At 42.5% G+C, this 127,548-nt stretch overlaps 1 protein-coding gene across 6 annotated transcripts; it reads left to right on the forward strand.

Annotated features, from left to right (window-relative positions):
- Nucleotides 1-5,277: 5,277 nt before the first annotated feature.
- Nucleotides 5,278-112,871, forward strand: osbpl5 (oxysterol binding protein-like 5). Of its 6 annotated transcripts, XM_060915066.1 has the most exons (23): nt 9,215-9,849; nt 48,907-49,078; nt 79,750-79,906; nt 80,673-80,746; nt 83,525-83,605; nt 84,271-84,372; nt 84,468-84,671; nt 85,779-85,863; nt 89,228-89,390; nt 93,101-93,296; nt 94,446-94,630; nt 94,824-94,905; nt 97,937-98,035; nt 98,153-98,249; nt 98,355-98,453; nt 98,545-98,642; nt 98,739-98,828; nt 101,171-101,307; nt 104,235-104,414; nt 104,564-104,693; nt 104,800-104,914; nt 110,129-110,231; nt 111,408-112,871. In XM_060915066.1, exons 3-23 carry the CDS (start codon nt 79,771-79,773, stop codon nt 111,535-111,537), a joined length of 2,586 nt encoding a protein of 861 aa, XP_060771049.1. In that variant the 5' UTR covers nt 9,215-9,849; nt 48,907-49,078; nt 79,750-79,770; the 3' UTR covers nt 111,538-112,871. The 6 variants fall into 6 exon arrangements, with proteins under 6 accessions (XP_060771052.1, XP_060771049.1, XP_060771047.1 ...); XM_060915069.1 differs by lacking the exons at nt 9,215-9,849; nt 48,907-49,078 and adding an exon at nt 5,278-5,510; XM_060915064.1 differs by lacking the exon at nt 48,907-49,078.
- The last annotated feature ends 14,677 nt before the right edge of the window (nt 112,872-127,548 follow it).

Below are 127,548 nucleotides of genomic sequence, written 5' to 3' on the forward strand. Positions count from 1 at the left end.
GTAAATGCCCTACGTCGCTGGATAGTGAAGGTGTTTTCTGCATCTCGCTCCTTTTTCTTTTATGTTTTTCGTTTGTCGCCTTCCTCGCATTCAAACTGATTCGAGCCGTGCCGTATAAAATGGCAGCATCACATGACTTGGTCACGTGGGTGAAATACCTCAATTGGGGCCTTTCACATGACATCGTAGTAACTGCGGATTTGTTTATCCAGCCATATTGCCTGGCAAGCTTTGTGTTTGACAACGACCAGCACAAGTGTATGCGAATGATTGTAAGCCCAATTCAGTAAGTTTAAGATAAACTTGTAGAAGTTATAGCTAAAGGAGCAATGCCAGAGACCTGTAGTGCATTTGGATATAATAGCAGACGTGGAGATAAGCCTGGTTTCACTTTTCACTGCTTCCCGGCTGTGGCAGCGGGGGCGTGGTCAAGCGCCGGTCTGTGACAGGAGGGCGGAGTTGGGGAAGGTAAGTGGCAGAATCGCTTCACCTGAGTGTGATTAACCTATGTTTTGTGTGTGTTCTCCCCAGTAAACCGCGCCCTATTTAAGGAGGGAGAGTGAGAGCAGAGGGGAGTGATTATCCAGAGGAGACGACAGTCTGTGTGTGCGCGCGCGCGAGTCAGCCTCTGAGAGATTGAATTATATGTTAAACTGAAAAGTTTGGCAATAAAAGCCAGTTGTTTTCATCCTGATCTCTGTCCTGCCGTCTTCTGTGCTCCACCCACACATTGTACCCGCTACAGTGGTGCCGAAACCCGGGAAGGTGGAGCACCTGTCCTGCAGCCCCATGGAATCCTCCCCGTTCGCGGACTTGGTCCACGCCCTCGCCACGGCTCAGCAGAGCCAGCACCAGGCACTCGTCACGCTCTGGAAGGAGCAGGAGCGCCACTTCGAAGCCCTGGTGCTGGCTCAACAGGAAGACCGAGAGGCATTCCGGCGCCTCCTCGCATCGGCGGGGTCCACCAGCGCCCCGGCCGCGGGCCCATCTCCCATCACCTTGACTAAGATGGGCCCGCAGGACGACCCCGAGGCGTTCATCGCGTTGTTCGAACAGGTCGCCGAAGCCTCGGGGTGGCCGATGGAGCAGCGCGCGGTGCGCCTCCTCCCCCTCCTGACGGGAGAGGCGCAGTTAGCCGCACTACAGCTCCCAGCCGACCACCGGCTGGCCTACGCCGACCTTCGCCGGGCTGTCCTCCAGCACATGGGGCGCACGCTGGAGCAGCAGCGCCAGCGCTTCCGCGCGCTGCGAATGGAGGAAGTTGGCAGCCCGTTCGCGTTTGGCCAGCAGCTCCGGGACGGCTGCTGGCGGTGGCTGAGGGCCGAAGATCACGACGCCGAGGGGATCATCGACCAGGTGGCGCTGGAACAGTTCATCGCCCGCCTACCCGCCAGAACCGCGGAGTGGGTCCAGTGCCACCGCCCGGCGTCGCTGGATCAGGCCGTAGGACTGGCGGAGGATCATCTGGCGGCTGTCCCGGTGGCAGGACAACGGATGACATCATCTTCTCTCTCCTCTTCTCTCTCTCTCTCTCTCTCTCTCTCTCTTCCCCCTCCTCCCGTGTCCCGTCCTTGCCCCATTCCCCCACCACGGAGGCGGGGGCCGGCTCCACCCCAGCCGGCCCGCCGCACCCGTGGTGCCCTCTGGTTTCTCCCTTCTGTGTCTGTCTCTCCCCCCCCTCAGGTGAGTGACCCTCAAACCACAGCTGCAGAGGGGAGGCCCGGGCCGGTTTGCTGGCGCTGCGGGGAACCGGGGCACCTGCAGCAACAGTGTGCCACGATGGAGGTGGGGGCGGTGGTGCAGATCCCCGACGCGCCAGAGGCTGCCCTCGATCAGGCCGGAGCGTATCGCATACCGGTAAATGTACAAGGGGCGACATATCAGGCGTTGGTGGATTCGGGTTGCAACCAGACCTCAATCCGCCAAAGCCTGGTGCAAGACGAGGCATTGGGGGGAGCACAAGGGGTGAAGGTGTTGTGTGTGCACGGGGATGTTCACTGCTACCCGTTGGTGTCGGTCCACATACATTTCAGAGGGGACAAATCCATAGTAAAGGCGGCGGTTAATCCTCGCCTTACCCACTCTTTGATCTTGGGGACTGATTGGCCGGGATTTCGGGGGTTGATGGCACACCTAGTAAAGAGTGGGTCCTGCCGGTTAGCGGGGGGGGGGTCCCGGTGTCGTTTTGGCTGGAGCTGCGGTCGCAGAGCCGTCTACGTCATCTCCGCGACAGAGTGAGGAGCCCCCGGCCCCTCCTCTTTCTATTGGGGAATCCCTCGCGGATTTCCCACTGGAACAATCGCGAGACGAAACTCTGTGACATGCGTTTGACCCAGTGAGAGTAATCGATGGTCAAATGCTCCAGCTGAACGCCACCCCGACCTTCCCCTATTTTTCCATTTTAAAGGATAGGTTATACCGAGTGACGCAGGACACTCAGACGAAGGAGTGTGTCACCCAGTTGTTAATTCCAAAGAGCCGCCGGGAATTGGTATTCCAGGTGGCTCACTTTAATCCCATGGCGGGACACCTCGGGCAGAATAAAACACTCGCCCGGATAATGGCCCGATTCTATTGGCCGGGGATTCGCGGCGACGTCCGTAAGTGGTGTACGGCGTGCCGCGAATGCCAGTTAGTAAATCCAGCGGCCATTCCAAAAGCACCCTTGCGCCCCCTACCATTAATCGAGACCCCGTTTGAAAGAATTGGGATGGATCTCGTCGGGCCATTAGATTGGTCAACACAAGGGTACCGCTTTATATGGGTTCTGGTGGACTATGCAACGCGATATCCGGAAGCGGTGCCTCTTCGCAATATCTCCGCACGTAGTATTGCAGAGGCCCTCTTCCACGTCATCTCCCGGGTCGGAATCCCGAAAGAGATTCTGACTGACCAAGGCACCTCGTTTATGTCACGAACACTGGCTGAACTGTATGGGCTACTGGGTATTAAGCCGATCCGCACCAGCATGTATCACCCACAGACGGACGGTTTAGTCGAATGGTTCAACCGCACCCTCAAGAATATTATCAAAAAATTCGTAAGTGAGGACGCACGTAACTGGGATAAGTGGCTCGAACCCTTGTTGTTTGCAGTGCGAGAGGTCCCCCAAGCCTCCACGGGGTTCTCCCCGTTTGAATTATTGTATGGGCGTAAGCCGCGCGGCATCTTAGATGTACTGCGGGAAAATTGGGAGGAGGGACCTTCGCAGAGCAAAAATGAAATTCAATACGTTATGGATCTGCGCGCAAAACTCCACACGCTCACCCACTTAACTCAGGAGAATTTGCGGCAGGCCCAGGAATGGCAAACCCGCCTGTACAACAAGGGCACGCGCCTTAGAGAGTTCACTCTGGGAGATAAGGTACTCGTCCTGTTGCCCAAGTCGAGCTCCAAATTAATCGCCAAGTGGCAAGGGCCCTTTGAGGTCACACGGCGAGTTGGGGACATCGACTATGAGGTTAGGCGAATGGACAGGGAGGGGGCGCTACAGATCTACCACCTCAATCTGCTGAAGCTCTGGAACGAGGAGGTCCCCGTAGCGTTGGTGTCGGTAGTTCCGGAGAAGGCGGAGCTGGGGCCGGAGGTCCAAAAAGGGTCATTGGCATCTCGCACCTCTCCGGTCCCCTGTGGAGACCACCTCTCCCCGACCCAACTCACGGAGGTCGCCCAGTTGCAGGCCGAGTTTTCGGATGTGTTCTTGCCCCTGCCCGGTCGCACCAACCTCATAGAACACCACATAGAGACGCCCCCAGGGGTGGTAGTGTGTAGCCGTCCTTATAGATTACCCGAACACAAAAAAAAGGTGGTTCGGGAAGAACTTCAGGCCATGCTCGAAATGGGCATCGTCGAGGAGTCCCACAGTGACTGGAGCAGCCCGGTGGTCTTGGTTCCCAAGGCCGACGGCTCGGTCCGGTTCTGTGTGGACTATAGAAAAGTCAACGCGGTGTCTAAATTCGACGCGTACCCAATGCCTCGTATTGATGAGCTGCTCGATCGACTAGGCACGGCTCGCTTTTACTCGACACTGGATTTGACGAAGGGATATTGGCAGATCCCCTTGACTCCATTATCCTGGGAAAAAATGGCCTTTTCCACACCGTTCGGCTTACACCAGTTCGTCACACTTCCGTTTGGGCTGTTTGGGGTGCCCGCTACGTTTCAGCGGCTGATGGACCGGATCCTCCGGCCCCACGCCACCTATGCGGCCTCTTACTTAGATGACATCATCATTTATAGTAATGACTGGCAGCGGCACCTGCAACACCTGAGGGACGTCCTTAGGTCGCTGAGGCGGGCGGGGCTCACTGCCAACCCGAAGAAGTGTGCGATTGGGCGGGTGGAAGTACGGTATCTGGGCTTCCACTTGGGTAACGGGCAGGTGCGTCCCCAAATTAATAAGACAGCAGCGATTGCAGCCTGCCCGAGGCCCAAGACCAAAAAGGGGGTGAGACAGTTCCTGGGGCTGGCTGGCTATTATCGTAGGTTTATACCTAATTATTCGGATGTCACCAGCCCGCTGACTGACCTCACTAAAAAGGGGGCGCCAGATCCGGTCCAGTGGATGGAGCAGTGCCAGCGGGCTTTCTCTGAGGTAAAGGCTGCACTGTGTGGGGGGCCACTTTTGCAGTCCCCTGACTTCTCTCTCCCTTTTTTGTTACAGACGGATGCGTCGGACAGAGGGCTGGGGGCCGTTTTGTCCCAGCAGGTGGGGGGAGAGGATCGCCCAGTATTATACATCAGCCGAAAGCTGTCGGTGCGTGAGGGGCGCTACAGCACCATCGAGAAAGAGTGTCTGGCGATCAAGTGGGCGGTCCTCACCCTCCGTTACTACCTGCTGGGGCGCTCTTTCACCCTCTGTTCGGACCATGCGCCCCTCCAGTGGCTCCACCACATGAAGGATGCCAACGCGCGGATCACCCGTTGGTATCTAGCGCTCCAACCTTTCAACTTCAAGGTGGTCCACAGGCCGGGGGCGCAGATGGTCGTGGCGGACTTCCTCTCCCGTCAAGGGGGGGGGGGGAGTCGGCTGCGGGCCGGACGGGCGCCCGGCCTGAGTCGGGCGGTGGGGGTATGTGGCAGCGGGGGCGTGGTCAAGCGCCGGTCTGTGACAGGAGGGCGGAGTTGGGGAAGGTAAGTGGCAGAATCGCTTCACCTGAGTGTGATTAACCTATGTTTTGTGTGTGTTCTCCCCAGTAAACCGTGTCCTATTTAAGGAGGGAGAGTGAGAGCAGAGGGGAGTGATTATCCAGAGGAGACGACAGTCTGTGTGCGCGCGCGCGAGTCAGCCTCTGAGAGATTGAATTATATGTTAAACTGAAAAGTTTGGCAATAAAAGCCAGTTGTTTTCATCCTGATCTCTGTCCTGCCGTCTTCTGTGCTCCACCCACACATTGTACCCGCTACACCGGCAAACCCAGAAAGACGAGAAAAATGGCGAGCTCCCGTTAAACAGGAAGACTGGATGCCAACAAAACATTCCTGTGTATGTGGAGAACATTTTATATCAGGTTAGTGTGAAATCTCTGTGCACCTGTTATTTCTCCTAACACTTTTTTCTAGCTCAAGGCCATTCAGTTATAAAAAAAATCCCATAGATCTAGATCTAGGCAAGGTGTACTCAAGTTAACATTCAACAAGTCCATAACAAGTCCGTAAGTTGATATGTTAACATGGACAGAACTTTGGTCGAGATGGGAAAACTTTTAACAGGTTGCATGGTCTGGCACTACTCAGTACAGTCTACTGTTATATACACAAGCGTGTCATACTTAGCAGCTCTACTGTACTACAAAAAAAAAAAACATGCCAAATGGCAAATGGATGAACGTTAAAATGTATCTCTGGAAGTGGGCTTTGGACACAATATATTTTATTAGACTTAATGCTTGGCTAGAGTAGCAGCATGTTTATAATGCACTGATAATGTAGACTAGGCTAAACACCATAAAATATGCTAGATCTAGGCCCTGGCTTGTTTATTACTATTAGAAGTCCACGTTTGAGCTTACCTTTGTCATAATAAGGAATTTTTCTTTATCGGGAATTTCCCATAACATTCCGGCATGCACGAAATCTGCCTAGAAATATCGGTAGGCATCTGTACTTTTGTCTGCCTTTTGCATCTCCAGTGTATTTAGAAGTCTCATTCATTATCTCTAGCCACTTTATCCTTCTACAGGGTCGCAGGCAAGCTGGAGCCTATCCCAGCTGACTACGGGCGAAAGGCGGGGTACACCCTGGACAAGTCGCCAGGTCATCACAGGGCTGACACATAGACACAGACAACCATTCACACTCACATTCACACCTACGGTCAATTTAGAGTCACCAGTTAACCTAACCTGCATGTCTTTGGACTGTGGGGGAAACCAGAGCACCCGGAGAAAACCCACGCGGACACGGGGAGAACATGCAAACTCCACACAGAAAGGCCCTCGCCGGCCCCGGGGCTCGAACCCAGGACCTTCTTGCTGTGAGGCGACAGTGCTAACCACTACACCACCGTGCCGCCCTATTTAGAAGTCCCAAATACTAAATAGTTCAGGATGTCGTAGTGTCCCAAATCTGATAGCTGGTTTGCCATACATTTTTCAAGTGGAATAAATACATTTGTGGGTAAATTAAGAAGAATGATAAGCCTTTATTCTTGTCATGTGTACACTCAAGCACAATGAAATTCCTTCTCTGCATTTAACCCATCTGAAGCAGTGAACACACACGCGCGCACACAAGTGAGTAATGAGCACATAAATACCCTGAGCAGTGTGTAGAATAAATAAATAAATAAATAAATATATTTTTGAGTAAATTATATGGATCTGTGATGTTTCAGCTTTGGCTGTAACACAGTCTGCCAGTATAGTCCATCCATTTTGGCGTATCACTACAGTGACGTGGCTGCTCTGACGGCTTCAGCCATCAGAGTGTCTAGGGAACATTACAGTAGTGGTTTCCCATTGCCTTCTACTGGATTATTATAGAAGTTTTCTCTTGTAAACCATTGACACCTATGGACAATTTAGAGCCACCAAGTAGCCTAACCTGCATGTCTTTGGACTGTGGGAGAAACCGGAGCACCTGGAGGAAACCCACACAGACAACATGCAAACTCCACACAGAAAGCCCCTCGTCGACCATGGGGCTCAAACCCAGAATCTTCTTGCTGTGAGGCGACAGTGCTAACCACTACACCACCGTGCTGCCGCCTGCTAGTATGATATAATATTTTAATAATTTCAGAGAGATTGTACTGACTACAGTCATCTCAATTTTCATTGTTAACTGTCGCAGCTCTGTTTCTTTGCTTGCCTGGCAATATAGCGGACACTGCGTGATAAACAAAAATCTGTGATGTCAGGGAAAAGCCCCTATACTGCTTATCCATCAGGGTTGTGGGGGAAGCTGAAGCCAATCCCAGTTGACTTCAGGCAAGAGGCGGGGTACACCCTGAGCAGGTCATCAATCTATGGCTGGGCTAACATTGAAACAAACAGCCACTCACACTCAATTTAAAGGAGCCGGTTTACCTAACCCGCATGTCTTTGGATTGTGTGAAGAAACCAGAGTGCCAGGAGTAAGCTTGCCCGTGATCCTGCACAGGATAAGCGGCTACAGATAATGGATGGATGGAATGGTATTTTTTTCACTGTACAAGAATTCAAGAAGTCTCTGCACTTCTGTTCAGCACAGAGCACATTCACATATAGTTTATATAATTGTATAATATTTTAATAAACGTTATGTATACTTACAGTCCTGACTTTAGGCATTCCTAACCTTGTTAATGGGTAATTAAATAAAATTAAACAAAACACCAATGCTAGCTCAGGAAACTCTGAACATTTTATCCATCAGTTACTGTGTATACTGCAGGCACAAGTAATTTAATTATATTTTAATATGCATTTATTAGCTTTTTCAGTAAACACTTCTGAGAAACAGTATGAAGGAGGAGGCCTGCTTGTCTAGGCTGTGGGATTGTTTGTTTGTGTGTTTGTTTTTAAATAACACTGGGATGTACAACCCAAAATAAGATAAAGTTGGGACAGTGGGGCAGTGATTTCTAAATTTACTTTGACTTTTTAGGAGCTGTTCTACAGGGTCGTAGGCAAGCTGGAGCCTATCCCACCTGACTATGGGTGAGAGGCGGGGTACACCCTGGACAAGCCACCAGGTTATCCCAGGGCTGACACATAGAGACAAACAACCATTCACACTCACATTCACACCTACGGTCAATTTAGAGCCACCAGCCTAACCTGCATATCTTTGGACTGTGGGGGAAACCGGAGCACCCGGAGGAAACCCACACGGACACGGGGAGAACATGCAAACTCCACACAGAAAGGCCCTCGCCGGCCACAGAGCTCGAACCCAGGACCTTCTTGCTGTGAGGCGACAGCGCTAACCACTACACCACCGTGCCGCCCCTCTCTCTCTCTCTCTCTCTCTCTCTCTATATATATATATATATATAAAAAAAGAGATCTGGGTTTGAACCTCATATATATATATATATATATATATATATATATATATATATATATATACACACACATAGAAAGGTCCCAGGTGATCTCATCTCATCTCATTATCTCTAGCCGCTTTATCCTGTTCTACAGGGTCGCAGGCAAGCTGGAGCCTATCCCAGCTGACTACGGGCGAAAGGCGGGGTACACCCTGGACAAGTCGCCAGGTCATCACAGGGCTGACACATAGACACAGACAACCATTCACACTCACATTCACACCTACGCTCAATTTAGAGCCACCAGTTAACCTAACCTGCATGTCTTTGGACTGTGGGGGAAACCGGAGCACCCGGAGGAAACCCACGCGGACACGGGGAGAACATGCAAACTCCACACAGAAAGGCCCTCGCCGGCCACGGGGCTCGAACCCAGACCTTCTTGCTGTGAGGCGACAGCGCTAACCACTACACCACTGTGCCGCCCTCCCAGGTGATCATGAGGTTCAAACCCAGATGTTTTTGTTATGACTTGACAGTGCTAGCCACTGCACTGGACACGTTTACATCAGTTTTTGGGTCACTTCAGCGAAGAACCTAATGTGAATGTAAGCTAAATCTGATTTAAAAGATCCGAATTTTACGTTTACACTGATGTGGGAAAACTGATGAGCGACACATTGACGTCGGATTACGCGATTCGAAGTGACTCCAGATCCGCCTAGAGTCCAATCCGGGTTTAGTTCAGACCCGTGTGATTAGTGGAGTGCGATGGCATTTCCTGTGCTCGCTCTGGAACAGCTGTGTGCGGCAGCAGCTGGATGCTTTATTCCTGAACCGCTATATAGCTGTATAACTTCATAATGCATCCATAACCGTCTCTCTCTCTCTGTCTACGGAAAAGCAAAGCGCCGTGTGCTCGGGGGCTTTAACTTAACCTCGCTTTGTTTCTGAACGCCTTGGGCTGTTTTTATTTCGCTCAAATCTCGTCGTCAAGGGCGGCTGGGCTGTGGGTTAGCCACTTTTTCTTTTTTGGAGGGCATCATGGTTATATATGATCTCATGCTTTAAACCGCCGGTGTTTTGTTCAGATTAGCATTGTACTTGCTAGTTTATTTCGCACTTTAATTTGACGTACCGTGCAGGATATCGAGATTTTGATTGATTGACGTGTTATTAGTCCTCCAAACTAGATATCGAGCTCGTTATTCAGGCTAAAACGTGTGTGTTTAGTGATGATAAATAAAGTAAAGTGTGCTGCTAGCTCGTGGGATGATGGAGTCATTTGGAGATCATGTTAGCTAGTTTGCTAGCCTGCTAGCTCCGTTTCTATTTACAGGGGGCGAAGTTGCAACATCAAAATTGACGACAAGGAAAAGGTAAGCTTCATCTTCAAGAGCCATGTCGTGTTAAAAACCGAGTGCTAACCCTGGGAGCTGGTTTAAACTGGGCTTTAGACGCATTCTGTAGGCAACAGTTGTGCCATTTTTGTTTTTTCTTAGACATTTTTGACCCTGACCATCTTGAGCTCTAATATCGAGGCTATTCACCTTTTCAACTCGGAGATAACAACTCCCTATACTGCTTGTCTGCTTCTTAAAAGTGTTCAGGTTTGTTTGTTTGTTTTTCAGAGCAGTCATGATTTGGTGATTTGTAAGGCTGCTGCAGCCACGTTTCTGTCTGTCTGTGTGTCTGTAGGGAAGGCTGGATCAGAAATGTAGCCTCAAACCATCTCTATTTTCCCAGTCAGAGCTTCAGTGATCAATCTGTCAGTCCATTATCTCCTCATATAGCTATTATTCTACGATATATCCTTAACCCAACCCATTGATTAGACTACGCCTAAGTTTAATTCTTTCATTTGGTGTGAAAAGAAGGACAGATGAGCTCAGTGTGCATGAAAAACCTGTGTGTGTCGTGTATACAAAGCTACATTACATTAAAGTTTTATGTATATATGTCCTATGGTTCAGTTTTTGCTCTTTCACTCTTCGTGACATGCCTTGATGACTTCAGTCATAGTTAAACAGGATCTTTAGGGAGGTGGCACGGTGGTGTAGTGATTAGCACTGTTGCCTCACAGCAAGAAGGTCCTGGGTTCGAGGCCAGTAGCCGATGAGGGCCTTTCTGTGTGGAGTTTGCATGTTCTCCCCGTGTCCGCGTGGGTTTCCTCCGGGTGCTCCGGTTTCCCCCACAGTCCAAAGACATGCAGGTTAGGTTAACTGGTGGCTCTAAATTGACCGTAGGTGTGAATGTGAGTGTGAATGGTTGTCTGTGTCTATTGCCGCTTTTCCACTACCAACGCGGCTGAGTCGAGCTGTTGGAGTTGCATTTCGACTACAACCGCGCTGAACCGTGCTGGCTGGAAGTGGGTGGACACGTTGGGTGGAGTTAGCGAAAGTGGGTGGACGTCACATGATGTCGTTAGGCGGCGCAAACAGTGACATCAGTGATCTTTTAAGCGGTAGTCTCACGACCCGGATAGTAAACGATAAACATGGAGGACATGGAGTCGTTAGTGTTACTGGTCTGGGTGCTGTGGCTTGTTGTCACCGACAACGCCAACAGATGCTGGCAAGAGCATATAGATGAGGCGAGGCGCATAAGGCTTCAGAAATTCTCATAATTTGTAATTCTTCTTCCGGGTTTACGGTGTTTACAGATCCCAGCGTGCTCGCGGGGCTTGTGAGGGCATGTGAGGACACTCCTCCTCACCAATCAGTGCACAGGGGAGTGTCTCCTCACGCCCCTAGCCCCACTCGGCTCGGTTTGGCTCGCTTCAGCCCCACTCCAAAACCGTGCGAGTTTTGGGCGCTGAGCAGGGCTGAAGCGAGCTGAGTCGTGCTGCTCTGAGGTAGTCGAAACGCGAGCCGTGTCGGGCTGAAGTGAGCTGAAGCGAGCTGAAAAAGGGTAGTGGAAAAGGGCCATATGTGTCAGCCCTGTGATGACCTGGCAACTTGTCCAGGGTGTACCCCGCCTCTCGCCCATAATCAGCTGGGATAGGCTCCAGCTTGCCTGCGACCCTGCACAGGATAAGCGGTTACGGATAATGGATGGAACTTTTGGAAAAGTGGTTTAACTTCTCATTTATAACTGGTATCAAACCAATTTGCTCTCTTCTTTCTCCCCAGTGTTCACTCCCGTCCTCACTCCCTTTTTCTGGGCATCTGACCATAGCAGATGCCTCAATTCGGAATGGAGAGGCGTCCCTTTTTTTTAAAAAAAAATATAAATACAATTCTGGGTATCCTTGTTTCTTGTGAAGTCATTCCGTATGATTGCTGCCATTTTGAGGCATAATGTGTGAGTGCATCAGTGTTCTCATGTCTGTGTTTCATTAAGGAATGCACTCTTGCGCTTGGCGATTATACAATACATCAACAAGCAGCAGTGTATCGGATTATCCTTGTCGTATAGTATCGCAGCTATATTGGGTAGCTGTCTGCGTTATGGCCCAACAGAGATTTTAAGTACTGCTTATAGGGCAATTCCATGTAAATGTCAACCTCACCATGCAAAAATAAAGCAACATGTAATACATCAAAACCACTCCCAGAGATCTCACCTAGGCCTGTATTTTACAGATGTGAATAAGTTGAACCAATTTGTAACCAACCTAATATGTCACTGTCAGTCTTTCTTTCTTATAATGTAAAACCCAAGCTAAAATCAACTTTGATCATGTACAATTCTATATTATTGCCACAAGCCACAGAAATGTATGCTAAAATCCACAAAACAGCAAAACAATAGCCATCCTAAATATTATTTAAGAACTTTGATAGTTTTAGCTGATATTTAGAGAGTTTTTCAAAGGGTTATGGTGGTTAAATTGCTGATTTTCTAAACATATGCCATGTCTATTTCAGATGCGTCACATCCATAACGGAATTTCGTCACATCCATAACGCTGATTTTTTCTTCCTAGATTCTGCTTGAAATAGAAAATATTTTAAACAAAGGCTTTTTTTATTTTCAGCTAAGACTCCTTTATTAAATGCATGCCTGCATTTGGATATCATGTTTGCAATTTCACAGAGTTTGATGAATATGTGTAGTCACCCTGGAAATGGGGTATTTTTTCCATCACATCCATAACGCATGTCTTTTTTGGCATTTTCTAGAGTTCTAAATGTACTATGGGAATTCTTTTTTTCCCATGACTTCTCCAATATGAGAGGTCTTAAAAATATACAACAAATTTTAAAATACTGGAAAGGAATAAAAATTAACTAGGTCAGTTGTTGCCATTTTGAGTCCAAATGTCACATCCATAACGCTGGAATTGCTCTATATTGTCTTCTGAAGTAAGGTGCGTTGTTTTAGCCATCTTTCACCTCTTGTTTCACCTTGTGTTCAGTTTGAATGCCAAAGCTAGAAATTTGGTCCCAAATATCGCACCCACAACAGAAGTCATGCGATTGAAATGCAAGGATGGGCTGATACCAAGCAAACGTCTGTTAACAAGTCTGTGTGCTGTGTTCGAGTGCAAGACTTGTAGCATGTTGTTCAGTGTAAGATGCATTTGTGAACTGTATACAAACATCAAATCCACTTGATGGCTTCAGTCCCATAATTGTCTACTGCCAGTTCTCAATATCGGATCGGAGTAGCCATGGCTTGAAAGTTAGAGAAGCAGCCTTGGGCCCAAAGGGTTGCTGGTTCGGTTCCCAGGACCAGCAGGAAAAACGGGAGGGAGTTGAGTGAATGAACAGCACTTTTTCCTCCCTCGTGTATCATGGTTGGAGTGCCCTTGGGCTCCCTGGGTACTGTAGTATAGCTGCCCACTGCTTTGGGTATGTGTGTGTGCTCATTACTCACCTTGTGTGTTCACTGCTTCAGATGGATTAAATGCAGAGGAGGAATTTCGCTGTGCTTGAATCAGGGCTTTGAACCGGTTCAAGGAACGAAAACCGGGAACTTTTTCTATTTCACATGGAACAGAAACGAAACCAGAAACTTTATTATTTTTTTTATGTTCCGGAACAGAAACGCTTATTAAAAATAATGGTAACCGGTTAATACCGGTTTTTATTTCGTTCCTCAAAGTTTCCGTAGCCTACAAATAAAGTCATTCTTCTCCTGCGCAAGTTTCTATGACCCGCTGGGGTTCACTTCCTGTGTGACGTTCGCTGACTGAATGGAGAGAGCAGGAAGGTGGACCATCACGTCTCCTTGTGATAATAAGTGAGAAGTGCATTACTGAGTGTCTGAGCAAAGAAGAGCCTGAACGATGCAACCTCCCTATTGGCTGTTTGTAAAAATGTATCAGTTGTTGCCCTTCCCACGGGAATCATCGCGGGCTCGAGAGACGAGACCTGACGAGTTAGTTCGTTGGTAGCAGAACAAAATGTCTGGACATAAATCGGGTTTTCAGAAAAGGAAAGAAAATAAACGGAGGGTCGAAAATACAAAAAAGGAGGCAGAAAATGCAAAACGAGTTAAGGTAGGACAAATGGTTACTTTTCTGAGGCAGCCCGCCGTGGATGCCTGCAGGCTTATTTATTATAGCCCGTTGATATAAAATGTTTATAGTTATGTGATGGTTGTCCTGATTTAGACTGGTGTTTTTTTTTGGGGGGGGGGGGTTGCGCGATGTTGCACCCGGGTCCAGATTAGGGCAGAACCGGCCCTGGCTACATTTCAGGCGTAGTTTGTTTTATGTATGTATGTACTTGCATAGATGTGTACTTGGTCTTCCAATATGGCGCCTAACAAAATCTCGCGGCGCGGTGATGTCATGCGGTAGCCCTCTATAGGGCCTGACTAGCCTTTGGTAACGCACTAAACAAATTATCTTTTCATTTTTGGCACTTTTTCTGTTTGTGTAGATGGGAAGACATACTGAGAATCCAAATCGCCAACATTTGAAATAATTGTTTTGATTTATTTCTTGTCTTATTTAATGAAGGTTGTAATAGAATTAGCCTACATTTGGCTTAAGCTGGATGAGACAGAAACATAATTTTATAGCCATTTGTTAAACAGCTGACAGGGAACGTAATTAACCGTTCCGGGAATGAAATTATTATTATTTTTGTTCTAACCAGCTCGGGAACGTCTATTTAATGGTGGAACCCAAAACCGGAAACGTTAAAATTCCGTTTCTGTTCGGAACGAACCAATAGGAAAAAAATTCTGGTTCAAAGCCCTGGCTTGAATGTACACGTGTGACCAAATAAAGGCAGCTTCTTCATCGCTGCATTCAGAGGAATTGTTGGCTGATTGTATCTGGAAGTAAAGTATTTGCCTAGTAATTGTAGCAGGTCTCTTTCTTTACTCGGTTGTACCCTTAAGGCCAATTTATGCTGACAACGCAGTCCTCGCAGATGGTGTCGCAGATAGCATCTGCGTAGCCCCCCCACCTTCGCAGATGCTCTGCGCGCACCTCCCAAAAATTGTGACCATCGCAGAAGCCTCGCAGACAAGAGGGCTCTGATTGGTCCACTCTACATCCGCTGTACACGCACTTCCGCTTCCCTACTTTCCCGGTTTGGTTTGCTTTCACGACCGCCATTTTTAAAAACACGAGCGAAGATGGAGCAGCACGAAGAGCGGTTGATTGAGGAAGTGAGGAAGTACGCACATCTATATGACTAGAACTGGAGTCATTATAAAAAAAAAAAAGTTCTAGTCATTATAAGTAACCGGAGGATAAACACTCCACTAACCACACCCACCAACTACTCCTAGCGACTTCGCGCCCCCTTGCGTTGTGACGGTGAATAACATCGCGCACGCCTATTACTCCCCGCTCAACGATAAATTACACCTGTCTGCGAAAAGCTATCTGTGAAAGCCTTGTCGCAAGAGCATGCAGAGGCCTTAACAAATATAATGCCATTTCCTCAAGTCAATGGAAAACCTGGTTGTAAGGTTTGTATTTAATTCTTGATTCAGTAAAATCTACCAGCAACGTAGTTGTGATCACTTTTTTTTTTTTAAAGTGGCAATTCATTTATTTTTTACCACCTTGTGAAAATATTTATTGTTTAAAAAGCAGCCTTACAGAAATCTGGATGTATAGTATAATTAGATCTCTATGTTGGAGATCACAGTGGCAAGATAAACTCTGATACAGCATGAGGAAGAAACCGAGAGGAACCAGATGCAAAAGGGAACTCATGCTTTTGTGGGTGACGATGGCAAGTGTGATTTATAATTGGTGAGAGTATACAGTTGTAGAACATTTGAAGTTAATGTGTTGAAACAATGTCTGGTATGTGAATGAGTCCTGGGATTAGCACAGGACAGGGTTTTGTGTTTTTTAAATGATTTACAGCAGTAGTTCTTGAATGGGGAACAAGCAGAATCAGCTCACCGTGACTTAAGTGCAGTAGAAGATGACTTGCTTTGCTAAATGGGGGCAGCCATGGCCTGAAGGTTAGAGAAGCAGCTTTGGGCCCAAAGGGTCACCAGTTTGATTCCTGGGACAGGCAGGAAAAAGGAGTGAGGGGAGTTGAGTGAAATATACAGCGCTTTCCCTTCCCTCTGTATCATTGCTGAAGTGCCCTTGAGCGAGGCACCTAACCCCCAACTGCTCCCCGGGCGCTGTAGCATACATAAAGTGGATGGATATAAAAAGTGTACACGCCACATTTAAAATGATAGTTTTTTCTGATGTAAAAAAAATGAGACCACGATAAATAACTTAAACTTTTCCCACCTTTAATGTGACCTATAGCCTGTACAATTCAATTGAAAAACAAGTCTGTTAGGGGGAAAAGCATAAAATGTCCAATAAGCTGGTTGCATAAGTGTGCACACCCTTAAACTAATACTTTGTTGAAGCACCTTTTGATTTAATTACAGCATTCAGTCTTTTTGGGTTCACGCCTACCATCGATTAAACTGACTCTGATTAACCCCAAATAAAGTTCAGACATTTACTCAGTTGCATCCTCCAGCAAAATCCAGGGTTCGCAGAGAGTTTACAAAGCATTAGAGGGATCTCATTGTTGAAAGCTATCAGTCAGGAGAAGGGTACAAAAACATTTCCACGGCATTAGATATACCATGGAGCACAGTGAAGACGGTCATCAAGAAGTAGAGAAAATACGGGACAACAGTGACATTACCAAGAACTGGACGTCCCTCCAAAATTGATGCAAAGACAAGACGAAAACTGGTCAGGGAGGCTGCCGAGAGGCCGACAGTAACACTGAAGGAGCTGCAGGAATTTCTGGCAAGTGCTGGTTGTGTACTACATGTGACAACAATCTCCCGTATTCTCCGTATGTCTGGACTATGGGGTAGGGTCACAAGACGGAAGCCTTTCTTACAAAGAAAAACATCCAGGCCTGGCTAAATTTTGCAAAAAAATACATCAACTCTCTCAAAAGCATGTGGGAAAATGTTTTATGGTCTGATGAAACAAAGGTTGAACTTTTTGGCCACAATTCCAAAAGGTATGTTTGGCGCAAAAACAACACTGCGCATCACCAAAAGAACGCCATCCCCACGGTGAAGCATGGTGATGGCAGCATCATGTCTTGTTTTTTTTTTTTTTCAGCTGGAACAGAGGCTTTAGAGGGTGGAGGGAATTATGAACAGTTCTACTGTAAATACCAGTCAATTTTGGCCCAAAACCTTCAGGTGTCTGCTAGAAAGATGAATTTCAGCATGACAACGACCCCCAAAAAAGGTTTGGAACGGCCCAGCCAGAGCCCGGACCTAAATCCAATTGAAAATCTTTGGGGTGACCTGAAGAGGGCTGTGCACAAGAGACGCCCTCGCAATCTGACAGATCTGGAGCGCTTTTGTGAGGAAGAGTGGGCAAATATTGCCAAGTCTAGATGTGGCAGGCTGATGGACTCTGACCCAAAAAGACTGAATGCTGTAATTAAATCAAAAGGTGCTTCAACAAAGTATTAGTTTAAGGGTGTGCACACTTATGCAACCAGCTTTTTGTACATTTTTTTTTTTTTTTTAAATGTTTTTCCACCTAACAGATTTTTGTTTTTCAATTGAGTTGTACAGGTTCTAGATCACATTAAAGGTGGGAAAAGTTTTGAAATTATTATCGTGGTCTCGTGTGCACGCGCTTCAGATGGGTTAAATGCAGAGGAGGAATTTTGCTGTGTATGAGCGATGAATAAAGCAGTGATGAAGCCACCTTCTTTTAAAACCTAGCAATGTTGCACTCTTCACCATGACTGATTTAAAGGAGCCATGATATTTTCAGACTTCCTCAAGAACGGTAAAGTCTAATTCTGTAGTAAGTTTATATTAAGACTTCGTATCATTTTGTCCTGTCATTGCGTAATAGAAACTGATGGGAAATATGACTATTTGGATGTCTTTTGAGTATTATCATTTCCTTTAGTGTCGCAAAACCTTGTTCATTCACCATGTGAGTGAGAGAATTCAGTCCGCTACGGTTATATCTAGCACTGAGAGTTAATTCATCCTCATCTGTATTCTGCAGGCATCGTCATAGCACTTGCATTTCACTAGATGTTAGCAGATGTTTATTTGCAGATGGTGGAAATAATTAGAGGTGACTAAAATATCACAGTGCTTGATACTTGTGCCTGTTCATTTCACTTAGTCTGTATTAATGCACTTAACTAACTGCCTCATCATGCTTTATTACGTTACTACTTTTTAGCTGTCGGGTCGGTTTCCAGCAGGGCTTTGAACCGGTTCAAGAAACGAAAACCGGGAACTTTTTCTATTTCACATGGAACAGAAACGAAACCAGAAACTTTATTATTTTTTATGTTCCGGAACAGAAACGCTTATTAAAAATAATGGTAACCGGTTAATACCGGTTTTTATTTCGTTCCTCAAAGTTTCCGTAGCCTACAAATAAAAAAAAGTCATTCTTCTCCTGCGCAAGTTTCTATGACCCGCTGGGGTTCACTTCCTGTGTGACGTTCACTGACTGAATGGAGAGAGCGGGAGGGTGGACTACTATCACGTCTTCACATCTTAAATAAGAGGTAAATATTGCAGTCTATCGTTATTCAAAAACGTCGATATCAATATATTTGTCCACGTTAATGAGAGGCTCGCGAACATTAAATGACGTTAACCTCTGTTAGCCTATCAATGCATAGGACCTGACTAGCCTTTGGTAACACACTAAACGAATTATCTTTCATTTTTGGCACTTTTTCTGTTTGTGTAGATGGGAAGACATACTGAGAATCCAAATCGCCAACATTTGAAATAATTGTTTTGAATTATTTATTGTCTTATTTAATGAAGGTTGTAATAGAATTAGCCTACATTTGGCTTAAGCTGGATGAGACAGAGACATAATTTTATAGCCATTTGTTAAACAGCTGACAGGGAACGTAATTAACCGTTCCGGGAACGAAATTTTTTTGTTCTAACCAGTTCGGGAACGTCTATTTAATGGTGGAACCCAAAACCGGAAACGTTAAAATTCCGCTTCTGTTCGGAACGAACCAATAGGAAAAAAAAATTCTGGTTCAAAGCCCTGGTTTCCAGGCCACTAAAGGATGGGTTTGGGCAGCATACTGGGGGTTTGACTTTCCCAGTGGACTAGCCAAATGAAATTCTGATTTTGACCACTCCTGTCTGGGGTCTGTTTAGGCGGGGCAGTGATGTTTTGTACAATATGTTTTGATATAGTGCAGTTATTTGTCATTTTATATTTAGTGCAGTTCTTTAACGTTTGATCTGAGATGCACTCGAACTCTACCCTACAAAAGTCCAGATACGATGTAGGTTAGTAAAGCATGTAGTATATGCTTTAAGGATGATGTGCATAGTGCTTGCTTTTTTTAGTTGACCGTGTATAAAAGCACTCGTTTTTGTATTGTTTGGTTAAGATGTTAATAATTAAGCATTGTTCTATAAGAAGCCTGGAAAGAAGAGGAACAACTTTTATTCATCACACGCTTGTGAAATTCCCTTCTGCATTTAACCCATCTGAAGCAGTGAAAACACACATAAGCAGTGAGCGCACACACACACACACACACACACACACACACACCCAGAGCAGTGGGCAGCCATGCTAACAGCGCCCGGGGAGCAGTTGGGAGTTAAGCACCTTGTTCAAGGGCACCTCAGCCCAAGGCCGTCCCATATTAACCTAACCGCATGTCTTTGGACTGTAGGGGAAACCCACGCAGACACGGGGAGAACATGCAAACTCCACACACAGGCCCCTGCCAGCCACTGGGCTCGAACCCAGAACCTTCTTGTTGTGAGGCGACCGTGCTAACCACTTACACCACCGTGCCGCTCAAAATGAGTTTAAAGTCAGTGCTGTTAGGTTGGATTTGGTGCAGTGGTGTTTTTGGGTCAACTCCGATTGACCTCCCATCAGCCTTAGGTAATGCTTAAAGGTGTTTCGGACCTGTCCCTTGTAACCAAAAGATTACTCTGTCTGGGGAAGAGCTAAGCAGCACAAGTGGTGTTACAAAGCCTTGTAAGTTGTTTGTTTCCTCTCTCTCTCAAATTGCTAAAAGTAACATACTGCTGCTTTAAAGTGTCGTGTTTTTTTTTTTCCCAAAATCAGTGTTTTTTCAGAGTTTTTGACAGCTCAATTTTGTCTAAATATTATGCTACTTAATTTTTTTTATATGGCTGTTGAAAGGTTGGTGGTACTTTAAAAGTTGACTTGGCTTGAGTTTTTATGAAAGTGGAGCAATAAACCAGTGTGAAGGTTTTATGGTGTATTTTTTTGGGTCAGTGTTTGGGGGTGAAGGCGGGGGCTGCTAAACCGCTTTAGTGGAGTGTGACAGCTGACAGGAGCTAGCTCTCTCTCTCTCTCTCTCTCTCTCTCTCTCTCTCTCTCTCTCTCTCTCTCTCTCTCTAGGGGTGTTCACACGGCAACTTTTACCCTGGTGTAGCACCGGGGCTGCCCCGGTAGAGCGTTCACATGGTACAAAGTTATACCGGTGTAGCCCCTGAAAGCTGCTTAAACTGGTGCAAATCTAACCCTGCTCGGGAGGTGGTTTAAGAAATTTACTCCAGAGTAAATGCTAGTTTGCGGGGCAGCACCGATATAAAATGGGACGTCTGAACGCTACAGGGGTAGACTCGCTACGCGTGAGGAGAGTTAATTACATACGGGCATTGCATAATTTGCATCCTGGTATTTTGCGCTTCCAAAATGGCAAATATCAACAACAACAGAACTGTGTGTCTTCCAGTGTTGCCAGATTGGGCGGATTTGAACATATTTTGGGCTGGAAAACGTCAGCAGTATCTGGCAACACTGGTGTCTTCATCCACGTTGTTTTCCCGGCGCTTGGTGATGCCATGACAACCGGGAAAAGGAAGTACATTTTCACGCATGCGCATATTTCATTTCCGCATTATTACTATCGGAAATGATATCAAAACTTTATTACTATCAAAGGAAATGATAGTAATAAAGTTTTTGCGACTATTGCACGGTCACAAAAACTGCCATGTGACCGCAAGTGGGGCTGCACCGGTGCTAACACGCGTCTCTCTAGTAAGCAGGGTTGTGACGTGTGAACGCTCCACAAAATTTACACCGGTGTAATAGCCTACTAAACTAGACCCACCCGCCTAGCGGCCAAAAATATTTTTGCCTAGCGAATGGGTCTAGCCTCGCACCATATAAACAAAAACACCCCAGGCATCAAATCGTTCCCGCCAATCACAACGCAAGGTTTTTGTTTGGATTCTTTGGGCGGGCTTTTGCAGGAGTGACGACAAAGCTGCGCGACGCTGGAGAAAGCACAACAGGAAAGATGGCTACGGCTAGTGAACAGCGCGCGTTTGACTCCGCTTTGGAATCAGTTTTAGAAGAATTAGACTTGGAGTTTTCGTTGAAACATGAGCAGGAAGAGGCTCTCCGCTCATTCCTTTTCAAGAAGGACGTTTTCGCTGTTTTGCCGACCGGCTGTGGCAAAAGTCTGATCTACCAGCTGGCTCCGCTCGTAGCCAAAAGGATGGGGCTAGTTTGTGCAGTACGAAGAATTAATAAACAGCTTTGAAACATTACTTTTTGATTGTTTATTTTCCCGTTATTTTAAATTTAAGGGAAATTATTTCACCAAACACCACTAAATAAAAACTCTCAAACAGTTTAAGCAAACCCTTGAAAAACACTTGAAAAAAATAAGTGTATGTTAAGTATGTGGTACAGACTCCAAACTTGTGGTCATTATCTCCAAACTTCTTAATATCTAGAACCTGTTTATTAATTAATACGCATTTTGAAAAATTATTTATTTCAAGGCCTCCCCCACTGCGCGCTTTGACTACGTCACAGTCACTGTTGCGCTGATTGGTCAGAGCGTTGGCCTGTACGCACAGAGACAGTTTGAGAGACAGCGGGTTGTCCCTACCCACCCCCGTCGGAAATGTCTACGGATCGAGGCCAGACTAAATATTCACATTTAGTCTGGCTTGCCAGGCTACCGGTGTAAGATATATTGCAACAAAATACATCGGTGCAGCATCGATGCAAATATGTGCCGTGTGAACACCCCTTCTCTCTCTCTCTCTCTCTCTCTCTCTCTCTCTCTCTCTCTCTCTCTCTCTCAGCAAATAGTGCTTTTCTCATCTCGTTAAACCAATCCAGACGAGTGCACAGTGTTAAATCGACACTTGGCTGACCCCCCCCATCCTTGCTCATAGTGCCACTCTACCTTTTCCAAATTTATACTCTCGTTCTGTGACAGTAATAATGCTGGGAATCTTCACACTTTCAGAGACCAGACGAGGCAGTGGCTCAGCAGACGTTGTAACGCCCTGTTACTCTAAACTAGGGATTAAGACGGCACGGTTAATTGCTTCTTAATTTGTAGGTTTGGCCTCCACAAGACTTCAAGTGTGAGCAGTGTGTTCATTGCGCCATGATTAATCCAACATGGGTTTAAGCTAATCATTCGCATTCCTGTAGTGTGATCATTTGAAATGCACTTCTTATTGTCAAATTGTTACTAATAAGCCAAATTACTCATGCAGTTATCATTTTATGCGGTTTATATGGTTGAACCTACAGTACAGCTTTTGGAATAATCTAGAGCATGTACAGTTCTGTTATAGTTCAGATAAGATAAATATAGGCTGAATCACGGTGTCCTACACTCTCAGGTTGGTGTGGTCTTGTCATCCATGTAAGAATGGAGGACTTTAAGAGACGAGTAATGAAATGCCTGAGCAGCCGCCTTCAGTGTCACTGAGGTCGAGATGATTGCAGTCCATCACCAATCTGCTTCCTTCACCTTCTCTTATTCACCACCTACTGAGCTATACTGAGATTTAAAATGGTTTAGACAGTGAAGAAATACTCAGCAGTTAGTGTTGTGCCTGTAGAAAGCTAGACGTATTAGTGTGTGCTATAACTCTTGTGTAAGTAAACCAGCAGTGTAGTTTTTCTGATGTGGGGCGGGGAAGTAACTTCACATTTTAACAATGTCGGATAAACATGATTTCCTGTACACGCTGATGGCACCCAGCAGAGAAAAGAGAATGATGTCTTCATTACCTGAAAATGGCTCCTGCGGTCTCGATTTTACAGACCGAAGTGTTGTCGCTGATCAGATTCATGTGAAGTTTTGTAGAAAAAGCATTTTGTAGAGACAAAGCTGCACAGAATACCCTTGAATATGAGGATCGTTAGGGCGGCACGGTGGTGTAGTGGTTAGCGCTGTTGCCTCACAGCAAGAAGGTCCGGGTTCGAGCCCCGTGGCCGGCGAGGGCCTTTCTGTGCGGAGTTTGCATGTTCTCCCCGTGTCCGCGTGGGTTTCCCCCACAGTCCAAAGACATGCAGGTTAGGTTAACTGGTGACTCTAAATTGACCGTAGGTGTGAGTGTGAATGGTTGTCTATGTGTCAGCCCTGTGATGACCTGGCGACTTGTCCAGGGTGTACCCCGCCTTTCGCCCGTAGTCAGCTGGGATAGGCTCCAGCTCGCCTGCGACCCTGTAGAACAGGATAAAGCGGCTAGAGATAATGAGATGAGATGAGACTTTCAGGTTTTTGAACTCAAAATGAAAAGCGAAGTGCTGTTTAAATTGTTCAGGTTTCTCCAGGAAATCTAAAGTAGGCAGCTTTGGGATTTGCGGCGGCAAAGACGCACTAATGCTAGCAGGCTCTGGGGGCATGTCCTCTCAAATTTTGAAATTTACATGCTTTCTGGTGCATTCTCAGCTAATAAATTACTAACCATTTCCCTGTAAAATACTTGCAAAGTCTGTATGAAATTCCCCTCCAGGTGTGTGTGTGTGTGTGTGTGCGCGCGCTTGCTTGACTTTCTCAGTTACCCTCTGTAGTACGCTGCCTGGCTCTGTAACATAACTACATACACTATGGCGTGGTCCGGCTCTGCCAATCAGAGCGCGAGAATCGATCAACAAATGTATAGCGTCACTCCTGGTCATGTTAGATCCAAATTGAAGGCAATTTCATGGTGGAATAATTGGATTTGCAGCAGAGATTATATAAAACACTTGATCATTGAAAGGCAAGTGGTGGTTTTTCTCTCTTTTTCTGGGCTCGAGTAGCCACAGACTGTCTGTGTAGGTGGAGAAAAACGCCGGAGAAGTCGTCCGTGCTTGTGGACTTTTTTTTTTTTTTTTACTTTAAGTTAACCTACCTTTATCCATATTTTACTCTATACTTGAGCTGCTTTAATACCTGAATTTCTCCTCATGGGGCACAATAAAAGTATCTTCTTTTTTTTTTTTTTTTTCTCCATTTTTAATCACTCCCCTCCGGACTTATCAAAGATGCTCATTTTCATTCAGCAATAGGAACAGTCGTGAAGCAGATAAATTGGCCACCATTTTGTGACTAGTTCATGCGTTGGTTTGAAAAGGCTTGAATAGATTGTGGTTTGCTAAACTGCAAATATAAATGCGTTTTTTTTTTTTTTTTTGGTCTTTTTAATTATGCATATTCGTCAAATTTGATTTTATATACTAATTTTAAAGTATAGTGTAGCTAGATTTTTGGATTTGTCTTATAAGAGTGCCAAAAATGGCAATAAATAAAGTTCATGTGAAATGGAAGAGAGTACCGTAAGTTTTAAGCTTTTTTTTTTTTCACTTGCAGTACCTCCGTGCAGTTAACACTTGCTTATTTCTGAGTAGGAGGATAAAATGTGTGTGTGTGTGTGTGTGTGTGTGTACACGCACATGTGTGTCTCTTCACATGATGTAATTATGTGTTTGGGAAAGATCATTTTCCTGAGAAAATATTTGTATAGGTAAAACTAAAAGCTAATAAAGGCCTTGTTTAAACTGTATCACACTGCATGGTATAAAAGTATGTTTTATGTTTTTATTTAAACATTTTAAGACTGTGTTGACGGAGCATTATGTGCAGTAGACCGTTTCTTATAGTTTGTCCTGGTCTTGGTGTGGGCCTCAGCTTTGGGAAGCAGGAGAACGTCCTGCCCTAATTTCCCACTGCTGTATGTGCAGTACAGCCTCAGAGGAGTGTGTGTGTGTGTGTGTGTGTGTGTGTGTGTGTGCACGCGTGCGTGCTGCTGCAGTAATGCAGTGTGTGCACTATTCCACGTCACCAAGACTGAAACAAAAAGATGTCCCTGGCGTTAGGTTTTTCATAAAACCTTGATTGATATTTCAGATTTGAAACCTGATCATACTATTTCTGCTAAGACTTTAAATGGTGTGAAATCAGATTCATTTTAAACGTATGAATCAAATCAAGTTTTAAGTAACAAATGATTCCAGTGTCGTTAAAGAGTAAATGAAGCTAGTTTGAGTAAATGAGTGGAAAATAATCCGTACCTGTTATAAACTAATGAAAAGCATGGCGAGGAGAGCTGACCTTGAAAAGGTTTTCTGACGTTTGAGGTTTGCGTTTCTCAGAATCGGTTCCAGTTAACAGAAGGGTGATGAGTACATTTGCTGAAGTCCTTTTTTCAGTTCTTTTTGTTTGCATGTTCTCAGATGAGAACTATATGAAGGAGGTTGTAGTGTTTTGTATATTTTACTATCATCCTGTATTTTAGACGAAAAATAAAGCAATTAATTATCTCGTCCACTGGGCAAGTGGAAGCTCCAACATGCTGCCCAGTCCTAGTTACCCAGAAACCTCATTGACTGACTAAAACGTGGTAGATAGGGGGCATCATGGCTCAGGTGGATAAGGCGCCATACCATAAATACGGGGACCCAGGTTCGATTCCGGCCCGAGGTCATTTCCCGATCCCTCCCCGTCTCTCTCTCTCTCCCGCTCATTTCCTGTCTCTACACTGTCCTATCCAATAAAGGTGAAAAAAAAAGCCCAAAAAAATCTTTAAAAAAAAAAAGAACGTGGTAGATAGTATGGCGAGCTAGTTAAATGCGTTAAAGGTACAACCCCGATTCCAAAAAAGTTGGGACAAAGTACAAATTGTAAATAAAAACGGAATGCAATAATTTACAAATCTCAAAAACTGATATTGTATTCACAATAGAACATAGACAACATATCAAATGTTGAAAGTGAGACATTTTGAAATTTCATGCCAAATATTGGCTCATTTGAAATTTCATGACAGCAACACATCTCAAAGTTGGGACAGGGGCAATAAGAGGCTGGAAAAGTTAAAGGTACAAAAAAGGAACAGCTGGAGGACGAAATTGCAACTCATTAGGTCAATTGGCAATAGGTCATTAACATGACTGGGTATAAAAAGAGCATCTTGGAGTGGCAGCGGCTCTCAGAAGTAAAGATGGGAAGAGGATCACCAATCCCCCTAATTCTGCGCCGACAAATAGTGGAGCAATATCAGAAAGGAGTTCGACAGTGTAAAATTGCAGAGAGTTTGAACATATCATCATCTACAGTGCATAATATCATCAAAAGATTCAGAGAATCTGGAAGAATCTCTGTGCGTAAGGGTCAAGGCCGGGAAACCATACTGGGTGCCCGTGATCTTCGGGCCCTTAGACGGCACTGTATCACATACAGGCATGCTTCTGTATTGGAAATCACAAAATGGGCTCAGGAATATTTCCAGAGAACATTATCTGTGAACACAATTCACCGTGCCATCCGCCGTTGCCAGCTAAAACTCTATAGTTCAAAGAAGAAGCCGTATCTAAACATGATCCAGAAGCGCAGACGTCTTCTCTGCGCCAAGGCTCATTTAAAATGGACTGTGGCAAAGTGGAAAACTGTTCTGTGGTCAGACGAATCAAAATTTGAAGTTCTTTATGGAAATCAGGGACGCCGTGTCATTCGGACTAAAGAGGAGAAGGACGACCCAAGTTATCAGCGCTCAGTTCAGAAGCCTGCATCTCTGATGGTATGGGGTTGCATTAGTGCGTGTGGTATGGGCAGTTTACACATCTGGAAAGACACCATCAATGCTGAAAGGTATATCCAGGTTCTAGAGCAACATATGCTCCCATCCAGATGGCGTCTCTTTCAGGGAAGACCTTGCATTTTCCAACATGACAATGCCAAACCACATACTGCATCAATTACAGCATCATGGCTGCGTAGAAGAAGGGTCCGGGTACTGAACTGGCCAGCCTGCAGTCCAGATCTTTCACCCATAGAAAACATTTGGCGCATCATAAAACGGAAGATACGACAAAAAAGACCTAAGACAGTTGAGCAACTAGAATCCTACATTAGACAAGAATGGGTTAACATTCCTATCCCTAAACTTGAGCAACTTGTCTCCTCAGTCCCCAGACGTTTACAGACTGTTGTAAAGAGAAAAGGGGATGTCTCACAGTGGTAAACATGGCCTTGCCCCAACTTTTTTGAGATGTGGTGTTGTCATGAAATTTAAAATCACCTAATTTTTCTCTTTAAATGATACATTTTCTCAGTTTAAACATTTGATATGTCATCTATGTTCTATTCTGAATAAAATATAGAATTTTGAAACTTCCACATCATTGCATTCCGTTTTTATTTACAATTTGTACTTTGTCCCGACTTTTTTGGAATCGGGGTTGTATATGGCTTAGAGCAGGGGTCATCAAACTGCGGGCCGACTCCAGCCCGCCACCCCCCTTTGACCGGCCCCCCAGCCCCTCTGCCTCCCACCACTTGAACTGGCCCTATGAGGCAATCCCCAAAAGTGGTCATGGCCTATTTATTTTATTTTTTATTTATTTTTTTTTAAATTGCTTTATGGCAAATAACATGTCTGCATCTTGTATTTTGTTGATTTTACCAATTAAAATTGATATTTAGTTATAAAATGAACTGTTCGTATTTTCCAAATTTTCGTCATATGCTCGCGATCAAGCAGTGACAGGCAGCGCACGCGCAGAGAACTGTCAGTGTTCAGGACAGCAAATTGGCTAGCGGTCAGCGAAAAGCTGACAGAGTGCAGAGTTTTTAAAGAACAGTGGACCACCGATTATTTTTTCGTTCAGTATAAGGACCGTGCAGTTTGTCTTGTATGTAAAGAAAGTGTGTTGGTTTTCAAAGAATATAATCTGCGTCATCACTACGAAACCCGCCACAAAGAGTATGCTAGTTTGCGAGGGCAAACAAGAGAAGACAGGATTCGGAGGATGAAATGCGGACTGGCTGCACAACAGAATGTATTCCTTCGCCAAACCCAGATCAGCCAGGCTGCTGTCCGAGCTAGCTATAAGGTAGATCACCTACTAGATACCCATGGAAAGCCGTTTACTGATGGGGACTTTGTTAAAATATGCATGCTTGCTGTGACTGAGGAGGCGTGTCCCGACAAGAAGGATGCGCTCGACGCAGTGAGTCTCTGCACCTACTATGACCAGGCGAACCGAAGATTTGGGGGACAACGTGTATGACCAGCTGAATGAGAAAGCGTCAAAATTCGAGTTTTTTGCTTTGGCCATGGATGAGAGCAGTGATGTGCAGGACACAACACAACTGCTGTGATCTATTGATCTATTGCTCATATTATAATTTCACTTTTTTTTTAAATGTATTTATTTTATAGGCCTATTTATTTGGCCTTTATTAAGTGCTGCACACAATTATTATTAATAATATCCACAGGCCTATCTACAATTTATAATTTTCCACTCACCTTTGCCAGTGTCAGTCACCTCAACTAGGCAGATGTTTCTTACCTTGACAGCTTAAATGTTAATTTTATTAGAAAATAAATAAATGGAATATCTGTGGTATTTCAAATTAAAACAAAGTATGAAGACTAGATTACTACTTTTGCAAACCACTAGTAAAGCTAAACAAATATGTGCCAGGAATCAAGTGGGGATATAGTAGTGGGGGATATAGTAGTGGGGATGGCTGTGCCAGGCTAGTAATCTCTACTACACAATGAGGCCTGCTGATGGTCATATTTGTCTGGGTCATAGAATTGTATGTTATATAGCTGACCCGACCCCGGCCCCCCATCACAGTCAGGAATGACAATGTGGCCCCCAGAGAAAAAAGTTTGGTGACCCCTGGCTTAGAGGAAGGGATGAGTTTTGTATAGCTGTTTTCTTTATGCTTTCCTGATAAAGGTTTTGGTTTCGCACTTTGTGTTTGCACTTAAATTAAAAGTCAGTTTGTTTTAGTATTTTTGCTATGAGCCATGGTGTTCTCTACTTGTATCTCATGTAAAATCATTTGTAACTACGAGGTGACCTGTTTGCTAGTCTGGCTAACGCGACTTCAAAGCTCTGCGAGCATTTGGTCTGGCAAAGATATTAAGCCCAACTGTTTCCCAAAGTGTGTGGTTGACCCACCTCCCTGAAATGCCTCAGTTTGCTACTGGTCGAAGCCAGAAAAGGCTGTGATGAAGCTTAAACCAATCACATCACTCTTTCCTCTGACGTATGTGACGCGACAGGGCTAACTGGTAGATTAAACTCTTACCGAAGCCGGTCGGGAGCAAGGCGAAAACGTCCTTCCTTTCAATAAATACCTCCAGGGCTGCTCTTTGCTCCGTTTTCAATGAGAACTTGCTCCATGTTCGTAATGTTTCTAGTGAATGAAGTGCTTCCGGCATAGATTCTGTAAACAATCTATGGCTTCCGGTCGCAGTTTTACTACGTCACTGCCTTGAACACGCCTCTACCCAGGGCCGTTGGAGATGCTCAAAGTTGATTAGCTCCCGATTTTTCGGGAGCTTGGAAGAGCTGTAGATAGCTTGCCTGGCCAGACTAAGCTCGCAACAGGTCCTCGTGTTGCGTCATGCTTAGGATGGGTGGGCCCAGGCTACCTGTTTACTGCACTAACAAAAGAGCTGTGCTGTACATCCAAAAGTATGTGGACACCTGACTGTGACAGGTTTTTCCCTAAATTGTTGCCACAATATTCGAGACAATTGTATAGCATGACAAGTTCCTTTCACTGGAACAAAGGGAGCTCCGTGAAGACATGGTTTGCCAGGCATCAGTACCTGAATATGCAAATCCCCACAGTCACTCTCCAAAATCTCGTGGAAAGTCTTCTCAGAAGAGTCGATGTTATAAAAGCAAAAGGGGAACAACTCAATATTAAGACCCATGGCTTTGGAATGGTATGTGCAGGATCTTCATATTTTCACCACCTAGTAAAATCCATTCTACCATCAGTGAGCTCACACCTCGGCTCATGTGTAGTGCACATGCGCTCACCGGCCACTTTAATAGGAATTTGTTCTTGATTCTAAGATTCATGCTCTTGGCTGGCAGGAGTGGAACCCAATGTGGTCTTCTGCTGATGCATGCTGAGATGCTTTTCTGTAGTCTGGCTAACGCGACTTCAAAGCTCTGCGAGCATTTGGTCTGGCATAGATATTAAGCCCAACCATTTCCCAAAGCGTGTGGTTGACCCGCCTCCCTGAAATGCCTCCGTTTGCTACTGGTCGAAGCCAGAAAAGGCTGTGATGAAGCTTAAACCAATCACATCACTCTTTCCTCTGACGAATGTGACGTGACGGAAACTGCTTGAGTAACAGGAAGAAGGAGGAGCTGAAGAGGATGATAATAGCGCGATCAAAGGCGAGACGACCACAGCGATAGGATTCTCGCTGAGCCCCATTGATTTGGCTACCAGCGGGGCTAACTGGTAGATTAAACTCTTACCGAAGCCGGTCGGGAGCAAGGCGAAAACGTCCTTCCTTTCAATAAATACCTCCAGGGCTGCTCTTTGCTCCATTTTCAATGAGAACTTCCCGTTGAATGCTTTCAATACAGCATCTACCGCTGTGTCAAAGGCTTGCCGCTGCTCCATGTTCGTAATGTTTCTAGTGAATGAAGCGCTTCCGGCATAGATTCTGTAAACAATCTATAGCTTCCGGTCGCAGTTCTACTACGTCAGTGCCTTGAACACGCCTCTACCCAGGGCCGTTGGAGATGCTCAAAGTTGATTGGCTCCTGATTTTTCGGGAGCTTGGAAGAGCTGGAGATACCTTGCCTTGCCAGACTAAGTTCGCAACAGCCCCCCCATGTTGCGTCACACTTAGGATGGGCGGGCCCAGGCTAGCTTTTCTGCTCACCACGGTTGTAAGGAGTTGCTATAAGTTGCAGTATCCTTCCTGGCAGCTCAAACCAATCTGACCATTTTCCTCTGACCGCTTTTATCAAGAGGTTTCCACCCACAGAACTGTCGCTCACTCGATGTATTTTTGTTTTTCACACCATTCTGTGTGAACTCTAGAGACTGTTGTGTGTGAAAACCCCAGGAGATCAGCAGTTTCTGAAATACTCAAACCAACACCCATACCACAGTGAAGGTCACACTTTGAGATCACAATTTTTCCCATTCTGATGTTTGACGTGAACATTAACTGAAGCTCTTGACTTGTATCTGCATGATTTGATGCATTGTGCTGCTGTCAAGGGATCGGCTGATTAGAGAAGTGTATAAAACAGCAGGTGTATGGGTGTACCTAATAAAGCGTATGCCTAAACATGTACTGTAGTTACAGCATCAAAATGTGTCCCACCACTAATTCTGCCAAGAAGCATGGTCAAAAATCCAACTAGAATTCTGTCAGATGCTTGTTGTCTGCTACCAAAAGCATCTGGTCAAGGTGACCCTCGGTAAGGGGCATTTTATCCAGATGTTGTGTATTGGCTGTATAATTTTAACCATGTGTTGACTTCAGAATATGCAAAATTCTTTTTTTTTTTGTGCCAAATTCATGTTTTTTCAATCATACTGGCATACAAAAGAATAGTTCAAAGAAATTATCCAACGCCCAATATTGCCATGACGTTCATGTCCATGATGTGTGTATGTAAACATATGTCCACAGTTGTATTCTCAAGGTTCTGTGATATGTGCATGACCATGGAATCCCTGGGAGATTAGGAATTGTAGAGCTGTAATTGGTCTCACTGGACCTGTCAGAGTAAAAGACGAGAGAATATTGAGATCCCTACCATTATCCACTTGTAGCTGACAGATTAGACGATGCAAGTGTGACATTCTTTGCCCGTGGTTCCCTTCAGTCAAATTGTGGCCTTATACTTTTTCAGGGGTTTTTAGTCACTTAAACATTTTTCCTTTAGTCAAGTCAGAGTACCTTCCACGCCAGGATCTGGTCTTCCTGTCCCAGTACTTACCAGCTCTTTGAGGTGCATGGATGCAGTGCTAATCTCCGTTTTGATAATCCTTGGCCTTTCACCTGTACAGCTAGGGTTACAGTGGGGGGCTAGTCCTCTGGTAACGGCAAGAGTTTGACTTCCCTACTCACATCTGTATTGCAGCGCGCCTTGCCAAATGGCAGTAGGTACTATTTTTATGATTTGTCTTTGGTATGACCCGACTGCGAGTAGAACTCACGATCTCCCAGTCGAGAGGCGGACATGCTAAACACTAGGCCAACTCGCGGTCATTTCCTTGAATAGTTTATTGGAAATATGTCCGCGATTGGCTTAAAATAATGCATAGGTTTGTTGGAGTCGTCATTAGTGAGGCTGACGTCTTCCTCCATTTGATTTCTTCACACATTTCCCAAGAGAGAAACTCTCACTAGGCTATATAAAATGACAACAATAGTAACACAGTTATCATCAGCAGTACTGCTGAGTGGCTGCAGGCTTTGACCTGTAGTGTCCTGAGCCCAAGGATTTGCTGCTGATTTGTTGTTGTATTTTTAAAAAAAAAAAAAAAGAGCTTCATAATGCTCTTCCACTTGAAATTAGGTGCAGTAATCAAGGAATCATCCGTGTCTAATGGCTGTGTACCAGGGGCCTGGAATCGAGGCTGCTCATTAGTAGAAAGGGCCCTCTAACAGTAGCGCGCACACACAGTCAGCCATGCAAATAACAGTCTGTCTTTAGCTGATCCAGCAGACACATGCAAGGCAGATGAGATCGTTCTAACCCATGTGGAAAAAAGTACCGGTTCTCCGGGGCCTTCCCAGGTTGTACTGACCTTGGAAATGAGCACACACCATGTAAACAAACCATTCTAGTCCTCTCTAGGGGCACGCCTCCCTACTGTTGGCAAGGAGTGTGTGTGTGTGTGTGTGTGTGTGTGTGTGTGTGTGTGTGTGTGTGAGAGAGAGAGAGAGAGAGAGCATAAAATAACTTCCCACGCTTAGACGTAGAGATCAGGAGGGCCAAATTTACTTTGCAGCAGAGTTGAAGAACTAAATTCAGCATCCAGCATTTCCCCAAACTTTATCAAGTGTCATCGCTCCAGGTTTCACGTTTCAGCCTGATTTTAAGGAATAATTCACCATCACATCTTTCATTACTCCTAGTTAACATAATCCCCATAGTCTGTGTATGAAGTTCTGTCCAGTTATCTCTTGTTCTAAACCTCAGCTGCTATGCTCTCATTTTTCACGTCCATCAGCGGTTTTTATTTATTTATTTATTTTTTTATATTGACATTGCCTTTATTTATCATCTCGTTATCTCTAGCCGCTTTATCCTGTTCTACAGGGTTGCAGGCAAGCTGGAGCCTATCCCAGCTGACTACGGGCGAAAGGCGGGGTACACCCTGGACAAGTCGCCAGGTCATCACAGGGCTGATACATATGTCGCTTTTCCACTACCAACACGGCTGAGTCGGGCTGAGCCGTGCCGTGCTGAGTTGGGCGAGCGGGGCTGTTGGAGTTGCATTTCGACTACAACCGCGCTGAACCGTGCTGGCTGGAAGTGGGTGGACACATTGGGTGGAGTTACCGAAAGTGGGTGGACGTCATGTGATGTCGTTAGGCGGCGCAAACAGTGCCATCAGCAATCTTTTAAGTGGTAGTCTCATGACCCGGATAGTAAACAATAAACATGGAGGACATGGAGTCGTTAGTGTTGCTGGTCTTGGTGCTGTGGCTTGTTGTCACCGACAGCGCCAACAGATACTGGCAAGAGCGTATAGATGAGGCGAGGCGCATAAGGCTTCAGAAATTCTCGTAATTCGTAATTATTCTTCTTCCGGGTTTACGGTGTTTACAGATCCCAGCATGCTCGCGGGGCGTGTGTGGGCATGTGAGGACACTCCTCCTCACCAATCAGTGCACAGGGGAGTGTCTCCTCACGCCCCTAGCCCCACTCGGCTCGGTTTGGCTCGCTTCAGCCCCACTCCAAAACCGTGCGAGTTTTGGGGGCTGAGCAGGGCAGAAGTGAGCTGAGTCGTGCTGCTCTGAGGTAGTCGAAACGCGAGCCATGTCGAGCTGAAAAAGGGTAGTGGAAAAGGGCCAATAGACACACACAACCATTCACATGCACACCTACGGTCAATTTAGAGTCACCAGTTAACCTAACCTGCATGTCTTTGGACTGTGGGGGAAACCGGAGCACCCGGAGGAAACCCATGCGGACACGGGGAGAACATGCAAACTCCACACAGAAAGGCCCTCGCCGGCCACGGGGCTCGAACCCGGACCTTCTTGCTGTGAGGCGACAGCGCTAACCACTACACCACCGTGCCGCCCCATTTATTTATCATACTTTTGCTTACTAAAAAAAACTGGTCCAAATTGAGACGGAGTTTCACTTTGAACCTTAATCTTCATCCTCATGCCATCTTGAGGAGCTTTTCAGTTAAGAGCCTTTTCACTAAGCCTTTTTGTAGTGACGTTTATTGTACCAAGGATACACAGTGGAATCAACGCAGAGCACTTTTCTTTGCCTGAGCTTGTCTCCACATACTAAAGTACATGGCTCAGGGTCACTGTGCCATTCAGGTGAGGCTTTATTATATTCACTTGTAACACAGTGCTTTTGAATTCTCGATTCTGATTGGTCAGAAGGAGCTGATTTAATTTCCTATAATAGCAGTTCTGACAGCAGTTCCAGCTGCAAGGCAAACCACAGGTTTATACTGATGTGCTCGATTGAATATATTGTTTCCATAGTAACAGCACATTTACAGAGACTAGTATGGCGCAAACTCCACACAAACCAAGCCACATAATAAACGGTTGAAAAAAAGTTATTTAACAAAGGCGAACACATTGATCTGGTGGAGCTGTAAGGAGATATTTATTAAACGTTTGTGGGAGGCGTCTCCAGTGTCGGCCACAGGAAAGTCTTTCCATGTCCCGGGGTGTGGTGGTGCAGGTTTATTTATTTATTTTATTAACTTCAAGAAAGGGAGGAGAAATAGAGGCTTGTGAGTGAATGACTGTTTATAGCTGCTATAGCAAACATGATAACAGGAACTAAACTGTCTCTCAGATATCTTGTATTGAATGCAACTATAAACTGATTTTTTTTTCTTTAATTGTTGACAAATAGCTATGGTGTAAGAGGAATAAAACACTCCAGGACACTCCAGTATTGGAAAATAATGAACTCTGGGATGGTAAATATAGCTCTGCTTTGCATCCGGCCGCCCTAACAATGATGATTTTCCTAGAACACGCCACTCTTGTGTTTTTATCCCTTACAGGAAATGCGATTTCAGTCCAACATGCAGTGCATTTAGTTGCTCAATAAACTCTTGTATTGTTAGGATACTATCTCTCTTTCACTTCAGAGTTTGAATGCACTGTGTTTGCATAAGTGTGTGTGCATGAGGCTTTTAGTTTTAAGGAATAGTCAGTGATTTTTGGTGTTAACTTCAGTTATCTTTTTGATTTTACAAAGCGATCTACAGTGCAAATTGTACTTCCTGTCAGTGTTCTCTCCTTCACTGAATGTTAATAAAAGAATAGGAGGTTTGTCAGGAGTGGTTGGCTGTTTTTGGTCCAAATCGAGTGCTTTTTCTTCCATTTAAAGAGTTTTGGTGTGTAACAGAGACCCGAGTGGGGTGGGGTGTTGGGTCTTTTTTTTTTTTTTTTTGAGTAGATAGTGATGGCTTCCAGAATGTGAGATCTTCACCAAACATCGCAAAGCTGGTTTTGACTTAAGAAATTCATGAACCCACCTTTCGTATACATTTTGTGTGTGTGTGTAAACATTTACATGAATCATATCCTGCTGTTGTAGATTCAATGTTTCCTCCCTTTCCAAATAACCCACAAAATTTCAGCATGTTCCTCTTGTGTGGAATCGTCAGCCTGTTGAACTTTGAGTGAGGTGCATTTCAGGTCCAAGAGATACTTTACAGATAAAATTTTATATAAATAAATAAAAGCCTCTTGACTGGAAAAGCAATTCGAAGAGTCCTATTAATGTCTGTCTTCAAGAACAGGAGATCTAATACCTGACTGACCAGCTGATAGAAGGCAGTCTGAGTAAGGGGTCCTTCACCGTCCTTCCAATAAATTTTTAAAAATGTGTTTTGTAAAAGTGATGATGGAAAAGGAGTAAGTGAGCATTGAGCAGGTTTACTACATGTTTGTGGGATGTCCTATGCCCTGGTCTGATGCAGGTCGTATTGAACCCTCTTTCATGATGCTACGGATTTGTTTAACTTGGACTAATTTTATCTTTTTTTTCAAACTCGTACTTGGGCAAATATTCAGTTTGTTAGAAGTTTTTAATAGAAATTATACTATGAGACTTTGTTTCCACAGCTTCTAACCATGGTTTTTGGGTACAGCAGAAGAGTGTTTGCCATATCATCAGGAGTTTAAAACCTAGCAACACGAACGCTATCTGTGGCCAGGAATCCAAGACAGCAGAACTGGCCGTGCTGTTTGAGTTTGATGTTATATTTTCTCTTTCCTGTCGATCGCAGTGACACTAACCAATTGTGAGATCTGTGGGTTAATGTATGCAGAAGTGGGTAGATGGCACTTTCCCTCTGGGTGTGTTACGCTGTCATAACATGAGCAGTAGTTCAAATGGACAATGTGGCTTCACATGTCTTGGGACGAACCATGAATGTACTAGCCCTGATCCTCTCTGATTTACCCCCTTTCCACCAATATGAAGTAGGTACTAGTTCAGGTTCGGAGCTGGTTCAACTTGTGAACCTTCTGAGAACTAGTTTGCTTTTCCATGGGCTTGAGTCACCATAGAGCAACATCATTACATTACTGTACATGTCTCCACTTTGTCAACCACTAGCCCCAATTGTAGCACTGCTAGCCTGCACCTCTAACCTGCCATGCTAGCACCGGTAGCACCAAGAAAAATAACAATCCTCTCCTCCTCCTTCAGATTAGTCAGACTAGATACTACGAGGGGGAATTGGAAATGACCGTTACGGTGTTTTTTAGCTGGTTTTGTTGGTCATGATAATCCCACCCTAGCCCTGGATGTAAGCAGTTCTTGGTTCTAGACCTGCAAAGAGTTGGTACCACTCTGGAACCAGTTTCCCCTGGCCAAGAGCCTGTTCTTTGACTGTCGAAATGCGAAGAACTGGTTCGAGATTGGGTGCTGGCTCCAAACCAGTACTGGAACTGCCTTGGTAGAAGAGGGGTAATTGTTGTCAACAGCTAGGCACTGGGTGGGAAATTGGTACAAAATGGGGTTTAAATAAAAGGTTTTTTAATATAAAGGTGACCTTTTTTGTTGTTGCTCTGGGACACAAGTCAGAATTAATCTCTTTGCAGACATGCCCACAATCAGGTATAATAAAAAAAATGACTAAAATAAATTAGCTTCTTGAATAGGGGAAGCTAGGCACTGCTGATGACCTACTCTTTCCTGGCTCTCTCACTGCGCCATTACTTGCAGTATGGGAATCACATTCAACTGTCGTCTTATTTAGGTTAGTTCTACTCAATTGTTGTCATGCTTCCACTGAGAAATGTTGGGCTTTTAAAGACGCAGACGAAGACCAGTCTCATTGTTAAGCTTGCTGAATGGGTGATTTCGCCTCTACCAATAGACTAAATAAAAGAGGCAGGCCAGCAGAGTGCAGGTTTCCTTTCCTGCCATTGCACGGAGCTGGCTTTTTTTCCTAGTTAAGCTTTTATTTTGACTGGGTATGCTGCTGCTTTTCCTTTTCTCAGGTTTCCTCTACATTTGCATTTTTATAATCATTTAAAAAACATTGAGGGGGGGACTCCAGCATTGACTTGGTACGATCAGTTGGAAACGTGTTGATGTTCCTTAGAAGGAACCGATTCTCCAAGGTTTAGCTCCAACCCGAGCGTGGTTTGTGTACATAGCCTGGCGTTGTAAGGAGTGGCAGATGCTGCTGCTAATCATTGACTATACAAACATGATTTACAGTCTCTGTTTATTGTGGACCATCAAATTTCCATGAGTGTAATTGTGTCCAGCAAGTACACTACCGTTCAAAAGTTTGGGGTCCCTTTGAAATGTCCTTATTTTTGAAAGAAAAGCACTGTTCTTTTCAATGAAGCTCACTTTAAACTAATCAGAAATCCACTCTATACATTGCTAATGTGGTAAATGACTATTCTAGCTGCAAATGTCTGGTTTTTGGTGCAATATCTCCATAGGTGTATAGAGGCCCATTTCCAGCAACTCTCACTCCAGTGTTCTAATGGTACAATGTGTTTGCTCATTGCCTCAGAAGGCTAATGGATGATTAGAAAACCCTTGTACAATCATGTTAGCACAGCTGAAAACAGTTGAGCTCTTTAGAGAAGCTATAAAACTGACCTTCCTTTGAGCAGATTGAGGCCCTGTCCACACGGCAATGGATTCAGGTGAATCTGATAAAATTGTTTATCGTTTCGGCCTGGCGTCCACACGGCACCGGCGTTTTGGGTGCCCCAAAACGAAATCTTTTGAGAACGGGTTCCAGAGTGGAAAGATTTGGCAACGGCGCCATTGTGAAGTCGTCTGGATGAGTAGAATGGATTTGTTTACGATGACGTCACAACCACATGTGCTTCACGCCGGGTAGAAGTGTAACGAACTCGATGGGAGTTGTCAACAAATCCTATAACTTGGTTCATGAAATGCGCTTACAAAATATTTTCACTGTGAATATTTATTGTGTAATGGTGCAAAGTGAGAGAGCAAGAGAGAGAGAGAATAGCCCTTAGGGCAGAGTCAATCCCGCTGGGAAAAAAAAAAGGAGCGATCTCACCTTCAGATGTTGGTTTAAGTCCTACAATACATTCCTCAAAAAGGGCGTAGAAGAACAAATTAATCCATCAATGTGTAGCATTCAATTTATTCCGGACCATTAAAGACGCCGCCTTCCGCGTAGAATCATACGTCATCCTCGCCGCCATATTGGATGGGGCAAAGCGGAGAATAAAGATGCCTCATTCATGTGCTGCATTTAACTGTACCAACAGGTTTGCCGTCTAAACGAGATCACATGGGATTACCTTTCACAGGTGAGACTGGAAAAATACTTTTCATTGTATTTGGTCATTATAACGTAATTTTATGAACAGATTTTTCTGACTGTGGCTAATATGAAGTCTCGCGCATAATATTTTATGCGCATGCATCCTTACTTCTATTATTCTGGTGTCTCTGATGGGACCGTCTTACAGCGCACCTAGAGGTGTGGCATGTGTATTGCATTGTTTTCAGCAAGCGTTGCGTTGCCATATGTACCTGATATTTTACTGATCATTGCCCATGTGGACGATATATAATTTATTAATTTTTTGTTAAATCTCATTGCCGTTGTCGTGTGGATGTAGCCTGAGTTTCTGGAGCATCACATTTGTGGGGTCAATTAAATGCTCAAAATGGCCAGAAAAATGTCTTGACTATATTTTCTATTCATTTTACAACTTATGGTGGGAAATAAAAGTGTGACTTTTCATGGAAAACACAAAATTGTCTGGGTGACCCCAAACTTTTGAACGGTAGTATATATGTAGCTTATACCAAGATTTCCAAAAGGATAACAAGAGAACATCTTGCAGTGTCTGTTCACGCGTTCATTCTTTATTTGCTGTGCCAAAATACAGTGATAGAACTTTCATAGCTCTTTCCAGAAAGCAAACCTGTGATATCTCGTATATCCTGAATTAAAGAGAGAAAGTTCAGTAGGGAGTGTGCCTCAGTGTTGAGATGCACTGACTCATTATTAATGAACGTTTCTGAACATGTCCGGTTGTAGAAACGTGTACCTGCTCAGATTTCTTTTGCAGCTTGAAGTGCCAGGTGAAAGGAGTACTCTCACATCATTAATGAAAGTGTGTTCTTGTATGCGGTTGCTCGGGTACACTTCCCAAGAGGAAGCAGAACTGATAGAATAGATCAGAGTAAAAATTGGAGCAGGACCTAAAAGCCTGTTTTGCACTGTAGGGCTGAATGGTTACAGCTGCTGTATCAGACTCGTGAGCTCGGTTACTTTTTCCATGTTATGCTGCTCAATCAAAAACTAGAATATTTGCATTAAATCTTATTGTATGTCACTGCTAAATGAAATGATACCAAAGCCACCAAGCACCCATTTTGTTTAAAGTGCATATCACAGGTAAATTCAGGAGCAAGATCAATGTAATTCTCCTATTTTATATTAAACTTTGGTCAAATATCTGTAACATTCTGCATTCTCATTATTATTATTATTATTATTATTATTATTATTATTATTATTTATTATTTTTTTTTAACCTTGCGCAATATCAAAAATTCAGTTGAAATTAAGCCATTTGAGGCAAATTGGTCTGCCTCTGAAAAAACTTGGCATTTGGATTTCCCAGCAAACATTCAGTACGTTTACATGCACATCCAAATCGAGCTGCTGTCGGTAATCGAGCTAAGGGTCCCAGCAGGGGTGCCAGAGAAATCCAATCCTACATGCACACAAGGAAATGGAGCTATTGTGTGAGGTACATTGTGCACCCGAGCCACAGGTGGCGCTACACGCCCCATCGTGTTGGTACACTTCCGGTTGTCGTCATGAAGAAGAGCTATTCAAGAGTATGAACAAAGTTATCAGCAGCGTTGCCAGATACTGCTGACGTTTTCCAGCCCAAAACATGTTCAAATCCGCCAAAATGCACTTAAAACCGCCCAATCTGGCAACACTGGCGCCAGTTCCATGTTCACAAGTTCCGTGCTCAAGCTGTTAGGCTTGCTCTAACAGACTGTATGGCTACAAACTGTCCTGCACAGACCACTGTTTTGTAAGACAACTTATTTTGCACAATTGTATATTTTTCTAAAGTCCATTTTTTGCTTACAATTTAACTTGTCTTAATAAATACACAAAGTTCAATTGTTTTGTTTTTATTGACATTCTTCAGATGTTGGAGACGCGCGCGCGCACACAATGGCTTGTTTATGTACACAATTCACAGCTATGCAACAGCTGTACAGATGTATTTGGTGATACAGTAAGTGAGCTAAATTTTAACAGTGCAAACAATGCCACAAAAAGAAAAGATTCATGCTGTTGTCATGCCGACCGAGGCTGTTGTGTTTCCCGCTTGTGGTCTCGTCACTTCCGGAAGGGGCAGTGCTGAAGTAAGTAGCTCGACTCTGTAGCTCGATAGGGTTTACATGCACTAAGTAGCTCGGCTACAATCGCATAATCTAGGTCGCGTAGCTCGATTACGAGAAATCAAGTTCGGTTCGATTTCAGCCGAGCTAAGGTGTTTCCATGCCATTTAGAACTTCGATTTCAGTCGAACAACGGCAGAAATTCGATTTTCTCTATGTGCATGTAAACGCACTGATTGATTTTCGTGATGTCGCGTGCGGGACGCCTCCTTCTGAATCCTACGTCAGCGCTGGTTTGTTTATGAGAAAACGACCTGGTGGTTTTCTGCAAATTTCTTCAACATTATCGCGTAATTATTAAAATGGTTAACAGATGTATCGTAGGAGGGTGTAGCAACACCAATCTTGATGGGATTAGTACTCATCGTTTTCCAAAAGACCGGACAATGAGAGAGAAATGGGAGCGCTTGGTCTACACAGGCTGTGCACTGAAACCGTGCAAAACTCTCGCAGCCTGCTGGCGCTTCCGCAGGTAACGTCACGAATCTGGCTCCAGACTCCCTTGGGATTTTTCCAGATGCATTTTATTTTTTTCTGCTGTAGACAGATGGCCTTGTGCAAAATTACCCTTCTGGATGAGTGTGTAAAGGGACATACTTTCATATTTTTAAGAAAAACAAACAAACGGAATTGGTCCAGAATATGCACTTTAAGAAGCATACACAAAAACAAATCTCTACACATGAGCTTGATGCTGCTGGATATGTTTAAAGACTAGGCATGTAATGATTCACCTGGTTTCATGATATTGGGTTCAAGATTTGATTTTCCCATGATGTTTTTGGGAAAATTTTTTTTTTTTTAAATTAGAAATGTATTACCAAAAATTGCAACATCTTTTCTTGATCAACTTTTTACATATTCCTTTTGTAAAATAAAAATAAAAAAAAATCTTAACCAGCAGTAATTATATACCTACATTTGTAAAGGTTGGAGTAAAATATAATAGCCTGTTAACTAAAATATTCCCTTTTTTAATGTAAAATGAATAACAAATAGGCCTTTTCTTAATAAGCTTTTATGAACATTTGTGCTATCCACATTTCTTTTCAGCAGTCTGTAAAAAGGGAGCGCTGGTTTCTTGTTAAATCTGTTTGTGCAGTCAGTCACACAACAGCTCCTTCCCATCTTGGGTCTGTTTCTTAAGCGATTACTCAGCCTGATGATGATCGCGCTTCGTTTTTATTTCATTGATTCGAATAGTCATAACTTTGCATTGTTATTTATCACAATAGCAACCATCCTGACCGCTGATAGTTTATTGCCATTTAAGTCAATCATTTCTCTGTTCAAGTATGAAGAAATGGAAACGCACCCATTTTCACTTCCTTTTCTAAGATTTTTGTTTTTATATATAAAACACAATCTTGTGTATAATAAGTGATCATTATTTATGTAGCATTTTTCTATACCTTCTGTACCTTAGGAACCTCTTCAATCCTTAATTATTATATATTGCTTATTAGTATATGATGTATAAAACAGTAAAAAAAAAATTAAAACAAAGTACAGTGGTGTGATAAGATCATAAAACCACATTAAATGAGTTTTATTTATTTTTAAATCTAAGAGCCTTTTAAAAAAAAAAAGTGAAAATATATCTGCCTGTATGTCTATTTCACAGAGAGGGAGAAGCGATTTGCCTTTAAATCCCACGTGGTAACGAGTCCAAAGCCAAAGTATATTGATTCATGAGTAGCAGGAAAAATATAACGTTACATCACTGGGGAAAGGGCAGTGCAGATTAAAATCCTGGGGTATTGTGTTTTTTATTTTAACCCTCCAGGTCAGACTGGCTGTATATAAAGGACGGTTACAGCTGCACTTCCTGTCCTTTCTTCTTTGAGGGCAGACTGAGCTAAATTCAGTCATTGCTTTACCTGCATTTTATCGTTCCTTTTTCTGATGTACATCTGGTGGACCACCGCTTTTGTGCAGTAACTCCTCTTCATCCTCTACACCATGAATTCCTCTTCCTCAAGGCAGTGTTCATGAAACAGATTTGAAATGATCTGGATGTAGAGTCAGCCTGGTAGGACTAAGCTCTAATTTCATCTTCAGGTCAGAATTTCTTCCCAGTCTTTCATATTTTATTGCTTATTTTGCAATTTGAATATCCGCCCGTTTGTAGCATTAGTATTGAAATACCGAGATCACTTCTGGGGATTTTCTTATCCCTTATGTCCACAGGAAACGCATTTTCTTTTCTTTTCCAGTGACAGCTATGTCTGCAATTAAGTTTTTACTCTCAAGAAGCTCTCCTGACAAAGAATACATTTCAGTACAACTAAGATAACTCGGGTTTACAAATTAAAGCCTTTTTACACCAGAAGTGATGTTACACCCACTGTGGGGTGCTGTGGCAGTTCTTGGATGGAGCATTCATTTCAGTGTTTCCATTTACTGGTTTAGTAAATATAGCATGCATCTCCATCTGTATAGACCATCAGATTATTAATAACTTGCACTGACAATTTTTAAAAAAATCCTTAACTGTGATAATCCAAACTTTTAACATGGTTTGAATTTTAACTGATCTTTTATTTAACCAGGTAAAAACTCACTGAGATTTAAAATCTCTTTTTTTCAAGAGTGACCTGGCCAAGAAAGCAGCAACCATTGTTATAAGAGTAAAATAAAAACTTGTATTTACCAGCTGGGAGGTTCGTATTGTGAAATACCGTGATCGAGGTCTTGAAAGTACTGATCGGGGCCCTCTAGGCCAGTATTCAAGGCCGAGGTCACGGTATTTCACCATACGGACCGACCTTAAGCTGGTAAATAATATATTTAATTTTTTTTCTTTACCAAATCCTAACAGAAAACGAGAGCGCCCGAAAGGGAAAACCGAGCTGAGCCGCCATTTTGAATCCTCATTCACGGCTGTAATGCAAATGGCTTCCTCCTCGGTATACAAGTGCACTTCCATGGCAGGAAAACAACTACATTTTGCCGCCTATGTAGTCCCCTATTTATACAAATAGGAGTCATTCAGCATTTGGACATGTTTTTGCTCAGCGTTAGCAAGTTAGAGGTTTTAGCTTTCTCCTGAAATGTTTTCTTTTATTCTTCCTCAGGCAGTAAAACTCGCTTTCGCTGTGAACACTGTCGTTATCGCTATCCATACTGTAAAATTAATGCTATTCTCCTGAGAAATGCTGGCAAAAGTTTATAAGATTTTTGATAATCTTATAAATAAATCTTAGATAAATGTTGACACAAATTGCTATTATGTTTTGTTGTTGTGAACGAGCGAGTCGCCAGAGGTCCGTAACTGGGGTCCGTACCGTAGGATACAGACCCGCTCGCCAGCCAATCGGAGCGCAGGATTTGATGGAAACAGGACCACGAAAAAAATAATTGTTATTCCACGAAACGGAGTTGTGCATGAGCTGATAGCCGACGAGGCGCATAGTACAGAGATTGATTGATTGGAACAACTGCTTTATTCTATCCACATTCCCTGGATTGTGAAATGGAGTATTTTTAGTTTTTGCAAATTTGATAACTTTTCATACAAAACATCTGACAGTCATTTCCGCTTAGAATGTAAACAAACCAGCAAAATGATGGAGCAATTTGTGAAAAATGCTATAATAATAATTCTTGAAAAATATACATTCTCACCATGAAATACTTTTATTCCATATTTTGCTGCTGCCCCCACTTTTTTTATTTATTTTATTTATTTATTTTTGAGTAGGGCGGCACGGTGGTGTAGTGGTTAGCGCTGTCGCCTCACAGCAAGAAGGTCCTGGGTTCGAGCCCCGGGGCCGGCGAGGGCCTTTCTGTGTGGAGTTTGCATGTTCTCCCCGTGTCCGCGTGGGTTTCCTCCGGGTGCTCCGGTTTCCCCCACAGTCCAAAGACATGCAGGTTAGGTTAACTGGTGACTCTAAATTGACCGTAGGTGTGAATGTGAGTGTGAATGGTTGTCTGTGTCTATGTGTCAGCCCTGTGATGACCTGGCGACTTGTCCAGGGTGTACCCCGCCTTTCGCCCGTAGTCAGCTGGGATAGGCTCCAGCTTGCCTGCGACCCTGTAGAAGGATAAAGCGGCTAGAGATAATGAGATGAGATGAGATTTTTGAGTAGAGCTTTTACTTCGCCCTCGGTTGGTCTGCCAGTTTCTTCTTCTTTGGCGGTTGGCAAACCAACTTAAAGGTGCATTACCACCACCAGCTGGGCTGGAGTGTGGAACAGGAGAGATTTGGGGGGGCTACATTCTTTTAGCCATTTCTGTTTCTCTCAAATACTTGATAGTGATTATATCTGACTTGATGCACGCTGCCATTTTGTTTTTCTCTACTCACAGTATATGAGCTGATAGAGTAACCAATCGGAGTGCACGATTGCTCATATCCAGTGAAATGTGGATAGAATAAACTGTAATATCCAGTTTCTATGCAATATAAGGTCACGGATAGAACATGTACAATTTCAAAATCCGTGCCAGAGCAAATTGAAAAACAATCGCATTGCCCAATAGTGCTGTGTTTTGGAACATTTTAAAATGGACTTAAATTTCCCCATAGTGATCAGCTCGGTCAGTTTCAGTTCCTTCTGTAAATTATTCCAGGTGGGAGGAGCAATGTATTTAAAAGCTTTTTTTTTTTGACGAGTTCTGTTCTGACTGTAAGAACAAACAGTTGTAAAATATGAGTGCACAGGCCATATTGACGCATGTACTGTTTGCACACGTATACTATAATTTGTTTTTGTTTTTATACAGCAGTTAGTTCCAGTCCACTAATCTGATTTGGTCGAGTGGTGTTCCAGGAGAGCTGATGTTTCACATGACAGCACTGGGGTGTTTCACTGTGTGCATCACTCCACTCGTCTGTGTCCTGCATGTAAAATTCCACTCCCAAGTTTGAAACAGTTACTATGGTAGTGTTGACATTCCGTGACATCAGCTAACCTGCTAGCCAAAATGCTATAACGTCAGTGTGGTATCTTCAGGATCTATTTCCGCTCACGGAGCAATCATGAACAGAACATTTGGTCATATTGTGTCCCAAATGCCACTCACTTGAGAGATTAATTTCTTGTTTATAGAACCGCTGTATAAAAGCAAGATCGCATTCGACGTCATGCTGTTGTACTGAATATCAGCACAGCTGTGACCAGCTACGACTGAATAGCAGCCAGTGCTGATATTCAGTACAACAGCCATCCCTTTGTTTAAACAAGCCCACTGTCGGGCGTCACCTTAAAGAGCATGGGTTCCTTGTTGAGTCCGGTTCCTCTGTGTTGTATTCCTCATGCCCCTTTTCCACCAAAGCAGTTCCAGGGCTGGTTCGGGGCCAGTGCTTAGTTTGGACCCGGGTTTTCTGTTTCCACTGACAAAGAACTGGTGCTGGGGCCAGAAAAACCGGTTCCAGGCTAGCACCAACTCTCTGCTGGGCCAGAGGAAAGAACCGCTTACGTCAGCGGGGGGGCGGAGTTGTTAAGACCAACAACAATTGCAAGACTGCGAAAGGTCGCCATTTTTAAGCACCGCAAAGCAGCAGCTGTACAAACGCGAAGTCATCCATTATTGTTGTTGCTGCTTCTTCTCCGTGTTGTTGTTGTCACTTCGATATTCGCGCCAAGGTTTATGCAAACGCAGCGACGTAACTGACGTGGCTCCCCTTAGCACTGCGAGCTATGGAGAAGCAAACTGGTTCTCAGCCGGCTCGCAAGTTGAACGAGTTGTAAACCAGCACCAGCACTGGCCCCGAACCAGCCCTGGAACTGATTTGGTGGAAAAGGGGTATCAGAGTTTTTCTTTGCTGGCGTTGCCACTGATGCTGCTCAGTATGGATCAAATCTATATCCTGACTTCTGTAAAATGGCCTCAGTATCCAAATACGGTTTAATGTAAGTGGATTGAATTGTCCTGATGCTGTCATTTCTTAAGACATTCAGCTGAATCTGTTCATTAACCCCTACAGATGTAAATCCTGCACTTATGTGCTTGTCATGCTGTCCAAATTAAAATGTATGCTGCAGAAGTTAGTATACTAAAGTTTGAACACACCTTCTAATTCAGTGGATTTTATTTATTTTTATTAAGTCACTTCATGTCTTAAAGTAATGATGGATGTTTATCTTTACGCAGCTGAGCGATTCTTGCTATAATATGAATTACTACAGACGTGGAATAGGGCTATTTACTGTATTTTTATTATTTACGGTTTGATTTAGAGTGTGTGTGTGTGTGTGTGTGCATGAAAAATACAAGCTGAGAATCTTCCTAAGTACCCAGTTTTCTTTCCAGTATCTGTTTAGTCTCCTACTCTAATGTAAAATCCTGGGGATCTTTTTGAATTTCCTTTTTACATGGATGCAAACGGCGCACCTTTTGGCGGATGCCACCTTTTTCACGGCTGTCTGGGGGACTTGTGTGAATTGTGCAGATCCGATGAGGGTTTTTTTTTTGGGGGGGGGGGGGGGTGGGTGGGTGGGTGTTGGAGTGTCTGATTATAATTTCATCAAAGTAAATTCTGTATTAAAATGACTAAATAAGCAAATGCCGTTACAGTCCATGAAACATAGGAAGTATGAGAAGAAAACAGTAAATCAGAAAGCTGCGCACGTAAAGCCAATTACGTAACTTGCGTTGGACTGATGGAAATCCTTGCGTGTGCGGTGAAGTGCAGCCAGCAGCAGATAATGGCGCTCAGCCAATTGGTTTTACGTGCGCAGCTTTCTGATTTCTTCTCATACTTCCTATGTTTCATGGACTGTAACGGCATTTGCTTATTTAGTAATTTTAATACAGAATTTACTCTGATGAAATTATAATCGGACACTCCAACGCGCCCCCCCCCCCCCCCCCCCAAAAAAAAAAAAAAAAACACGCCTCGGATCTGCACGATTCACACAAGTCCCCCAGACAGCCATGAAAAAGGCGGCATCCGCCAAAAGGTGCGCTGTTTGCATCCATGTTTTTAGAATAAGGGCCCTGGAAGAGCTTCATTTGCATTAGTATGCAGTTTAGGGGAACCAGGATATAGGTAATCCTCGAAGCATAAAGCTGTTCAGGTATAGCTTTGCACTGATGCTAATGCACTTCTGGTTCATACTGAGAGGGCCATTCTTCATACTACAATTTCAGCAAGAGAAAGACTTGATTATAGCATTATCTCCTTTTCATAGCACTTTTATTTGATGGATTTAAGTTTCTCCATTTTCATCTCTCGTTCTCTGCTTACACACATTGATGAGGGAAACAGAAGTACTTAATACCCACTCAGGATTAAGGAGTTTGAGAAAGTATTGTGTGCATGATTAGTCACCTTGTTAAAAAGAGATGTCTTTTTGCTTGCTGTGGCTTGCCTGAATCATTAAAGCAAAAAAATCCAAGCTGATTGACCCGCACATTAATCTTTATAATTAACATCTGCTCTTTGGTGGGGCCAAGATTTATTTTGTATTAGAATTCTGAGTTGACTAATTCGTTTAAAAGCACATCATTTTAGTTTGTTTTCACTTTGGTTAACAGTTTCATACATTTTACCCTCAGCGCTAGACATGTAACAAAATATCAGTACAAACAAATTATGATACAAATTTATGACTATTCGAATTGAAATTTAAAAAAAAATCATAATTATCAGGCGACATAAGCATTTTTTTTTCTTCTCTTCTAGCTGTAATTGCATTTAGATAGCAGATACCACACACAAGCTGGAATACAGTTGACTTCACCCTAGGCAGAAGTAACATGGCTCTAATGCTGCAAAAACACACACGTGCATGCAAAAAAAAATGTAAAATGGGAAAGAGCTGTTCTTCAATTGACTTATAAAAACAGATTTACAAAGAAATTGGTGCTCTCTTTTTTACAGACTGCCGAAAGCTGAAGCAAATGCAGGTAAACCTGTTCATAGCAGAGCTCCTGCGCGGGTGGAGCCCCATAGGCAGAGTGTGGGGATACATAAAGAAACTCATCGAGTTGTTTTCTGATGGTTTCAGTCCTGTGTGCCCCTGCCACCACAGGAAACCCAACAACTAGTTGAAGTGAGTAGTGAAGTAGAGTAGTAGCTGTGCTCACTCTAGGACCCAAATTGTTTTAGCGAAAAGTGCTAAAGACTCAAATTTTTCTTTAGCAATTTGCAATTTCGCTTAGCAAGAAATGCTAAAAGAACAATTTTCTTTTTAGCAAAGTAATTTTTTTTTAGCAAGATATGTTATACTTCTAAATATTTCTTGCACTGACATAATATTGAAAAATGAATTATTGTAGTTTGTTGGTGTTTCAGTAGTGTTTGCAAGCTTGTTTCCTGCCTTTGTCTTTCCATGTTCTTGATTTATGTTCATAGCATGCTTATTTATTCTTGAATCCTCTTATTTTGATCATTTCATCAACTGTATATATGTAATGAAATTGTGTGTTTAATTTAACCCGCTTAATCTGGTTTACGGAGTCCATATTTTTCATTATATCTAACACGGTGGTGTAGTGGTTAGCACTGTCGCCTCACAGCAAGAAGGTCCGGGTTCGAGCCCTGTGGCCGGCGAGGGCCTTTCTGTGCGGAGTTTGCATGTTTTCCCCGTGTCCGCGTGGGTTTCCTCCGGGTGCTCCAGTTTCCCCCACAGTCCAAAGACATGCAGGTTAGGTTAACTGGTGACTCTAAATTGAGCGTAGGTGTGAATGTGAGTGTGAATGGTTGTCTGTGTCTATGTGTCAGCCCTGTGATGACCTGGCGACTTGTCCAGGGTGTACCCCGCCTTTCGCCCGTAGTCAGCTGGGATAGGCTCCAGCTTGCCTGCGACCCTGTAGAAGGATAAAGCGGCTAGAGATAATGAGATGAGATATCTAACATCTGGTGTGATGTGCTTTGCATTGTTTGCCATCTATGCACCTTTTAGCCCTTAGTCACCCTCTAGTATGCTGACTGGCTGTGTAACATAACTGCATGGTGAGTGGCTTCCAACTCTATCAGGGATTTATCACACCTATGGGTCATGTATAAATTTGAACTGGCCAAGTTGGCCTGGCCAACATCAGTGTCTGACCTGACCAATATCAGTGGCTGTCCTTGCTAAATTAATTTTATTTTTTATTTTATTTTTTTCAAAATTCTATTTTAACATCTCAACCACTGGTATTGCCTCGCGTGTGTGTGTTTTCATTATTGAGGTGTGTGTGTTTAGGGGGAGGGGGGTGTCTTTATAGGTAGGATGAAGGGAGCTCAGGGAGTTAAAATCAATGGTTGTTTCTTATAAATTAATCTCATAACCCAAATATAATGATATTCACCATTTAATTTCTCAAATGAAACACTTGCAGTCAAAACTTTGAACCATGTGCGTCAAAACGCTCTGAAAACAAGGTTCACTTGGTCGATATATCTGGTTCATCTGTGAGTTCTTCCAAAGTTCTGTCAGGGTTGATATTATGTAGAAAATGCGTCTTTAGAATGTTTTTATCCCTAACTGAGAAAGCTAACAGAATATTCTAATATGTTATCTCACTTTTTAGATAAGTTTGTCATACATAAAGTCGGATAATTTATTTTAAACAAACCTCGCTATAATCTTGTTCACTAATGAGCGAGAATTGCCGACATTATCAGCGCAACTCGGAAATTGATCCTTTTATATGTAAGGTCCGCTGCTACGTAGGCATATAAACATAGACACCGCATTGAGCTGGTGGCCCGTTGCTGGGATACGTCAGAGTGTCCGCCATATTGGATGTGGCAAATCTTCCCCGTAAACCAATGCAAGTAAATGGACTGAACTTCATAAAGCCCTTTCTACAATAATATTTAACTCGATGCCTTTTATTCACCCATTAACAAACACGCATATATATTTGGGAAACAAACAGGCATCAAAACAACGCATATAACTTTTAATGTGATGGTTATAAATAGTGTGCGAAATACCCGTCAATATTCTGAATGACGGCCAAACTGAGTTCGGCCAGGTTCTAACATCATACCAAAACAAAATACATCACTGATTCCTTCACATTCAGAAAGGTTAAAAACATTCATCATACGTTCAAAAACGTTCATCATAGTGTGGCACTGTATTATCTAATTCTCACTGCTTATAACTCTACACCTCCCCGGTGGAGATGAGCTGAGAAACTGAAGACTGAAGGAACAGTATTGAAAAGTATTTTTCCAGTCTCACCTGTGAAAGGTAATCCCATGTGATCGCGCTTGGACGGTAAACCTGTTGGTACAGTTAAACGCAGCACATGAATGAGGCATCTTTATTCTCGGCTAGTGTCTAGACGTTATACCAGAGACGGTTGAAGAATCTCCACTTTGCCCCATCCAATATGGTGGCGAGGATGACGCATGATTCTACGCAGAAGGCGGCGTCTATGTTTATATGTCTATGCGCTGCTATTGGAAGACGTAATTTGCGGTCAACCAATAAGAATCTTCGAAACTCGGGGGCGTTGGTTATAAATCAAAACATCGAAGATAGACACGAAAGGTACTGTTCATCTTGAGAAATCGCAATTGTTTGATGGATTTTGCTTAAACTTTTAAATGACTTTCGCATAAAATGCAAATACAGATTTTCTTTTCGCAAATTGGAATAAAACTTCGCAATTTGCGGACGTGCGAGCGGCTAGCGTGAGCCCAGAGTAGTCGGGACAGTATAGTAGTGAGTAAGTTGTTGCTGTTGTCGCCCGATGTTTTGTACATGAGGAAACAGTATAGTAAATATAACGGTAAAGAAATACAACCCCGATTCCAAAAAAGTTGGGACAAAGTACAAATTGTAAATAAAAACGGAATGCAATAATTTACAAATCTCAAAAACTGATATTATATTCACAATAGAACATAGACAACATATCAAATGTCGAAAGTGAGACATTTTGAAATTTCATGCCAAATATTGGCTCATTTGAAATTTCATGACAGCAACACATCTCAAAGTTGGGACAGGGGCAATAAGAGGCTGGAAAAGTTAAAGGTACAAAAAAGGAACAGCTGGAGGACCAAATTGCAACTCATTAGGTCAATTGGCAATAGGTCATTAACATGACTGGGTATAAAAAGAGCATCTTGGAGTGGCAGCGGCTCTCAGAAGTAAAGATGGGAAGAGGATCACCAATCCCCCTAATTCTGCGCCGACAAATAGTGGAGCAATATCAGAAAGGAGTTCGACAGTGTAAAATTGCAAAGAGTTTGAACATATCATCATCTACAGTGCATAATATCAAAAGAGTCAGAGAATCTGGGAGAATCTCTGTGTGTAAGGGTCAAGGCTGGAAAACCATACTGGGTGCCCGTGATCTTCGGGCCCTTAGACGGCACTGCATCACATACAGGCATGCTTCTGTATTGGAAATCACAAAATGGGCTCAGGAATATTTCCAGAGAACATTATTTGTGAACACAATTCACCGTGCCATCTGCCGTTGGCAGCTAAAACTCTATAGTTCAAAGAAGAAGCCGTATCTAAACATGATCCAGAAGCGCAGACGTCTTCTCTGGGCCAAGGCTCATTTAAAATGGACTGTGGCAAAGTGGAAAACTGTTCTGTGGTCAGACGAATCAAAATTTGAAGTTCTTTATGGAAATCTGGGACGCTGTGTCATTCGGATTAAAGAGGAGAAGGACGACCCAAATTGTTATCAGCGCTCAGTTCAGAAGCCTGCATCTCTGATGGTATGGGGTCGCATTAGTGCTTGTGGCATGGGCAGCTTACACATCTGGAAAGACACCATCAATGCTGAAAGGTATATCCAGGTTCTAGAGCAACATATGCTCCCATCCAGACGACGTCTATTTCAGGGAAGACCTTGCATTTTCCAACATGACAATGCCAAACCACATACTGCATCAATTACAGCATCATGGCTGCATAGAAGAAGGGTCCGGGTACTGAACTGGCCAGCCTGCAGTCCAGATCTCTCACCCATAGAAAACATTTGGCGCATCATAAAACGGAAGATACGACAAAAAAGACCTAAGACAGTTGAGCAACTAGAATCCTACATTAGACAAGAATGGGTTAACATTCCTATCCCTAAACTTGAGCAACTTGTCTCCTCAGTCCCCAGACGTTTACAGACTGTCGTAAAGAGAAAAGGGGATGTCTCACAGTGGTAAACATGGCCTTGTCCCAACTTTTTTGAGATGTGTTGTTGTCATGAAATTTAAAATCACCTCATTTTTCTCTTTAAATGATACATTTTCTCAGTTTAAACATTTGATATGTCATCTATGTTCTATTCTGAATAAAATATGGAATTTTGAAACTTCCACCTCATTGCATTCCGTTTTTATTTACAATTTGTACTTTGTCCCAACTTTTTTGGAATCGGGGTTGTAAAACAGAGGCTGGCTATGATATAAGGAAATTCTACAATCCAGAAACAGATGGGAGCTCTACTTTTAGGCAGTGCCTAAATCTATATATTAAAGCTCATAGGCAATGATTTTAATTTTATGCACATTTGAAACTTTATATGTTTTAAAAAAAAATTTCCTACGAAAGCCGGCCTGCTCTCTCGGCTGTTGCTCATCAAGTTGTTGTGATAGTCTGACTATAATTTTAGTGTAGAGTTTGTAGAGATGGGACAGCAGGCATATTGGCCGATAATTTCGCAGGTCTTCTTGATCGCCCTTGTACAACAGGACGGATTTCGTAGGAAATACAGCACAATTGACCATATATTTACCCTCGCCCAACTTTTGGAATGTGCGAGGGAATATAACTTGCCTCTGTGCATCACTTTCGTGGATTATGAAAAGCCTTTGATAGCGTTGAGATAAATGCAGTGCTGAAATCTCTACACACGCAAGGAGTTGAGCCTCAGTACATAAATGTGCTGAAAGAAGCCAACTCTGGATGTACAACAGATATCAAAGTACCATCACCCATGACAGTCCCAGTTGGAAAAGGTGTCAAACAAGGGGACACCATCTCTCTCAAACTCATCACGCGTCTCGAGTCCATCATCCGAAAGGTCAGTTGGGATGGAGATATAAACATCAACGGAGAGATACTGACACATCTCAGATTCACAGACGACATCGCTCTCATTGCATCCAATACAGGTCAACTTCAGAATATGCTGAGGCCATCCTTAAAAAAAATCCATTTCCTGTCCACCGGGTGAGCAAATAATTTTCAGTCGGGAGGGAGGGATTTTTTTTTTTTTTTTTTAAATATATGGATGGATAAGAAATTGCAATGCTGTGTTTGCTTTTTCTTTCAGTACTTTTTTTTTTTTTTTTTTATTACAAAAGCAGACACATTTAATAAAATGACAGTTAAATCAAATGAAACTTGTACAAAAACTTTAAGTTAGCATTTTAAATGCTGACTGCAACATTTGCAAAACTTTTACAAAGGTACTTAAAATGTCCGACACACGGACTTTTTGTAGTTCTAAATCGACCGTTAGGCCTAGTTCGGATGAAATTACACTATTAGAATGATCACTGAATGATTTGTTTTTCTGAATCTTTACTATTTTGTTGTTCGCTAGAATACCATTTTGCGATTTCACACTTAAGCAAATGTTTGAAAACTCCGGATGTCCCTCCTTCATGGTGGCTGCCATTTTTTTGTGCCGCACGGCGCATGCACAGAGTAAGGGAGAGTAACTCATCCGCGGCCCCGACACGCGGTGTGTGCGTGCGCGCGCACTCGGCGGAGGCAGTAGTGTGTCGGAGGGAACAGAAGCAGAGATGATTATTTTGTCTCTGGTAAACCAGTCTTCTCTCGTTCAGTTACGTGCTGGCATCAAAAGACACCGTTGGTTGTAAATGAATCCAAACTGAGTTACTGGAGTGTATTTTCATACACAAATGGAGAAATGTTCGCTGAGTGTTTAATTGTGTAGCCCCACCGCAGACCGTTGTCGTTGTTAATTCATAGCATGCTCAGCTGCGTGAATGTGTCATGCACCGAAGATAAGAGATTTACAAGCCAGGAACGCCTCATGATGCAATACGCAAGAAAAGAAAAGATTTACTGCCATTTTACTTTGTATTTGAGTAAAGTGAATAAATAAATTGGTCTGTGGAAAATACATTTAATCCTGGGAACTGCTTGCACAGGAGTTTGTGTGTTTACTACCCCCTTGGGCCACCACACGCAAAGAGGAGCAAAGACTGAGTATGACCCAAAGGGCCATGGAAAGGTGGACCTTGAGGGAGCACATCAGAAACGAGGTGATACGAGAGAGAAGCGGAGTGAATGACGTGATCGCAGAATACCAAAGACGGAAGCTCAACTGGGCAGGCCGCGTCGCCAGACTGAGACAACCGATGGACTTGCGCAATTGTCGAGTGGTTTCCAATTCCTTGGATAAGACCACGCGGGCAACCTCCAAAACGATGGAAAGACGAGTTGAACAACAATCTCAGGACAACATGGATGAGAAAGGGCGTCATCTCGTATGGAATGGAGGTGCATTGTGGCCAGCGATGGAAACATCTGAAGTCTGGCCAGTCCAGGCAATGTTAAAAAAAAAAAACCCTGTAATTTTCTTCTGGTCCCAAGAAGTATTGTTAATAAGTAATAATTAATACAAGTTAGCGTGGATTGTGGCGAATTTCTGTTGGCTATTTTCGTGACCACTCGGCGCGTGACATCATTTAAGCCAAACAAACCGCTCGAGTTGAGTCCACTTCCGTTTACTTACATTGCCGTTCGGCTTGAGTGCAGACGTGCGTTCAGGAATTTCCAAAGAAAAAACATGCCTTATTGTTGTGCAGTGAACTGTAACAACGGGACCGGGTCAGGAAGTTTTTACCTTTTTCCGAGAGAGGAGAAGAGGCGGAGAGAGTGGATTGTGCGCGTGAAACAAAATCAAGCAGTCAAAGAAGAAATAGAGCAGCAACGCTCAAGCAAAAAGAAGATTGGAGGTAAACATTTTTACTTTTGCTTGCAATTGACAAGTCAAGAATCCTGAGGGATCCTGTACAATCATTGTGGAAATGAGACAAAGGGATATTTCCTCACTTAGTTGGCTATAAATAGTATAATACCGTGGATGGCAGGCTAATGTGGCCTACCGGCGCACTGTCCAGTAATCGTTCCCTATATCCACTAGGGAAGGCGGTTTAATTATTCTTCAGAAGGGCTCTTATTTACCGTAGTATTATAACCAGTAGGAATTTATCATAACTACCAGGATAAATCGTTTGGGCGCAAGTCTTGTTGAGGTCCGGGCTCACCACAATCAGAGTCGGCCGAGTCGCTGTCCGATTCCAAGGCTGCACGCTCAAACCAGTGAGCCACGTTCACCGATTGCTTCGCAACGGCCATAGGTTCATACGTATATGGCTTCACCTCTCGGTATTCAATTTGGAGAGTTCCTACTTCAAAATTGCTATCGCTTTCAGACATTTTACACAACCTCTCACGACCAAATGCCGTACATGTGTGCTCGGTTCGCATAGAGCTGCTCCCAGTCTGTTTGCCTTAAATGACCTCATGACGATGGCCCCCTGGCGGTGAAAGTGCACATAAGTGAGATGTAAACAAACCTTCGGAAATTGGGCAAAACCGTATATTTTAACAGTTTTATTCAATTTTAGGGTGCAAATTAGACACTAGGAAGATTGAATTCACCTTTTGGGTCGTTCTTCTAGCCAATAAAGCTGATATTCTACGTTTCACCTCCAACCATTGCCTGTGACCTTTTAAATGCTTATTCAGAAAAGGCCTTTTTGTTGTTAAATTTATTTTTTAATAAAATGAATATTTTAGTTAAGGCTATTTATATTTCACTCCAACCTTTTACAAATGTGGGTAAAAAAAAAAAAAAAAATATATATATATATATATATATATATATATATATATATATATATATATATATATATATATATATATATACACAAGTTGATAAAGAATAGGAAAATAAATGTAGTGCATATATAGCTCTTTTCCAAAATGCTATAAATCCATTTTGATTGTTTTCAGAAAAATGACATTTACCCAGACCATAAATTTTGCAAATATTTAATTTATCCTGTTATAATAGATAGTTGGTTCAGTCTGAACATTTTCAACAATAATTGACAAATCTAACAACGTTATTGATTTATAAATCCAAAGTTTTATATATTTTTTTTCAAAGTGCTATAAATCCATTCATTTTTTCTGTCTTTCTGTTTTTAAAGCAAGAGAACATGCTGGAGATATATAATATCAGGAACTTTCATCATACAATTTATAATAAAATCAAATTATATAAAACACTTTCATTCATGTTTAATCTTGCGTTTTAAGACTGTTCACCACAGAAAACTAACTAAATAACAAATGGCCAGTTAGTTCAATATTTTTTAAATGCAGTCCATTTAAAGTGCCACCTTTTTAAATAGCATGACAAAACTACTAATTAAATAACAATCAACATTGATAAAAATACATTCAATAGTCAAGTTATTCAGTAAAGTGTTGAACCTGTAAAAACAGCACCATTGCCCACTACATAAAACAAATAACTTCAAAATAACACGCATAATAACCCTGGTGTTTAATCTTAAATTCAAGACCCTTCAAAGTGCCACCCTGCATGACAAAAACACTATTTAAAAATCATTATCAACTTTGATAAAAAAAAAAAAAATGCATTCAATAGTCAAGTTATTCAGTAACGTGTTGAACCTGTAAAAGGAACACCATTACCCGCTACATAAAACAAATAACTTCAAAATGACACATACAAATGACCTTAGTGCTCAATCTTAAATTCATTCTTAAATCTTAAACCTTTTTGAAGTGCCACCCTAAAGAGCATGACACAACCACCATTTAAAAACAATAATCAACATTTGATAAGGCCAAAAAAAAAAAAAGCGTGTTTCCGGTAACCCGACCGATTGAGAATTTCCACGTCGAAATTGCCGACCGTAAAGTTTTTATTACAAATTTCCCTCGATATTTTAGTGTAAGCGGCGTTTGTCATAATTTTTTTTCAACGCATTCAAGTTGTGAAAGAAATGATAAAAAGTAAAATGTTTCGCCACTTCTATCAGCCCTCGTGCATAAACATGGAAGCGCACTTGTATACTGAAGGAGGAAGGCAAAACTGAGCCGAGCCGCCATTTTGAATCTTCATTCAAAGCTGTAATGCAAATTGCTTCCTCTTCAGTATACAAGTGCACTTCCATGGCAGGGAAAAACACTGTTTTGCCGCCTATGTAGTCCCCTATTTATACAAATAGGAGTCATTCAGGATTCAGCCATGTTTTTGCTCGGTGTTTTTGCTCAACCCAAGTTCTACAGTAGGCTAGGCTAGGCCGTCTGCTTTTAATGGAAGTAGCCTAGCCTAGGACGTTATTTTCACGTTATTTCTTGATGATAAGGTGTTTTCACGTTATTACATGAAAATATCATGAAATAACGTGATAATTTCGTATCATGAAATAACGTGATATGTTTTTACATGATAAATATATTGTAAAAATGTGATAACTTTGTTAACAATATCTCATTCTCATCTCATTATCTGTAGCCGCTTTATCCTGTTCTACAGGGTCGCAGGCAAGCTGGAGCCTATCCCAGCTGACTACGGGCGAAAGGCGGGGTACACCCTGGACAAGTCGCCAGGTCATCACAGGGCTGACACATAGACACAGACAACCATTCACACTCACATTCACACCTACGGTCAATTTAGAGTCACCAGTTAACCTAACCTGCATGTCTTTGGACTGTGGGGGAAACCGGAGCACCCGGAGGAAACCCACGCGGACACGGGGAGAACATGCAAACTCCACACAGAAAGGCCCTCGCCGACCCCGGGGCTCGAACCCGGACCTTCTTACTGTGAGGCGACAGCACTAACCACTACACCACCGTGCCGCCCTTGTTAACAATATCTTTTCACGTAATTACTTGATTCTAAGCCAATTTTTTTGTGTGGCAGCAATACGCTTCCGTAGATCATAACTCAAACTCTCGCGATATATATATATATATATATATATATATATATATATATATATATATATATAATTTTTTTTTTTTTTTATTCGTTTAAAGATTTAAAACACTTTTTTATGATGTGTGGTATAAAGGATTCTGTGCCAAAATACTATTTTGTAAGATGTTTACTTGTGTTAATTTTTTCGAACAACAACAAAAAAAATTAATTAAAAAAAAAAAACTTTTTCCTACCTACCGACCTTATTTTAGTATTTCATGTTACCGGAAACACTTTTTTTTTTGGCCTAATACATTCAATAGTCAGTTAAGTCTTGAACCTGTATGTGTGTGTTGCAAAAGTTATTTGTGCTCAAGAAGCTACACAAGCAAACACAACTCCTCGCTTCAGGGCGCCGCCATGTGGGATAGTGTAGCACGCTGGCCGAACTCTGATTGGTCTAGAGGAAATGTTGCACTCGGCCAAAAAAACAGGTGTAGTGCCTATCGCGTTTTGGAGAGAAACTACAATTTGCAGCACATATGAACAAGGAAATATAGCGATTTGGCATGAAACATTAATGGAGCAGTGAATGGGCCCCGTACACAGCAGAATAGCGCGACGAACTCGTTTTTTTTTTTTTTTTTAAATCTGCCGTTTTATCGCATTTTGGAAAAGAGCTCTTCATATGTTTATTATTTTTAAATATCGTGGGAAAATTGAATCAAATCATGAATTGGATGAATTGTTACATGCTTACACAGCACCTTTCGATAGTGCTCAGGGTGATGCCAGTGGGATTTCACTTTTGCTTCGTCTCTACCGAAATAGTGATGCAGCAGCGTTTTAGTCCTTTTGCCTGTCCAGCTCCTTCACTTCCTCATCTGTACACTCTAAGAGATGACTCTAACTTCAGACTTTCAATCTGTGACGTTAATACACTTCATCTCTGAACTGCCATTTTGCACGTTTCATGGTCATGTCATACATCTTCATTCTGTGAACCTTTATTGCATATTCCAGCACACACTGTATAGTGTGTGCTGGAATGTGCAATAAATTCTCAAATAAAATTCTCAATCAGCACAATGTTGTCACATGCAGTGTTTGAATTCTGGACAGAATAAAAGAATTAAAAAAAAATTCTATCTTAAAGGGCACATCTTGGGTATATTTAGGAGCAAGATCAATGTATTGGTGCGTTCATGTGCTATGGGAATTATGGTAAATACCAAACGGCGACATGGAAAGCACACATGAACGCCCCCTCTTGTGATATTTTCCACTGGGCAACTCGTAGAAAATTTTGATACATGAGTTGCTGAGATGAGATGAACTTTAACCTTTTCAACATGGCAGCAAGCGGTACAAGACACTTGAATGGTAAGCATTGTATGCTACTAAAGGTTTTTTTATTTTATTTTATTTTTTTTACTAGTACTAGTGGGGAGTTTTTGGTGTCTATGCAATGTTGCGTCATTAACAAGTGTAATATAATACGTTAGAAATCCGTTTCCTTTAAAAATGTGTTATGGTTTGTTTTTACCTCTCCAGAGCAGACGCTATTGCTAACGATAGCTAACTAACTATTGCTAACTAGCAGTCCGCGTCCTTTGTCAACAACAACAAAAGCATGTGAGCACAACACACTGGTAAATACCACTTCCCAACTGGAAAATATCATCTTCCCATAGCACATGAACACAGCATAATTCTCTTATATTAAACTGTCGCTTTTTTGTGCAATTTTTTTTACCTTGTGCAATACTAGAAAAATTCAGTTGATATCAAGCCATTTGAGGCGAATTCATCTGCCTTGGTAAAAAAACCTTGGCATTTTCGGATTTCCCGGCAAACATTGATTTTTGTGACGTCATGTGCGGGACTCCTCCTTCTGAATCCCATGTCAGCGTTGGTTTGTTTATGAGGATGGTGGAAACCTGGTGGTTTTCTGCAAATTTCTTCAACGTTATCATGTAATTATTAAAATGGTTAACAGATGTATCATAGGAGGGTGTAGCAACACCAATCTTGATGGGATTAGTACTCATCGTTTTCCAAAAGACCGGACAATGGGAGCGCTTCGTGCGAGGCACCTGGAAAAACTGGCAACGTGCAACAGACCACAGCATCATATGCGGGGCTCACTTCATAAAGCCTGACGACTTTGAGAACTATTTGCAGTGGGAAATGGGCTTCAAGAAGCAACTTGATGTGAAAAAAGATGCAGTTCTATCTGTTAGAATGCCCAAAGCAACACCGTCTTCATTTGTGTCAGCGTCACCAAAGGAGCCAGCCGTGTTCGTCTCCCCTGACAGAAGGTGAAATGCCGCATCCATTGAGGCTCTCGAAGCCGAAGACCAAGCAGAGCCGAGAAAAAGACCAAGAAAATCGGCAATTCAAAAGTTGCCTGTTGCCAGGGTAAGAAATACTGTAAGAGGGACTATACTCTAAATTAGGTGTTCCTGTGTTTGTCTAGTACACGAATAATGTTATTTATTGACGCGCACACAAAAGTAAACAACACGAAAGCGCTGGGCGATAATACACTTCACTTGTATCAAGGGATATGCGTGTCGGCTTGAGATCTTGGGACCTGTCAAACACATGAAATGTATATACAACCCTGCTTAGCTGATTCCATGTGTGTAGCTTATGAAATCTTTCTCTTACAGTAGCCAGTACTCCTTCTAAACGAAGAAATATATAAATACATAATAGTAATTTTGAATTACTACTGAATACTTGAATAATCAAATCCAAACCGATGAAGCCCCAATTCTGACATCTCATTATATTCTTCATCCAAAGGTGAAGTAACATTGCGCTCGGGCGACAATTCCATATTTCAATGCAAAATTGCAAGCTGCTAAACTTTGGTCTACACAGACTGTGCACTGAACTAGACCCCGAAGCCGTTTGTTTTCAGGATAATGGCTGGCTGATGAAATTATTGGCTGGCTAGCTGACTCAGCCAAAACCTTAATGGCTGCTGCAGCCACCAGAATGTTTATGGCTACAAATGGCTGATACTGGACGTCACTGTGTGGCATATATCCGGGCGAACGGATCAAACAAATGGGGGGAATAAATAGCAAATTACCACAGGTCCCCTGGTCTCTTACTTCATTGTAAATATAAATCTAGCAAGATTGTAGTTCAATGCTAATAATAAGCTAACCTGGATTGTTCGAGGAAGGCATCTAGCTATCTATTCTCACTAGCAATGACCAGTGAAGGACTGGCAGCTATCTTACTATGATGAAAGTAGAGTGGTGGAGTACTTTTTTTTTTTTATCAATCTCGAAGTATGTGAAACAAACAAACAAAAAAATACCTTTACACTTTCCCTCAGCAGCGGCAAAGAATGCAGCCATCTCGTCGATATCGGAGTCGATTGATGCTCTGGGTGGGTTCCCGGGTTCCCCAGTGTATCGTGGTAACGGTGTGAGGGGCGGGAAGCCAGACAGGTAGTCACAACGGCAAGCTTGTGGTGGCTCTCTGTGCTGTGATATCAGTTCTAAATCTCTACAGTGTATGCCTATACTTCTCTATTGTGTTACTACTAGTGTGTACAGTTGATCATGTTTGTGTCACTTTTCTTGTAGCTCATGATGTGGATAAACCCATTATTTGATGTACACAATTCTTAGTGGCTCAGCCAAATTTTATTAGATAGCGGCTCAAATTGGCTTACAAAATTATTGGCTGGCGGCGGCTCAAATTCTAAATGGCGGTTTTAGCGGCGCCTGGCGGCGGCTTCGGGGTCTACACTGAACCCATGCAGGCTCTCTCAGCCTGCTGGCGGAGCCGCACGTGACGTCACGAATCTGGACCAATCTGGCTCCAGACTCCCTTGGGATTTTTCCAGAAGTGTTTTATTTAATTTTTTCTGCTGTAGACAGATGGCCTTGTGCAAAATACCCTTCTGGATGAGTGTGTAAAGGGACATACTTTCATATAAATAACACTAAATTGGTCCAGGATATGCACTTTAACTGTTCAAGCACCAACCACCAAAGCAAGTTCCTTGTATATGAGAATGGACTTGGCAATAAACTTGGTTCTGATTCTGATTCTCAATCGGTACAACATAGTCGTGTGCACTATTTGCGTCCTGGAACTTTAAGTCCAGCGTTTGCTGTGTCTAATATCTACATTGAACTTCTCATTAATGTGACACTGGGCATCACTAGACAATGGTAAGTGAGAAAAGAAGCTCTTCCTCTTTTTTTTTAACAGCAAAATGTTTCCATTATGTCTGAGATTGTTGAATTCTATTTTCTGTTAAACTACTGTAACCGCATTCAGCGTTCCCCCAGGTTCTGAAATATTTTCCACTTTTCTCCTTGAAAAATCAAGTCAAAAGTATTCTTCACTTTTCTTAGTTACCGAGTTATCAGAGTGGATATTATACAGGTTTATACCAACCAAATTGGCACAATTCAAATATTTGTACAGGTCTTTCCATTGCATATAAAATTTGGGCTCCACTTCAGCTTCTAATAAGAGAGGCTTGATTTTGGGTGTACAGTGCTTAATTTGTGAAGTGGGAGGTCCCGGAACGCAGGAGGTGGGTGGGTCCGGTGACTCAAAAAAAAAAAAAAAAGTGGGGGGGTGGTTTACTATAACTTTACGCGCACACACCTAATCGCTCCCAGCCTGCCTGAGCGCGCTAGCTCAGTAAACTAGTAAATACAGTAAAGGAAAAACTTGAGGCTGAAAGGTTTTAACAGTCATCCAAATGACTGAACGTAAACATTGCTACAGTAACATACCAGCTATGATGTTGTTGACATTAGCTAGTGCTAACAGCTAGCTGCTAGTGCACTGCTACAACTACACCGACCCTAATAATACAGTTCTTGGTCATTGCCTGGTAACAGCAAATTTATAACAGGCCATGTCTCAACAGACTAAGAAGTTATTTCAATGACATTTAATAACATTTTGTTTATCCTGAGGACCGAAAGTAAATGAAAATGTGAACAAACCTTAGCTGTAATAAGATGGCGACCACCGGCTCCAGGGACGACCCGCTGATGTAGGCATGTTACCCAGCCTGGTTTTTAACGACATAGGTATACAGATCATGTGGGCCGAAGTCAGGTAAAGACGAGGGCTTCGTATACTTCCGTACGTCAGTGAACAATCCTGGTGGAAGCAGGTAAACGTCGTTCTCTAAGCCTGCTAACCTCAATTTTTGCAAATGCCTCTCCCTCTGCTCGCCCTGTAAATGCCCTACGTCGCTGGATAGTGAAGGTGTTTTCTGCATCTCGCTCCTTTTTCTTTTATGTTTTTTCCCTGGTATTTCCCACACGCCTGACTGCAGGTTAGGAAGATCTGCAGCGCTGCAAAGCCAGAAAAAGATAGCCTGGTAACGTGTACGGATCACGTACACCAGCATCATTGATTTTCTGGTGATATCGCTTCTTACTCGCGTCATCTAGGCCGGATAAAATACTCGACAATGAGACTTCGTCATGATCAACAGTGTATCGCTACCGGTAGTCGCCATATTTGTGACCGTCAAAATGGCGCCGGCTACTTGTTGACATGGCAACGGTCACGTGGGTCGAAAACCTCTATAAAATATTTTTTATTAGGCTAAAATTGTATATTAAATTTATCTTCTAAAATAAGACTGTACTCATCACAACCATTGGAGATCAGATCACACAAGACATGAGTTAAATGACTCATTTTAAGGATTGAAGTAGGGTATTTAAAAGCAGTGCTAGCGGGACTTCGTGGCCCAGGTGGAGAACATGCCATAAATCCGGGGACCCGGGTTCGATTCCGACCTGCGGTCATTTTCCGAGCCCTCCCTGTTTTTCTCCTGCTCATTTCCTGTCTCTACACTGTCCTATCCAATAAAGGTGGAAAAAGCCCAAAAGAGAATAATTTAAAAGCAGTGCCAGCAAACATAAGTGCAATCAATTCAAGTAATAGTTAAGAAATAAAGGGTTTACAAAACAAGTTGGAGAATTCATTTTAAAAATTTTAGTAAGCTTTTCTTGTTCTTTTGCCATCTTTTCCCACAGCGCAAGCTAACGGCTACAAAAAACCCGGTGTTCTATTGAGCGGAAGTATACACCCCATGTCCCTCCCTCTTCCCCTTTCGCATAGATTTTGTGGATGTCATAGGAGAGAAATCAACAACAGATATCAAAATCAAAACCGAACACTAAACAAATTTTTATTTACTTATTTAATTTGTTTGATTTTTTTTTTTCCCTTTGTGATGGTCATGGAGGTGATCTGATCCATTTAAATAGCTGCCGGAACACCGAATGAAATGAAAATAGCTGCCGGATCCGACGACGGAGGTTCCAGATCTTGTTCCGGCTCAAATTAAGCCCTGCCTGTGCACCATCAAGATAAAATGAACCTCTTTTAATTTGAGCTTTACTTCAGGTTATTTTAGCATGGAATTATTCAAAAGGGGTATTAGGACTTCAGAAAACTTTTGATTTACAATTAGAGCTGAGAAGAATCTTAGAACGACCATCAGTGAAGGAACCTGAATTTCCCATCAATTTACAAACCAAACCCAGACTGGCACCGTGTTCATCATGTGTTAAGTTTCCATTGGCCAGCATACCATGCTGCCTGAAACATGGCTCCCTTCAGTTGCTTGCTGGCTGGCAGCACTTTCACTTTGGCGGTTTTTACCGACCCTTGTATTATTGACACTGTCCAGTGTGCTCGGACAGTAGGGGCTGTGAGTGTGCCTCCCCTGTGGCCGTTTCGGTCCTTAAATCAGCTTTAGTGCTTGAAGAGCCCCGCCTAAAAACCTTCGTCAGCTTATTTGGTTTACGCAGAGATAATTACACCACCACACCAGGCCGATTAAGACGCACTGTGATTGGTCAAAAGCTTGGTGCTCATTTGATTGTGTAGTGGATTTTTTTTTTTATTGGTCACAAGCACGTACTCATTATTTACACTCTGGCTTCCCACCATCTCTTCACTGGGGTTGGATTTCGGCAAACAGGGATTTGTGGAGGGATTTCTAGAAAAGATGACTCATGTCAAATACATTCGGCACTGTGACGACTGCTAGTAATTTTCTCTTCATCACTGATGGATTGTTTGTTAATGGCGAGTGTGACGAGCGCCAGCCGAAACCTTGACTGACTGCATTAGCAATGTCCTGTGCATCTATCAGCACAGAGACCTGCGCTGGCGTTCTGTATTTTAGAGATGTGACCGAATGGGATACATGTCCCAAAAACAAATTGCATGAAATGTACCGTTATTAAAAAGACACCTTTATCCCCATTGCAAAATAGACATGACCAAGTGGTACATACCAGGTGTCGGATTGGACGTAAAAGGCTAACCCATGATCTTTTTATTAAAAGGTGAAGAACCACCAACATGCCACTTTTGCAAGACCTTGTCGATGGTCAAGCAGCTTTCCCTCAGCTGCCCTGGGCTGAAGGCCACAAGCTTCCCCCCCCCCCCCCCCCCCCATCTCATCTCATATAATCTCTAGCCACTTTATCCTGTTCTACAGGGTCGCAGGCAAGCTGGAGCCTATCCCAGCTGACTACGGGTGAAAGGCGGGGTACACCCTGGACAAGTCGCCAGGTCATCACAGGGCTGACACATAGACACAGACAACCATTCACACTCACATTCACACCTACGGTCAATTTAGAGTCACCAGTTAACCTAACCTGCATGTCTTTGGACTGTGGAGGAAACCGGAGCACCCGGAGGAAACCCACGCGGACACGGGGAGAACATGCAAACTCCACACAGAAAGGCCCTCACCGGCCCCGGGGCTCGAACCCAGGACCTTCTTGCTGTGAGGCGGCAGCGCTAACCACTACACCACCGTGCCGCCCTAAAGCAGCTCATTTAGTTATTCATTTTTTTTAATATGTAAGTTTATTTGTTTGAATTATTTATTCATAAAGTAATTGTAATATCTGCTAAAATGTTTTGCTATGATGTAGCCCCAGGTGCTGACATGGCATTTTTAAAAGATACTCTATGGGTACATGTGGCTACTGATTATAAAATAGTTTTCTGATACCATGTCCATACAGTAAATATAGCATATATACACTCTGAGGCAGTAGCCACAAAAATGAAGCGTAATCCAAAAATGAACAATTTTAAAAATCATAGAAGTAAAATATGCCAAGTGTCTGTACTTTATGTTATTCTACTCTTACCTCTTAGTTTTCAAAACTGAAACCTCCGAACCGAGGCTGACATACACACGCTGTCACCATGATCCAACCTCTTATTTCCTGGAAAAGGCTCAGCGCTAGAGCTCAATGGTCTCGGTGCTCTTTTCGACAACTTCCTGTAACAACTCGGAAGTGCGTCACATCTACATCACCCATGGGACCACTGGCCGAAGAAGGCGAGGAAAGGGGGACAAGCTGGAGTATATTTTTAAAATAGCAACACCCTTTCCTTCGGTAACGAGCATAAACATGTCTGAAACATTTTTGAATGGTGAACCGAATTGTATACACTCACTGGCCATTTTAATAGGAACACTTGTATGCACAGTGCGCGCTTCTTACAACATGATGACATAGTGGCTACAGCCTCCTATATGAAGCAGTAACCACAAAAACACTTACTCGCTCTATCAGCACAGCTGATATCTGCTAACCTTTCAAAGGAACAGTGAAAATACAGCACCAACCAACAAATCACACCAGAATTGTTAAGCCCATCACAAATATTTCAATATAGGAATATTTGATGTGCTTGTAATGTGAATTATAAGCAATGCTGAGAAAAATTAAGAGGTAGCCATGATCTAAAGGTTAGAGAAGTAGTTTTGGGACCAAAAGGTCACTGGTTCAATTCCCGGGACCAATAGGAATGGCTGAAGTGCCCTTGAGCCAGGCACCTAATCCCCAACTGCTCCCCCAGGCTGCTCTGGGTATGTCGTATGTCACTCTGGATAAGAGCGTCTGCTAAATGCCTGTAATGAATTTCTTGGATAAGTCTCTGTTCTGGGCGGCACGGTGGTGTAGTGGTTAGCGCTGTCGCCTCACAGCAAGAAGGTCCGGGTTCGAGCCCCGTGGCCGGCGAGGGCCTTTCTGTGCGGAGTTTGCATGTTCTCCCCGTGTCCGCGTGGGTTTCCTCCGGGTGCTCCGGTTTCCCCCACAGTCCAAAGACATGCAGGTTAGGTTAACTGGTGGCTCTAAATTGACCGTAGGTGTGAATGTGAGTGTGAATGGTTGTCTGTGTCTGTGTGTCAGCCCTGTGATGACCTGGCGACTTGTCCAGGGTGTACCCCGCCTTTCGCCCGTAGTCAGCTGGGATAGGCTCCAGCTTGCCTGCAACCCTGTAGAACAGGATAAAGCGGCTAGAGATGATATGATATGAGAAGTCTCTGTTCTGGATGATTGTTCATAAAAGTGAGTTTTTAGTTCCTGATTAGTGTTTACTTCGGGGTACTGTTATCACCTGTAGTAGAATATTAAACCAGGCTTTGTTTTGGGCTTCTCGGGTTTCCCAAATTCAGGGCACGTTTATCTTTTAGCGGTTGTGTAACTTGAGTAAATATGGGTTAGTCTTCAAAAACAAGCGCACGCTCTTGTTTCCACTGTGATCCCTGTGAGCTCTTCCTTATAAAGGCACGTTATAAAGAGGTTACAGACATGAGAGCTATTATTTACAGCTGAGTGCATAAACGCATGAAGAATATTACAACTGACAGAATCCAAAAGCTGCGTAGTGTTCATAACGGTGTTGGAGGTGGTTTTAAAGACGGTGTCGTTACAGTGTATAATTTGTTTGAGATTTATTTATTTCACATTTAGAAAGAGAAATGCTAATTTATCTCTAGCCGCTTTATCCTGTTCTACAGGGTCGCAGGCAAGCTGGAGCCTATCCCAGCTGACTATGGGCGAAAGGCGGGGTACACCCTGGACAAGTCGCCAGGTCATCACAGGGCTGACACATAGACACAGACAACCATTCACACTCACATTCACACCTACGGTCAATTTAGAGTCACCAGTTAACCTAACCTGCATGTCTTTGGACTGTGGGGGAAACCGGAGCACCCGGAGGAAACCCACGCAGACACGGGGAGAACATGCAAACTCCACACAGAAAGGCCCTCGCCGGCCACGGGGCTCGAACCCGGACCTTCTTGCTGTGAGGCGACAGCGCTAACCACTACACCACCGTGCCGCCATGCCAATTTATAATATTTGGATTTTTTTCCACAAGTGCAAGAAGACTTATTTAAATTTGTTGCCATTTTGTCCTAAAACAAACGTGTATTATGTATTTCGCCATTTGCTAACTGAAAATAAAATTTAGCTCCTGCAGTAAATGGCTTCTGTACTCACCAAAACTGAACAGTTGGAAATTGGAAAACATTGCGTTTTTTTTTTTTTTAAAGTCTGTGTAGTCTCAGATTCCTGTTTATGGCTGATGAGTGGAACTCGAATGTGGCTTTCTGCTGTTGCAGCTCATTTTACCTCAAGGTTTGACGTGTGTTCTTGGATGAGTTTTCTGTTTGCCATGGTTGTAAACAGTGGCTATTTGAGTTTAGCCTTTCTGGCAGCTCAACCCAGCCTGTCCATTCTCCTCTGATTTCTCTTTTATCAACAAACCATTTCCACCCGCAGAACTGCAGCTCACTGGAGGCCTTGGTTTCCCCCCCACACACACTTCTGTGCAAACTCTCTCTAGAGACTTTTGTTTGTGAAAATCCCAGATCTTTAGTTTCTGAAATCTGATGTTTAACGTGAGAATTAATTGAAGCTCTTGGCCTGTATTTTTCATGATTTTATGCAGTGTACTGCTGCCACATGATTGGATTGGAATGGCTGATTGGATAATTGCATGAATGAGCAGGTGTAAAGGTCTTCCTATTAAAATGGCCACTCAGATGTAGATGTGTCCCAGCTCCAAAAAAGAAAAAATTGTCTGAAATGATGAGAGATTCACAGGATTGTTATGGAGCTTTATGGTTTTCAATGTTATATCTATGCAGAGATGTCCACAAGCGCTGGCGACCGGCGGTTTTCAATTGTTCAAGTTATTATTATTATTTTTTAATTTATATACATCTCGTCTCCACTCCCTATGATTTGCTGCAAATCCAATTATTTCAGCACGAAATTTTCGATTTGGGTCTAACATGACCGGAAGCGACGCCATATTTGTCGATCGATTCTCGTGCTCTGATTGGCTGAGCCAGACCACGTGACCAGGCCATAGCATATGTAGTTATGTTACACCATGTAGTCATGTTACAGAGCCAGGCAGCGTACTACAGAGGGTAACTGAGAAAGTCAAGCACACACACACCTCTGGAGGGAAATTTCATACATATTTTGCAAGTATTTTACATGGAAATGGTTAGTAATTTTATTAGCTGAGAATGCACCAGAAAGCATGTAAATTTCAAAAATTTTCTGGGGGGGCATGCCCCCCTAGCATTAGCGCACCTTTTGGCACGTCGTGGCTGTTTTGACACCACAAATTCCAGAGCCACCTACTACTACAGATTTTCTGGAGAACCCTGTTATGTTAAGTCTCTCCTACTTAAAGGCAGGCTTTTAGTATTTTGAGTCCAGGACTCTGACTTGTGCCCTAATTTTAAGGACTCGTGACTTGACTTGGACTTGAGCACTGATGACTCTGGCTCGTGCATTAACTGCATTCAGACTTGTAAATTAGAGACGAGGACTCAGATTTTTTTTTTTCTTTATTTTTTGCAACATGCCATAATTTTGGCATAAGATGTTTATATCTACATTAATTTTCATACTAAATTCGTGCCAGAGCATGGACATTTCACCTGTTCAACGGGGACAACCTTGAACTTCAGTCGTCATTTGGCAAGACTACACCCAGAGAAGTAAGTGACACTATGTTCGTTGCCCTGTTGATAGTGGGGCTTGCTGACCGACGAACTAGCTAGTGTTAGCCCTCTCTCGTGTTATTTGCCCTGTTGATAGTGGGGCTTGCTGACCGACAAACTAGCTAGTGTTAACCCTCTCTCGTGTTATTTGCCCTGTTGATAGTGGGGCTTGCTGACCGACAAACTAGCTAGTGTTAACCCTCTCTCGTGTTATTTGCCCTGTTGATAGTGGGGCTTGCTGACCGACGAACTAGCTAGTGTTAACCCTCTCTCGTGTTATTTGCCCTGTTGATAGTGGGGCTTGCTGACCGACGAACTAGCTAGTGTTAACCCTCTCTCATGTTATTTGCCCTGTTGATAGTGGGGCTTGCTGACCGACGAACTAGCTAGTGTTAACCCTCTCTCGTGTTATTTGCCCTGTTGATAGTGGGGCTTGCTGACCGACGAACTAGCTAGTGTTAACCCTCTCTCATGTTATTTGCCCTGTTGATAGTGGGGCTTGCTGACCGACGAACTAGCTAGTGTTAACCCTCTCTCGTGTTATTTGCCCTGTTGATAGTGGGGCTTGCTGACCGACGAACTAGCTAGTGTTAACCCTCTCTCATGTTATTTGCCCTGTTGATAGTGGGTGGGGCTTGCTAGTGGAGCGATGAACAAACTTGGGGCAGTCAAGCAGTAACGTTAGTCCAACACAGCAGCAGAGACGCTTTCACATAAAGACTGCAACAGCCACCGTCACATGGCGCGGATGGAGTCTTGTTCTAGTTCGGACTTGACTCGGCTCGATAGTGGACTCGACTCGGACTCTACTCAGTGATGACTTTAATGACTTGGACTTGACTCTGACTTGAACATTGGGGAGTCGAGACTGGACTCAGACTTGAGGTTTAGCGACTCGACTAGAACACTGCTTACAGGTATTGGTTGTTGACATTTTATGCAAAGACACAAGCTTCTTTAATTCCGACTAAAGAAGCATTGATGAAGACATTTCATGCCCCAAAAGTACCCAGTCGTTCTTTTTTGTGACTGCTGTGAAAGACCGAAAGCTTTGTAATAATAAACTTCAGTTGTTCCTAATCAAGTTATATTCAAACTTAAAGGATTATCTCCTGTTGTCATATTTTCTGTTACTTTTGATATTAGTTTCATTAATATCCCAATGTTTCTCAGGTCCATGTGGGTGTAACTCATAGTTAGTTTTTCCCAGTTAATTTCTAACAATGCCTGAAGTATCAGAAAGCTTTGTCCTTGGTATTCTGTTGATCATTTAACTTGCAGGTAAATCTATGGCTGTAAATCTATGATTCTTTAACTCGCTCTTTAACTGAGCTTGACTTTCATGTAACTTGTATTCTATTTGGCTTCAGTTCATATTGCACATGCTCAATACTTAAGTGGTCTTGTGTACACTCCGACTAGAAAAGGTTCGAGTGTGGTTGTCCACTATGGCATTGCCAGGAGCAACTGACCAGTCTGCAGATCCAATATGAGCAAAGGGCTTTAATCCATCAAGGAAAATCTAAGGCCATTAGTGAGGCTGAAGGTCAGTAGGGCCGTGCTTAATTCCTAGACCGGACACAGGCTTCCTGTAGGCACTCCCGGTGCTGTCTGCCAACTTCAGCAAGCACTAGGTTTGAGCTTTATCATCTTAAAGGGGATTTGATGTGGACATTGCTGTGAAAGCTGGTAGCAGTTGGATGTGGTTTAAAGTTGGTATGGGATCAGATTGCTATATTAAGGGACTGCTGCAGCTGCAAGATGGGTTTCTGAATCCATTTAGGGGTATACAATATGTCATACCTCATCCATCCTTTTTGTGTTACTAATAATTACCTCCACCAGCTTTGTTTGAGGAGGCTACGTTTTCACCTCTGTTTGTCTGTTTCCAAAATGTGTAACTCCAAAAAGTAACACATGGGTTTTGAGGAAAGGTGAGCCATGAGACGATGAGCAATTGATTAGATTGTGATGCAAATCCGGATATGTGGCTTGGCAGAGGTATACACGCTACCAAGTACCATTCTAGCTCGGGCTGCATCAATACAAAGGGAAACTGCAGTATCTGCATATTGTGTCGATGGCAAGACAGTCCAGTAGCATCACCTATTCGCTATTGGACTTTTTTTTTTTTTTTTTGCCACCGACACTAGATACTGCAGTTTCCCTTTGCACGGCAACATTTCTACGTTGTCTATATTGTCTGTTTTTGTTATGCAGTCTTCAGAGCTGCCAAATCTCATTCCATTGCATTTTTGTACTTGCTATGATATGAATGAATTCTTAACAAATATAAACCTTCTGAGTCTTGACATAAGCTTAGTGCATGTTGACTTGCTAATGAACAGATGATACTAAATGAAAATGATCTAGACACATTTCATGATTTAATAATGGAACTCAAAGCAAAGGGAGGAAAAAAAATGTTCTCTTAGTTGCTTTAGAAGATGTTAGTGTGCGCGCGCGCATGAATGACACATTTTTAAAACTAGCTCCAATTAAATTTGTGATTGATAAAACGTGTTTAAATCATTATATTAATTTATGTGCAGTTGTTAAATGTCACCAAATAATGAACTTCTAACAGACTTCCTCAACTTCTCAGTCAGAACCCAGACAGCTGTTAGCATCAGGATAACCGTATCAGCCCGAGTGCAGTCTCAGCATTGGTTTTGTTAAAAGGTACAGTGGTGCTTGAAAGTTTGTGAACCCTTTAGAATTTTCTATATTTCTGCATAAATATGACCTAAAACATTATCATATTTTCACACAATTCCTAAAAGTAGATAAAGAGAACCCAGTTAAACAAATGAGACAAAAATATTATACTTGGTCATTTATTTACTGAGGAAAATGAGCCAATATTACATATCTGTGAGTGGCAAAAGTATGTGAACCTTTGCTTTCAGTATCTGGTGTGACCCCCTTGTGCAGCAAAAACTGCAACTAAGCATTTCCGGTAAATGTTGATCAGTCCTGCACACCGGCTTGGAGGAATTTTAGCCCATTCCTCCGTACAGAACAGCTTCAACTCTGAGGCTACATCCACACGACAACGGCAACGAGATGTTATTTAAAAATATATTGCGTCCAAATGGGCAACGATCAGTAAAATATCAGGTCCATATGGCAACGCAACGCTTGCTGAAAACGATGCAATACACATGCCACACCTCTAGGGGCACTGTAAGACGGTCCCTTCGGAGACACCAGAACAATAGAAGTAGTAAGGACGCATGCACATAAACTATTATGCGCGAGATTTCATATTAGCCACAAAGTCAGGAAAATCTGTTCGTAAAATTACATTATAATGACCAAATACAATGAAAAGTATTTTTCCAGTCTCACCTGTGAAAGGTAATCCCATGTGATCTCGTTTGGACGGCAAACCTGTTGGTACAGTTAAACGCAGCTAATCTTTATTCTCCGCTTTGACCTATCCAATATGGCGGCGAGGATGACGTATGATTCTATGCGGAAGGCGGCGTCTTTAATGGTCCGGAATAAATTGAATGCTACACGTTGCTGGATTAATTTGCTCCTCTACGCCCTTTTTGAGGAATGTATTGTAGGACTAAAACCAACATCTGAAGAGGTGAGATGGCTCCTTTTTTTTTTTCCCTATTTTTGCTGGCGGGATTGACTCTGCCCTAAGGGCAGAGTCTCTCTCTCTCTCTCTCTCTCTCTCTCTCACTTTGCACCATTACACAATAAATATTCACAGTGAAAATATTTTGTAAGCGCGTTTCATGAACCAAGTTATAGGATTTGTTGACAACTCGCATCGCAATGAGAAGATCATTGGCACTACTGGTGTTAAGAATCAGACCTTTTCATAAATGAATATTTTGCTGTAGAGCTGCAGTGTTTTGTACAATTGCATGTTTTTGCTTCACTATTACTGTCACTATTCTGCTTCTTGCATTACTACTATGAACTAACACTGAACATAATAATAATAATATCCAAGCTCGTGTTTCACTCTCACTAGTGCTCTGTAAGGCTTTTTCCTGGTGATATCCTGGTGATATTCGTTACACTTCTACCCGGCGTGAAGCACTCGCAGTCATGTGGTTGTGACGTCATCGTAAACAAATCCGTTCTTCTCATCCAGACGACTTCACAATGGCAACGTTGCCAGATCTTTCCACTCTGGAACCCGTTCTCAAAAAGATTGCGTTTTGGGCACCCAAAACGCCGGTGCCGTGTGGACGCCAGGCCTAAACGATAAGCAATTGTATCGGAGTCGCCTGAATCCATTGCCGTGTGGACAGGGCCTGGGATGCTGGTGGGTTTCCTCACATGAACTGCTCACTTCAGGTCCTTCCACAACATTTCGATTGGATTAAGGTCAAGACTTTGACTTGGTCATTCCAAAACATTAACGTTATTCTTCTTTAACCATTCTTTGGTAGAACGACTTGTGTGCTTAGGGTCGTTGTGTTGCTGCATGACCCATCTTCTCTTGAGATTCAGTTCATGGACAGATGGGCTGACATTTTCCTTTAGAATTCGCTGGTATAATTCAGAATTAATTGTTCCATCAATGATGGCAAGCCGTCCTGACCCAGATGCAGCAAAACAGGACCAAACCATGATGCTACCACCACCATGTTTCACAGATGGGATAAGGTTCTTATGCTGGAATGCAGTGTTTTCCTTTCTCCAAACATAACACTTCTCATTTCAACCAAAATGTTCTATTTTGGTCTCATCCAGCCACAAAACATTTTTCCACTAGCCTTCTGGCTTGCCCACGTGATCTTTAGCAAACTGCAGACGAGCAGCAATGTTCTTTTTGGAGAGCAGTGGTTTTCTCCTTGCAACCCTGCCATGCACACCATTGTTGTTCAGTGTTCTCCTGATGGTGGACTCACGAACGTTAACATTAGCCAATGTGAGAGAGGCCTTCAGTTGCTTAGAAGTTACCCTGGGGTCCTTTGTGACCTTGTTGACTATTACACGCCTTGCTCTTGGAGTGATCTTTGTTGGTCAACCACTCCTGGGGAGGGTAACAATGGTCTTGAATTTCCTCCATTTGTACACAATCTGTCTGTCTGTGGATTGGTGGAGTCCAAACTCTTTTGAGATGGTTTTGTAACCTTTTCCAGCCTGATGAGCATCAACAACGCTTTTTCTGAGGTCCTCAGAAATCTCCTTTGTTTGTGCCATGATGCACTTCCACAAACGTGCGTTGTGAAGATCAGACTTTGATGGATCCCTGTTCTTTAAATAAAACAGGGTGCCCACTCACCTGATTGTCATCCCATTGATTGAAAACACCGGACTCTAATTTCACCTTCAAATTAACTGCTAATCCTAGAGGTTCACATACTTTTGCCACTCACGGATATGTAATATTGGATCATTTTCCTCAATAAATAAATGAGCAAGTATAATTTTGTCTCATTTGTTTAACTGGGTTCTCTTTATCTACTTTTAGGACTTGTGTGAAAATCTGATGATGTTTTAGGTCATATTTATGCAGAAATATAGAAAATTCTAAAGGGTTCACAAACTTTCAAGCACCACTGTAACTGACTAAACATGTCAGCTGTTAGGATGAAGCTTTTTTTTCCCCATGAAATCTCTGTAAGGGGAGTTGGTGCTAGTGATTTTGATATCACCGTTGAGGAGTCACTAGAGGACAAGTGTGGTGGAGATACTGCCCAGTGGTGACCACTGACCTGTCAGCACTACACGAGTATTCCATCTCTAACATTTATTCACCACGTCCTGGAAAAAGATTACTCAACTGTGTCCGTGCAGAGCAATGAAGGTTTAGATATGCACATGGCTGCCCCAGTGCTACTAGATTAAGTGCTGACATGCAAGCAGCATCCTTAATATTAATCTTTCTTATTCAAGCACACACAAACATTAACTCGTCAGGCCTATAAGTATTTGGACGTCGGTGCAATTTTCATAACTTTTTTTTTTTTTTTTTTCTTCTGTACACCAATAATGAATCTGAAATAAAGTAATCAAGATTTGATTGAAGTGTAGAATTTTAGCTTTAATTTGAGGCATTTAACAAAAATATTGCAGAGTATTCAGGAAGTACAGCTTTTTTTTTTTAATATAAACATTTGTCTCCATTTTCACAGGCTCAAAAATAACTGAATGATTGATTGACGGACAAACAGTATGATGGCGAGGTGTGGCCTGTTTGTGTCCTTGTTATTTCATGACCTATTAAGGAGATAAAAGGTCTGGAGTTTATTCCAACTTGCAGTTGAACTTGTTGAATTTGCTTTTGGTTCATGGGAACTCCTCAGTATGCATTCCAAAGAGGTGCTGATGCAAGTGAAGGAGGCCATCATTGGGCTTTAAAAACAAAATGGACCAAACAGAGAGGCAGCAAAAGCGTTAGGAGTGGCCAAATCAACAATTTGGTACATCCTTAAAAAGAAGGAATGCACTGGTGAGCTCAGCAACAACAAATGACCTGGAAGGCCACAGAAGACAACTGAAGTGGATGATTGTAGAATTCACAACGACTAGCCAAGTCATGAGCACTCTTGAGAAGTTCAGCCTGTCATTGTAAAAGCTTCACCTGAAGATACAAACCACTGATAAATTTCAATAACAGAAAGGCCAGATTAGACTTTTCTCTAGGAAACCTGCCCAGTTCTGGAACAAGGTTTGTTGGACAACCAGAATGATGGAAGGAAGGGCTCATGATCCAAAGCATACCACATCATCTGTCAAACATGGTGGACATGGGCATGTATGTGAGATTCAGTCAAATGCTGCAAAACTTGTCGGATGGCGTTTCACAGTACAGATGGATAAAGACCCAAAATGTACTGTGAAAGCAACCCAAGAACTTCTTAAAGTGCATATTCTGGACCAATTTCATCTTTTTTATATGAAAGTATGTCCATTTACACACTCATCATGTGTAATTTTGCACAAGGCCATCTGTCTACAGCAGAAAAAAAATAAAATAACAAAATGCGTCTGGAAAAATCCCAAGGGAGTCTGGAGCCAGATTCGTGACATCACCTGCGGAAGCGCCAGCAGGCTGCGTGAGCTTTGCACAGTTTCAGTGCACAGCCTGTGTAGACCAAGCGCTCCCATTTCTCTCCCATTGTCCGGTCTTTTGGGAAACGATGAGTACTAATCCCATCAAGATTGGTGTTGCTACACCCTCCTACGATACATCTGTTAACCTATTTAATAATTACACGATAACGTTGAAGAAATTTGCAGAAAACCACCAGGTCGTTTTCTCATAAACAAACCAGCGCTGACGTAGGATTCAGAGGGAGGCGTCCCGCATGTGACGTCACGAAAATCAATGTTTCCCGGGAAATCCAAATGGCAAGTTTTTTCAGAGGCGGACCAATTCACCTCAACTGAATTTTTCTGGTATTGCGCAAAGTAAAAAAAATTGCAGAGAATGCAGAATGTTACAGATATTTGACCAAAGTTTAATATAAAATAGGAGAATTACATTGATCTTGCTCCTGAATTTACTCGTGATGTGCACTTTTAAGGCAAAGAAATAATGTTTTGTTTTTTTGAATGGCCAATTGAGCATGCTTTTCACTTGCTGTAGACAAAACCGAAGGCAGAAAGATCGGCAAACAAGCAACAACTAAAGGCCTGGGAAAGCATCTCAAGGGAGGAAACACCTTTGCGCTTATATTTATAATTGTTAGTTTGTCCAATTACTTTTGAGCCTGTCTAAATGGAGTGCGTATGCAAAAATGGCTGTAATTCCAAAACGGTAATGCAATATTTTTGTTAAACCTCCTTGAATTAAACCTGAAAATCTACATTTCAATCATATCTTGATTTGGTTTCATTTCAAAGTCATTCAAAATTTATGAAAAGCGTCAGTCCGAAAACTCACGGACCGGATTGTATTAGCTTGCCCTGAATAGATGTTGAATGAGTAAGATAAATATTACTCGGATACAAATTATAGTTTTGCTTTTAATAACTAATTAAAGAGTAGATACATGTATGAGACACACACAGCTCCAGTTCACGTTATGTAGGGCAGCTGACACCAGGGACAAATGCAGCACGGCCAGGAAACGTCTTTTAACGTAACATTGCTTTGTTAGTTTTGCCGTTTTTGCATGCAGTATTTGTTTACCCTGGTTAGGGGTTGTTTTTTTTTTTTTTTTTTTCTTCCCTATTTTCCACTGCCCTGCTACTGAAAGCTACTGAAAGATGTGTAATCATCTTCACAAATGACAACCAGATGTTGAGCCAATCAAATCCCTGTAGTCACACTCTTGTTCCCTCCTCCAGCAGTCTTATTGACCTGCAGTTGGCCTGGCGGGCTGCCAGTCAGTGTGTGTGCTGTCAGAGCTGCAGTGCCAGAAAAAGCAAGAGAGAAACAGAGTGGGGTTTTGTAACACTGCACCTGAAAGACTTGCAGGCTCACACATGCACCTCCTCAGACTCTCACTGCGGTAGGAAGGCTATTTTTAGCACAGTTCCAAGAGCAGAAATGAGATTTGGAATAACTTGACTCCTACGCTGTACATATTTATTATTATTATTATTATTATTATTATTATAGTAAGGAAAAGTAAACATAACTAACTGGATAAATATGAGACAGAAATTTTATTCAAAGGAAAAGTGTGATTTAACCCATGACTGAACATTAAAAAAAAAAAAAAAATTCTATATTACTCTCTTACCTTTCCATTTTTGTTTTCATATTTAATTGTGTAATTGTTCCATGACATTTTAGTACTAGCAGTGATGTATACCGGGGTGGACAAAGGATAAATTCATTACCTAGGCCCAGAAGCCTAACCGACCAGGATAAACAAGTGGTAGCTAATGTAATGTAATAATACATGGTGAGCTACTTGAGTGCATTAATGCAGACTAAGGGAAATGAATGAATATACAAATTCCCAGTGTGTTATGCTGTGGAGAGCATGTACAGTTCAACACATTATATAATCCGCTTCTCTGCAGATTGACAGCCTGGCAGTCGGGATGAAGGAGGAGAACCTGTTCCGGCGACGTTTCTCTCTGTGTCCCACAAACACCCCGCCACCCAAAATAGATCCACGTGCTCTTGGCCGGAACCTGTCGTACGGTGGGGACACTGATATGGACCCGATCAGCCCAGGTAGGTACAGTACATGCCACTAATGTCCTTAGTGACGGTGCTGCACTTATTAGAACATTGCTGTTTAAGTGAGCCTAAGGGAAAGCTGTTGGTGTTCAGGGTAACATTGTGTAATTTACAGTCGGTACCTTGTTTTGATTCAGAGCTTTGACCATTGAGCTTTTTAACATCTTATGTTAATAATCACAAGTTTGAATCTGGATGATGCTACAGTCATCCATCGCCAGGTGCCAATGGAGCAAAATTGGCCATGCTCTCTGTGACACTAGCCAATTGTTGGCATCTGTAAGCTCATGTATTGAGAGAGAGGGCAAACAGCACTTGTGTGTTATGCTGCCCGGTGACGCGGCATTACAGATGGGTATTAAGTTTCGATATTGCCGTCACATATCAGAATTTTTGATTTGTTAGGAATTTAGATCAACATAAACTGATGCTAAAAAGTCACCTTAGGGGGAAAAAGTAGTTGTGTTTTTTGGTTTATTTCAAAATATTTTAAGTAAAGGCATTAGGTGAAGATAAAACTAACAAAGTACTGATGGTAATTAAAAGCTAGGATGAAAAAATAATTGTTTTGTGTGTCTGCATTTGAAATCATGGCGGATGCAGTTCAAATGTGGCCTTATTCTAAATATTACCCATAATCCATATTTTTGCTTTGGAGAATATAGATCATTTGTGTTTTATCTTTGCCTTGTCCACATTCTGACTGCATGAAGATGTGCTTGCTCAGGTGGGTGGGTGTCCCTGTGTACATGTTCTGCAGGCAGTGAGTCGGAGAAGAATGATTTGCCTTTATTGAGAGATGAGGTCAGCCCAGGCCAGTCTCCCAGCAGTGCCGTGAGTCACCCTTCCTTCTTCCCATCAGTTAATGTGTCTGAAACTATTTCCACCCATTCATTGTTTGTTTGTTTTTTTAAAGTACCCTTTATTACTTTGCTGTTACCTAAAGATGGTTACTTAAAGCGAGACGGCCTTTCGATTTCATAAAATCGGTGAAATTTAGTTCCTTCTGAAATTTGGTAATTGTGATTTTATGTGTATGTGTGTTATTTACCAGCTGGGAGGTCCGTATCGTGAAATACCGTGACCGAGGTCTTGAAAGTACTGACCGAGGCCCTCTGGGCCAGTATTCAAGGCCGAGGCCACGGTATTTCATGATATGGACTGCCCAGCTATAATATATAATATTTTTTACCAAGTTCTAACAGAAAACAAGAGCACCTGAAAGGGAGAGCCGAGCCGCCATTTTGAATCCTCATTCACGGCTGTAATGCAAATGGCTTCCTCCTCGGTATACAAGTGCACTTCCATGGCAGGAAAAAAACTACATTTTGCCGCCTATGTAGTCCCCTATTTATACAAATAGGAGTCATTCAGGATTCAGCCATGTTTTTGCTTGGCATTAGCAACAGTTAGAGGTTTTTAGCTTTCTCCTGAAATGTTTTTTTTATTTCTTCTTCCTCAGGGTTGTAAAACTCGCTTTCGCTGTGAACACTGTCGTTATCGCTATTAATGCTATTCTCCTGAGAAATGCTGGCAAAAATTTACAAGACTTTTGATAATCTTATAAATAAATCTTTAGATAAATGTTGACAAAAAAATGCTACTATATTTGTTGTTGTGAAGGAGCGAGTCGCCAGAGGGCCGTAACTGGGGTCCGTATCGTAGGATACGGACCCGCTCGCCAGCCAGTCAGAGCGCAGGATTTGATGGAAACAGGACCGTGAAAAAAATTTTATTTTTGTAATATCTCACAAAATATCAGGCCATTCTGTGGCTGGGAAGTTATTTAATTTGAGGGGGTTCCCTCACAAATAATGTGCATGAAATCGCTCACTTTGCACAGACGGAGGAAGTCCGGTGTGCACGCTTGCACAGGTTTACCTTTGACCGTGCACTGACAGTTACATAATTTTGTTGCTAAACGAACAGCCGATCACACCGAGGTGCTCGCTGATATTTATTAGTTTGGTCCTGCGTTTCCTTTCCTTCACAACATAACGTCTTTTCTCGGTTTTCTTTCACGTATCATGCGCACACTCGCATCCTCCATTTCCCTTTTCTGTTTCAAATTTGTATCCCACAATGCCTTGCACGAACGGGGAAAGCCCACCACGTGATGCATGACGTAGTATCTTGAATTGGGTCATGCTGAAGCAGGCAAAAATAGAGAATTTAGGGCCACGTGGCGCTAAATTCATTAATTATTCTATTTTAAAAAACTTAAGTCTGTGATTCGAATTCGGTAGCTTTCGGTTCACAAGCGAAAAATAATTGGGTGTCGGAAAATTCTTTTTATGGCCTATACTTGGAAAAATCTGAAAGGCAGTCTACCTTTAAATGACTGCTTATTTAGTCATGTCACTTTGTGCCTCCTCAATTGCAAGGCTAAAGCTAAGGTCTCACATAGCCGGAATCATTTCACAGTAGACACCGGTACATGATTTTGAGCCTTCCAGATATCAACCAGCATGCGTTCCAGGCCCTTCATTTGGAATACGTGAGAGCTGGGAAGCTTCCTTGACAACCGAGAGGGTGTGGCTTCCATCCCTGGAACGTTTCTTCTTGTGGAAAATTTGCCATGGGTCAAGCGCCAGATGAATTCATCTGTCACAACCATGAAGGCATCTGTGAGCATCCTTTAGGTTTACGTGGGCTGCTGGAGGGTTACCGTAGCATTCCGTCGCAACCATCAAGCTCAAAATGTTCACAGAACAACATTCTGTGGAAAGAGAGATTTTTCTGAGGGGGTGTGGCTTATTTCGTCTTGCCATGGCATGCTGCAGTCGTGAAAACCGTACACACTGCCATCGCTGCTGCTGCCATTGGTTTTACCGGCGTCCTCCATCGTGGCTACCATGGCTTCATTTGCATATTTACTCCACCCAAATTTATGTGACGGATCATCTCCAAAATCTGACGGGATGGCCACGGTAGGTCCCAGCTACAGTTCTCGTGGATCAACCGGCTATGTGTGACCTTCACATAAAGCTGTTAGTCACGGCAAGTCAGATTTAGATAGAAGTACTGATTTGCCAAAAATGAACTCTGGTGAATGTGAGGTTATGGAGTAAGTATTTTTCCCTTTTTTTTTTTTGGTGAGTCCTTAAGACGGTGCTGAAAAGATCTGCCCCAGAGAAAAACTGTGCCTCCGGACCCTGTATTTTAAAGTAGACGAGAGACTGGATATGTTAAATTTTTAAAAAGCAGTATTTTTAAACAACATCTGCATAAGTGTAGAGCAAAAAACCAGCTCTAGCATTGAGGCACTGCTTCCTATAGTTAAGAAGCTAATTTTGGGCTATGGAGGCAGTCATCCTTTTCGTCTCGCTCCCTGAGCTTCAGCTGACATCCACAGCTGACTGCACAGACCTGCTGAATTTGGCTGCCTGCATTTGTGGTTGGATTGAAAGGAAAACGCTGTTGTTAAAGATGGCTTCTCTTTAAGTCTGACATAATTACTGGGCTGGTGAGTCTAAACATAGAAGTAAGTGGTAGACCGATGGTGGCCTGCAGCGGTAGATGTGTATGATCTTATTTCTGTTTTTGCTTGCTTTAGCTCTAATACGCTCAATTATTCTGCTTTGGTCTTGTCTCCTCCTTTCTCTTGTGTAGTCAGAATCAAAGATGTTCATAGGCTTGGAGAAGGAGAGCTCCTCACCCACTGAAAAGTTGGCCAGGAAGGAATCTCTAAAGGTAGAATGCTTGTTTTCCTGGCTTTTTCTTTTCCAAATCATTATCTTATTGTGGCTTTCTTAAAGGCAAAGTTCACCACGTAACACATTTATATTGAACGATTTGGGATTCGTGATGCTGTTGCTAATTCACTGGTTCGTGCTGTACTCATGTTATGTTATTCCCAGGATATGTTAGCACTTGTCTGCTGCTCTGACTTCACAGGAGGACGTTGCTCATGCAGTTTAATAGGAGAAGAAATTTCGGCAATCTCAACTGTGAGGGATTAATATTCAGATTTTCACTGTTGGTTCAGGAAAAAAAAAAATACAGCTTTGAGCAAGGGCTTGTTTTCTCGCTCACCATTTTCCAGCAATGTTTGTCACCTTCATGAGAAATCCAATTTAAAATGGAGCAGAGACTCGGCTCGGCTAATTGGTGATCTGCCAGATGATGAGCAAGATGTCTATTTAAAGCAGAGTGCACAGATGAGGGGGGTGATGAACTTCCTTTAACACTCATGTTTTTACACCTCAAACTTGCTCTCATGCAAGCTGTTGGAATATAAACCTGCAGATAAGGCTGAACACACGTTTTCAGACTACCATGTCTGTATCTCTGACGCCCCCTAGTGGTGGTGGTGACTTACATTTGGCTAACTAGATGGCTTTTTTTTTTCTCTCCAGGTTCAAAAAAAGAATTACCGTCAGGAAAAGAAGAGGGCAGCTAAAGAACTCTTCAGTGCTCTAAAGGACCCCAGTGTGGTCATAATTTCTAACTGGTTAAAGGTATAGAAACTTTTTTTTTTTTCTTCAGGTTTCTGTTTTCTTTTAATAAGGCATCCAAGTAAATGGCTTTATGGCGATATTTGTTTGTCCATTAGATCCGGGGGACGCTGAAAAGCTGGACGAAGCTGTGGTGCGCTCTGAAGCCTGGAGTTCTCCTGATCTATAAAACCCCAAGCTCCGAGCACTGGGTGGGGACTATCATACTAAATGCCTGCAAACTGATTGAACGGCCATCAAAGAAAGATGGCTTCTGCTTCAAACTTTACCACCCCTTAGAGAAATCCATCTGGGCCATGAAGGTTAGACATGTCTGTCTTAATCTGCTAAATTATCAACCCCGTCTCTTTTGTTCTAAAGCAGGGGTGGGCAATTATTTTTTCCATGGGGCCACATGAAAAACAGAATTTTGTGGAGGGCCGGACCATAAGGCTGAACTAAATTCTGCATAATATTTAATTGTATTTCTTTATATAAAGCAATAAATATCATTGTTTTTACAAGCTGCTAAGACTGGTAAGAGTATGGAAAAAACGAGGTTGCCTTGCAAAAAATGTCATTTATTCAATCAAATTTCCCAAAACAATGGTTAACAAAATATGAACGTTTGTACTTTTTTTTTTTTTTTTTTCCCAGTCACATTCACCCCAAAACACAATAAAGACATCACAATATTGTCTTTCTACTCCAAATATCAAACAAGATGCATCATATTATAATAATGATACCCACATTTGTAGTCTAATCACCTCATTTGGTGTTTTTTATTTGTTCAGTGAGAGAAATCTAGTCTCTGTTGGTCTTTAACGAGTGCATCAGAGTCAGGTTGAATGTCTGAGGTGGAGATGCGAAGCACAGCTGACAGATGATCATCAGTCGATTCGGTGTAGGTATCAGATCTACAGATCGGCTCGGGCTCCGGCGCTTGCTGGTGACGTCACACTATGTGATTGGCTGGACCGTTTGAAGGATGACGTACAAGTTTGTGGTTGGTCTGGACAAATTACGGAAGTACAGTAGTTATCGCGGGATTAAGTTTCGTGGGATTTCATGTCATGTTCATGTCGCGCGCGTTGTGTGTTTGTTGAACACAACTTCAAAATAAAAGCAATGCATATTCAGTGACGGTCCATGCATGAGGTAAAATTAGAAAATACATTTATTTTGTAATTTCTAATTAACCTTACGCGGGTCGGTCAGAATGAACCAAAGGGCCGGATGCGGCCCGTGGGCCGGAAAATGCCCAGGTCTGTTCTAAAGTGTGTCACTCTTGCATGGTGAGCCTGGAAATGAGCAGGACTTTGGATTTTTAAATAAAATAAATTGTCTCTGCATGCCTTGTTAAATTTGATGGTTTTATCTGTGTAATTGGAAGGCAGTTCATTAATTGGTTGTTTGATTAATCCCAGGGCCCGAAAGGAGAGACCGTTGGCTCCATCACACAGCCTCTTCCGAGCAATTACCTGATTTTTAGAGCAGCATCTGAGTCTGATGGTGAGTACATATTCATGTGTATGGAACCATGTTTTAAGCCAGACGCTATTGTTTTCTTACTCCAGAGATGAACCTGAAAATTAGTTTGCCATACATCTAACATAACCTCATTCATACCAAGGTCTAGATCTCGAAGTCTGTTGATTTTAATATAATGTGTTTACTTATTGTTTAGTATGTGGCGTGTTATACATGTGCGCTTGCACAGACAAGTGCTTTATGTCAAACGTGCCTTGCACATACTTCTAAATTTTTCAGGTTCTGCTCCTGCACTTCCAAAAATACTTTATACTCGAGTGTGTCACCCTTTCTTCATTAGATAATCTCATCTGGATACTGTAGGTTTGTACCTAAGAACTGCTACTGCCATCATAAAGATGGTCCGGTGTTCGTCCCAGAACTTCTATTCACAATACGCTCCTATTGAATATCATTTCATATTATACAGCTGTAGAAGAGAAATGATTCATCATTGCACTGGCCAGTGTTACCCAGAAAAGGATAAATTTTCTCTTTTGAGTCTGCGTTCTCTCAAACTTTCCTCCTCATGCTTATGTGTCGGAGTTTTTAATGCTACTGTCACTTCTGGCTTATTCATTAGGGATCTCCGATTACACCCAGAGTTCTGTAATGATGTATTGAGATAATGTCTATTGTTAAAAGCACTATACGACGATAATCTGAATTGAATCTGGTTTTTTAATACACACACACACACACACACACACAAGGGTAAGTCAAAAAGTTCTAAGACAGATGTTATAATTTCAAAAGGAATTCAAAAAAGGAAATACACAGAAGGAATTCTCCAATGGAAACATCGCTTGCAGAAGTGTTTAGACTTAAATGGAGGCTATGTAGAGAAATAGCCTTATTTTCATAAAGATTTTTTTTTCATTTGTCTTAGAACTTTTACCCTCCTCTATCTATCTTTATTATTTTTATTTTTTTAAGTGCATCATTGGTGGAGCCTGTAGCTTCTCTTAAGCCCAGCACACACGGGCGAGTTTCTGTTGCTTGGTCATGCAACTTTTTGACACAAGCGAAAAATTACTTCGTGTGCGAATTTCGCCATTGCAAATAATGTATTTATTTATTTTTTGTTGCTTGCGACAGATCGCAGGTATCAAACATGCTTGATATTCTGCGACAAAAATCGGCAGTCGCTGACTTGTTGCAGAGATATCGTCGCGTGTGCGTGTCTTTGCGATTAACAAAGCAATCACCTCCAACGGCTAAGCCAATCCCCACCCGTGAAGTAGTCACGCGGTTTCCACGTGACTTGCATCCCCCTCCTCAAATCGCCCACTGGTCGCAGATAGCGCGTGCACACGCGGCTACCCGAGAGGGGAAACTTGTGTCCAAAAATCGCAATACGCTTGCGATGAGAAGTCGCCTGTGTGCGCCAGGATTTAGAATTCAGTTGAGAAATGTTGAGGTACATTTCCTGTAGATTTGTTTCTGAGGGATATTATGAGATGTTTATTCATGCAAGCTTCTAACGGTCACTATCCTGTTATTTGTTTGTTTTAAGATCTCATATACACCAAGTGGCACTGCTAAAGGTATCACGGGAGTTGTATGTAGCGTTTGATTTAAAAAAAACACGATAGATTTTCCTTGTGTGTTGTGTGGCCGCATACCCTAGAGCAGCGTTTCTCAACCTTTTTTCAGTCACGGCACCCCCATATAAAATATACGCAGTCACGCTGACCCCGGCAGTGACGTTGTGACGTGGGAAAGGGGGCCGTGAGACAAATTTTGATAATGCATGAGGCGGCGATGATCTGCATTAGTGTAACTATCGTTTTTGGAATTTTAATTCATTTTATTTATTTCAATGTTAGAATATATTTTTTGATGGCACCCCAACGAAGCCAGACGGCACCCCGGTTGAGAAAGGCTGCCCTAGAGTAACCAGTTACATCTAGGAGTCTCAGCCCTGAATATACAAAAAAAACCATATCAGCATGCCAGCTGAGTAATTTACTTCATTATGCCTGGCTGCCAGTTCAACATGACTTGTTTATACAGCCCTTGTTGTTACCACTGTCTGAGCATTTGCCATTATGCCAAATAGCCTACAAAGCCATTATAACACTCTTGAGCATTGAAATAAAATAATGTACAGTACCAGTCATAAGTTCGGACACACCTTCTAATTCAGTGTTTTTTCTTTATTTTTATTAAGTCACTTCATGTCTTACAGTAATGATGGATGTCGTTTCTCTTTACTCAGTTGAGCGGTTCTTGACATAATATGGATTACTGCAGTTGTAGAATAGGGCTGTTTACTGTTTGATCTCGAACACATTAAAAAGGAAAAATTGCACTAATTAACTTTTGACGAGGCACCTGTTAATTGAAAAGCATTCCAGGTGACGACCTCATGAAGCTGGTTAAGATAATGCCAATAGTGTGTAAAGCATCAAGGTAAATGGTGACTGACTTTTTTTGGTTTGTTTACCCCATAATTCCATACAAGTTCTATGTTATTTCATAGTTTTGATGTCTTTGGGCGGCACGGTGGTGTAGTAGTTAGCACGGTCGCCTCACAGCAAGAAGGTTCTGGGTTTGAGCCTAGTGGCCGACGAGGGCCTTTCTGTGTGGAGTTTGCATGTTCTCCCCGTGTCTGCGTGGGTTTCCTCCGGGTGCTCCGGTTTCCCCCACAGTCCAAAGACATGCAGGTTAGATTAATATGGGACGGCCTTGAGCGAGGCACCTAACTCCCAACTGCTCCCCGGGCACTGTTAGCATGGCTGCCCACTGCTCTGGGTATGTGTGTGTGCTCATTGCTCACGTGTGTGTTCACTGCTTCAGATGGGTTAAATGCAGAGAGGAAATTTCACAAGTGTGTGATGAATAAAGTTCTTTCTTTCTCCCGCCCGCCTGCCTGCCAATGTAGAAAATGGTCAAAGTACAGCAAATCCTATGTATGAGTAGGTGTGTCCAAACTTTTGACTGGTACTGTGTGTTCCAGTTGTAAACTAAATAGCTGGCATTGTTTTTAAAAGTGCTCAGGTCCGAACATTATTCAACTCTACAGATATGTAGCCACAGACCCTCACCGAAACTCATTCATTCAATGTCATGTGACACATTTAAGCTGACTAGGTGGTCTGTGTTATACTCGAGGAAAATCTGGTTTACTTTCAGACAAATTTATTATTGATGATGATGGTTCATGTTTTAAAGTCTAACTTTCAAAGTGCTAAAAAAAAAAAATCACTGTATGAACCCTGTTAGTGGAGAATTGTGTTTTGTGATTCTACATATCTACACAGTTTATCCAAATTGGATAAATAATTGAACAGTGTGTTGGTTTTGGTGTGGTTAGCTCTAACCCGGTCTCTCGTATGCTCAGGCCGTTGCTGGATGGATGCGTTGGAGTTAGCGCTCAGCTGTTCCAGCCTGTATAAGCTGACTGCTAAGAGCTGCAGGGACGGGGATCTGAGCAGCTCTTCTGAATCCTCTCATATACTCCAGCTCCTGCAGTCCACTGCCCTGAGTGACCAGGAACTGCTACAGTGAGTGATTGATAGATTAACACACACAGCAGCCTTAAGACAGCCATAAAACTGGATCATTTCTGGACCTTCCCCCCCCCCCCCCCCGGATCCTTCATTTCTGTAATGGGTTCAGGCCTACCCTGTATCCACACCGGACATGTCGTGACCAAGATCTGTTAAGTCACATTGGCTTAGCTTGAGAACTACCATGTTAGGTTGTCTCAGGCCCTGTCCACACGGCAACGGATTCAGGTGAATCTGATAAAATTGTTTATCGTTTTGGCCTGGCGTCCACACGGCACCGGTGTTTTGGGTGCCCCAAAACGATATTTTTTGAGAACGGGTTCCAGAGTGGAAAAATCTGGCAACGGCGCCGTTGCGAAGTCGTCTGGATGAGTAGAACGGATTTGTTTACGATGACGTCACAACCACATGACTAAAACAAGCAGCACTCTCACGCGCATCATTCGTAACAACAGCTTTTCTTTTAAATAAACAAGTAACTGAATAATTTCTTGAATTTCTTTTTTTTTTTTTATTGGATAAGACTGCTTTTCAAAATGTTCACACCAGTATAAAAAGTTATATAAATTATATAAAAATGCTTTTCAAAATGTTTACGCACAATAAGAAAATTAAGTTATATAAAACTAATTTGTGCACACAGAAGGCACGATTTCCTCGCGTATTCGCAGCCATCTTGTTGTTGTTGTGTGTTTGTTCCTGTGAGTGCTTCACGCCGGGTAGAAGAAGGGGTTTATGCGCATGCGTCTACTTCTTCTATTGTTCTGGTGTCTCCGATGGGACCGTCTTACAGCGCACGTAGAGTGTGGCATGTGTATTGCATCGTTTTCAGCAAGCGTTGCGTTGCCATATGGACCTGATATTATATATATATATATATATATATATATATATATATATATATATATATATATATATAGATTTTTTTTTTTTACCTGCTAAAAAAAAAATTCTCGTTGTGTGGATGTAGCCTCAGTATCCAGGAAATCCCACTGACAACCACATCCACTTCTCAGCCAAGCTGAGCAAACCCTTCTGTTTACTGATTGCACATCTCAGTTGCTCATTACCTCCTTAGTTTTCTGTATAAATGTCCTTCAGTTTGTAACACACCTTGCTTATAGCAACAAGAACTCTCATTGCTAAATCTTGTTTGCGCTCAGGCCTTCGTTATTAAGCCTGTTTTTGTCCATAGGAGTCTGGCAGCTGTAATTACAAAACATGACTTGAGACAGTGAACAACCAGTAAGCCTATATTTGTGTTGATTGTGTTTCCTGATGCTGGTGTGAAATGAGCATTATACAGTACGAACACTGCTATGCACCAACAGGTTGCTGAATCTTAATATAATTTTAAAGCAAGTGGACAAGATATGAAAAGTGTGCTTATGTGACTTCAGTGGATTTCTTTGGATTTCATTCTTTTCTCACACCCCGGGGAGGTGTAAAACAAAGGCAGAGTCACGTACGTACTGGAGTTTGATGCTTCGCAGACATGCCTGTGACATGTTGGGTGTGGATTGGAAGTCTTACTAAAATGGAAACGAACATGACCCATGATGCAGCGCTTGACATGACTGCTTTTTATGTATTGTGAAATATACTCTTCATTCTGTCAGTCATACTGCAAGTAGTGGTATGAACTGTGTCCTAGTAAACCATGACCAAGAAATTAGTTGACGCATGCCTTCCTTTCATAAGTCTGTTGAAATGCTTGTCTGGACGTGATGCCACATTGGCTTAATGTGAGATGTGAGACGCTGTCTCTTTTTTTTCGTCTGCTCAGATCAAAAAGTGCTGTTTGTAGACTTGGTTCTGTTCTGTACATTTCGATGATTAATCCGTTACAGAGAACCATTACGTACTTCGCAGTGCTTATGTGCCCCAAATCCTGACTTTTTCACTGCCAGCTGAGACATGATTACTGCACTAATACGATTCCCAGAATATAATAAATTATTTCAAAGCATTTCACAAAGTCTCAGTGCTTTAACAATAAAACTAATATGAGCAAATAATAAATTATAACAATAAAAGCATATGTATATTGTTTACATACATTAAATTATAAAATCAAAATGATTAGTATTCATATAATAATAATAATGTCCTGTTTATAAAATAAGTAGGAGAGTTTCTAAAACTAGTACCTGATATCTCCAAGGCAGAGACGGTATTACTCCTTCTAGAATGAATTTCACTGAGTTCTAATCCATAATTTTCATAAATATTTACATATTTGAGCACAAAAAATACACATTTTAAATATTTAAGATCCTGTGCTTTTACTTGAGTGGCTTAATACAAATTTATGGAAATATTAGGAGCAGGTGTTTTGGATTAACATTTATTCATCTTCAGTAATGTATATTTCAATGAAAGTACCACGTACGGATAGTAGACTCACCATGCGTGTGTGTAATATTAATGCTCATAGTAGGCAGCCAGTATAAGCCACTGGTGCCCTTCAGCTGGCAGCACAAACATCTGTACATACACCGCCTCTTTTCCCACCTCTATCCAAATGGCCTGTGGTCATTTTAGCACTTTCACAGCCATGCTACACTTCCCAGCCAATCAGATATGCCTTCATGGGTCATGTGACACGGTAAAGGAGGAAGTGACAAGGAGAATATGAAGTCAATACCACCCCAAGAGAGCTGTCATCAGAGACACAGATGGACAGACGCGTACGCACACGCAGCAAGCAAGCCTGTATATCAGGAAAAACAGCTCGTGAGAAGAATTGAATAATTTTTTTTCCCCCTCTTTGAGACATAGTTGTATGTTAACAGCAGTCAACTAGCCTTTTCCTTTTCTTTTTTAAACTGTAGCCGCTTTTGCCTGTAAGGTGAGTCATTGATTACTGTTTATGGTGTCTAATTGCCTTTTTTTGGACAATAAGTCTCATTAGTTGTTTGTCCTGCTTGATAGGCATGCTGTGTGTTGAACAAAGTGTGATGAGATGGTCTCTCACTGTCTGAGCAAATGTTAACGCAACAAAAGGCTGCTGTGACTTTTTATTTTTAATGGATGGATTTGTGGCATGTAGTCTGTGAGTCGGTTCTCATGTTTTCTAGGCAGATTTCTTAACACATTCCTGTATTGTGGTCAAGAAGTAGTCAGAAGTGTCATGTTCATCTCTTTTGGTGGCGTCCGTATCATGGTTGCGTCCATCTTTGTGTGTCCACTGGGGGACGCCAGACATCATGTCGGTCTTGTGACATCACTGGTCTTGGTGACCTTGACCTTGCTCATGAAGATGAAGAATGATCATTTCTTAGGAAACTGGACTGACCAGGATGATGTTGTAACAGTAGTGGGCCTTGCTGGATAGCAATTAATTCAAGCAAATAGGACAACTGTCAAAACATAGACAAATGACATTTTTATCTACGTAGCTGCATGTCTCTTGGGTCTACAGGCAATGTAGGTTTGTACTGAGCTGTGGTATTACTATTACTCGTTCACTGGTTCATTTATGTACATGACTGCATTGCCGGTGCTGATTGAAATGCTTGTAATTTTGTGTGTATGTAATTGCAATAAGCAGGTGATGATGCACCGTTCTACTAATGACAAAATCATAATGTAGGTTTTTTTTTTTATAAATTGCAGCATCTGGTAAGGGATCAAAAATGTTATGTTTGACTAAATAATTTCGATTTATAATGGTGGCTGAATAAGTTTTCGTTTTCTTTTAGATTGAATGACTCCATGCTTGAAAACAGCCAGATGGAGAACGAGTCTGAAAGAGAGGCCCATGAGGACTCTGATAACGCAGCCAATGAAAACGGTGGTAGATTAACTGAGGAGAGCGATATGGACCAATCAGATGACCTTTTGCCCTGTCTCCAAGCAACAGTGTATGTTGAACAAGGCCATGAGGAAATGGGAGAGGTGAGGACTCATGGTTTAAATACATACGCTGTAATTTATAGTTGTCACAGTTAGGGCTGGGCGATAAAATGATAACGATACGTATCGCGATAGACACATACTTGATATCAATAGAAAATGCGTTCGATAGAAGGTTTCGATAGAATGTTTTTTGTTTTTTTTCAAGAAACAAGCATTAGCCAGAGCCCTCTCTGGTTTAGGTCCGCTTTCAATCAACTGTTGTTGTGAAGCAAGCTTGGTTGCATGAGCAAAGGCACTCGTCCTCTGGTGCCTAGCAACGCATAGGGAGTGACACGCTGATAGCCAATCATGTAACAGTATCGCGTTTGGTTGCGCCATCTCGTTGTCTCGTGGTCGTGTTTATTTTTTTTTCCAGAAACAGCGTGGCCAAGAAAAGGAAGATGAGTGCCGGAACGTGCGAGGAAATTGTGGATAAAGTCAGTAAGGTCAGATGTTACAGATGTAAGGTCTTAAGTCTACCTCAGTTTTACTTTAATTTCTTCTATGTTTACAAAACACCTATTTTTATTTTATTAAACCTTCAATGAAAATATACTTGAATAGTTTAAGAATAGTCTAAGTCTACCTCAGTTTCACTCAATTTCTTTTATGTTTATAAAGCACTGCATGTTTTTAAATGTTATTCACCAGAGGGTGAACTTTTTTTGCACTAAACTTGCAGTAAAAAATGAAAAATATGACGGTCCTTCTCACATAGCAGGTTTTGCTATGTTTACATTTAACACTTTGCTCATGTTTTTATAACACTTGAGTTTTTTAAGCACTTTATTATTGATAATTGCTCAGTTTTTGTTGTGATCGTAACATTGAACATGCGTGTTGACATTCCTTGCTTATTGGCTGTCAGAGGAAGTTTAAGTTTAAAATAAATGTTTGAATTTAGTATTGTTCCCTCCTGGTCCTTATTTTAAATAGGTCATAAAATGTTTCAATAATTATCGATATCGACCAATATGAAACACTTATATTGTGATACAGATTTCAGCCATATCGCCCAGCCCTAGTCACAGTACAACACCTTGTGTGTGAGTAACACCAGTGGCATGTTGGGTCCTTACCTGACATTAGAGTGCCACAGTTCCTGGGTAAGATGAAGCCGGAGTAGTAAATGATATGCTGTTCCTGTAGGCTGGTGAAGCATCTCAGGTGGAGACGGTGTCTGATGAGAATAAAGGGTTAATCTGGACGTTGTTGAAGCAGCTGAGGCCTGGCATGGACCTGTCCAAAGTAGTCTTGCCTACTTTTATCCTAGAGGCCCGCTCCTTCCTCGACAAATTGTCTGACTATTACTACCATGCCAACCTGCTGTCCCAGTGAGTCATTAGTTCTCTGTCTGTAACTTCTGTCCTCTTGCTGCTAAATATGGTTTAAAAAAAAAACACCTCACTATAGGTTCAGTATTTAATTAGGACCAGGGCCATGGATAAAATTATCACAATCATGATTTGCTATGCTCACAAAACTGGCCTGATATTCGTAGATTTGTTTTTTTTTTCTTGCTTTTAGGGCAGTCACAGAGGAAAGCCCGTACTGCAGGATCAAGCAAGTCTTGCGCTGGTACTTGTCAGGCTTTTACAAAAAACCTAAGGTAAGAATCTTCACTTTTGGACCTACTTCCTGAGAATATTCAGCTGTTCTCGCTTCAGTCCCTGCTTGTTGGTCACGTTTGTGACCTTTTGAACCTTCCTTAGAGTGGTGCTTGAAAGTTTGTGAACCCTTTAGAATTTTCTATATTTCTGCATAAATATGACCTAAAACGTCATCAGATTTTCACACAAGTCCTAAAAGTAGATAAAGAGAACCCAGTTAAACAATGAGACAAAAATATTATACTTGGTCATTTATTTATTGAGGAAAATGATCCAATATTCCATATCTGAGAGTGGCAAAAGTATGTGAACCTCTAGGATTAGCAGTTAATTTGAAGGTGAAATTAGTCAGGTGTTTCCAATCAATGGGATGACAATCAGGTGTGAGTGGGCACCCTGTTTTATTTAAAGAACAGGGATCTATCAAAGTCTGATCTTCACAACACATGTTTGTAGAAGTGTATCATGGCACGAACAAAGGGGATTTCTGAGGACCTCAGAAAAAGCATTGTTGATGCTCATCAGGCTGGTTTACAAACATAGCTTCATCCGGCAGCTATTTACACCGGATCCAGTGTAAATAGCTGCCGGAGCGCGCTCCGGCTTGCTCCCCCTCAAATTAAGCAGCGCGCTCCAGCTTGCTCCCGGAGTGCTCCGGCCGAGGTTCCAGAGCGCGCTCCGGCTTGCTCCCCCTCAAATTAAGCAGCGCGCTCCGGCTTGCTCCCGGAGTGCGCTGCTTAATTTGAGGGGGAGCAAGTTGGAGCGCGCTCCGGCAGCTATTTACACTGGATCCGGTGTAAATAGCTGCCGGATCATAATTACAGTAAACTAGTAAATACAGTAAAGGAAAAACTTGAGACTGAAAGGTTTTAACAGTCATCCAAATGACTGAACGTTAACATTGCTACAGTAACATACCAGCTACTATGTTGTTGACATTAGCTAGTGCTAACAGCTAGCTGCTAGTGCACTGCTACAACACAGACACCGACCCTAATAATACAGTTCTTGGTCATTGGCTGGTAACAGCAAATTTATAACGGGCCATGTCTCAACAGACTAAGAAGTTATTTCAATGACATTTAATAACATTTTGTTTATCCTGAGGACCGAAAGTAAATGAAAATGTGAACAAACCTTAGCTGTAATAAAATGGCGACCACCGGCTCCAGGGACGACCCGCTGATGTAGGCATGTTACCCAGCCTGACACAAAATATTTGTAGGCATCCAAACTCTTATACGCTTTCAGATCAATACCTGTGTATGGCGATGGGTTTTTAACGACATAGGTATACAGATCATGTGGGCCGAAGTCAGGTAAAGACGAGGGCTTCGTGTACTTCCGTACGTCAGTGAACAATCCTGGTGGAAGCAGGTAAACGTCGTTCTCTAAGCCTGCTAGCCTCAATTTTTGCAAATACCTCTCCCTCTGCTCGCCCTGTAAATGCCCTACGTCGCTGGATAGTGAAGGTGTTTTCTGCATCTCGCTCCTTTTTCTTTTATGTTTTTCGTTTGTTGCCTTCCTCACATTCAAACTGATTCGAGCCGTGATGTCCAAAATGGCAGCCTAACGATGCATCACATGACTTGGTCACGTGGGTGAAAAACCTCAATAGGGAGTATCCAGTATTTATCCTCTCATGGATCATCATAGAATCCGAATCAGAATGCTGATGGCTGCATTGTAGGTGGCTGATGGATGGTCGTTCCAGGTTGACAAAAATGAACGATCCTCTCTGGCTAAGATGTCTGCCAGTTTTCTGGAAGTCCTCTCATACTCCCGCACCAGTCCAGCATACTCACGATCATCTATCAGCCACCTACAATGCAGCCATCAGCATTCTGATTCGGATTCTATGATGATCCATGAGAGGATAAATGCTGGATACTCCCTATTAGTCAGACAGAACTGAGGAAGCCTTTAGGATGAGGGGCGAAACATTTTCAAGAATCTTCAAGCAAGTCCAGTTGCTCTCTTCAGCCAACCACAGATTGCATGGCAGGGTTGCAAGGAGAAGGCCACTGCTCTCCAAAAAGAACATTGCTGCTCGTCTGCAGTTTGCTAAAGATCACGTGGACAAGCCAGAAGGCTACTGGAAAACTGTTTTGTGGACTGATGAGACCAAAATAGAACTTCTTGGTTTAAATGAGAAGTGTTATGTTTGGAGAAAGGAAAACACTGCATTCCAGCATAAGGACCTTATCCCATCTGTGAAACATGGTGGTGGTGGTATCATGGTTTGGGCCTGTTTTGCTGCACCTGGGCCAGGACGGCTTGCCATCATTGTTGGAACAATGAATTCTGAATTATACCAGTGAATTCTAAAGGAAAATGTCAGGACATCTGTCCATGAACTGAATCTCAAGAGAAGGTGGGTCATGCAGCAAGCCAACGACCCTAAGCACACAAGTTGTTCTACCAAAGAATGGTTAAAGAAGAATAAAGTTAATGTTTTGGAATGGCCAAGTCAAAGTCCTGACCTTAATCCAATCGAAACGTTGTGGAAGGACCTGAAGCGAGCAGTTCATGTGAGGAAACCCACCAGCATCCCAGAGTTGAAGCTGTTCTGTACGGAGGAATGGGCTAAAATTCCTCCAAACCGGTGTGCAGGACTGATCAACAGTTACCGGAAACGTTTAGTTACAGTTATTGCTGCACAAGGGGGTCACACCAGATACTGAAAGCAAAGGTTCACATACTTTTGCCACTCAGATATGCAATATTGGATCATTTTCCTCAATAAATAAATGACCAAAAATTTAATATTTTTGTCTCATTTGTTTAACTGGGTTCTCTTTATCTACTTTTAGGACTTGTGTGAAAATCTGATTGTTTTAGGTCATATTTATGCAGAAATAAAGAATTTTAAAGGGTTCACAAACTTTCAAGCAACACCGTATGTCAGACCCTGCATGTGTGTCTGTGTACTAATTATAGTAGTGGTGTTACAGCAATGACTATATATTGATCTGCATGATGGAAATGATTGCATCAGTTTCTAATATTATTCTGAAATGTTTTCTCCAGGGTCTGAAAAAGCCATACAACCCCATTCTCGGGGAAACATTCCGCTGCTGTTGGCTGCACCCTCAGACTGACAGCTGTACCTTTTACATAGCCGAGCAGGTAAGAATTCACCTTCACCACCCACAGCAGTGAAAATATACTCTCCTATGAATCACTTTTTGTTTCAGCTTTCAGGAGCACCGATCTTTTAATATGCAACACTTCGTCCATATACAGGTATCTCATCATCCTCCTATCTCGGCTTTCTACGTGAGCAATAAGAAGGATGGCTTTATCATCAGTGGTAGCATCCTGGCCAAGTCCAAATTCTATGGTATAGATTTCTGAATTACTACAACATGGCCATTGTGTCTGTGAAATAACAGCATAAACAAAAAAGCTGCATAATAATAATTGGTAATTTTGTTTCTCTTTCCAGGGAACTCTCTGTCCGCAATACTGGATGGGAAGGCCAGGCTATTGTTTCTAACTCGTGATGAGGAATATATCATTACAATGCCATATGCTCACTGTAAAGGTACGGATGTTATTAACTGTATAAATTCCTCTCAAGATAGCATGTGTTTCTTAAGGTTAGACTGTTCTACAAATTTGACTGCTTCTTTTAGGCATTTTGTATGGCACAATGACACTGGAGCTTGGAGGAAAGATCACAATTGAGTGTGAAAAAACAAAGTATACTTCTGAACTTGAATTCAAATTGAAGGTACCAAATACTCCTCCTTTCTTGTCTTCATAAGATTTCCTAGTTTCTGCAGGTTGAGCTCTGGATTGATCACTCTCTCTCGCCTTTTCTCGTCAGCCTTTCCTTGGCAGCTCGTATAATGTTAACCAGGTTTCTGGAAAGATCCGTATGGGAGAGGATGTTTTGGCCACAGTGGAAGGACACTGGGTATGAATATGAACTCCAGAGACACTTTCACACACAGTGAATGGGAATGTTCATCCTTGGCTACAATGATAGTGCAGTTCTTCATCAAGTCATACCATGTTTAAAGGTCCCATGGCATGAAATTTTCACTTTCTGAGGTTTTTTAACGTTAAAATGAGTTCCTCTGACCTTCTTAAGTCACCCCAGTGGCTAGAAATTTCATAATGTGTAAACCAAACTATGCCCAGCATTTGAGAATGGCGCGTCAAAACGGCGCGTTGATAAACTCTTCCCTTGCCTACGTCAGCAAGGGAGATGATCCCCACGCCCCCCCCGGATTCCCACCCACTGTATGGATTGCCCGCCCAGCTCAAAAGTTGCCACCAAACATGGAAGTTGCGCTGTACATGGATGTGACAACACAGAAAGGAGTCTGTTTTTACTGCCGATGGGAGAGCCCCTGAAGACACAGTGGCTTAATTTTATTTACTCCAATAATACGCCGTCGAGTCTACCTAAGACGGTGCATGTTTGTCGGAAGCATTTTCCTGATGAATGTTTCCACAACTTGGGACAGTACAGGGCAGGTTTTGCACATCAACTGTCACTGAAGCCTGGGTCCGTACCAAGCATCCCTGCCGCATCAGCCACAAACAGCGAACAAGTAAGTGTATAACTGTTAAGTCGTTTTGCCGTGTTTTAAAATCGGTGCCACGTTAGCCTTGCAATGGCTACATTAGCTGTGCAGCTAACCGCTTCCTGCAGTTAGCCAGGTACTCTGCGCTACAAAACCAAAAAGCATGCAGCATGCTCTGTTAAACTGAGTTTAGTCTGGAAATTGACTGTAACTTATGAGCTTATGTTTTGCCGTGTTTTAAAATCGGTGCCACGTTAGCCTTGCAATGGCTACATTAGCTGTGCAGCTAACCGCTCCCTGCAGTTAGCCAGGTACTCTGCGCTACAAAACCAAAAAGCATGCAGCATGCTCTGTTATAATAGCCAATCAAAACAGTTTTTACAAAGACACCCACATTCTTTTTTTTTTTAAGTCACTCGTTCATTTTATTTGTTTGTTTGTTCAGTAAAAACCCAAACATTTGTTGAATTTATTTTATTTCCTCGCATCGCACCTTAATGACGTCAGCGCGCGGTATTTTTCCCTTCGCGGTTTGTTCCTTCTCTCTTGCCATAGTAAGACACCCGCATCCGCTTGTTCTGACCTACTGGAGGTAGCGTCACAGTGCTGTTAGCCAATCAGAGATAACACGTTTACATGTCATGAATATTAATGATAAGACCCGCCCCCACCCTCTACCCTTCCCCGCCTCCTGCTTCTCATTAGCAAAACGACGCACTGGGAAAAGCGCTGAAATGGGGCTTTCTCCCAGGAGGCTATGGCCGAATCCCATTTCACCCCTTGGACCAACCCCTTGGCCCTTCCCCTCCATTTTGCGCGTTCACGTGAAGGGGTAGGGGTATCCCAGTTAACGCGGAGGGGTAGGGGGAGGGCTTCCGTACCCCTCCAAACGGAGATTTTCCTGGAGCTGACTCCGAACGAAGGGGTTTGAGTGATTTCCCACAATGCCATGCGGATTTCAGAAAGATGGCGGTTCCCGCGGCGAAAGATTGTCATAAATGTATTTTCTCCATTATTTACGTGTTTTAAGTTGTTATCCAGAGGAAACACGCCGCTTGATTCGCTTTCGAGCTGAGAATGAGCAGCGATTTCTGAAATCCAAGCTGCTGCTAAAAAGCTTTGGGAGTGAGTATTGTTTTCGGTTGCTTTACTGCGTACGTTTTGTTCTGTTATTCTCGCTTTTATTGTTTACATGAGTGTTCTGACACCTCATTCTGTCGGATGTGGTGCACGAAGCGCCAAAGATATCCCATTCAGTGGTGTTAGTTAACAAATCACACCCTGCCAGCAGAGGTTTCTGGTTCTGCCTCTGGCTCTGACTGTAGCGGCTGGTCGCAGCCAATGACGCATTTGGTCGCGTTTTGCTAACGTAAACGCTGACGGAGGTACGCGATGACGTATGCGATCGTTGAAGGGCTATCCCAATACGTAAGGGTTGAATTTCAAGCCCTATCCCTTGTAGCTCAGTTTCAAGGGGAAGGGCCAAGGGGAAGGGGGAGGGGTAGGGGTAGAAATTAGAATTGGGATTGGGCCTAAATCTACGTGCCGAGGGTTCATTTCGAGAAAGGCTGCGGATATAACATCCGGAAACCTCCACGAGCCCGTTTAAAGCATCAACCAAACCACCATGCCATGGGACCTTTAAAACTTCTTCTTAAAGCGGTTTCAGTTGGAGTAAGCAATCTTCTCCTGATGCCTGAAGTGTGTAATACGTGTCTCTTGGCAGGATGGTGAGGTGCTTCTCATTGAGAAGAAGACTGGCCACCAGGAGGTGCTGTGGAACCCCACACCTGACATCCGTAGTCAGCGGCTGAAGAGGCAGGTGGTTCAGTTTGATCAGCAGGGACCCTTTGAGTCAGAGAGGTACACTTGTGCTTATGGGAATAACATCACATGTTGTATTTAAGTGTACTAGTACTGGCACTACTGTAGAGTTTAAATATTTCTCTCCAGTTCACAGTCCCATTCTTGCTATTGTAAACGTGAGGAACATGTATTTATTAATATTGATAAAAATAGTTTAAATTTTACTCGTGTAAAACCTATTTAAAAGTCCAAATAGCCATTCAAATACAGTTGTTATTATTTATTATTATTATTATTATTATTATTATTATTATAAAGCATCAAGTGAAATCTTTAGTTAAGCATTGTCTGATATACACAGGATCAGATTTATGCTTAAGAGTCAGTGGTGATTTTGATATCAGAATATTTTAATACACATCATATAGAAGGTAGTCTTCACCTCATTAGATGTCAATAATTTGACACAGAATTCTCTGCTTTCTCAGTAGGTGACATTTGCTAATGTTAGGGTTGAATATGGAATAGTCATGAAATAGTGCTATAAAATTAATGTGCATTCATATCCATTAAAGGTGTGGTGTGGTTTTTTTTTTTTTGGTTTTTGTTTTGTTTTTTAATTCTATCCACATTCACTGGATACGAGCAATCGCATGCTCCGATTGGCTACTCTACTACTAGGATATCAGCTCATATACTGTGAGTAGAGAAAAACAAAATGGCAGCATGTGTTGCTGAACCAACCAAGGATGAAATAAAAACTCTACTCGAAAGCGCCCCCCCCAAAAAAAAATACAAAAAAAGCAACAAAATATGGTACAAAAGTATTTGATGGTAAGAATGTATGTTTTTTTTTTTTCTTTTTTCAATCATTATTGCATTTTTCACAAATTGTTAGTCAGTTCACTGTTTATTTATCGAATTTGCAAAAAATAAAAATGCTCTGTCTCAAAATCCAGTGAATGTGGATATAATAAAACCAGGGATGGCAATTTTCCGCCGAACGGCGGAAATCCGCCGTTTTGAATTTCAATATCATTTTTGTGGAACATCTAAATCCGTAGAGAAAAGTTCTAGGGGGGGGTTAGGTACCTAACTTTTATTGCTGCTACCGAGATTAGTGTCAAATCGTATCGAAACCACATGTCTCGCGAACAACGGAAGCTTCTATATCGAGTGTAACAATGAACAAGAGGGCTGTGATTGGTCCACTCTACATCCGCTGTACACGCACTTCCGCTTCCCTACTTTCCCGGTTTGGTTTGTTTTCACGACCGGCATTTTTAAAAACACGAGCGAAGATGGAGCAGCATGAAGAGCGGTTGATTGAGGAAGTACGGACATCTATACGACTCTAGTTCTAGTCATTATAAAAAAAAAAAAGTTCTAGTCATTATAAGTAACCGGAGGATAAACACTCCACTAACCACACCCACCAACTACTCCTAGCGACTTCGCGCCCCCTTGCGTTGTACTGGTGAATAACTTTTAGATACTTACTTATTTTTATCATGTATTTTTCACACAATATACATGTAAAATGGCTAGAAAATAGGTAGAAGAGGCTAAAAAGGCTAAAGCTTCAGGGGGGCTCCGGCCCCCTGAACCCCCCATTCGGAGTTTCAGTTGAAATAAAATTTTCCTGTTGCCATCCCTGTAAAACTGTTATTCCACTCAATCTCATCGTACATGGCTTGTAGCCAACTCAGCGTTACACGCCTTGTCAGCTATCGGCTCATGTACAACTTTTTTTGTGTGCAAGTAAATAAACAAACACCACGCGCACACGCACCCCTTCATACACATTGAAACATTAAAGGAACAGTCCACCATACTTCCATAATGAAATATGCTCTTACCTGAATTGAGACGAGCTGCTCCGTACCTCTCCGAGCTTTGCGCGACCTCCCAGTTAGTCAGACGCAGTCCGACGCGCGGTCACTCCTGTTAGCAATGTAGCTAGGCTCAGTATGGCCAACGGTATTTCTTGGGGCTGTAGTTAGATGCGACCAAACTCTTCCGCGTTTTTCCTGTTTACATAGGTTTATATGACCAGTGATATGAAACAAGTTCAGTTACACAAATTGAAATGTAGCGATTTTCTATGCTATGGAAAGTGCGCACTATAATGACAGGCGTACTAACACCTTCTGCGCGCTTCGGCAGCGCATTGATACGGAGCTCAGATATCAATGCGCTGCCGAAGCGCACAGAAGGTGTTAGTACGCCTGTCATTATAGTGCGGACTTTCCATAGCATAGAAAATCGCTACATTTCAATTTGTGTAACTGAACTTGTTTCATATCACTGGTCATATAAACCTATGTAAACAGGAAAAACGCGGAAGAGTTTGGTCGCATCTAACTACAGCCCCAAAAAATACCGTTGGCCATGCTGAGCCTAGCTACATTGCTAACAGGAGTGACCGCACGTCGGACTGCGTCTGACTGACTGGGAGGTCGCGCAAAGCTCGGAGAGGTACGGAGCAGCTCGTCTCAATTCAGGTAAGAGCATATTTCATTATGGAAATACGGTGGACTGTTCCTTTAAATTAGTGCATAACTTTAGTCTACCACATGCATTACCCCTTGCACAACACGATCACATTCCTAAACCACAGAAGTTTTGTTTTCTTAAGCAAAGGAAATGAGGCAAAATCGTAGTTTTATTTATTATTATTTACACATAGTAACAGGCGAAATTCCAAAACTGCTTCCTTCCCTACATGTACTCACTCCAATAAGGTATAACGTAAGTGTTAGCATGTGCCTAGTGCACTTTATGCCCAGTAGATGATTAATAATAATATTATTCAGCCACAACAGTGTAGCATAAATAATGGCATGGAAGTACATTTTGACTTTACAAATGTACTTTAAAAAAGTAAAAATACAACCCATTAAAACTGTGTACAAGTACACTTTATTTAAAAACTTATGTAAATGAATGATGCACATGTCCCAGTGAGTCTGCCTTTGTTTTAGGTTATGGCAGCACGTGACCAGTGCCATTAATGCCAAGGACCAGAATAAAGCTACGCAGGAGAAATTTGTTCTGGAGGAAGCGCAGAGGCAGGAGGCACGGCAGAGAGGAGACCGTTCCTGGAACCCACACCTTTTCAGCCTGAACCCAATCACCAATGACTGGAACTACAAGCACATCGAGTATGAACCCACCAGTCTATTCAGCACACAAGGCCACTGCTTTTGAAAACCAAGAAAATAAAACTCTGGATTTTATGATCATTGACTAATAAGAAGTAGAACGTGTACATATTTTGTATCACGCTCTGTGTCCCTGTTCTTCCTCCCAGCACTAAGCCGTGGGATTCTGACTGCTGTTTGGTTCAGTTTGAGAAAGATGGCATCATCCAGACCAAAGAAAAGCCCCAGCGTCAGCACAACGGCTTCACCTACAGCCAAAACTGGAGTAGCCAGCAGAAGGTCAGATGAGCTTTATGCATTTTGAGAACTTGCTCAAAAACTCATTCTTCTACTTTGCGCTTGTCTTCTTGCATCCCTTTGAGTGTGTGTTTTTGTGCATGTGTAGGCCCAGGTTCATGGAAAGCACAGGAAGTCGAGCAGTCAGCCATCCAGCTGTAGTCAGAACACAGAAAGCAGCAGCAGTACACCCGAGCCGACACACGAATCCTCAGACAATGAAGGCAAGTCCAGCACATGATGATACATGGCCAAAAAAAGCTCCGTACACTTATTTGCGTTGGACCGCCTTCAGCTTTGATTGCAGCGAACATTCACCATGCCATTGTTTCAACAACCTGATGCAATGTCAACGTTTTTTTCCATCCACAGTTGAATTTGTTTTTTTGCTGAGATCTTGGTCTCTGTAAAGACCACTCTGTAAAGTCTTCTCCAGCACATCCCAAAGACTTTTAGTGGGGTTAAGGTCCGGACTCTGTGGTGGCCAGTTCATGCATGAAAATGATTCCTCATGCTCCCTGAACCACTCTTTTCACAATGAGTTCCAATTTTATGCCCATGCTATCAGGGAAGAAAAAAATCCATTTACAGTTGTTGTCAGAAGTTTACATACAGTGACATGAATGCCATCTTGGATATGAATGTCATGGCAATATTTGGGCTTTCAGTAATTTCTTTGAACTGTTCTTTTTCTGTGGCAGATTATACAGCATACATCTTTAATTAAAAAAAAATGAGCACTAGAATTTGGTGCACAAGTTTTAATTTTCTTTGGGTTTTCTGAAATCAACACAGGGTCAAAATAATACTGTACATACAGGGTCAAAAATGTACATAAAGCACACCTAATATTTGGGTAAAATGTCTCTTCACAAGATTCACCTTGACCAAACATTTTTGTTTACCATGAACAAGCTTCTGGCAGAATTCTGGTTGGATATTTCATGACTCTTCATGGTAGAATTGGTAAGTTCAATAAAATTTGTGGGGTTCCCTCCCCCCCCCCCTTTTCTTGGCATGGACTCAACTTATAAGCACGGTCCATATATTTTCAATAGGGTTGAAGTCAGGACTTGTTTTAAGCTTAATGTTAGCCTGCTTTATCCTCCACAACCAGCTCTAATGCGTGTTTGGGTTCATTGTCCTGTTGTAACTCCCAAGTCGTGTTCAAGTTTCTGATGGTTTATGCTGAAGAATTCTGAGGTAGTCTTCCTTCATTATTCCATCCACTTTGTGCAATGAACCAGTTCCACTGGCAGCAAAACAGCCCCAGAGCATGATGATCCTACCACCACCACCAGCTGGTACAGTGTCCCTCTGTACATGGTGGTCACTGTGGCCAAACAACTCAATCTTTGTCTCATGTGACCATACAGCTATCCTCCAGAAGGCTTTTTCTTTGTCCGTGTGGTCAGCTTCAAACTTTAGTTAAGCTTGAAGGTGTCCATTTTGGAGCAGGGGGTTATTTCTTGGATCGCAGCCTCTTAGTCCATGGTGATCTGAACTGTAGACAGTGATCCATCAGCTTCCAGTTCATAGCAGGGCCGTGCCATGGTGGTTCCCAGGTTGTTCCTGACCATCCAAACCAAATTCCTTTCAGCTGAGGGTGACAGTTTGGGTTTTCTTGAAGCAAAGTGGCTTGGCAAAGTGACTACACCTCACAATAACTTGCATACAATTGTTTGAACTGATCTTGGAATTTGCAGTTGTTTAGAAATGGCTCCAAGAGACATTCCAGAGTTGTTGTGTATATCTGCGATCTGCACTGAGCTCCTTGGACTTTCCCATTTTACTGTGTGTTGGTCAATCCAATGAGTGCTGTAAACAAACCCTTTTTATGAAGGCACAGAGAAGCTACCAGCTGTAGTCAATCATGATCTCTAACAGGAAGTTAAGAGACCTCAGCCTTGGCAACATAAGAGACATTTTGGAAGTTTCCGCACCTCTGAATTAATAATCTAAGTGATCCTATGTAATTTTTTTTTTACCCTTTGTTGATTTCAGAAAACCCAAAGAAAATTAAAACTTGTGCACCAAATTCTAGTGGGGCTTTTTCCCCCCTTCTTTTTTTTAAATTAAAGATGTCTGCTGTACAATCATTCTGCCACAGAAAGAGAACAGTTCAAAGGAATTACTGAAAGCCCAAATACTGCCATGACATTCATATCCACGATGACGTTCATGTCTGTATGTAAACGTCTGACCACAACTGTAAGTGATAACCTGGTCATTCAGTACATTCAGGTCATCAGCTGACTTCATTTTATTGCTCCATAACGTTGCTGAGCCTCGACCTGTGCAACTGAAGCAGCCCCAGATCCATACCACTGCCTCCAGAGGCTTATACAGAGGCCACTATGCATGATGGGTTCATCACTTCTCGCTCTTCACTTCTTACCCTGATATGCCCATCGTTCAGGAATAGGGTAAATCTGGACTTGTCAAACCACATGACCTTTTTCCATTGCTCCAGAGTCCAGTCTTTGCTCCCTAGCAAATTGAAGTGTTTTCTTATGGACACGCAGCTGTTTAGTATCAATCCTGTGAATTCTCATCACGTTGTGCATGTGGAAATGCTCTTACTTTCTTTGCTTGATATAGACCAATAAGTTGACCCTTCTGAAACATGGTAACATCTTTTCCATGACCACAGGATATGTATTCTGACATAGTTGTTTAAGAAATGAGAAGCTAGTTACTGCATCAGTTAGGGTAAAAAAAAAAAATTTTGCCAGCTGAAATGCTGCGGTAATTATCCAATCAGAGGCTCTTAAGTATTTGCTTATTTAAATCCAAATAATGTTTTTTTTTTTTTTTTTTTTTTTTTTTTTTTTAGGGCTGTCAAACGATTAAAAAAATTAATCGTGATTAATCCCAGAATTTCATATAGTTAATTGCGATTAATCGCATTTTTTAAAATCTATGTAAATGAATAAGGCTTTTAAAGTAAAATGTTACAATTAAAATGGTGAACACATTTTATGCTAAAAGTACTTGCTAAAAACTGCTGGGACAAGAGAAAATGGTAAGGGAGTTTATTCACTCACATACTAGGCCGGGGTGGGCAATTATTTTTTCCATGGGGCCACATGAGAAACAGAAAATTTAGTGGAGGGCCGGACCAAAAGGCTGAACTAAATTCTGCATAATATTAATTGTATTTCTTTATATAAAGCAGTAAATAACATTGTTTTTACAAGCTGCTAAGACTGGTAAGAGTATGGAAAAAACGAGGTTGCCTTACAAAAAATGTCATTTATTCAATCAAATTTCCCAAAACAATGGTTAACAAAATGTGAACGTTTGTACCTTTTTTTTTTTTTTTTCCCCAGTCACATTCACCCCAAAACACAATAAAGACATCACAATATTGTCTTTCTACTCCAAATATCAAGCAAGATACATCATATTATAATAATGATGCCCACATTTGTAGTCTAATCTCCTCATTTGGTGTTTTTCGGATCTGCTCTCCGCAAACTAAACACACGGCTTTATCTCTGACTTCAGTAAATAAATATTTAGCAGTCCATGTTTTGTTGAAAGCCCTGCGTTCGGCATCTACCTTTCTTCTTTTTGCAGACATTTTGGGGGCTAAAGTCTTCTTGTGACCTGCTCGCAACAACGTCGATTCGGTGTAGGTATCAGATCTATAGATCGGCTCGGGCGCCTGCTGGTGACGTCACGCTATGTGATTGGCTGGACCGTTTGAAGGATGACGTACAAGTTTGTGGTTGGTCTGGGCAAATTACGGAAGTAGTTATTGCGGGATTAGGTTTCATGGGATTTCATGTCGCGCGCATTGCGTTTTTGTTGAACACAACTTCAAAATAAAAGCAATGCACATTCAGTCCATGCGTGAGGTAAAATTAGAAAATATGTTTATTTTGTAATTTCTAATTAACCTTACGTGGGCCGGTCAGAATGAACCAAAGGGCCGGATGCGGCCCACGGGCCGTAAAATGCCCAGGTCTGTCCTAGGCAGTACTGAACATACAAAACACAAAATTGGATTTTGTGATGGATTAGGGAGCTGTAGTCTCAAATATAAAACATGTAGTCACATACTACTGTGTCTCAGTTCAGACGTGTGACAAAAGAAAATAAAAATGAAATAAAACTCCAATTGTGCCGGAGTTGTATTCAGTCACAGCCTATAGGACTTCACAGTGCTGTGCAAACAAAAATAAATTGCAGTTGGACTTCAATAAAGACATTTAGTGTCATATCACAGTGCTACAGCATACTGAAATCTCACTTTGCAAAAGTATTAGTCCATACCAAAACCAACTCAATCACCATAGACATATAAACATAGACGCCGCATTGAGCTGGTGGCCCGTTGCTGCGATACGTCAGAGTGTCCACCATATTGGATGTGGCAAATCTCCCCCGTAAACCAATGCAAGTAAATGGACTGAACTTCATAAAGCCCCTTTCTACAATAATATTTAACTCGATGCCTTTTATTCACCCATTAAAACACACACGTATATATTTGGGAAACAAACAGGCATCAAAACAACACAACTTTTTAATGTGATGGTTATAAACATGTCAACCTCTGGTCAATCAAACCTGTATAACCAACCTCCAAAATCCGTATTTCCCTTATAAAATCCGTATAAGATGCAAATTAAAATAATTTACCTAAAATTTGAATGATAATTAACAATGATGTATCCCAGTTACTTTTTATTCAATATTAATAACAATAAACCTTCAGAATGAATACAAAGCTCCAATGTTTGACAAAAGCAGTGTTATCAGCGTAGTTACGAAGGAAATACTTCGTTGTTTGGAGACAGGTTTCACCGAGCAGCTATTATGCGCGAGACTTCATATTAGCCACAAAGTCAGAAAAATCTGTTTGTAAAATTACGTTATAATGACCAAATACAATGAAAAGTATTTTTCCAGTCTCACCTGTGATCCCATGTGATCTTGTTTGGACGGTAAACCTGTTGGTACAGTTAAACGCAGCACATGAATGAGGCATCTTTATTCTCGGCTACTGTCTAGACGCTATACCAGAGACGGTTGAAGAATCTCCACTTTGCCACATCCAATATGGCGGCGAGGATGACTTATGATTCTACGCAGAAGGCGGCGTCTATGTTTATATGTCTATGCTCAATCACACTCTACTTTTGAAATGAAACTTCCCGTTTAACAGACCTTTCTCCATCACTCACACGTACTCTTATTGAAGCAGCGCGCGACAAGCCTCAACAGGAACTACGAGTGATTCGCAGGGCCAAATTAGAATTTGCGTTAACGGCACTATTTTTTTTAAAATCGCTATAAATTGAGATCGCGTTAACTTCGACAGCCCTAGTTTTTTTTGGTTCAGGCAGTGTATGTCAATTATAAAGGCATTTTAATTTAGTAGTAGTAGTATATGAATCTGTTAGCGCTTCATTGTGTTGTGTCTTTAGGTTTTGGCAGCCAGTGTGCCAGATGCAAGAAGGAAATGAAGGAACTTGCACAAATAGAGGCCTCTATATTATCCATACAGAAATCACAGCAGGACATTCAGAGGTGAGTATCACAGGTACAGCTTGGTAAAGCATCTAGTGTATGGTAACTGAAGGATAACTGTTAAACAAATATATTGCTTTAAAAAGCATTCTTAAAGGTGCAGTTTATGGCAAATTTTAAAATTTCCATTATTATTACTATAATGTGTTTTTTATCAGAAAATAATCCATTTGTAATATTACAGTAGATGTTTTAAAACCAGGGCTTTGAACCGGTTCAAGGAACGAAAATGAAAACCGGGAACTTTTTCTACTTCACATGGAACAGAAACGAAACCAGAAACTTTATTATTTTTTATGTTCCGGAACAGAAACGCTTATTAAAAATAATGGTAACCGGTTAATACCGGTTTTTATTTCGTTCCTCAAAGTTTCCGTAGCCTACAAATAAAAAAGTCATTCTTCTCCTGCGCAAGTTTCTATGACCCGCTGGGGTTCACTTCCTGTGTGACGTTCGCTGACTGAATGGAGAGAGCGGGAGGGTGGACTACTATCACGTCTCCACATCTTAAATAAGAGGTAAATATTGCAGTCTATCGTTATTCGAAAACGTCAATTTCAAACACGATATCAATATATTTGTCCACGTTAATGAGAGGCTCGCGAACATTAAATGACGTTAACCTCTGTTAGCCTATCAATGCATAGGGCCTGACTAGCCTTTGTTAACACACTAAACGAATTATCTTTCATTTTTGGCACTTTTTCTGTTTGTGTAGATGGGAAGACATACTGAGAATCCAAATCGCCAACATTTAAAATAATTTTGAATTATTTCTTGTCTTATTTAATGAAGGTTGTAATAGAATTAGCCTACATTTGGCTTAAGCTGGATGAGACAGAGACATAATTTTATAGCCATTTGTTAAACAGCTGACAGGGAACGTAATTAACCGTTCCGGGAACGAAATTTTTTTGTTCTAACCGGTTCGGGAACGTTTATTTAATGGTGGAACCCAAAACTGGAAACGTTAAAATTCCGCTTCTGTTCGGAACGAACCAATAGGAAAAAAATTCTGGTTCAAAGCCCTGCTTAAAACAAACACTGGCCACCTTTTTAAAACTGCAGGGAAAATCTAACCTGATCAACTTTTCATGCATTCAGGCAGTAAAATAAAATGTGTTTTTCTGCTTGACCTAGACTAATGATTCCTCTCTCTGTCTGTGGCGTGTTCAGAAATCTGAGTGTGTTAAGTCGTCAGCTGATGCGACAGGCAGAGCAGAGTGTGCATCTGAGCATCCGTCACTACCTCGTTCTGGGTGTCCTGCTGCTCTTCCAGCTCCTCGTCACCTACGTCTTCAGCTGAGAGACCATTTGTCCAGTTGCTCCAAGACCATCACATCACAACTGTTGCCTAGCAATAAACGCAGTAATAAACTCCCAACACTACACAGCTCTTGAGGGTCCCATTGACTGTAGCTCCTGGCACTCAGCACTTCAGAAATGCAGAGCGCGAGACTCTCTTTAACCAATGAAAGACCGAGGGGAAAAGTGTACCTTTGCAGTGCCGCTCTTGCTGATGGATGTGTATCTTTATTTTATACCATTTTTCAATTTCATTGTTGCGTGTTGGACACATCCAGGCTCCATGGGCAGCTGTGGCGTATGAAGGTATGAATGATTGCGAGCGGCATGTGTGCAAATCAGTTTGTTTCCCCACTCCATTTAAGATGTTGGGCCTTAATGCTGAAGCCAAATAGAAAGAGTTGTCTGTTTTAGAGAACATCATCCATCAGTGCGGTCCTACATGCTTTTTGCGTTCATGTCTAATCAAATAATTTGACTCCACTTAAAATGATGATTTTACCAAAACAGTATTCCTTAGTTGTTAAATTGTTTACATGATTTCTGTACCCTATGCTTAAAAATGCACTGTTGCCAAATGATAAATTGTATAGATGAATAAATGCTACACATCCCAATAAAACTAGAATGAATAATCAGCCAAAGGCCAGAAAACAGATCCATAAGGCTGACGTAGCATTTGGGTTGGTACTGGTACATTGGTGGCTTATTACGTTGTTGGCCTTGAATTTCAATGAAGTCTTGAGTAAGGAATATGATGAGGGTTCTGTGAGCAAGTGTGCGCGTGTGTGTATATATATATGTTTGGAACACAATGCCATTTTAAATGAAATCGAGAATGTATTTATTAGATTCTTCCTTTTTTTTAATAATCATGCTATTTTGTAAAAAAAAAAAAAAAATGCATCACACTCATTCAGGTTTTCCGGGAGCAATATGGTCATTGTTCTTCCACTAAATGTGTGGAACGGCGAGCCAGGGATATAAATCGCCAGCTGTTCTCTCGTCTGCCTGTGTTGTTCATATACCAGATAAACTGTAGAGCCCTGTTGTGATTTGACTTTGAGCACACAAATTTTCCATTGTAGCTGATGCAAGTTTAGCACGCTTGTTCAAAAACGCACGCCTCGAGTCATCATAAGGCTCCATGAATGCAGGAGTGAAGAGACAGATGGCTATATGCTTGTTTTCTGGGGGTTTTTTTCTTTGTCTTTCTTTTTTTACATTTTACAGCAGTCTGTAAAACTGTTCTAAGTGGAGAAAAAAATACCAATAGCTCACTGAATGTCAATGCTTATTACGTACTGCAGCACTACAGTAAACTTTTCAACTTTGTCTGGCTTCATCTTTTTTTTTTTCCTACATCTTTGGTTCTTTCATTACCACAAGAGGGCAGTACTGCTCTTAAATCTTAAGATGTAAAAGCTTAAAGGTCCTATGGCATGGTGGTTTGTTGATGCTTTAAACGGGCTCGTGGAGGTTTCCGGATGTTATATCCGCAGCCTTTCTCGAAATGAACCCTCGGCACGTAAATATAGCCTCCTGGGAGAAAGCCCCATTTCAGCGCTTTTCCCAGTGCGTCGTTTTGCTAATGAGAAGCAGGAGGCGGGGAAGGGTAGAGGGTGGGCCATGGGGGGAGGGGCTTGACCAAGCTGCGCGCACACGTACTCGCTGCTATCAGCGCCTGTAGCCACGCTGCTAAGACAAAACCCCGTTCTCCCTCAGACTCCTTTCGTAAACTCAACGTGACACAGAGAGTGAGAGTGTTCAGAGTGGTAGTTTACGAACGTATAATACCCTAGGCTTGAACACGCACTCCATAACCAAAGAGGATAGAAGCAGCAACTACAGCAACATATCGCTTATCCAACAGAAGACATGCATTGCGGAGCAATAGTCAAACATAAGCTCATAAGTTACAGTCAATTTCCAGACTAAACTCAGTTTAACAGAGCATGCTGCATGCTCTTTAGTTTTGTAGCGCAGAGTACCTGGCTAACTGCAGGAAGCGGTTAGCTGCACAGCTAATGTAGCCATTGCTAGGCTAACACACCGATTTTAAAACACGGCAAAACGACCAGTTATACACTTACTTGTTCGGTGTTTGTGGCTGATGCGGCAGGGATGCTTGGTACGGACCCAGGCTTCAGTGACAGTTGATGTGCAAAACCTGCCCTGTACTGTCCCAAGTTGTGGAAACATTCCTCAGGAAAATGCTTCCGACAAACATGCACCGTCTTAGGTAGACTCGACGGCGTATTATTGGAGTAAATAAAATTAAGCCACTGCGTCTTCAGGGGCTCTCCCATCGGCAGTAAAAACAGACTCCTTTCTGTGTTGTCACATCCATGTACAGCGCAACTTCCATGTTTCGCTCGCTTAGGTGATGCCATGTTGTGTCCTCCCTCTATGGTCTCCTCACTCCAACTGGGCGGGGCAATCCATACAGTGGGTGGGAATCCAGAGGGGGGGGCGTGGGGATCATCTCCCTTGCTGACGTAGTAAAGGGAAGAGTTTATCAACGCACCGTTTTGACGCGCCATTCTCAAATGTTGGGCATAGTTTGGTTTACACATTATGAAATTTCTAGCCACTGGGGTGACTTAAGAAGGTCAGAGGAACTCATTTTAACGTTAAAAAACCTCAGAAAGTGAAAATTTCATGCCATGGGACCTTTAAAATGAAGTTTTCTTAACAGGCTGATTTAAAGGTGTAAATATTTTTGTGATCATGGGTTCATTTTAGTCAAATGGAAGTTTATAGGAGTGTGTTATGTGGATGAATGGCAATGGAGGCAATGAGTGCGAATCCCCTGAGACAAGGAACATAAGACAATGCACTGCATGTAATAGTCAGGACAGCAGCTCAGCCATGTTCCTGCCATCCTGTGTGGTTCCTCCCTGAATGTAACCAAAGAGATGCTGGACTTTAACCAAAGAGCCCTTAGGAGCTATAATTAGCCAGGAAGACTACAGTAGAGGGAGGTTATGTGGTTTACACTAGTCTTTGCACTAGACACAGGTGTGTCCAGGGTGTTGAACGAAAGGAAGGGCTCCTGTGTACTTCCTTCAAGCCTGCTTGTTGTTTTTGGGCCACTGATTACTAATGTCTGAGAGTGATTATAATTGCACCATGCAATTATACACACAAGAAGAGGCAAAGAGCCTGGTTTGGATACACTTCGGCATGGGGACCTGCTGCTCAAAGTCATGGAAGGCTGTATGGTAGTAAAGAGGCCTCCTGGGAGACGAAGAACAGGGTTGCTAGATCGTATCAAGGATGGCTGCTCTTACGCAAGAGGAAAGAGACCGGCACTAACAAGAGACCTACTATGAGGCTGGACCTGCCTTAATACGGCAGAGCACTAGGGAATATTATTTGACCTGTTTGACCTAATTTTTACCAACGGTGTTACTGCCCAAGAGACGTTATTTCAGTCCCTTGGATTGCTCTCTGATCAGACAGTAGTATTCAAGATTTAGTAAGATCTTTTTGGATATTTTCCCACAGCACGGGCTGTTAGTGACTGGGGTAGGTTTCCTATGAAAGACCGTATACTTAAGGAATTAAACGCAACAGAGCATTCTCATCTCATCTCATTATCTCTAGCCGCTTTATCCTGTTCTACAGGGTCGCAGGCAAGCTGGAGCCTATCCCAGCTGACTACGGGCGAAAGGCGGGGTACACCCTGGACAAGTCGCCAGGTCATCACAGGGCTGACACATAGACACAGACAACCATTCACACTCACATTCACACCTACGGTCAATTTAGAGTCACCAGTTAACCTAACCTGCATGTCTTTGGACTGTGGGGGAAACCGGAGCACCCGGAGGAAACCCACACGGGGAGAACATGCAAACTACGCACAGAAAGGCCCTCGCCGGCCACCGGGCTCGAACCCGGACCTTCTTGCTGTGAGGCGACAGCGCTAACCACTACACCACTGTGCCGCCCTACAGAGCATGCTGTTTATGAAAAATAATCAACAATGAGGCAGTGTGATGTGTTACCACCTCAAAGTGGATTAATTTACCATCACAGCAGATCCTGAAGTGTTTTATTTTTCTCATCCAACAGCACTACATGTTTTAGTTGTTAAAGCTCAACACATCACACTTTTTAAAAGAACAGCTTTACCGCTGATTGTTACAAAGCACTGACACTGATTCCAAAAAATGCTACATAAACATTTTCTTATATCCTAGAACTTCGTATCAATTATAGTGTCTACCATGTAAGTGCCTGTGTATGTTATTACTACAGGAATGATAACGTGGCCTTTTAGAACAAGTGCATTAATTTTTTAAGCTTGTGGTTTGCCTTACAGTTGGCACAACTGTCAGAGCTGCTCTTCTGGAAAATTAATCAACTCTAATAGTTATTCCATGAAATCGAGTCGTACATGAGTGGATAGTTGACGAAGCGTGCAGCACTGAGTTGGCTATAAGCCACGTACGACGATGAGATTGAGTGGAATAACTGTTTTATTCTATTCACATTCACTGGATTTTGGGAAACCGAGCATTTTAAATTTTTTGCAAATTTGAGAAATAAAAACTTTATACAAAAAGTCAGACAAAATAATTTCTGCTTAGAATGTAAACAGGGTGGCACGGTGGTGTAGTGGTTAGCACTGTCGCCTCACAGCAAGAAGGTCCTGGGTTCGAGCCCCGGGGCCGGCGAGGGCCTTTCTGTGCGGAGTTTGCATGTTCTCCCCGTGTCCGCGTGGGTTTCCTCCGGGTGCTCCGGTTTCCCCCACAGTCCAAAGACATGCAGGTTAGGTTAACTGGTGACTCTAAATTGAGCGTAGGTGTGAATGTGAGTGTGAATGGTTGTCTGTGTATATGTGTCAGCCCTGTGATGACCTGGCGACTTGTCCAGGGTGTACCCCGCCTTTCGCCCGTAGTCAGCTGGGATAGGCTCCAGCTTGCCTGCGACCCTGTAGAAGGATAAAGCGGCTACAGATAATGAGATGAGATGAGAATGTAAACAAACCGGTGTAATGACAGGAGCAATTTGTGAAAAATGCTATAATAATAATTCTTGAAAAATGAAAAAAAAAAGATACATTCTTACTATCAAATAATTTTACTCCATATTTTTCTGCTTTTTTTGGGGGGGGGTTCAAGTAGAGTTTTATTTCATCCTCGGTTGGTTCAGCAATATGCTCCGCCATTTTGTTTTTCCCTACTCACAATATCAGAGGGTGGACAAAGTCAAAGTACAGATCCCCTTTGGTCAAATGTTACTCCGATACAAGTGAAAGTTGTACAGTCAAATTTTTACTCAAGTTAAAGTACTGAAATACTTGTTTTTAAAAAATACTTAAGTATTAAAAGTACATTTTCTGTCAACACATTGTTGGATTATTGCCACAACGCTTACAAAACCTCATGCCTCTGAAACAACCGACTGGATTTACAAAATGAACGCATGCTCTGCCATCACGGTGGTTTAACGTTAAGCTAGCTAGTCAGTGAAGCTCCACCTGACATGCTAGCAAACTCTTTTCAAACTTGAAATCATATTGCGTAGCTAACGCTACTAGAAAAGAAAGATTTCTACATTCTGTTTATTTGGCAAGATTATGCTGAAACATTTTCTGAAAGGACTTCAGATAAGTTAACATTATTCATGTTGGCGTAACTCTGTTTTTACATGCTAACTAACAGTGTCCCAGTTAACTAGCTATGTGTTAACGTTAGCCGTGGACAAGGCTACAACAACTTGGCGGGAAAATCCATAGAAAGTCATTTGGCTAACCAGACTGCATAGCTACGTTTGCAATGTTATTGCTAAAAGCACAGACAACTTCATTGCAAGCTTTCTCTTGGAATAAAACGTTTATATACTGTACCTCAATATGCTTCCGCAGGTTGGACGGCGAGTTTTTGTAGACCGTGATGTGGTTTGTTTTAGGCAAACAAAGCAAACATCTCGTCTCGTCTTCTTCCGCTTATCCGGGACCGGGTCGCGGAGGCAGCAGTCTAAGCATGGAAGCCCAAACTTCCCTTTCCCCAGACACCTCGGCCAGCTCCTTGGGAAGAACACCGAGGCGTTCCCAGGCCAGCCGAGAGACATAGTCCCTCCAGCGTGTCCTGGGTCTTCCCCGGGGCCTCTTCCCGGGGGGACATGCCTGGAACACCTCCCCAGGGAGGCGTCCAGGAGGCATCCGAAAAAGATGCCCGAGCCACCTCAGCTGATTCCTCTCGATGTGGAGCAGCAGCGGCTCTACTCCGAGCTCCTCCCGAGTGACTGTGCTTCTCACCCTATCTCTAAGGGAGCGCCCAGCCACCCTGCGAAGGAAACTCATTTCGGCTGCTTGTATCCGCGATCTTGTTCTTTCGGTCATTACCCAAAGCTCATGACCATAGTGTGGATTGGGTGGCAGTCGAAGGCAGGGGCCTCGACGACCTGATCCTCGGACACAGCGGCTGGCTGTTGGGACAAAGCAAACATTTAAAATGAAATAAATCTTTAATCCTTTCAGAAAAGTGAAACATGGGTTCTAGGTATAGCCCTGGGTGCGTGCATTCCCCAGAAGAACCGCCTCCTTCCATTCTGCCATCAACTGTTCATGTTCAAATAGCGCTGTTGAGAAATAATTGAACTTGATTTTATCCGGTCTATGGACGTGACGTGACCCTAGTGATTATTGACAGGCTGTCTCAGTGTCACCTGCGAAAAAAAAAATCACATTTTAGAAAAGGAAAGGAAAAAAACATCGACTTTCAAAGCTGCTTCATAGTAACGAGGACCTTGATAGAAATGTATTGGAGTGAAAAGTATGATATTTGTCTTTCAAATGTAGTGAAGTTAAAGTCATTCTCATTATCTGTAGCCGCTTTATCCTTCTACAGGGTCGCAGGCAAGCTGGAGCCTATCCCAGCTGACTACGGGCGAAAGGCGGGGTACACCCTGGACAAGTCGCCAGGTCATCACAGGGCTGACACAGACACAGACAACCATTCACACTCACATTCACACCTACGGTCAATTTAGAGTCACCAGTTAACCTAACCTGCATGTCTTTGGACTGTGGGGGAAACCGGAGCACCCGGAGGAAACTCACGCGGACACGGGGAGAACATGCAAACTCCGCACAGAAAGGCCCTCGCCGGCCACGGGGCTCGAACCCGGACCTTCTTGCTGTGAGGCGACAGCGCTAACCACTACACCACCATGCTGCCCAAGTTAAAGTCATAAGTTTCCAAAAAAATAATATTCAAGTAAAGTACAGATACTCAAAAAGTGTACTTAAGTACAGTACTCAAGTAAATGTACTTCATTACTGTCCACCTCTGCACAGTATATGAGCTGATAGCCTAGTAATAGAGTAGCCAATCAGAGCATGCGATTGCTCATATCTGGTGAATGTGGATGTAATAAATACTCTTTATATTAGGACTTAAGGTCTTTCTTTGTAACTTTGTGTGTATATCTACTATTCTAGCTACATTTTCCCGCCTGACAGGCTAATTAAAAAAAACCCTGTGAACCTGTTTATTCCTATTGTCTTTTTCAGTACACTTTTTGAAGAGTACCAACATTCATAAGGCCTTCATAAGTTTTTGAGAATCTTTTGTAAAGGATCGTGTCGGAATGAACTGACGGAGGATTTTTTTTTAAAAATCCTGACCTTGTATATATTAGGAATCTAACAGTATTTATTGCCACTTTAGTTTAAGGACCTTGCACCAGAAGTCTTTGAGTAACCCTACAGCATTACCTTATAAAAGATTTATGCAATGCTTATGGATATATTAGGCCCAATCGGAGTTACCCTCAAAGCAAGTCTTTCCCCATTTTTTTTTTTTAAAGAACATGTTGTCCAGCATCAGAGCTACCCCGTCCCTTAGGTTTTATTTGTTTGCATTCTTACTGTCTTGCCTACTTGTATATTTGTTCATATTGTACTAAATCCCATACACTGGTCTTTCATGGTGCCTCATACAGTGCTCTATGTTCAGTGTTTTGATCCTCCCTCTTTCCAAAGCTGCAGTGGCAATAACCCAGGCATACAGCATCCATATCTGACTGTGGGCGCACACACACTGGTGCTTTGTGTTCAGACGCTTGCGGGGGCCGGCGGAAGCACTGAGGAACCACAGGGCCAAATTAGGCCACATGTGTGCTTGGACGTCACACAAAAGAATTCCTCCCTCCCACTGCTCTGTGTGTGCTTTTTTATTCAGGGAATCACATGCACCACTGTTTTTTGTTTGTGAAATGTATGGCCCTATATACTTACGGTGCAAAATCCATTATTAATAGATTATTTCCAGCTTTACTAAAGTTTTATGTCTGTAGTCCGTACTTCATAGCAGTCCCTATGTAATTAAATCTTATAGATGACCTGAAGGCATTATTCACGTATGAACAGCTGTGAAATAACATTCATTCATGGACTCGCACTGTAGGTGCTTCCTGTGTGTGGGGGGAACAGCACCCTGCACCGCTGAGTGTCCTACAGACCAGAAGCTAGTCTGTGGGTGTTTGGATGATGTCATGCCCTTAGGCTGGGATCCATGCGTGGGGTCAGAGGTTAATCCTGTCCTCTGATGCATTATGCTGCCACGCCAATGTGCATACACTGACATGCTTCGTCTGTACTTCTCCAACACGACTCCAGTCTTCATGCCTGAACAGGATTTTTGTTTTCCTGCTTACATGCTTCCCACTGCTCTCATACATTTCCAGCTTTTTGGAACTTTGTCTGTTTTTGGTGTTGCTATGCAGCTTGACATTAAATAGAAGTTAGCAGGATATGTTGACTCACTCGTGGACAGAGGATGACTTCAGCTCGGTGAAATATAGAAATTGAAACGTTTACTGTATTTTCTGAACGGTGGAACATGTTTTGCATTTACGCCACTGTTATTTTATGAAAAAGATCCATAAAACATGGTCAAGTGGCAGTATATTTTAAAAGTAATATTAAAGCTGAGTGCAAGTGTTTTATCTCTCTTGGTGCCTGTGTGAATAAATGAACACCCAATCGAGAATAAATTAAAAACCCATTACTGCATGGTCTAAATATTAAAGCAACTAAACCTAAGTCAGCAACTATCTTTATTAGCAAGCTCTAAAGTTCACATCCTTGTTGATATGCTCCAGTTAGTTCATTTGATGTCTAACGTCTTGATGGTTTAAGACAGTGAACACATATTCACTTTGTTAATTATTTAAAGCATGAGGCAAGATTAACATCCAAGCAGTACAATGAATGGGAAGAGCAAGGAAAACAAGACCAAAAGCAAAAAATACTGACCTGTCTACAGCTCTGGAGAACGGTATGATAAGGTACTGGTGTGTTTAGACACCATTAATAACAGTGAAAACACAGACGCTGAGTGGATGAAAAATAACTTCAAAACATGCTAGTGTGAACAATATACACTCACCGGCCACTTTAATAGGAACTTGTTCTTGATTCTAAGATACTTGTTCTGGGCTGCAGGAGTGGAACCCAATGTGGTCTTCTGCTGATGCATGCTGAGATGCTTTTCTGTTCACCATGGTTGTAAAGAGTTGCTATGAGTTGTTATATTCTTCCTGGCAGCTCAAACCAATCTGACCATTTTCGTCTGACTTTTCTCATCAACAAGGCGTTTCCACCCACAGAACTGTCGCTCACTCAATGTTTTTTGTTTTTCGCACCATTCTGTGTAAACTCTAGAGACTGTTGTGTGTGAAAACCCCAGGAGATCAGCAGTTTCTGAAATACTCAAACCAGCCCATCTGGCTCAAACCAACACCCACGCCACAGTGAAAGTCACACTTTGAGATCACAGTTTTTCCCGTTCTGATGTTTGAAGTGAACATTAACTGAAGCTCTTGATTTGTATCTGGATGATTTGATGCATTGTGCTGCTGTCAAGGGATCGGCTGATTAGAGAACTGCATCAAACAGCAGGTGTATGGGTGTTCCTAAAAAAGTGGCCGGTGAGTGTATAATCACGTCTCTCATCTCATCTCATCTCATCTCATTATCTCTAGCCGCTTTATCCTGTTCTACAGGGTCGCAGGCAAGCTGGAGCCTATCCCAGCTGACTACGGGCGAAAGGCGGGGTACACCCTGGACAAGTCGCCAGGTCATCACAGGGCTGACACATAGACACAGACAACCATTCACACTCACATTCACACCTACGGTCAATTTAGAGTCGCCAGTTAACCTAACCTGCATGTCTTTGGACTGTGGGGGAAACCGGAGCACCCGGAGGAAACCCACGCGGACACGGGGAGAACATGCAAACTCCGCACAGAAAGGCCCTCGCCAGCTGCTGGGCTTGAACCCAGGCCCTTCTTGCTGCGAGGCGACAGCGCTAACCACTACACCACCGTGCCGCCCTGTATAATCACGTATTAAAAAGAATAATTAATGTAAGAAAATCACGTGAAAAATATTTCAACCTAAATCATGAGAAATCTCACGTTCATTACAAAGGAAGTGTGTAAAAAGCACATGTAAATTTCACATGAATCATATGATTACTCAGTCATGTGACTTCTCTTTAAGGGAAAGGAAGGAAGGAAGGAAGGGTAAAACGTCTTTAAACATGAAGCTCATTCTCCTTTCTCCAGTTCTCAGATTCAGAAGCTAAATTTAAAACCTTAGTCAGGACAGTGTGTTGTTCCTCTGGAACTCTTGCTATGTTAGGCTTTCTTTGAAGAAGTCATTTACACACATTCCCCTTCACTTCTTTTGTCTGTAAGCCACTGAGGCAGATTGAGGTGTGTCAGAATGAACAGGGTTGGGTTCCTTGTGCGGATGTTTGCTCAGTAATTACAACTATTCTGGAGTTTTTTTAGCACTGCTCTGACAGACGTGAGAAAGACATGCCTAGACATGCAGGGCTAGACCAGAGTTCTCTCTCTCATACGCGCACACACTCTTACAGCAAACAAGAGCCAGTGTTTCAGTCCTACTCACTCATTATAGTTTCAGCATGTCTACAGTAGATTAAATGTGCTGTACAAAATAGCAGACACATTTACGGTACCAGATGGCAGCTTGGTTACAGTCGACCTAACCCTGACTGGAGTGAACAACAAACACCGTGACTAGTTTTTATTTAGTTATGTGCCAACAAATAATGTTCATATTCCTCACAGTGGTATACTACTTATCATAATGTTGTACAGTATTCAAATTGTGGGCTTAGCCATAAATCTGCACTTTCAATACTTGAAAACAGACTTGGATTTGGATTTGCCTGGATTTGAGCTCATGAGGCTTTGAGGATTTAAGATTTGACTTGAAAGCTTTAACTGAATTTTGCCTGCATAGATGTGCAAATAATCTGTGTGTGTGTATATATATATATATATATATTGGGTGGCACGGTGGTGTAGTGGTTAGCACTGTCGCCTCACAGCAAGAAGGTCCGGGTTTGAGCCCAGCAGCTGGCGAGGGCCTTTCTGTGCAGAGTTTGCATGTTCTCCCCTGTGTCTGCATGGGTTTCCTCCGGGTGCTCCAGTTTCCCCCACAGTCCAAAGACATGCAGGTTAGGTTAACTGGTGACTCTAAATTGAGCGTAGGTGTGAATGTGAGTGTGAATGGTTGTCTGTGTCTATGTGTCAGCCCTGTGATGACCTGGCGACTTGTCCAGGGTGTACCCCGCCTTTCGCCCGTAGTCAGCTGGGATAGGCTCCAGCTTGCCTGCAACCCTGTAGAACAGGATAAAGCGGCTAGAGATAATGAGATGAGATGAGATGAGATGAGATGAGATGAGATGAGATGAGATGAGAAATAGCTAAAAGAATATAGTACTTTCCCTCCAATATCGCCTGTTCCACACTCCAGCCCAGTTGGTGGCAGTAATGCACCTTTAAGTTGGTTTGCCAACCGCCAAAATACCCTAAAGAAGAAAAAGAAACTGGTGGCGTATGTTACTGAACCAACCAAGGACAAAATAAAAACTACTCAAAAACAAACCCCACCCCCCAAAAAAGCAAAATAATATGGAATGAAAGTATTTGATGGTAAGAATGTATCTTTTTTATTTTTCAAGAATTATCGCATTTTTCACAAATTGCTCCTGTCATTTCGCCGGTTTGTTTACATTCTAAGCGGAAATGATTTGGTCGGATGTTTTATGTAAAGTTTTTATTTATCAAATTTGTAAAAAATAAAAGTGCTCTGTTTCTTAGAATCCAGTGAATGTGGATAGAATGAAACAGTTATTCCACTCAACCTCATTGTACATGGCTTATAGCCGACTCAGCGCTACGTGCCTCATCAGCTATCAGCTCATGTATGACTCGATTTTGTGGAATAACTGTTAAATATTTCATAAACATGATGTAATTCAAATGATATGCTTTAGCCCACCAAAATTCATAAAGGTAACCAGAATATTTCAATTCACTTTTATTTACATAGCACTTTTAACAATAGACATTCCCCTAAAGCAACTTTAAAGAAATCCAGATTTAGCTTTAGATCCCTAATAAACAAGGAGAAAGCCATAGGTGAAGATAAACTCTCTGAGATGACATGAAGAAAAAGTCTTAAGCAGAACCAGACTTTTGAATTTTGTCTGAGCCCAACTAGGAAAAAACAAAGACAATTTGGAATTCCTTCTTGGAAAGTTGGGAAGGTCTGCTTAACCCCAAACCCAAGCACGCGAAGTCAAGTCAAGTTTATTTGTATAGCACTTTTAACTATAAACATTGTCGCAAAGCAGCTTTACAAAATTTGAATGACTGAAAACATGAGCTAATTTTATGCCTAATCTATCCCCAGTGAGCGAGCCTGTAGCGCCGGTGGCAAGGAAAAACTCCCTCAGACGACACGAGGAAGAAACCTCGAGAGGAACCAGACAAATGAACATGACTGCTCATCAATGATAAACAAAGCAGACAAATTTGCTTGTAAATGAGTTATACTGTATATATTTGCTTTGGGGGCGGCACGGTGGTGTAGTGGTTAGCGCTGTCGCCTCACAGCAAGAAGGTCCGGATTCGTGGCCGGCGAGGGCCTTTCTGTGTGGAGTTTGCATGTTCTCCCCGTGTCTGCGTGGGTTTCCTCCGGGTGCTCCGGTTTCCCCCACAGTCCAAAGACATGCAGGTTAGGTTAACTGGTGACTCTAAATTGAGCGTAGGTGTGAATGTGAGTGTGAATGGTTGTCTGTGTCTATGTGTCAGCCCTGTGATGACCTGGCGACTTGTCCAGGGTGTACCCCGCCTTTCGCCCGTAGTCAGCTGGGATAGGCTCCTGTGACCCTGTAGAACAGGATAAAGTGGCTAGAGATGATGAGATGAGATGAGATGTTTGCTTTGGTTCAATCAGCATACAGCCATATTAGCTTGTTAAATCTATAACATTGACTACATTTTACTATATTGAGGAGGTGTCACTCATCACATTTAACTGGCCTGATGTTTACTAACAAAAGACAAACATGGAGGTGTCTCAAAAGCAGTGAAGCAGAAATGCATGGAGGATAAAAATGTCATAAGACTGAGTTTGACTTTTTCCACCCTCTGAGTTATGTCACACAGCATAATTTTCATCAGACACCAGAGAGTGGGATTGTAAATCAGTACTCTTCCACATCTGTATACAATGAACAGTACAGAGTGTGTTTAGTCTTTATGATTATTGCAGCAGTTCTTTTTGGTACATCCTAGGAGTACATAAAAGATTATAGACTGATGCAGGGCTGAGACTTGGGCATAAACTGGTTTCAGGAAGTGCAAATCTTTTGGTTAGCTATGCAAGATCACCATTCCTCTCCTCTGACTGAGATTGGGTGTGTATCCTATTTGATTAGCAGCTTAGGGCTTGGTGAAGATGAGATGACCTTGATTTTGATTTAAGACCTGCTCACTCAAAACATGACTACAACTGTGTTAAGGAAGCAAAAGTTGTTGATTTGTGTAGATTTGGGGGACACAGAAGTGACTGTCCATTCTAATGTTTCAACAAGAGAGAACTGTCCTCTAATGACAGCTGAGTGAATCCATCGCTTATCCTGTTCTACAGGGTCACGGGCAAGCTGGAGCCTATCCCAGCTGACTACGGGTGAAAGGCGGGGTACACCCTGGACAAGTCGCCAGGTCATCACAGGGCTGACACATAGACACAGACAACCATTCACACTCACATTCACACCTACGCTCAATTTAGAGCCACCAGTTAACCTAACCTGCATGTCTTTGGACTGTGGGGGAAACCGGAGCACCCGGAGGAAACCCACGCGGACACGGGGAGAACATGCAAACTCCACACAGAAAGGCCCTCGCCGGCCACGGGGCTCGAATCCGGACCTTCTTGCTGTGAGGCGACAGCGCTAACCACTACACCACCGTGCCACCCCAGCTTAGCAAAGCATTCCTGCATTTTCACTTTTAATAAATTTTAATAAGAGATTTTGGGGATTAAATTTGGCTAAAATATATTATTATTTTATGATGTAAAATTAACAGGTATCTACAGGATCTTTCACATCTTTTTGTCTTCAGAAATGTAAAATACATGTGGCATACAGTACCAGTCAAAAGTTTGGACACACCACCTAATTCAGTGTTTTCACGTCACATCATAAGTAATGATGGATGTCGTTCCTCTTTACTTAGTTGAGCGGTTCTTGACATAATATGGATTACTACAGATGTGGAATAGGGCTGTTTACTGTATTTTTATTATTTACTATTTACTGTTTATCTCAAATGCATTAAGAAGGCAATAAATTGCACTAGTTAACTTTTGACAAGACACCCGTTAATTGAAAAGCATTCCAGGTGATGACCTCATGAAGATGGTCAAGATAATGCCAATAGTGTTTAAAATGTCATCAAGGTAAACAGTGGATACTTTTAAGGAATCTAAAATATAAAACATATTTTAACACTTTTTTTAACCACATAATTCCATACATGTTCCATATGTTATAGTTTTGATATCTTTAGTATTGTTGTACAATGGGGCGGCACGGTGGTGTAGTGGTTAGCACTGTTGCCTCACAGCAAGAAGGTCCTGGGTTTGATCCCAGCAGCTGACGAGTGCTTCTGTTTGGAGTTTGCATGTTGTCCATGTGGGTTTCCTCCGGGTGCTCTGGTTTCCCCCACAGTCCAAAGGTTAGGCTAATTGGTAGCTCTAAATTGACTGTAGGTGTGAATGGTTGTCTGTGTCTATGTGTCAGCCCTGTGATGACCTGGCGACTTGTCCAGGGTGTACCCCGCCTTTCGCCCGTAGTCAGCTGGGATAGGCTCCAGCTTGCCTGCGACCCTGTAGAACAGGATAAAGCGGCTAGAGATAATGGATGGATGTTATACAATATAGAAAATAGTCAAAATAGAGAAAAACCTATGAATGAGTAGGGGTGTTAAAACTTTTGTTGAGTGCTGTAGCTAGTATATGCCTGTACCTCTCACTTCCATAAACTCTACAGAAGACAAAGTTTTTGACTAGAATTATTTAATATTGGATTAAATAAATACTTTTCCTGAAACAGTGACATGGTTATCATTTTATGTTAATTTTGTGGTGGACTGTTTGTTTATCTCATTCATCTCATCTCATTATCTGTAGCCGCTTTATCCTTCTACAGGGTCGCAGGCAAGCTGGAGCCTATCCCAGCTGACTACGGGCGAAAGGCGGGGTACACCCTGGACAAGTCGCCAGGTCATCACAGGGCTGACACATAGACACAGACAACCATTCACACTCACATTCACACCTACGCTCAATTTAGAGTCACCAGTTAACCTAACCTGCATGTCTTTGGACTGTGGGGGAAACCGGAGCACCCGGAGGAAACCCACGCGGACACGGGGAGAACATGCAAACTCCACACAGAAAGGCCCTCGCCGGCCACGGGGCTCGAACCTGGACCTTCTTGCTGTGAGGCGACAGCGCTAACCACTACACCACCGTGCCGCCCTGTTTGTTTATATAAAAGATAATGTTAATAAAATTAAAGATGTCATTTATGATATTACCATAATTAGCATTATAAATATTTATGATAAGAAGGGGTTATAAAACATACTTTTTATT

The sequence above is a fragment of the Neoarius graeffei genome, chromosome 2 (assembly GCF_027579695.1).
Source record: "Neoarius graeffei isolate fNeoGra1 chromosome 2, fNeoGra1.pri, whole genome shotgun sequence".
NCBI classification, from domain to species: Eukaryota; Metazoa; Chordata; class Actinopteri; order Siluriformes; family Ariidae; genus Neoarius; species Neoarius graeffei.

Bases quoted from the DNA above. Each gene is read 5' to 3' on its own strand.
- osbpl5 (XM_060915063.1), top strand. The intron at 104,694-104,799 runs GTCAGATGAGCT...GTGCATGTGTAG, and splicing joins ACTGGAGTAGCCAGCAGAAG to GCCCAGGTTCATGGAAAGCA. The intron at 104,915-110,128 runs GCAAGTCCAGCA...TTGTGTCTTTAG, and splicing joins CGAATCCTCAGACAATGAAG to GTTTTGGCAGCCAGTGTGCC.